The sequence below is a fragment of the Nuphar pumila genome, chromosome 3, assembly GCF_984573655.1.
Source record: "Nuphar pumila chromosome 3, dmNupPumi1.hap1.1, whole genome shotgun sequence".
Classification (NCBI taxonomy): Eukaryota; Viridiplantae; Streptophyta; class Magnoliopsida; order Nymphaeales; family Nymphaeaceae; genus Nuphar; species Nuphar pumila.
Genome location: NC_143251.1, coordinates 117,745,202 through 117,889,380, shown reverse-complemented (window position 1 = coordinate 117,889,380; position 144,179 = coordinate 117,745,202). Strand labels below are relative to the sequence as shown.

At 35.9% G+C, this 144,179-nt stretch overlaps 4 protein-coding genes across 5 annotated transcripts; 1 reads left to right on the top strand and 3 right to left on the bottom strand.

The window, feature by feature from the left end:
- Positions 1 to 33,719: 33,719 nt before the first annotated feature.
- LOC149843434 (vesicle transport protein GOT1-like) lies at positions 33,720 to 66,191 on the top strand. The gene is made up of 7 exons (XM_090001830.1): positions 33,720 to 33,845; positions 63,460 to 63,531; positions 65,113 to 65,204; positions 65,313 to 65,393; positions 65,477 to 65,574; positions 65,648 to 65,729; positions 65,825 to 66,191. Exons 2-7 carry the CDS (start codon positions 63,501 to 63,503, stop codon positions 65,861 to 65,863), a joined length of 423 nt encoding a protein of 140 aa, XP_089857956.1. The 5' UTR covers positions 33,720 to 33,845; positions 63,460 to 63,500; the 3' UTR covers positions 65,864 to 66,191.
- A 4,119-nt stretch (positions 66,192 to 70,310) lies between these two features.
- On the bottom strand, positions 70,311 to 76,513 carry LOC149843433 (pentatricopeptide repeat-containing protein At3g49240, mitochondrial-like). Of its 2 annotated transcripts, XR_016431134.1 has the most exons (2): positions 74,444 to 76,513; positions 70,311 to 70,443 (listed from the first exon to the last, which is right to left on the bottom strand). XR_016431134.1 is itself a non-coding variant. In XM_090001829.1 (1 exon), exon 1 carries the CDS (start codon positions 76,463 to 76,465, stop codon positions 74,495 to 74,497), a length of 1,971 nt encoding a protein of 656 aa, XP_089857955.1. In that variant the 5' UTR covers positions 76,466 to 76,513; the 3' UTR covers positions 74,227 to 74,494. The 2 variants fall into 2 exon arrangements, 1 of the variants encoding a protein (XP_089857955.1); XM_090001829.1 differs by lacking the exon at positions 70,311 to 70,443 and having other exon boundaries at positions 74,227 to 76,513.
- A 1,167-nt stretch (positions 76,514 to 77,680) lies between these two features.
- Positions 77,681 to 96,980, bottom strand: LOC149843432 (Protein with RING/U-box and TRAF-like domain). Its single transcript, XM_089999791.1, has 3 exons — positions 96,488 to 96,980; positions 78,617 to 79,003; positions 77,681 to 78,325 (listed from the first exon to the last, which is right to left on the bottom strand). Exons 1-3 carry the CDS (start codon positions 96,653 to 96,655, stop codon positions 77,963 to 77,965), a joined length of 918 nt encoding a protein of 305 aa, XP_089855917.1. The 5' UTR covers positions 96,656 to 96,980; the 3' UTR covers positions 77,681 to 77,962.
- Positions 96,981 to 106,419: 9,439 nt separating this feature from the next.
- Positions 106,420 to 115,474, bottom strand: LOC149843431 (ENTH/VHS protein). The gene is made up of 2 exons (XM_090001828.1): positions 115,292 to 115,474; positions 106,420 to 108,564 (listed from the first exon to the last, which is right to left on the bottom strand). Exons 1-2 carry the CDS (start codon positions 115,466 to 115,468, stop codon positions 106,780 to 106,782), a joined length of 1,962 nt encoding a protein of 653 aa, XP_089857954.1. The 5' UTR covers positions 115,469 to 115,474; the 3' UTR covers positions 106,420 to 106,779.
- Positions 115,475 to 144,179: the final 28,705 nt, after the last annotated feature.

Here is a 144,179-nt window from a genome sequence, read left to right as displayed (position 1 = left end):
TTGTAATAGATTGACTTAGATGTTACTTCTTACTTCAGCATAAACAGCTTCATTTGAAAAAGGAGTCGTGTCACGTTTGCTAATTAATCATGATGAGATGGCTTTTAAGTGCATGTCTTTGGCATGCTAGGGCAACATAATTTAAAATTTTATCTTCCAAAGTTTTTTTTTAGCTTGCCTCTCACGTAATTAGGGGTGTCAATGGGTCGGGTTGAAATCAGACCCAACCCGTACCATTAGGGTCAGGGTTTGATGATAAATAAGAAGGCCCAGTTAAAATTTGGGTCGGACCTAAAGGGTCCGACTAATATATGGAGCCGGGTATGCTTTGCGAAATTTCATACCAGACCTATGCTCAACTGTAATTCTTCAATGTAAAAATGATAAAAAATATTATTTTACTGGGTATGGTTTGGGTCTGATTCACATAATCCTTATGGGATTTGGGTATGGTTTCTCTTATAGTGGATCCGATTAGATCCAGTTATGGACTCGGTACCATCATCTCAAATCAGGTTTGGGTTTGGGTTTGGTTTCAGTTAATTCTGAACCAAACCTGACCCATTGACACCCCTAAAGGTAATGCACCTTCCGCTTTACTTGTATGCTATTTAGAATCACTTGAGATGAAATCAAATATGATTAGAAGTCATATGATTTTAAATCACATATTCTACCGTGCGATTTGGAAACACAAGATTTACTAGATTTGATTTTGCGTCTCATTTGCATGAGATTCCAAATCACATGTTTGGTTAGTTATGCAAACGATATTCATTATCTGATTTGCATGAGATTCCAAATCATATGTTTGGTTAGTTGTGATTCATTTTATCATTTGCATGATATTTTCAAATAGCATTTGTATGCAACCAAACATATAAAAGAGGTTTAAGTCAGCAGCAAATTGAAAGTTTTGCATGAAAACAAAAGATAATCAACCAATCAAATGATGATCCAAGCTCCCACACAACACAAGGTGACCTATCCAAGTTATCAATATCAACATGACATTTTAATCATATATATATATATATATATATATATATATATATATAGAGAGAGAGAGAGAGAGAGAGAGAGAGAGAATGCCAAAAAAAAATAATCATTCATTTAAAAACATATCATTCTTTCTTGGATATTTTAATTATTTTCTTAAACATAAGATTCAACACAAAAAGAATAGCAAAATCAAAAGAATGTGGAAGAATATAAAGCAATTATAATCATAATTTAGCTTCAAATGAAATGCTTAATGAAGTTGCTGAGTGGGGTTAAAAGGTATGGTCAACTCAAATAAAAGCAGCACCCTAGCTTTTACATAATCATTTTGGTCACTATTATCCAACTTCATCTTGGGGGAACCTCATAATTAAACCGGTGAACATTGAGAAATCCAGTCTTTGACTCTTAACTTATGCCCCTTTGGATGCAATGCTGTAGTGGTTGGTGCTTAAGTGCAAATCAAAGGGAAACACACATCATAAGAAAAATGCTAGCCAAAAAAAGCAACTTTTTATCAAATCAATACAACTAACCCTAGAAACTGTAAACCTAACTTAAAAAATGGATGTATCAAAGATAGCTAGTATTGAATTGCATACGTTTTAGTTTTTTTCTTTTTTCTCAAAACATCTTATTTCTTTTTTATGTTAGCAATTTCTTTTTCTTATTGGCTTCCCAAAACCCATGGTTTTCTTTATCTTCGAGTTTGTTTGTTTGTTGCTTTGTTGCCTTACAAGCCTGGTAATTTTTGGTGAATATATCAACATTTGTCTCTCTCTCTCTTTATATCTATATATATATATATATATATTAAATTAATTGGGTTTAATATTAAATAGATTCAACCTTATTAAAATAACTAAAATACCTTTGAAAAAATGTTGTTTTTTTAGCATTGCAAGTCTTTTGAATTTGAAGAAATTTTAAAAGTCAAACACCTTTTTCAAAAAAGTAACTTTACAAAACTATCAAAGTTACCTTTTTTATCAAAATAACCTTGCATTTTAAAAAAATATCATTATATAAAGAGTATTTAAATAATTTCATATGATTGAATTTATAATATAGAGAGTGTGTGTGATATTAAGAAGCAAACTTGCTTACAAGGCTAATAATTGTTCACATGGATGATACAACCTTACAAGATCTGTTCATGGCCGCTTTGAGATATTTTGGTACGGATATTGCTAGTGCCAGTAAGACAATAATTGTTCAAATGTAGTTCAAGAAGAGCTTACAAAACTCTTATTTCTGAATCTTATCAAGGTAAACCTATGTAAGGAATAAAAAGAAATGTAATTGGAACTTGGCTTATGGCTCATGATAGAGATATTCAAGGTCCCTAAGCAGCCAATTCAGATCACAATACAATACAAACAGAACTTTTCTATTTAAATTTAGTCACAATCATCAATTTTAACCATAAATAAGGGCTTAAGTTGTTATTTATTTTTAACCAAATAAAAAGTTCTTAGATATTCTAGAAACTATACTAAATTAATTTCCAATAGTTTTTTTTTGTTATACCAGTATGAAGTAGGGGTGTCAACGGGTTGGGTTTGGTTCGGACCAGACTTGGACTAGATTTTTGGATATGGTATTGGGTCTGAACCTAGGTCCAATCGGGTCCACTATAAGAAAAACCATACCTGGACCCAATAAGAACTACATGAACTAAACCCAGGCCATACCCAGTAATTATCATTTTTACATTGAAAATTTGTGGGTCTTAATCGAAACTCCGGTCCGGTTCGAGTCTGGTATAAAATTTCACAAACTATACCTGGGTCCATGTATTAATTGGACCTTCAGGTCCAGGCCCAGGTCTTAATTGGGTCTTCTTATTTAACACCATACCCAGACCCTATAGGGATTGGTTCGGGTCGGGTCTGGGTAAACCAGGCCTGTTGACACCCCTATTATGAAGTGGAGAACCATAGATTCTCATGAAATTTGAAGAACTAGTAAAAATAGACATGAGAATCTAACCAGCCAAGGAGCTTGGAAAACTTACATCAAAATGAAGTCACCTAATAAAAAAAAAAAGACAGGGCAGCTATTTCACTCTCCATAGCATCAAATTACTAGAGAAGCGCTCTCGTTGGAAAGAGTTGATACACTTTTTTCTTCTTCATATTCGATTAAGTTACGCAATAATCCCCACGGGATTTGAGCTCAGGACCCCTTAGTTATAAATGATAGAGCAACCTAACCATTCAGCTATCTCATTCAACCCAAAAAAGGCTGATATATTTGTACCATGGAAAAGTAAAGACAGGAATATCTTGAAATTGAAGAAAATTTAGATGCACTTGAAATTTTTTTGCCATACAGCACCCATTTCAGAAAGGTGCATCATTTTCAAATACATCAGTCATACTTTTTATCAAAGCCTTACTTATATGTTATCTTGGTAGATCGCATTCAATTAACAAACACCCTACCATCGACCCCCCATATGTTCATCTTATCCTGCCTAAATTTTGGTAGGCTTGTTTAAAAGATCTATATTAGACCAAAAAAAACTTTTATTTAATATAACTCAAGTGCTTTACACTGCAGAATCTGCAAATAAGCTTTACACGTCAATAGGATTTTCTTCTTATTTTGGCACACAGTCAGGTTTACTTCTTTACTCTTTCTATCAACTCGTTGCATCAGAGCCACTGAGTTTATACTCTTAAAAATTTCCATCCAGCAACCACATCACTTGCACATCATAGTACAGAACAGTGCTATAGACCGACAAACTGAAGTGATGAAAAAGCATAAATGGGGGTCCCATGCTGGTCATAGAAAAATAAAGTTAAAGGGTTGCAGTTTAGATTTTCCTTTCAAGATCTGTCCTAGTCGAACACGTATTTTATGTATCATATTTAAAGTTATCCTGAAAAGTGTAATATATATATATGATAAAGTGGGTTGGTTGCACCTCCACCTCCCATTGTGGTCATGCTTGCAGAGAGTTTGCATATTCTCTTTTTCCTTTTTTGGATAAATGATATAAAAAAGAAGCCTCCAGTCTTCTTGAGAGGGCTTGTCAAGATTGACATCCCAAACTGTGCAGTCATAGTGACTTCTGACCGGGTTATGTTAACTTTATATTTTATATAAAATATATAAATATATGTATATTTTATAATATATTATTAATATATAGTATATAATATAAATTATATGATATATTTTATAACATATTTAATGTATACATTTTATTAATATATCTATAACCATATTTTTTATATACAATATATATAATATTTTATTTAATATATGTAATTTATATAAAATATATTATACATGCATGCCACTTGAATCATGGGCAAACTTGACTGAGTCATGCTAAAACTTGGATGACTGTTTTGTACAAAAACGAGTTTGCACTGAGTTACTGAGCTATCCGGACTGAGTCAATGAGTTGACCCGGCGAGTTTTCAAACTATGCAGGAAGTTGAGTATAGACCATAGCCAGAGTTAGAAATCTAAATTAGGGTGACACAAATCAAAACCCGTGCGAGGATGGAGGCGGGAATGGACTTATGCTTTCTTTCGTGTTACCCCGTTCCTCATTCCTGTTAGTAAAATAACTAATACTTTTAGGGATGACAGTGTACCGGGGAGAAAGGGGCTCTGTCCTGCCTCACCCCGTTTGGTCCGAGGATGGAGGACATGAAACAGGGATAAAAGCAGGGATGGAGGTTAAAATCAAAACCGGTGTGGGGACGAAGGTGGGGATGGAGGGCAGAATTTTGAGATGGGGCAAGGGTGGAGACCTTGTCCCTTCATCCCCCACCTCTGCCCCAGTCCATTGCCATCCCTAATTCTTGTTCCAGTAGGGTTCTACCTAACCCCACCTTGCTAATCCAAAAAAAAATAATAATAATAAAGTGAAGAGGGAGAGAGATTCTTAACAGTTCCACACTGTTCAAATTTGCAATGGTGTAATTTATTAGGTTGGTTAGAACCATGGGCGTACCTAGGATTCATGTGAGGGGGGGGGGGCAAACAGGGGTGTAGCAAAAAAATTTTTTTTCGTGTGTGTGATAGTCGGGGGTTCGGGGGCAGCGCCCCAGAAAAATTTTTTTTTTGAGATAAAATAAAAATGGCTACAATTATAAATAAAAATCTATTTCATATGGACAAATCAAACTATTTGCTGCAGTCAGGGCTGGGCTAAAAAATGGATAAAAATCTATTTCATATGGAATCAGGGCAGGTCTAGGACTTGGCTTTTAAAAAAAAAAAAATTTTAACTGTTTGGGGAGGCAGGACTGGGCTACAGCCCAGTCCTGCCCCCCCCTAGCTACGCCCCTGGTTAGAACCATCTACATTTCAGAAAATAAATATATTTTTGCATAATTTATGTAAGTGTTTGAGATGATAATGAAAATGTATACGTTCTAGCACCACTAGTTTTTGGAGTTGGGTTCCACTCATCCCCTATGTCATCACCCATCTTTATACCCCGTCTTAAATCTTATGATGTAAGTTTTTTTTTGATCAATTATGATCTTATATATGGATTTAGCCTGGTCTATTTAATAAGAATCAATTTTTGGATTGTATTTTTTTATGAAAAATGTGATTTTTTAAATCATTATTTTGTCAACCATTGGTTTTTGAAGCACCAAAAAATCCTGCACACAAGTCGGATTTCAGTGATTTTTAAATGTTGAATGAATGATGTAGATCAATCAAAATAACTTGCATCAATGAAATCCTAAGTAGAAAAAGATATATAGGGATGACATAGGGGGATGAGTGTAACAGATTTTGCTAGTTTTTGTGGTTAATACTCAAGTCAAAGCACCGCTACATCAAAGGATCATCTCGTGTCTCAAAAGCCAGTGACATGGTTGTCATGGTCTCGATGAAGGGATCCAAATCTTTGATCAAGAAACTTTTTTGGGGATTGCATGAACTCATTCTCATTTGTCAAGGATGCTGCATGAGACCACCAGGCACTGTCCCAATTAAAGCCCACACACTGGTTGGTCCCATGACAAAATGGGGCACCGCCCAAAAGGCAATACACATAAAGTGGGATTCGTATTTAGTGGATCTTGATCCCTGATATGGACTTTCAGCATATGTGAGGTGACAAGAAATGAGATCTGTTCAGAGAATGTGGCTGACCTGTGTATGAAGAAAAAGTCACGGCCGGACCACAGCAGCACATATGAAAAGCTGTCATAGAAAAAGCTATCTTGGCAGGGATATCAAATGGTCGGGTTTGGGTCGGGTTTGGGTCGGATATCTGACTGCATATGAAGGAGCTAAGTACTGGCAAGGGTGCGCAACTGTGCACCCTGACCTGAAAATCCTCAATAAAGAGGGTTGGGTCAGGGTGGGTAGTGCGGACCTTGACCTGACTATGATGACCTCTCCACCCACCCACTTCTCTCTCTCCTTTTCTCTCTATATAATATTGTGAGAGAGTGTTTTCTTATGTTCTAAGGTAAAAATCTCAAAACCAGTCAGGTCTTATCCTAGTTTAGTTTAGGAAAAACCTCAAAAATTAGGTAGAATTTTAGAAATCTAGAAAGATTCCACCAAAATACCAAAAATCTCAAATGATAATATTGTGAGAAAGTGTTTTCTTATGTTCTAAGGTAAAAATCTCAAAACCAGTCAGGTCTTATCCTAGTTTAGTTTAGGAAAAATCTCAAAAACTAGGTAAAATTTTAGAAATCTAGAAAGATTCCACCAAAATACCAAAAACAAAACCACATTTTTCTAAATTTTTGGGGTTTGTCGTCCATTGTAGGATGACAAATGTGGTTTGTCATCCAATGCCCAGAAGAAAAACCAGTTTTGTCATCAAGTATGTGGGGGCGTCCAGTGTTGGATGACAAAGGTTTGTCATCCATCATACTATGTAAGGATGAAAATTTTGTGATTGATGTCCATTGTGAGGAGTATGCGACGACAAGTCATGTTTGTCATCCATTATTGTGACTACAAACTATATTTGTGGTCCAAGGTTAGGACAACATCCAGTGTCAGAATGACAAAAGATTTTTGTTGCCCAATGTTAATGTTGGGATGGCAATATGCTTTGTCATTCATTCTATTGAGGATAGGGATACATTTTAAGAGGCGTGTCCCAATCCTACCTAAACTCTTCATGTGAGTTTTTCAAGAAGGACTTTATGTGGATGAGCTTTATCCTCCAACTGGGATAAGTATAGATCCATTTAGATTAGATTCAAATCCAAAAAAACCTTGACTTGTATTTCATCTATGATTCATATAAATAAGGGTTAACCGCTAGATCCCGATAATCTAGAAATTTTCTAAGTGTTGGCCCTATAGAGAGTGCATACCTTAGCCTTTCCCTCACTATGTCCCTCTCTCGATCCCTAAATTGTTATACCCTACGCAGAGGTGCAGCTCACCAGGAAAAGCTAGTCATTTAGAACTTAAAAGACAAGCGGACCTAAAGTTCGAAAAAGGCAATTCTCAAAAAATTTTGTTTGTTTATTCTTTTATTTGGGTTTTTATATTCACCGTCTTTTTATTATTCATTTTGTAAATACTTATACACGTTGATCTTGTTTGAATATCTCATTTTGCGGGAAGTCTTGATCCTGAATCTGGATTTCCCCGATAGTGAGCTTCAAACTGTAGAGGCCAAACTTGATTTTGCATTACCTTCTCGTGGAGAAGGATGGCCAAGACTTGAAACCAGTGTCTCATGTCTTTTGAACGATTTTGAAAAAAGAGTTTTACACAATCAAGGTGACTTTTTTTTTCTTTTATCGCATAATTTTTGTTAACAATTTTTGGCGATCACGGTGGGATTCCATTTATCTTTCATAGTTTAGAAATTCATTATTTAGGAGATTAAAGATTTTGTGAGATCTGAAATCTTAGATAGAATATTTTTTTTTTAAAATTCAAGATGTTTCATAAAAAACAACAAACAAAGTTTGTTGTTTGGGATTGAAATAGCAAAAAAATTTGCCTTTAGGACTTAAATGACAAACTTTTACCTTTAGAGAACCAGACAACAGTATAAGAAAGGACAACCTCTCTATACTCTCTCTTAAGAAGAACCAGTCAAAAAGTGATGTGAGTCAAGTCACACATTCAATAAAGGTTCACCAATTGAAAGTCTTAAAGAAAGGCTCACCCTTGATGCCTCATCAAATCGCCTCCCAACCCAAGTTTAGTTAGAAAACTCCAGAAAAATCCAAAGAGGCAGAAAAAGAAAAGTACAATATTGAGACTTATCTGCCTAAAACACCTACTAATATCTCAATATTGAAACTAATCAATATTTCTCATGAGAACCAAAAGGCAATAGAAGGGATTTTAAAAAATGACAAAGTTCCTCCCAATACCCAGCTTAAAATATTAAGAACCTTAACCTCAAGTCATGACTTAGATGTAAGTTACCTTCTCAGATAATGATATACCAAAGCTTGTGACACCCCACACTAAGACCTTATACATTATTATACAAATCAAGAGCATGTCATTTACCAATTGTCTAATAGACTGTGGTAGAGGAATGAAAATATCACTACAAAATAAAGATGTATAAATGCAGAGTATTAACTATGACTTCTAAGAATCATAGTTAAAAGTAGTTATTAACTACGATTTAACAAAGAACCATAGCTAATAATGGGTCATGAGACTTTTAACTAGGACCCTTTGACTTTTAACTATAGCTTCAATTGTGCTTAAATAGCCGCATAGGGTGTATCCTTTTAATTATGACTGCAAGAAAGTGATAGTTAAAAGTTGTTTTCAAGTATGATCTTATAAGATTACACATTCACCCGTCCCGCACACCCTTCTCTCAGCATGAGGCCCCAGAGGAGACAGTGCTAGGGTTTTTGATGGATAATGAAAAGATCGTTGACTCAAATGAGTTCACGACCACCGTCAGAGTCTACTACAACGACCTCATCAACATCATCAAGAGCCTCCATGGATTCAGGCTCATCGATGCCCAAGTCTTTCTCTCTATCCCCATCTTTCTCTCTCTAGTTTTCTTCCCGTACCCCATCCAAAGAAGGCACACTCAAATATGAATTCTTTCCCAGAATTCCAATTCTGAATTCGCAATGAAATCCTGGGTGTTTACTTCACCTTGAGATTTGCTAGATATGCTATCAAAACCTAGATAGTTAATGAAATTTTTCTTGGTTTTTTGTTCCCTTTTATTTGCCTTTTTAATTTGAAAACAACATTGTGTAAATTGTGTTATTGCGGAGAATCCTGTTTTATTGTTAGATCAAATTCACTTGAAATGCCTTCGAAATTGGGGAGATTACCCCATATTTTTATTATATTTATTTCATATATCATATTGTTAAAGTTGTCTTTCTTTTTCTTTGTAGAAAAGGGTGTTTCCATCCGTCTACAAAATTAGATGTTCCCAGACCATGAAGAATAAATAGGTGGAGATGGGGAAACTTAGTCTCCAGAAAGGTAACATGGCTTGCAAAATGGTCTTTATAAAACTTTTTATTTTCCATTGAATTGTGTGCTTCACTTCATGGAGTATGTCAATAGAATATCACTTTCCTCATATAGGGAAAGGAGTGGAGTTAATAAGCAAATAATTTATTTGAAAATGATTATCCACTGAAGGAAGGAAATAAGCAAACAAAAATCTGAAAGGTTATCAATGTAGTAAGGTAGACTTGCATTTTGGAGAAAGAGTGAAAGAAATGATAGGTGATGATGCATAAATATCATGTTTTATTAATACAATTTCACTGCATAAATGCATCATCTATAGGTTTAAAGCATACACTTAGGTGCATAATATGATTATAGAGTTTGGGTTCGAATTTCATTGAAATCGGAGTTAAAACGAAGGAATTATGACATTTACAGTGTAACGGGTCAAATATCGGATCCGATTTGAGAGATTTGGATCCAGACGCCCATTTGGACTTTGGATCTGGACCAAATTACATGGATTTAACCCAGCTCCAGCCCACTTAAGTTTTGTAAAAATATTTTCTAAAAACCCTCTGCAGAAAGAGGTGCCCAGCAAATATTTTTATTATAAACCTGTTTTTGAAAATAACCCAAAGAGGCCAAAACGTCAAAAGGGAGAGGGGGCGCCCATTCCACCTTGTCTTTGTCTTGATTTTCGTGCCCTAGGGGCACGATTCTAACTCATCCACCTTCTCCCTAGCCGCCCCTCTCATCCACCTTCTTCCTCATCCATGGAGGCCATCTTCAATGGAGACGCCACCCCCTTCTTTCATTCTTTTCTTTTCACATCTTGTCTTTCTTCTCCCCCTGCTGAAACTAATCATTGAGGTTGTCTTTTGCAGGTATTTGCAGCATTGGAGTGTTTTAGCCGTGGTAGGGGTGCAGTCTACTTCTCCATGGCCGGTCGTCTCTACCCCCGTACGGCCCTCTACGCATCTTCACCACTTCTTCTTCTACTTCCTCTTCCCGGAACACCACCACCTGTGGATCCTTGCAAAAGTACAACAAAGAGATGTTAGACAGCATCAACGAGGTCCCTCGTGGCATGGAGTCAAGCAAAGTCCGCTCTTCTCTTCATCCCCCCATTCTTCGGATTGGCCCAAGAGGTAGGTCTTCTTCTACCTTCTCTTCTAGCTAAAACCTATCATGTGTGTGAGTTAGGTGTGCTGTGTTTTTTGTATTTTCGTCAGCCTTAGTGTAGCTTTTGTTCGTGCAAAGGCCAACACGTAGTGTGTTTAGGTTTTGTGTTAGTGAAAATAATGTTTTTAATCCAACGATTGGGAGTTTTTATGTATTTTTGGGTGTGTGTGTGCTTAGAAATTGATTTTCTTTAGTGTTTGCGTTCTTTCAGTAGTTCCTATCCTCATGTACTTCGTTTTAGTTGAACCTAATATATTAGAAACCGTGTATAGGTTAGTTCTTGTTTTTGACGTTTTTAGATTTGGATAAAAGTAAGTACCGATTTTTGTTTTTCTGTTTTTTAGGTAGAACGACCATCAGTTTGTAGCATTTTCTGTAGTTCTTTTATTTGTTATGTTCATGTCAATTTGTTAGTTATTCTTTAGGTTTTTACTAGATTTTAAATCGTGTAGTAGTTTAGGTTATGAATTTCTGTTTTGTTCTTAGGTTAGTCGATTGTAGTGATTTGATAGAATTCGTTTTCTGTTATGGTTTCATTTTCAGCATGTTAGTTGTTAGGTTGTGTGTTTTTAGCTTCATGTAGATTGTCCTAATTATGTGTTAGCTTAGTTTAAATTAGATTTATATTTGGTGTTATGTTAGTAGTTAAATTAGCTATTTCGTTTTTCATATAGGTGTAGTCGTCTTCTCCAAATGTAGGTCAGCCATTAAAGGTCCATGAAGTTTGTAAAAGTCAGTTTGAATAGTTTGATAATATAGTATAATGTCGATTTTGATATGTTAGTATAGATTTAGTATAATGCTTGTTTCATTTCATGTAGATTAAAATTCTATAGGTTAGGTCATTGTTAGACGTTTTTTATGTTCATTTTGTCATAGGCAAATTAGATTGGTTAGAATTCCTGATTTTCGTTTTAGTTAAGTTAGCATTAATTTCGTAACTTGGAATGGCGTGTAGTAGTTAATAAGATTTGCATTTTCGGTTTTTGTAGTTGGTAGAATTAAATTGCTAATATCATTTCTAGTGTAGCATGTACAATAGTTAATATTTCCAATTCGTTTTTATCCTTGTGTCCTTGATTTAGTTGTGCATATTTTAATCTAGTTAGAGTAATGTTAGCTTAATGTAGTTAATGAATTTAATTTAGAAGGGCAATTGAGTCATTGTTTTGAAACTCGTTTTTGGTATGAATACACCTCCTCCCAATTCGTGGATAGCACTTAATGAAGTTATCTTTTCCAACCCAACCATAAATACCTTCCCATTTTCAAAGTTGAAAACCCTTTGGAATTCCAAAGGATTTTTTAATGAGAGTTACACGACTTTTGGAAACCCTTTGGAATTCCAAAGGTTCTTCCAAAAGCATCTACACGTTTTTTGGGGAAAGATTTGAAATTCTAAATGTGTATTTAAAGCTAACCCAAAAATGTGTAGAGTGCTTTGAAGAAGGTTTTCAAAAATTATCTTTAGCTTTTAATGCTTTGGGAAATGTTTTCAAAAAGATGATTTAATACTTGGAGGTTTCCAAAAGGGTTTAATCGATTTTGGCAAGGATTTAAATGCTACCTCTTCTTTTGAGAATAGTCAAAATCGTGTAGTGTGATTTTGGAAGGTTTTCAAAAAGGATTCAATTGCTTTTAATGCCAATATGGAAAAATGAATTTCAAAAGGGCTGGATGGTTTTTGAGGATGAGCCTTCCCCAAGTGCAATTAAGGCAAGAAGATGAGGAGTTGGCCCTTTTCCAAATTCGTGCTTTAGCATTTCCCAAGCCCTATTTACTACTTTCGTTATTTGAATTAGCATTAATTAGGTGGAATTAATTTAGTAAGGTGTGATTTAGGGTAGGTTTTATAAATTCGTGAATACTTCTTTAGATAGGTGCTAATTCTAGGGTATATTGAAGATAGGAATTAATTTAGATATACATTAGTGTTTTAGGAAATAACACTTAGTTATTAGTATAATTAATGATTTTAGGGTGGCATGTAATGTAAAGCCCCATCTCTTAAACCGCCCCTTACTAACCCTAGTTAGTGTATAACCTATGTAGTTAATTTAATTTACTAATTATTAATCGTAGGTAGTTAGTTACTAATCTAAGTTAAAAGCTAACCCCTAACTCGAGTTAAACCCTAGCCTTACTTAACCTTAGTTAGAACCCAAACCTTAGTCGCCCCTAGTTTAACCTAGTGAGTTAATTAACTCTAACCTCTAAACCCTAGTTTAGTTAAATCCTAGCAACCTTAATCAACCCTAGTCAAAACGCCACCTAGACTAACCCTCGTTAGTTAGATTAACCCTAGGTATTTAGTTAACCTAATTAACCCTAGTCGACCTTAACTAACCATAGGTATTAACCCTACCCTATCCATAACCGATACCTAGTTAGCCTAACCCTAGTTAGTTCTAACCGACCTTCATTAACTGAACCATAGTTAACCCTAACCCAAACCTAGCCGACCCCTTAACTACCTTAGTAGACCCTAGTCAACCGTACCTTAGATAGATAACCCTAGTTACTAGTTAGTTAAACCTAGCCCTAGTTAAACCCCTAACCTTAGTCAGAAAAATAACCCTAGATAGTTAGTTAACATAACCGTAGGTTAGATAGTTAATTAAGTTAGTTAGTAAAGTAGAATTAATATTAGGATAGATAGTTAATTTAGTTAGTAATATTAGATGTTATAAATTAGGTTTAATTAGAGTGTATATTCCTTTAGATATCTTATTTAGAGTATTCATGAGTTTAGGTTAGGTTATTTCTTAAATTTTATAACTTAGTTTAATTGTTATTGTTTGTTGTAGTTTAACAGTAGGTTAGGTTCAGTTAGGACTGTTTTTGTAAGTGGTTCAATGTCCAAATGTCAATTATGGATTCAAAGGGATGAATAGTGCACTGAACCAAAACCCTAATTTTTACCCGATCGTGCACTAGTTATTTCATGTGGATTTTTCATGAATTTTCTGAATATTATTTTTCTATTCTCTACATTGGTGTGTTAACTGTCTGCAGACCAAATTTCAGCTCGATCCGAGTTGATTTGGTCTGGTTTTTAAGCGTATTATGAAAACAGCTTTTTCTGATTTTGAAATTTCGGGTCCAGCGATTTCCCAAATTATCCTGATTTTGAAACGCTTAGTTCTGGAGATCCAGAACGTATTTTTCAATTCTGTAAAGTGTGTAAGATTCTTGGATCTGTCTTTTACAAAATAGAAGTGATTTTACTAATTTTGGAATTCGTTTGACCCCTCAAACAGTCGTTTTGCGAAAAGCTGTCAGAATCCATTTTTGCCTTCTTTAGGGACAAAACAGTCTTTTAAGTAATTGTTTAATTTCGGGTAGTTTTACTGTTTTCTAGTTGTGTAATCAGTAAATTAACAATATTTAGAGTAATTAGAGTGCTTAGCTTAATTAGTTTACTCAGTTAGTATAATCTTAGTTTTAGATGTTTAAATTAACTTTAATTTAATTTAGAAATAGTTTAGAAATAATGTAGATGTAATTTAGATAAATTCTTGATTTAGTTACTGACTTTGTGTTTTTATTGTGTAGGTTATTAAGTTAGAACAGCTTCACAAGTGTAATTCAATTATAATGTGCGACTGCACTTGATGTGAAAAGACAGAAATGCCCCTAGAGACCTGCAGAAGACTTAGCCTCCAATTTTATTTTATTTTCATAGTTTAGAATGTTATTGAATGTAACTTGTAAACATTGACATAGTTGTAAACTTTGTTTTTTTTATTAATAAAGTTTTATTTTGGAATTAATTCAGAAATATCCCGTTCCCTGTGGATTCGACCCGTACTCGCCACTTCGGTGGAAAGTCGGTTTTATATCTTTGGTTGACGATTTTCCCATGTATTTCATTGAAAAATAATGTTTAAAAAGATCACTCCAAAAGTGCAACCAAATTTTGGCGCCGTTGCCGGGGAACGAAGATATATTATGAATATTTCTGAGATATCATTTTATTAATATGTGTGTTTAGTTTAGCTTAGTTTATTTTAATTGTTTTAGTTAGTATAGAATTAACATAATTAGAAAAATATAGGGTTCATTTGCTGTTTGTGATAAGATTCACTGAATTCCATGCTTCAATGATATATTAAACAGTTGAGTCTTAGATAAAATAGTGTGAATTCCTATATTTACTGATTTTCTGATTTAGAATAGCTTATCTTTTATTTCATAGAGTAATTAACTTAGTTTAACATTGTTAACATAGATTGCATAGATTAATTAAATATATTTAACATAGTTTAACATAGTTTAGTGGTTTAACTCTCTGATTTAGAGTAGATGCTTTTATTTCATAGATTAATTAGTTTAGTTTAACATAGTTTAAAATAGCATAGTTGCTAATTTGCTGATTTAGATTAACTTAATCTCCATAGTGTAATTCTAACATAGGTTAGTTGCTATTTTGTTCATTGTTTTACTGATTTAGACCTAGATTTAGGTTTACTAATTGCATTGATAGATTATTCTAACATAGTCTAGTCGTTTTATGTATTAGTGTTCTTATGTTATTAACTATAGTGTATGATGTATCATATGTATATTAAAATAAAGTAGTAGTATTCATGTATTTTATTCTGAATTTTATTTTGATTTCATTTGAATTTCATTGTTTACATGTATGAACATCTGATCCTTCAATGTATGAGTCCAAGTAATTGGATATGAAGAAGCCTTCAAGAGTAGATCATTGACCAGATGAGCAGAAAGCTAGGCATTTGTACATGCATAGTGGTAGTGCAGAGTCCAGTCAATCGACAACTTCAGAGGATCGAGCATATCAGGTTGTATCAATCCTTTCTCCTTATTCATTTTATTGTTCTGTAGTGTGCATCTGCATTGCATGATTGCATTATTCTGTATGCCACTAGTGACAATGTCATTCAAGCATGGGGGGATGGTTTAGATGCACAAATTTTAAAAATTTTCTTCATGTCTGATAGCTTAAAACTCATAAAAGTAGGTCTTTTAAGAACAATTTGTAACATTTATGATTGTATTTTTCCATGATCTGACAATTTAGAAATGTATAAGCCCCATGTAAATTTTTTTTTCTTCTTATCTGATTTAAATAGAGTAGTTGTTTATGAAATAGAAAAGAAAAGATAGTATTTGATATGTTATAAAGTTTTGAATCACTTAAGTATAAGTATGCACAGTATGTTTTATGAGAAAAGTAAGCAATTGAATGATGTTTTTGGAAAAAAATGAGCTTAATAGAATAGAGCTACGTTTAGTTGTTGATTTCTTTGTGAGTCCAAGTAGTAGAACTCAGACACGAGTTGAAATGTTTGAGTCTCTTACGAAATGGATAATGAAGGAGATCATTCTCTTATCCAGTCGATATCTGTGGCCTTTGTAGTTCGAGTAAGTAGAATCTGAAGGGTGTTTTACACCTGGTGCCCTAAAGCCAGCTGGTTTGGGAGCCACCGATTCAAAAACTTGTTACATGGATTGCATAGAAAGCCTAAGAGATAGAGACATTGCACGTGATGAGAGGAAAACTATACGTATACTATTAGACAAAAAGGTTTAGTGACTCGAGCAATTAAGTCCGAGGGATACTTTGTATCTAGTGCCCTAAGACCGGCCGGCTTGGGAGTCACTGACCTAAAGCTCGCTACACGGGTTACAAGACTGGATATTCGAAATAGTGCTCAATTTAGAAGAATGAAAAAGAGTGAAAAATAGAATATCAAAAAGAAAAAGAATGAGCTTAAAGAGAGAAATTCAATGCTTATGAATAATTAATGAATTACTGTGCAGAAAATATACAGGTGAGGATAAATGAGTAAAACATGATAGTACTTGATTTTCTGAGAAAATTCATAAATAATTGCAAGTTTAGAGAAGTGAAAGAAAAATGATTTTTACTGTGGTGGCATAAAAAAATTTTCTGAATTTGTTTTGAAAATGTAGATTACATGAAATATTTGTTTACATTGAATTCTTAATTGCCTATTATTTCTGAAAAATTATTCATGCATGATTTTGATGTTTGTGGGTAGCATCTCTGCAAACCCTCACGAGACCTTACTCGTCCACTGGGGTAACCCAGGGGTTTAAAGGGCTTGTTGCATGTGCTAAATGCAACCGTGATTCCTACGAAAGTGAGTTCGTTTATTTATTTAGTATTTTTTATTTAATAAGAGCTTTCATGATTATTGGGTAGTCCATATTTTTATTGCATGTTAGAGTGTATTGCTAGGGACTAGCAATTATTCTAGCATGGGGGTATTTGATGATGCATAAATATCACATTTTATTAATACAATTTCACTGCATAAATGCATCATCTATAGGTTTAAAGCATACACTTAGGTGCATAATATGATTATAGAGTTTGGGTTCGAATTTCATTGAAATCGGAGTTAAAACGAAGGAATTATGGCATTTACAGTGTAACGGGTCAAATATCGGATCCGATTTGAGAGATTTGGATCCAGACGCCCATTTGGACTTTGGATCTGGACCAAATTACATGGATTTAACCCAGCTCCAGCCCACTTAAGTTTTGTAAAAACATTTTCTAAAACCCCCCCGCAGAAAGAGGCACCCAGCAAATATTTTTATTATAAACCTGTTTTTGAAAATAACCCAAAGAGGCCAAAACGTCAAAAGGGAGAGGGGGCGCCCATTCCACCTTGTCTTTGTCTTGATTTTTGTGTCCTAGGGGCACGATTCTAACTCATCCACCTTCTCTCTAGCCGCCCCTCTCATCCACCTTCTTCCACATCCATGGAGGCCATCTTCAATGGAGACGCCACCCCCTTCTTTCATTCTTTTCTTTTCACATCTTGTCTTTCTTCTCCCCCTGCTGAAACTAATCATTGAGGTTGTCTTTTGCAGGTATTTGCAGCATTGGAGTGTTTTAGCCGTGGTAGGGGTGCAGTCTACTTCTCCATGGCCGGTCGTCTCTACCCCCGTACGGCCCTCTACGCATCTTCACCACTTCTTCTTCTTCTTCCTCTTCCCGGAACACCACCACCTGTGGATCCCTGCAAAAGTACAGCAAAGAGATGTTAGACAGCATCAACAAGGTTCCTCGTGGCATGGAGTCAAGCAAAGTCCGCTCTTCTCTTCATCCCTCCATTCTTCGGATCGGCCCAAGAGGTAGGTTTTCTTCTACCTTCTCTTCTAGCTAAAACCTATCATGTGTGTGAGTTAGGTGTGCTGTGTTTTTTGTATTTTCGTCAGCCTTAGTGTAGCTTTTGTTCGTGCAAAGGCCAACACGTAGTGTGTTTAGGTTTTGTGTTAGTGAAAAAAAATGTTTTTAATCCAACGATTGGGAGTTTTTATGTCTTTTTGGGTGTGTGTGTGCTTAGAAATTGATTTTCTTTAGTGTTTGCGTTCTTTCAGTAGTTCCTATCCTCATGTACTTCGTTTTAGTTGAACCTAATATATTAGAAACCGTGTATAGGTTAGTTCTTGTTTTTGACGTTTTTAGATTTGGATAAAAGTAAGTACCGATTTTTGTTTTTCTGTTTTTTAGGTAGAACGTCCAGCAGTTTGTAGCATTTTCTGTAGTTCTTTTATTTGTTATGTTCATGTCAATTTGTTAGTTATTCTTTAGGTTTTTACTAGATTTTAAATCGTGTAGTAGTTTAGGTTATGAATTTCTGTTTTGTTCTTAGGTTAGTCGATTGTAGTGATTTGATAGAATTCGTTTTCTATTATGGTTTCATTTCCAGCATGTTAGTTGTTAGGTTGTGTGTTTTTAGCTTCATGTAGATTGTCCTAATTATGTGTTAGCTTAGTTTAAATTAGATTTATATTTGGTGTTATGTTAGTAGTTAAATTAGCTATTTCGTTTTTCATATAGGTGTAGTCGTCTTCTCCAAATGTAGGTCAGCCATTAGAGGTCCATGAAGTTTGTAAAAGTCAGTTTGAATAGTTTGATAATATAGTATAATGTCGATTTTGATATGTTAGTATAGATTTAGTATAATGCTTGTTTCATTTCATGTAGATTAAAATTCTATAGGTTAGGTCATTGTTAAATGTTTTTGATGTTCATTTTGTCATAGGCTAATTAGATTGGTTAGAATTCCTGATTTTCGTTTTAGTTAAGTTAGCATTAATTTCGTAACTTGGAATGGCGTGTAGTAGTTAATAAGATTTGCATTTTCGGTTTTTGTAGTTGGTAGAATTAAATTGCTAATATCATTTCTAGTGTAGCATGTACAATAGTTAATATTTCCAATTCGTTTTTATCCTTGTGTCCTTGATTTAGTTGTGCATATTTTAATCTAGTTAGAGTAATGTTAGCTTAATGTAGTTAATGAATTTAATTTTGTATTTTATTTAGAAGGGCAATTGAGTCATTGTTTTGAAACTCGTTTTTGGTATGAATACACCTCCTCCCAATTCGTGGATAGCACTTAATGAGGTTATCTTTTCCAACCCAACCATAAATGCCTTCCCATTTTCAAAGTTGAAAACCCTTTGGAATTCCAAAGGATTTTTTAATGAGGGTTACACGACTTTTGGAAACCCTTTGGAATTCCAAAGGTTCTTCCAAAAGCATCTACACGTTTTTTGGGGAAAGATTTGAAATTCTAAATGTGTATTTAAAGCTAACCCAAAAACGTGTAGAGTGCTTTGAAGAAGGTTTTCAAAAATTATCTTTAGCTTTTAATGCTTTGGGAAATGTTTTCAAAAAGATGATTTAATACTTGGAGGTTTCCAAAAGGGTTTAATCGATTTTGGCAAGGATTTAAATGCTACCTCTTCTTTTGAGAATAGTCAAAATCGTGTAGTGTGATTTTGGAAGGTTTTCAAAAAGGATTCAATTGCTTTTAATGCCAATATGGAAAAACGGATTTCAAAAGGGATGGACGGTTTTTGAGGATGAGCCTTCCCCAAGTGCAATTAAGGCAAGAAGATGAGGAGTTGGCCCTTTTCCAAATTCGTGTTTTAGCATTTCCCAAGCCCTATTTACTACTTTCGTTATTTGAATTAGCATTAATTAGGTGGAATTAATTTAGTAAGGTGTGATTTAGGGTAGGTTTTATAAATTCGTGAATACTTCTTTAGATAGGTGCTAATTCTAGGGTATATTGAAGATAGGAATTAATTTAGATATACATTAGTGTTTTAGGAAATAACACTTAGTTATTAGTATAATTAATGATTTTAGGGTGGCATGTAATGTAAAGCCCCATCTCTTAAACCGCCCCTTACTAACCCTAGTTAGTGTATAACCTATGTAGTTAATTTAATTTACTAATTATTAATCGTAGGTAGTTAGTTACTAATCTAAGTTAAAAGCTAACCCCTAACTCAAGTTAAACCCTAGCCTTACTTAACCTTAGTTAGAACCCAAACCTTAGTCGCCCCTAGTTTAACCTAGTGAGTTAATTAACTCTAACCTCTAAACCCTAGTTTAGTTAAATCCTAGCAACCTTAATCAACCCTAGTCAAAACGCCACCTAGACTAACCCTCGTTAGTTAGATTAACCCTAGGTATTTAGTTAACCTAATTAACCCTAGTCGACCTTAACTAACCATAGGTATTAACCCTACCCTATCCATAACCGATACCTAGTTAGCCTAACCCTAGTTAGTTCTAACCGACCTTCATTAACTGAACCATAGTTAACCCTAACCCAAACCTAGCCGACCCCTTAACTACCTTAGTAGACCCTAGTCAACCGTACCTTAGATAGATAACCCTAGTTACTAGTTAGTTAAACCTAGCCCTAGTTAAACCCCTAACCTTAGTCAGAAAAATAACCCTAGATAGTTAGTTAACATAACCGTAGGTTAGATAGTTAATTAAGTTAGTTAGTAAAGTAGAATTAATATTAGGATATATAGTTAATTTAGTTAGTAATATTAGATGTTATAAATTAGGTTTAATTAGAGTGTATATTCCTTTAGATATCTTATTTAGAGTATTCATGAGTTTAGGTTAGGTTATTTCTTAAATTTTATAACTTAGTTTAATTGTTATTGTTTGTTGTAGTTTAACAGTAGGTTAGGTTCAGTTAGGACTGTTTTTGTAAGTGGTTCAATGTCCAAATGTCAATTATGGATTCAAAGGGATGAATAGTGCACTGAACCAAAACCCTAATTTTTACCTGATCGTGCACTAGTTATTTCATGTGGATTTTTCATGAATTTTCTGAATATTATTTTTCTATTCTCTACATTGGTGTGTTAACTGTCTGCAGACCAAATTTCAGCTCGATCCGAGTTGATTTGGTCTGGTTTTTAAGCGTATTATGAAAACAGCTTTTTCTGATTTTGAAATTTCGGGTCCAGCGATTTCCCAAATTATCCTGATTTTGAAACGCTTAGTTCTGGAGATCCAGAACGTATTTTTCAATTCTGTAAAGTGTGTAAGATTCTTGGATCTGTCTTTTACAAAATAGAAGTGATTTTACTAATTTTGGAATTCGTTTGACCCCTCAAACAGTCGTTTTGCGAAAAGCTGTCAGAATCCATTTTTGCCTTCTTTAGGGATAAAACAGTCTTTTAAGTAATTGTTTAATTTCGGGTAGTTTTACTGTTTTCTAGTTGTGTAATCAATAAATTAACAGTATTTAGAGTAATTAAAGTGTTTAGCTTAATTAGTTTACTCAGTTAGTATAATCTTAGTTTTAGATGTTTAAATTAACTTTAATTTAATTTAGAAATAGTTTAGAAATAATGTAGATGTAATCTAGATAAATTCTTGATTTAGTTACTGACTTTGTGTTTTTATTGTGTAGGTTATTAAGTTAGAACAGGTTCACAGGTGTAATTCAATTATAATGTGCGACTGCACTTGATGTGAAAAGACAGAAATGCCCCTGGAGACCTGCAGAAGGCTTAGCCTCCAATTTTATTTTATTTTCATAGTTTAGAATGTTATTGAATGTAACTTGTAAACATTGACATAGTTGTAAACTTTGTTTTTTTTATTAATAAAGTTTTATTTTGGAATTAATTCAGAAATATCCCGTTCCCTGTGGATTCGACCCGTACTCGCCACTTCGGTGGAAAGTCGGTTTTATATCTTTGGTTGACGATTTTCCCATGTATTTCATTGAAAAATAATGTTTAAAAAGATCACTCCAAAAGTGCAACCAATAGGACCCAATATTTGTTCATTAGCTCATTGTTGGTTTTCATTCTAACAATGATATCCTTATTTACATTCTATGGTTTGAAACGCCTGCATAGTTAATGAATCATGGCTAAGAACCTTAGAGTAGTAAAAATCCACCTTGTTCTTTATCAGCGGATATGTAGTGCAGTGACTGCGATCTAATAATTTTGTGGTAGCAATTTTCTTGTTCTCTATTGGATAGTTGTTGTGGAGGTTATATTGTAATTGGCTTCAGATTTCGTATTTTCCTAGACCCACAATGGTTATGATCTCTATCTTGAACTTTGATGTGGTCGTATGAGCTGATTAAGTAGTGCTTTCCACTGTGTGAAGTTTAATTTTAATCACTTGTATCAACTAATTAATTATTTGTTTTTTAGATAATTGTTTAAGCAAATGTGACTCAATCTGTAGGTTATATCCAACATTGTATGTTCAACATGTGGAGGATCATGTGAAAGTTCTTCTTAAGATTAACAATGGAAAGGTACAACTTCCAACTACTAATAAGAATATTCCAGTTGTTAGAGAAACTTTTTTGGGTTTTTCATCTTTATGAACTTTTCCCATTTCCTACTAATGTGTTATTATGATTGTACATTCTATCATGGCTCATTTATTGGGATTAGTATTTATGCATGCAGGATATGAATGTATTATTGATATGATAATTGTTCTTTATGTAATGTAATTTATGCTGGTGTTTGTATATAGTCATGTTGTATATTATTTTGTATCTTTTAGTAGTGTTAGTTATAGGTCATAATATTGTAAATGTTGCGAAAGTTTGATTCATTTTGTAACACCCTAACTAGCCTTGATACCACATCTAACTTGTCATACTTTAAAATGAAAATTTGATGAATATCTTTTGGGTGCAAGTGTGGATGTGTGCAAGCATGGGCAATTAACATAGTGGATTTGAGGTGTCATTGTGCTTATCTTTTGGGTTCCTATTTCTTATTTTTTTACTTCATTCTCTTTTGTGAACTGCAAACATTATCATATTCTCATCAAATCTATTTTTACACTATAAGATTCCTATATAACAGGAAAATCCAGGCTACAAAATTTTTGGACGGACAATGACTACAACTCATCATGAAGAGTTGCTTAACCTTGGGATCTTACCTTCTGCAAAAGGTTCATAAGCAACACATGCATTTCAATATGTCATCTTTGTGCACCTCCAGACTATCCAGGTGAAGTAAGGTACACATCACCTTTGAACAGCATCCCTGCAGCATAAAACCTCTTTTGAACTGGATTTGATTCAGTAATTGGTGAAATAAACATTGTACTATTGTAAAATCAATATTTTACTGTGTGTATGGCATCACTTTCATGTGCTTTTCGTTTTAATTGTCTTCTAGTGCCATATAAACTAACAGAAATATGGAGGTCATTGGGAAACACATCTTAAATCCTCGTATAAAAGAATTCTTTGTTTTATTGAAATTCATGGCAGCTCCACTTATTTATACTTATGAAATTGTTGATGACCTCTCTTGACATCCATTCATTCAGAAATAAGGATATAATGTCATGTATTTATTGTATTATTTCTTCCTCTCTTGAAAGTAGTTGTGCCACTGCAACACTGACAGGGGGGTTGAACATGATGCACTACTAATATGTTAATTTTCCTGTATTAACTTGTAAATGTTGCTTATCAAATGATAAAACCTTTAAAATAACTCTATATCTCAAGTGGTGCTGTTAAATGCACAGTTACTAGTAGGCCACCAGGGAAGAGGATAAATAACTCGAAAACACGTGTTAAGATTAGTTGGGAGCCTAAATGTTGGAGCTTTGAAAGCTTTCTTAGATTGTGAAGTCAGAACAACTTTTGAGCTATATCAATTCATTCTGGATGAAGGAGAGGTGAAAGATCCTGGAAACCTCAATGTTGCTATTGAACAATTGTGCTCTGGTTGCAATCATGGGGTTTTGACCTGCTTTTAAGATGCTTGTTGATGAGTTCTTTCTAGATTCTATTAAATGTTTGACTAATGTGAATGTATGACTATTAACAACAAGGAAAGCATATTATCTACAAAAATAAACTTATAAGTGATAAATTATAGCTTTTTGAGTCATAACTGCTAAGGTACTCATGCAAATTTTTTATGCTAAAGAACTAGGATGATATTTTAGGAATAATATATATCTAGGTTTGCTTACATTTTAGGAAATTTTTTTCTTTTTCTATATGTGCTTGTAATTGTACTGAAACTTGCTTTTTTTATCATTTTTATGAACTATTTAGGCCCACTCATTTTGTCAGTGAGCTCGTTATTTTGATCCTGTCATTGAAGTAAATACCATTAACTATGGTCATCATAGTTAATAGTCATCAGTGACTATTGTCATTAACTATGGCCTCTAGCCATACTTAATAGTCTACTATCATTTGCTATGGCTATCGGCCATAGGTAATGTTATTAGATATAGTACTGTCCACTATGGCCATTGGATATAGTTAAAGCTTATTTACTATGATTTTTTAAACATTAAGTATAGCCCACAACCATAGTTAATAGTACAAAATTTTGTAATGTATATGCCTAGTCATCACTACTGAGAGACTGAACATTTCAAAATTTGAGCTAGGGAAGCACATAATCCAATTCAGTGGATATGATGACAACACAACAACCACAATAGGGACCGTGATATTGGATATAACAATAGGTCACCTTGTCAAAAAAAACATTGATTCATGTGGTGTATATGTCACCCTCATACAACCTATTGTTAGGAAGGCCCTGGATTCATGACCTCAAGGTTGTCTCTTCCACATTCCACCAATGTATTAAAATATCGTGACAAGATCAAATTGTGGTGGTATATATTGATGACCTTACCATCAGGACGGTACAACCCATGTTGTTCAGACTTAAGAGGAACACTGATATGCCAACTACTTGGTCAAAGGAATAAATGAACCCTTCATCAAGCTTAGTCACGATAGATCTCTTAAGAAAGCATAAGGTCTTTAGAATCTGAAGAAGGATAGATGATTCCCATTTCATGTCACCCCCAATACCAACATACTTTAAAATATATTAATAAGTGAAGAGTTTCCTTGTACATATTGTACAAGCCTTTTAAAGGACTGAGAAAAATCCAGCAGGGGATAAAAGTACCCTTCACAGCAGTACCCAAGGTGAGAGCTTAAAGTGTTGGTTATAATAGGCCTAGAGGGAAGGAAGACTAATAAGAGCCTATATAGGTCCTAAGAGATTTTTAAAAAAGAAGACCACCATCATAAGCTCAATAAGGGGGTCTAATTACATCAAATGATATATGATTCACTCTTCCTTTGTATGAACTCAACCTTCAATCTTAAAAGTTAAGCATCAATCTAAAATCTTCTATCTCTTTTTCTGAAGAAGATCAATGCACGACAACAATAGATTAAGATGAAAATACAGTAGTATGGAGGAAAAAAGATATCCTGCATTAATCATTGTCCCATATAGTCAAGTAAGCCTTTCAAACATGGATTCTGTAAATAGTCTTTTGAAAAAAAAGCTAAAAAATCCTAAAATAAAAAAGTTTTGAAAATCTAAAAAATAAATTCCCAAAATCCAAGAAAATCAAAAAGATATTTCTCTCTTGGGGTCCAAGCTACCTAGATTCTTTGTTGTAGGAGCATGCCATTTTTTTCGACCAGACTAAAAAAGCTTTTGTCAAACCTCTTGTTTTTTCCTTTTCTAACCTATTCAATGATGCGTTTTTATCAAAACCATATGGAGATGAGTCAAATGAGCCTGAACTTAAGTGTGGAACCGCGAGATAAGATATCACAGTGTACTTAAATTTAAGTCACTCTTTGAAAGGTAGAAAAACTCTTCCCTATTAGATGGTAGGAGGCTTTTAGCAGCCAAGCATACAAATAGTTATAGAAAAAGGATAGAGCGTCATTATGCAAAGCATGCGATTGAGTGATCATTTAAGGTTGAGGATCTTGTCCTTCAATAAATCCACCACATCGATAGTCATCCTTTAGGGAAATGGCACCAAAATTGAAAGGGCTCGTATGTGGTTAAGAAGGTCCTTTCTGGGAACTCATATTGGCTAATCAATGCCGATGGGGTCGAGCTATTAAATCCAATCAATGCATCACATCTAAAAAAATATTATCCTTGATATGATTTTTTTAAAAATGATCATTCCCTAAAGTGTGTTTCTGAACACAAGAGTCTATCATATAAGGCATTCAACTCTTAGAAAAAAATAAGATAGTGATACGATAAAGCCAAGGTACTTTAATCCAATAATCCTAGCTCATGAGTCTATAAGGATGAATTATAAGGACACATAATTATCCTCAATGCATAAGTATAGATCCTTTAAAAACCCACCTAGGTGACAAACTCTCCAGAAAAATAGTTAGGTGTTGAATACCTTTGATACTAATTTGTTTCATACATTGATTTCCTGATAGGCTTTTTATTTATCTCTATAGGAAAAATATTGGAAAAAATATAAAATGAATAATACACCTATTTTGAGTCTACGACGTGTTGGCAGGCTTCGGTCAAAAGACTGTCTTAGGGGTAGAGGTTGGTATATAAAAGTGTGTATAAAAAAAAAAGAAACCCAATACTCTCCTCTGAATCTATCGTGTGGTGGTAGGCTCCGATCATATGACTATCTCAGGGGTAGAGGTTGGTACATAAAAGTGTATGAAAAAAAATTAATACTCTCCAATAAATCTATTGTGTGTTGATAGACGCTGATCATATAACTATCTTAGGGATAGAGATTGAAATAGAAAAAACATGTATTATGAGAAAATCAATACTTAACTCTATACTTATAGTGAGGTGGCAAACTCTAGTCATATAGATTTTGGAGGCAAAGGTTGGATAGATAATGACATTCCTCCTAGATTGAGTAGCTATAAAATGCATGGTTACTAGATCTCAGGTCAAAGGATGACAAAAGTGAGGAATAACCCTTATCGAGCTAAGAATAAAGACCCCAAGAAACTTACCTAGGAGTAGGAGATGCATTTGAATATATTTGCATCAAACTCTAGTTCTTTAGAGTTCAAGCCTTAGTGGTGACTAATAAACCTAACAAAAATGCTTTGAGACTTAGTCTCATGTCCCTATAACTAGTTACTTGAAGCCAAGGCAAAATTAAAGATGAAAAATTTCAATGAAACCAAGCATTATACTAACCTAAGAGGCGAAAAGTCTAAGGTATAGGAATCTCAAATGCAAGAATGAATCTAAGAGGAAATTTTTTAAGATTTTGAAAAAAAAAAGAACATAAGATTTTGATCATAAATGATCATTGGTCACTATTGCCACAAGCCATTCACTCTAAAGAAGACACTTGCTAAAAAAAAACATGAGTTTTACAACATATCATAAAAGCATATTGTGTACATCATGCATCGCATATGCATACAAGAGTCTAGTCATAGCTAGGGATCCTAAAATTGAAGTGTGCACAGAGAACTTTGTCCTTCTGCATCCAGAACCACTTGGTCCAAGCGCCTCCCTCTAATAACCCAACAACATGAACGCGAGGAGGGCACGATCCCCCAACTATGCTAGAAGTGTCGGTGGTAGCTCCTACCTTGGCAGCTCTACCCTATTTATGAACCCATTGGTTAGTCAGTGTGTCTATCGTTTGATTCCTCATCTGCATCTGTGCATGGGTAGAGATATAGTACTCATTGTATTTGTCCCTACAAGATCTTTGCAAAAACTTTAGAAAATATCACAAAGGCATAAAAAATGGCCTGACCTTGTTCTGTGAGACCCAAACGATTTTGGCAACCCAGTTGTTTTTAACACTAACTAAACCTTGTTTGGTGAGACTCAAATGGTCTCGACAACCCAACCTTAATTTTCAAACTGGTCTGACCTCGTTCAGTGAAATCCAAACGATTTTGGGAACCCAGATGTTTCTAAAACTGGCTCAACCTCGTTTGATGAGACTCAAACGGTCTTGGCAACCCAGTTTTCATTTTCAAACTGGCCCAACCTCGTTCGGTGAGACCTAAATGGTCTTGACAACCTAGTTCCAATTTTAATACTAGTATGATCTCGTTCAATGAGACCCAAACAATCTCGACAACCCAGTTCTCATTTTCAAATTGGCTTGACCTCGTTCGACAAGACCTAAATGTTTTCAACAATCTAGTTCTTATTTTCAAATTGGCCTAACCTCGTTCGGCGAGACCCAAATAGTCTCGACAATCTAGTTGTTTTTAAAATTGGCTTGACCTCGTTCAACGAGATACAAACGAACTCGATAACTTGGTTTTTATTTTAAAACTAGCTCAACCTCGTTCGACGAGACCCAATCATTCTCGGCAACCTAGTTATTTTTAGATTGGCCTGACGTTATCCAACGAGATTGAATTTATTTGGTTTGATCCCATTTTGTAAGATCTAGGGGTGTCTATTTTTTTGTCATATAGGATTGTCGTTCGTTGTCAGGCCAGTGTGGGGGATGGCAAACCATGTTTTTCATCCAATGTTCAATGGTAAACCGGGTTTGTTGTTCATTGTCGTGGCAACAAACTAGTGTCAAGATGACAAACTGGGATTGTCATCCAGTGTGGGATGGCAAGCCATGTTTGTCATCCATTATTGTGATGGCAAATTGTATTTGTCGTCGAGGGTTATGATGACAAACTGGTTTTTTCGTCCAGTGTCGGGACGATAAAATGTTTTTTTCATATAATGTTGGGACGACAAATCATTTTGTCATCCAGTGTTGGGGACAACAAAATATTTTGTTGTCTAGCATTGGGACAACAATCTGCTTTGTCGTCCGTCCCGCCAAGGATAGGGATAAGCCTTAAGTGGTATATCCCAACCCTACTCAAACTCCTCATGTGAGTTTCTTAAGCAAGACTCTCTCTAGATGAGCCTTGTCCCCCTTGGGGATAAACACGAAACCGTCTGGGTTGGATTCAAATCCAGAAAACTCTTGATTTGTATCTTGTTTATGATTCTTATAAATAGGAACTGACCCTTAGAACCTGATAACTTAAAAATTTTCTATCTGAGTGTTAGCCCTAGAAAGTTTTCATACCTTGGCCTTGGCTTCACTTTGTCCCTCTTTCAATCCCTAAACTGCCATACCCTACATGGAGGTGGACAGCTGTTTGGAGCTTAAAAGACAAGCAAACCTAATGTCAGAAAAAGGTAATTCTTAGATCAATTTGTTTGTTTATTCTTTTAATTTAGTTTTCATATTTATTGTTAGTTATTATTCATTTTGTAAATACTTATACACAATCATGTTTGCATATCTTGTTTCTCGGGGAGTTGCAATCCCAAATCCAAATTTTTTCAATGGTGAGTTTCAAGTTAAGAAGGTTAAATATGCTTTTGCTTTACTTTCTAGTGGAGAATGATGACCAAGACTTGACACGGGCATCTCACATCTTTTAAATGATTTTGAAAAAAAAAGTTTTGTTTCTTTTTCTTTTATCACAAATTTTTTGTTAACAATATATATATATATATATATATATATATATATATATATATATATATATATATATATATAGAGAGAGAGAGAGAGAGAGAGTAATGGGTAGGTGCCAAATGATATGTACCAAATGAGTTTTTCAATGTTTTTCGTTTTATTTTTAAATTCTGACCATTCAGATGTGATCTATGTACTTGGTTTTATAGGGATCAGCTCTTGAAGTGTTCGATTCCGGTACATGGGTGGATTTTTATAAGGTTCGAAAAATCAATGGTCTAAAATCTTTGTAACTTTTTAGGCTCCAAATATCATTTTTTTTTCATAAAAAAACACATGATCCAGTGTGAATTCCTGATAGATCATTACATTATCAATTTCGCACCTACCCATCTCTCTCTCTCTCTTTCTATATATATATATATATTTATTTATTTATTTATATATATAAGTGTGTGTGTGTCCACCTTAACTTGAATTTCTGGTTTCGCCCTTGATATGAAGCCGATGAAGCTGATTCTCGAATGCAGGTACTATATGCAGTTTTGTATCTTATATGAACCTGGCATACCATAGAAATGGATATGAGAAGCAGAAGCAAGTGCTATATAATTGTAGGAAGCAATAAGACTGATACGTTTCTAAAGTGATTATGGAAATGCATGAGAAGCAAAATAAGAAACATATGGGAAGCCGTAGAAGTAAAAGTGGAAGTACATTTATTATCATATAACATAATAAACAAGGGGAGAGCTAGTTAAAAAATAGACTAAATCTACTAGGCAATGCAAAAAAAAGCAAATTGAGAAGCGAGTGAGAAGCATGTTTCCTATTAGGTAGGAAGTATTCTTCCATTACCACCAAGGTGGTATCCCATGCGGTAAGCGGGATTCTGTGTCAAGCTGAAGGCCCAGGATCGAATCCCTCTGCCACATGGGGCGGCTGTTGTTCTGGTAAGGGTCCACCTAACCCCAGCTTGCCTTTCAAAAAAAAAAAGTATGCTTCCATTAATAAGAAGGGAGTTTCACAAAGTTTTCCCATGCTTCTTGGTAGGATAGCAAACTGCTCGGATTTAGGACGGGGCTTTTGCGAAATTTGGCTGTTCCTGAACCGATCTGATCCGACTCTCCAATATACTTTAGGATCCGAAATCTGAACCCTTTGCATCCCTACTTCTTGGGAAGAGTGATTCCCACTTTAAGAAGGCACTTAGGCAATCCACTACCATTATTAATTTTTTAAGACAAGGTGTTAGGCAAGCCCCTACCAGTTATACAACTATTCCATTGGGTTTTGAACCCGCAATGTCCCAACACTACTAAGGTGATGTGCACTAGCTGCTCCTACCAGACAAGCCGAGCACCCGTTGGTCAATCCAATCCCATTATACGCAAAGCATACTCAATTGGCTAAATCAGGTCCAGATTCATTATTAGCTTCTCTCATCCCACTCCAAATCTGAGCCTGAATCCGAATAGGTTGGATTGGGTAATGCTTAGATTCGAACTGAGTCTGACCCATTTACATCCGTAGGTACTATGTTTACTCTTCCAAAAAAAAAAAAGAGCTAGAAATATCCTTGAACTTGAAAAAAATATTTTATATCCAAATTTTGTGAAATTTGGTGGCTCCAGAAAATATCAGATGAATTTTCAATGTTCAGGAAGCCTTTCAGAAAAAGATCCAAATCCAATTCTGAAGATTCTTCAATGTTCTCTCCCAAGTGGTATTGCTCCAAAATCTGTGTATGTGAGTGCATATGTATATGTGTGTCATTTAAACTGGTTTGATATACATGGGAACACGCTTAACCCAAGATTGTGTATCATCTTTTGAAAATAAAGTCCAGTTATGGATCCATATCGAGACTTGGATCTCATATTAGGATCTCATATTTGGATATGGTCTCAATATTTCTGACATGGATTTGATGCAAACAGATAAGCTCTCTTCTAGGTTTTATGTGAGATATGGGCCTGGTTAGACCTGAATTTATCACAAATCGAGTACTTGTTCTTACCGAATTCTGGGGCCAGATCGAACCGGCCTTTTATGCTTCAAACCCAATTCGGATATCTTGCAAACCTGCAGTTACAAATGGTTCTTATTTGGTCGGATCTCCATTCTGAATGCAATACTTTATTTTCTAAATACGGATCCTTAACTTAAGATCAGAATATGTATCTGGATCGGACTGAGGCGCTTTATTTATAAACATGAATCCTTAAATTAAGAACGGAATGTGCATTTGGATAGGATTCAGAATCTACCGAATTGGATTATTTTAGATTTGGATTAGTGTCAAATCAGTATCTTTATCGGGTCTAATTTTTGATTTAGACCAAAATACGATCTGATTCCACCTTTTACATGTAAAATGCATATTTTCAGTCCTTTTTCCCCCGGATCCAGTATTAGCATGTCTATTGTGAATCTGCTTTCAACACGGCCTCATCAGATTGCACTCTGATCTGGACTAAGATTAGGATCTATTGCACATAATTTGGATTTGGACTAAGATTAGGATCCAGTATTAGCATGTCTATTGGACTAAGATTAGGATCTATTGCACATAATCTCTGCTAACCAAGACATTGTTGGCAATTAATCTTCTAGCTGATAGGTGAGCAGTTAGAGCATGTCACCTTGTCTTGGGACGTTGCAAGTTCGAAACCCAAATGGTATGGTTGTATAACTGGTAGGGGTATGCCTAACCCCAGTTTTCTCTGTCGAAAAAAAAAAAACTGTCGTGTCCAGATGTAAGTGTTTTTTCGCTGTAGGGATCAAAATAATCGATTATCTTATCTTGGTAACAACCATTAAGCCTTCAAGCCCCAAGGAGTTTGGTGCAGTGGAGGGGGCCTTGGCCAGTAGATGGGTGGTCAGGGTTCCATTCCCATGAGTGTCAAAACCTATTTATAAGGGCAAGAGATAAACTCTTGTTCGGCCAAAGCCGGGCGACTTTCTGGGAGCAAGAGATGCACCATGGGTTTACACCGTCTGAAAAGCGACTGTAAGTATGGCATGCCGAGTCAGCGCGACTAGGTCTCTGATCCTGAAGGCGGTTTCTCCATCCTTCATGGAAAAAAACCCATTAAACCTTCACATGTCTTCCTGTTCATCTTACTATGGTGTTTTTTTCTGGATTGATAAGTTGGGGTTAGGCAGATCCCTACCAGAATTATAAAAGGTAAGGTGTTATTTTCATAAATCTAATGTTGAAGTAAAACGGTTCGGTGGTTTGTCCTTTGAAAGACGGCTAAGTCTGAGGATTCCTAAGTAGACTAGCTGTTTGGGAATGTAATTACATTCCTTAGGAAACCAAACACATTGGATTCTTTCAAACAACCTGTTGAGATCAATTGGGTGGTTGTTGTTTGGTTGAAAATTGGCAGCAAGAATTCTCTAACACCACTTAGAATATTGGCAACCATTTTATTGCTATCAGTTGTTAAATGCGATGAGGCGAAGCGAGACGTTGAGCCTGCGCTTCGCCTCTGAGGCGTACGCCTCTCACAACATGAGACTCTCAAGTATCCGTGGTATTATCTAAAATATCGTAAAAATATGTGGCATCACACTCAACGCCTCGCACTAGTGTCATTATTATGGCGAACATGGCTGCTTCTAACCCAGAAATCCCAGATTTGGGTTAGAAACTTTTTATATTTACTTTAAGCGCATCACAGCAACGCCTCAGTACCTTGAGCGTGCGCCTCGCCTCTAAGGCGTACGCTTCAGGTACTGAGGCGTACGCCTCTCACAACACTGGCTATCACCCCCACAGCTCAATTTTTTTTTTTTTGGATTTATTATTCGAAGAAACCACATCTAGGATCAAAGACCTGGTCATGCTGGCTCGGCCTACCATACCTATGGTCATCACTCATAGAAGCATAAAACTCCAAAGCTAGGACCCTCACTCCCAGGAGCCTAAGCTGGGCAGCAGCTTGTGCAGAGCGTGGCGCTAGCAGGAATTGAACCTTGACTGCCCCCTAACCCCACTAGGCCAACCACTTGGGGCTACTCCACAGCTCCACTTGCTTATGAAACTTGGTGGGGATGATGAGTTATTAGCCTTCCTTAATGGGGATGTCAACCACATGAGTTTGGGTTGGATACTGACCAACCCAAACCCGTTTGATCGAGTTTGGTATGAAATTCTGCATCCCATTATAGATTTGGGTCTGATTCAGTTTTAAATAGAAAAATCTGTTCGTGTTCGGAGTCGGGTTATGGGTTAAAGATAGACAAGCCCAAACACCTCATAGTCTCCATTGGCACAAATTAGCAGCCTAAGAGATCCACATCTGCGAAACCTATATGGAGATGGAAAATCCTCAACCGAATCAGAATCTGAATATTAATTGGATTTGGTTTGTTTTACTGAATCCGTCTAATTACAGTTGAATTTGGGTCGGATATCAGATCTGATCCGTTGACATGTAGACAAACCGGGTTAAACGGATTCGGTCTGGTCAGATATCCGACCTGAACGTGATGGATGGGTTTTCATTTGGGTCACCCCATCATTGTTCTTGAACAGTTAATCTCCTGAGTTCCCAACTCTTCTCGTTTTATTTGGAATTTAAGAAACCGGTGGAAATCAGGATTCCTTCAACCGCGGAAGCCATAATTCCTTCAGCAGCAGGTTGGAATCTCTCTCTCTCTCTAGATCTATATATTGAGATATGGGTGATACCAATTTCTTAGTTTTGTTCCCTATTTTTATTCAATTGTTGATTTGGGGTTGTTTGATTCATGGACCATTGAAGACGATTGTGTTATATGTGGAAGTTTCATGATTTATTTTGATTGTTTTATGACAGAAGGAAATGTATGTAAGGTTTTGTTATATCATAACTGATGCTTTGATTTCACAATCTTTAGATGAGCTTTTTATTCATTGGCTTGTTTTTTTGTTTATTTGCAACTAACCAAGGGTCCAGATTCAATATAGTACGATCTGACATTAAGATAACCTTTATTGTCGTCCAAGAATTGTACCTCATCCAGTTATTTGTCAGCTTGATTTTTATTTTCTTCTTTCTATGGTCATTTGTGAAGATTGGTTTCTTATTAGATTCTTCGTTTTCTTCCCTTTCAATTTTCTTATGCAAATTTTTAATTCTCTTCTTTGGTTTAATTTTTTTTTGTTTTGTTTCTCCAATGCCGGTCCAGTTTTATTCTCTTGTTTCTTTTGTAACTTCTGAATCACATCTGTTTGGGTTTTCTTTTTTTTTCTCCTACCTTTGTTTCGTTTTAATTTTTCTTTGTGCCTAACATGTTGCATCATAAGGATTTAAACCTCAACATCATTCAGCCATCACATTCACTCTTGCTCTTTTTTCTCTTCTATTTGTGCTATGCTTTTGCTTCCTTTGTAGTTTGATCGTTTATTTTTCTGGTTGTTCCTACCTAGGTGTAAAGCAGATAAAAGTGTGCCTTCTTTTTTCTGTTTTTGCAGCTGCTCTAATTTGGAATTTTTTTGTTCTTTTTTTCAAACATGGTATTACTTTGCTTTATAATTTTTAATTAATATTTTATTATCTGTTTTTTTTTCGATCCTTGCTATTTTCTTTTATATGTTGAAATGATCAGGATCTCATCTCACTTTATGAATATGCTAGTTTCTTATCTTGCCTCAGTTCCATAAGTTGGCTACTTGGCTATCAAAAAATAAGAAAATAAATAAACAGCATGACCTTGGAGATTACTTCACAGGTTAATATGTTAAAAATGTCTGGTAGATACTATGATGTGCTCCACTGGTTCTTGATTTTTTCTCAAATTTCATGCCATAATTGTGCACATGATGGTTGGTGCCAGTTTGCTGGTTCTTGTGAAGCCAATGCCAAAATTGTTTTGGTAAAAGGAAGGATGTTGAATGGTCCGCTTGGGAGCAATATTGATCTAGTTATCTATAGTGAGGTTATCCATAGTTTTTGAGGGGGGTACATTCCTATGCATATGATTCAAGTTGTTTTGTAATATATCTTTAGGAGTAGTTGGATTATTTTTAGCAGCATTTTCAGCACTTTTAAATCTATGTAACACAGACTCTTCTAACAGGTCACCGCACCCGCGTCGCACCTGCACTCATGCGGGTGCCACACTTGGACACAGCTTCCTTTGTGTCAGGTGAAGTTAACCATCTTGAGGTCCATTTCTGTCCAAAAGTAGATTCAGTTAACCCTAACCAGGTCCAGTTTTCTCTCTCTCTCTCTCTATATATATATACACACACACACATACAAGTAGTGTTTTTTTTTTAAGTGTCGCACCCGCACCCACACCTATGTGACATAGTTTTAAATAGATGGACTCTGATTTCTCCATGTCTATGGGAATTTTGTTATTGCTTTTTCCATTCTCTCAAATTTAAACAACCTTTGGACATTTTTCTGTTTATCTGTGTCAATTGTGATCATTGTTGTTTTCTTTTTTATGCTTGTTCTTCAGTACATTTCGGTACATCTCAAGGCCTATCCTTTGCCTCAAATAACTCCTTCCTTGCATCACTTTTTTCCTTTTAAATCCTTGTCCATAATTGAAATCATTCACTGTTTCTTGGATAGAAACCTGGATATTGGATGAGGGGAAGCAACCATTCAGAGTCAACACCAACCCTGTCTTTCAGTCTCTAGGTTGCTGCAAAGTGGTAGTTTGTAGTTACTTTATGTGTACGGGTGAGTAGGATCATGACCACTAGCCGATCATAGTGAAGATAATTGAAAAAGATGATGTCATTATATAAGATTCAGGAGAACTTTTGTGTTTAGGTACCTCAAACTTGCAGATTAATTTTTTGTTAATTTTGTGAAAAAAAGATTTTATTCAACAGTTACCGGAAAAAGGATGCATCAGATAGAAAAACAAACGAGGAAGTGTGGGAGAGTCAAAATAATATAAACTGAAACCTTTTCCTAAAAGTAAGGATAATATAGTTGATCTTTCTATGATGTGGGTTACTATTCAACTTACCAAGTTTCTTAAAAAAATAAATTCTTAAAAAAAAACTTTACTAAGTGTTTTATATGCACATGCATATGCTATGGATGTTTTGATATTAATGATAGTAATCATCATTCTTTTATTTCATTTCCCTTTCCTTTTCTTAGGGAAAGAAAAATAGGATATTCAGATTGCTTAAAATTCTTCAAATTCTCTTTACTTTTTGTTGTTAATGCCATTTTTTTTTCTAACATCTTTTATGCTTTTCCATTATTTTGAGGAATTGAAGTTCATTTTCTTGTGAAACTATTGGTAGTTATTCACTATGCCTATACTCAAATGAAATATGCGGAAATACAAAATGAGGGCTTACAAGATCATAAATACAAAGTGCACATGCACATACATAAGTCCAACTAAGGGACAATACAAGAGCACAAAGGCACAATACAAGCATTAAGTGCATTCAAAACATTAAAGGGCTAAAGAGAAGAACACAAAATATAAAAAAATATTAATATTATTAAGCATGAATGCTTAAGAGAAGCATTAAACAATGAGGGGGGACAAAGCCCCTATTTATACACATTACAAAAGAGAGATACCAAATGGGAGCTCTCAATAGAGTTGTTGGGAGCTCCCAATAGTCATATTTATGATCGTTGGAGAGCCCCCGATGACTTTATGGTAAAAAAACCATAGAACCCTTGATTAAAAGGGCAAAATACAAAAAAGGAAAAATAAAAATAAAAAAGCAAAAAAATGTTCCTAATGAACATTCCCTATTACATGAGTAAAATGACAAAAATAGCCTTAGAAGATATTTACCTATTACATCATTATATATATATATATATAATATGAAACAAATATATATGTATGACAATACATACATATATATATCATAGTCACAAATATCGGTATCGGCTATATCTCGGCGAGGTATAATATCGAGATATTACATATTTTCTAATAAATCTCAGGAAAATCTTGGGATTTCAAAAATAGGTTTTTTCTTCCTTCCCTTCTCTTCCTTCCTTCCCTCTTTCTTCTCCTGTTGCAGGGGAGCTAACGACAGCCCGCTGTCATAGGGTAGCTCCCTCGCATGACAGCTCCCTTCACTCTTCCTCCTTCCTCTTTTTTTTACCTCCTTTCCTTTTCTTTCTTTTTTGTCTTCCTTCCCTTCCTCTTTCTTTCCTTCCTTCTCTTTTCTTTCTTTCTTTTTTTTCTTCGTTCCCTTCCTCTTTCTTTTCTTTTTTCCTTCCTTTCTTCCCTTCTTTCTTCCTTCCCTTCCTCTCTCTTCTTTCTTTCCATGTTAGCCTGGAGACACAGTGATGCAACCGACTACTCGTGGTCAGTTTGCAAATGTGCCTAAATAGCTAATATGAGATGCAGAAGTGATTTGTTTTCAAGACAAGATATAGTTTTGAAAATACGTTCAGAATAGAAGGGTGTTTGCAAATCAGATTGGGCCTGACAGTTATATGTATATATATACATATCAATAGAAATGACCTGCAGCAAACACACTCCGACAATTTCCCCAACTTCCACCAAACACCACAATCACCAAGAAGATATACTTCAAATATTCAGATTCCAGTTCGCACAAACAATCAACAAGACGCGGTTCAATATACAATCAGAAGATGAGAAGCACACAGTTGGATAATGGTGAAGATTCAGCTGGGTTATGCGCTGAGCAACTGACCCAGGAAATGTTCACAGCAAGGCAAACAGAGATGAAGTGCTGCTAGCTGATGCAGCTCAGCTGGGCATCCACACAAGCCCACCAGGTTGGTTTAAGTTGCGATGAGCGGCAGCATGCCAAAGACAGGATGGGTTGTGCTGCTAACAAACTCAGCAGATCGGAGGCAAACACAATCGACGTTGGACTGCGAACACAAGCGAACGGCCAACAGGGGAAAACGCTAACAGCGTTTTCTCTGCTGTCCCACGGATTTTCAAAAGACACTCACAGCACTATCACAACTCATAACATTCTATATCCAACGACTCAAACAGATTTTATCAAATAATAATCTTTCTGTGAATGATAAAACTTTAATCCAATCAGGAAATATAAATTGCAGCGAGCAACCAATCAATGATTCAGTAAGTAAAATAAAGGCCAGCAGGTTGAAACGATCAAACACGCTCAATCAGTAATCTCAGATAAGCAGCAACAACATTCACGATCTCACAGTTCAAGCTATTTAAACATAAAATCACCACAACACGCCATTACTGAACCATTTTCAACAGCCCAGAATAACAACCCGTGGTCAATATGATCAGACTAGGACACGATTCAGCATAGAAAAAAACAACAGCACAAAGATTGGAAAGTTGTAATAGCAAACAGTAGAGGTAGCCACGAAACAATTCCTGGTTCAATCGATAACCACCACGAACAGCAATCGAATGAGGAATAAATGTAAGACTGCTGCCGACACAAGCAGGGTTCACGCACTAGCTGCTCAGGCCTCACGATCCAGCACTAGCCGTCCAGCAGCAGAAAGATCACCAGCGGTAAGGAAATGCTCTGCAACAAAATGCCCAGCAACCCAAGAAGAAAACGTTCAGCAGCAAAGAACGTCCAGCTGACAGTTGGGTGTTCAGGTTCATGCCCAACAGCAACCTCTCAGAATTGGTTCCCAAGCTTCACGAGCTTGTTGCGACACTCACAATGCTTCACAAAATTCACACGTCAGCTTGTGTTCACAGGCTCCCAACTCTCAATCCCACGGTTTCTCCATTTTTCTTCCTTTCATTTTTCCAGACAATTTTTCTTTTCCAGAACTTTTTTTTTTCAAAGTTAGCAAAAGACACGCTCCCCCCCCCCCCCCCCGCCCCTTTTTTTTTTCAGGAAAAGTTTTACATGGAGGAGTCAAAGTAGCATGGCCTCTCATTGGCCACAAGAGAGACCACCCCTTTAAAGGCCAATGAAAAGTCCCTTTTCAAATTGTTTGTCCTATTCTCCTCTTCTTGGATGGCTAATGAGGAGCCACCAAGGGAGAATAGACTGGTGGCTTTGGGCGGCACCTCCATTCTAGACCAAAGAGGGTCGAGGGAAGGTGGCTAGCTATGGTTGACCATTTAAGTAGCCACCTCCCTCCAAAACTAATGACATTAAATCATTTGTCAAGTGGGATCCCATACTCGATTGGATCCAAAAAAAAGAAAAATCTACCCATTTACCCACTATACTCTCTAGTACCTAAAAGAAAGCCTACCAGATACTAGAACTATCTGTATCCATAAGATTCGGCTCCTATATATAAATAAATAAATAAATAAATAAATAAATAAATAAATAAATAAATAAATAAATAAATAAAATAAAAACATTACAATATTGTTCTAGGTTTCGAAAATCACAAAATAGGAACCAAGCGTGAATAAATTTTCTAAGATGTATAGAACAAAGATCTCAGAAAATAAATGCACGTGAAAAGATGATTTTACAATTAGACCCCATTTGGACCCAAATTGGGTGTTTCTTGCTTGGGGGTTTCGGGTATGGCAATCTAGATTGGGTCCCGCTGAAAAAGTCTATTTGTCTATGTATTTTTTTACTTATATTTGTTATTTTGTATTCCGGGTCTGGATAATATATCAGACTCGACCCATACTGTAAACAAAGGATATATATACATGTTTTAGGTCACGATTTCATTATTGGAAATCGTGACAGCCGCAACTCCTTTCTCTTTCATCTCTCTTTCACGTGTGACAGATCCTAGTGAAATCTATCATGGTATCAGAGCAGAGATCCATCTAGGGCTTCAAAGCTGCTTCCAAAAGGTCTGACCTGAGAGATCGACCTCTTCCAATCAAGAGGTTTTCTTCTTCTACACTTTTCTTCCATCTTCTTCTTCCTTCTTTCATTTACTCCTTCTCTACTATTTTTCATGCTTGAATATTCAGATTTGATGTGAATCTGCATTAGACCTAAAAGACTTTGGTTCTTTTTTCTATTCTCGTTTCACAGTTTGTATTGAATACTCAGATTTGATCGTGTACATACGTCAGATATGAAATATTCAATCCTTGTGTCAGATCCCAAATTTTCTTGATCGTGCATATTTTCCGTCTCACACTTCCTCGTTCTGTCAGATCTGAAATACTCAGATCTGATCGTGAATATTCTTGGTCTCGCAATTCCTATTTCTACCAAACCTTGTATGAAACAATCAAATCTGATCATCCATTAGTATCAGATCTGGAATACCATATTTCTTGATTGCTGAATCACGTAAATCATTGTACCAACAAATCGTTGTGCTTACAAATCGTTGTGCCTACAAATCGTTGTGTCTACAAATCGTTGTACCTACAAATTGTTATGCCTAAAAATCATTGTGTCCACAAATTGTTGTGCCTATAAATTGTTGTGCCTGTAAATCGTTATATCTGCAAATCGTTGTGCATGAAATACATCTGTTGTCAAATTCCATATTCACAAAACCCTTTGTTCTTGAAACAACATAGTTCTCATCTGTGATTTATTAAAGTTTGTTCAGCGTGAGTTGTTCTGCTCCCTTTCTTGCATTTATCACAATAACAAAAAAAGGCAAGAAGGGACGATCAACAAGTTTCTTAAGCGGTGGATTGTGCATCTCGTGAACACCTTATTAACTTTAAGCTATTGACTCCTCCCATTCTTCCCAATCTGGTCTCTCTTCGAGTTTTCTCAATCAGCTTGTTTCTGAAAATTTGACCACCTCAAACTTCTTGATTTGAAAAAGACAGATCATTCCTTTTATAAGGAGTCAATGTCTCTTAGGTCATCTGGATGGAACCACTTCAGTTCCACTGGAATTTGTTGCACGAGAAGAGAAGGATGATAAAGGGACAATCTCAATTGTGTATATAAAAAATGCAGAATATCTCAACTGGAAAAAGAAAGATCAGTCAGTGGTCACGTACATTACCTCTACACTCTCTCAAGAGGTACTTATTGCAATTCCTGACAATTGCACAGCCATGCAACTTTGGGAGAGATTGATTCAGACCTATGCACAAGTTTCTCAGGCAAGAATGGTTTTTCTCAAGAGAGAATTTCAGCTACTGAGAAAAGACTCCATGACTATCATGGAGTATCTAAACAAGATAAAGACTATCACCGATCAACTTGCGGTTATAGGATGTACAATGAGCGATAGTGATATGGTGCAACAAACCTTGAGTGGATTGGGATCAGAATATAACATGATTGTTACCTCATTATTGTGTTTGCCTACTCTTTCCACCTTTAATGAGCTTCAGGCTAAATTAATCCAGTATGAAATGACCTTGAAAGGTTTTTCTGAGGATAATCACACTCATACGAATACCCAAGAGGTCTTTGCCACAGGAATGACTTATGGTCGAGGACAAGGGCAAAATGGACACGAGGGACGTGGATTAATTCCCACTCCCACCGTTACTCAGGGATCAAGACCCATTTCCACATGCTTCTTTTGCAACAAAAGGGGGCATATCAAGGCGAATTGTTGGCATAATCCTGAAAATAAAGGAAAGTCTCATAAGGCAACATCCAAAAGGAAGTCCAACAACACCAAAGACAATGGAGAGATTAAAGAATTGTTACTATCTGCCTTGTCGGGATTAAATCTAAAGCAGAATGAATAAGGAACTTGGTTCGTTGACTCTGGGGCAGCAACTCACATGACCGGTGATGTAGGTAAACTTTTCAAACATATTCCCTATTTTGAAAAAAGTAAGATTGTCACTGGAGATGGATCTTACCACTCTGTTACTCACATTGGAAAGTCTGTCATCCCCATGTCACATTCTACTCTTGAACTCTCCAATGTCCTTCATGCTCCAAATACAAACAAACAACAACTACGCCTTCATCCTAAAACAATTGGGGTCGGCGATATGAACAAAAAAAAAACCCATTCTGGGTCTTCCACATGAATCCTTCTCCTCCAATCATTTCTATTCAATGCCATGTCCTCGATGAGATTCAAAGCATTCATATCCTTTCCTATCATCTCCATCCAAGTCTTCTTAGGCCTACCCCGACCTCTTTTAACCAATATATTTTCCCATTTCTCCATCCTTCTAATTGGAGCATCATTAGGCCTTCGCTGAATATGTCCAAACCACCGTAAACGATTCTCTCTCATCTTATTTTCAATGGATGCAACGCTTACCTTCTTACGTATCTCCTCGTTTCGAATCTTATCTTTTATTGTATTTCCACACATCCTTCATGCTCCCAATATCAAGAAAAATATTGTCTTTGTTTCTAAACTTGTTGATGATAATCATGCTTCAGTCGAATTTACTCCCTTCTCTGTGCAGGTCAAGGACCTTTGCATGAGGGAAACATTCGTTGAAGGAAAGAGACAAGGCAATATATATGTCTTTCAAGAAGATCCATGTCATTCTGCCTGTCCTGTTCACCCGGATTTGCAGTCTCCATTAGAGTTGTCTTTCTGAAAATGTTCTTAGTATTTCTGAATGTAATAAGCCTTCTCTATGGCACAATCGTTTAGGGCATTCTGGGAGTCATTTTATTGAGAAACTTGTTTCTAATAATCTCATTCCAAAAGAAAGTCTCAATGTAGAAGAGAGAAGTCAAAAGTGTTCCAGTTGTCTTTTATGCAAGAATCATGTATTACCTTTTCGTTCCATTAATAAGAGAGCTTCAAAGCCTTTTGAGATAATATGTTCTGATGTATGGGGGCCTGCTCCAGTCATCTCTGGATATGGAAGCAAGTACTATCTAATTTTTGTTGACAGTTACTCTCGATACACTTCATGAAAAATAAGTTCGAAGCTTTCCTTTTGTTTCAGAACTTCTTGTCCTTAGTAAAATATCAATTTTCCAGGTTTATTCAATTTTTCCAATGTGATGGAGGGGAGTTCACATCCAGTCACTTCATTTTTTTTTTCAAAATAATGGAATAGGAAGAAGAGTGTCCTGCCCACACACGCCACAACAAAATGAGATTGTTGAGTGCAAACATAGGCATATTGTTGAAAGTGCAATGAGTATGCTTCATGACAGTCATCTTCCCACTAATCTGTGGACAGAAGCCTTTCATTCTGCTATACATGTGATAAATAGACTGACCATGGTTGTCTTAGAAAACAAGTCTCCTTATCATTGTTTTTTTAGAATTCATCCTGATTATCATGACTTACGTGCATTTGGATGTGTTTGTTATGTGCATATTGATCGGTCTTTGAGAAACAAGTTTCAGGATAAGGCTCAGAAGTGTAGATTTGTAGGATATATAGATGACTACAAAGGATACAAATGTTATGATTCCATTAGCAGACGCATAAAAATCTCGAGAAATGTTGTTTTTGACGAGCTGAACTTCGATCATAAAATTGGCACAGGTGACATGTCCTCTTCCTCAGTTAAAGTTTATTATCCTTGGCTGAATTCAGAGCTCTTTTGATAGTTCGAATGAAGAATGTCATTCGGACTGTGTGCAACACGAAGAAGAGAGTCCCAAAGATCGTTGGTACATCAGAATCACAGAACTGTGAAGCAGCACCACCATTGGAATCGAGAAGGTATAAGGGCATTTCCTACACTAGACAGAGAACGGTTGTTTCAGGACTCCTAAATCGGGCTCAAGAGGCTGCACCTACCTCCTCACACACCCTTGACGTCAAGAGATCCACTCGCATGCAACATCTTATTGATAGGTGGGTCAGCTACAACAATTTATCCATGGATTTTCAACTTTTTTTTTACTGCTCTCAACAAGGAGGATGAACCTATTATGTACTACCAAGCAGCTACTTCTATGAAATGGGTAGAAGTCATGAATGATGAGATGCAAGCCTTGCATGAATGTGGAACCTAGGAAATTGTTCCCAGACCGCCTGACAAAAATGTGGTAGGATGCAAATGGGTCTACAAAATAAAGTATAAACCAGATGAGACCATTAAACGATACAAGGCAAGACTTGTGGCAAAGAGTTTCACTCAAGAAGCCGGACAAGACTATGATGAGACCTTTAGTCCAGTGGTGAGAATGGGAACGATTTGAATCATTCTTTCCTTAGCTGTTGAACATGGATGGACACTGAGTCAGCTTGATGTTAAGAATGCATTTTTGCATGAAAATTTGAAGGAGGAAGTTTACATGGAACAACCACCTGGATACTATGAGGAAGATTGTAAGACAAATGTATGCAGACTAAAAAGGGCTATCTATGGCCTAAAGCAAGCATCTCGCTCTTGGTTTGATAACTTCTCTCTTTAGATTAAGAAGCATGGCTTTACTCACTCCCTACTAGATCACTCATTGTTCATCTTTAGAGGGAAAAATGTGATCACCTTATTGCTAATTTATGTTGATGACATTGTCATCATAGGAAATTCTGAGGATTATATAAAAAAAGTAAAGAAACTATTGAGTTAGAGATTCAAAATAAAAGACCTTGGTGCTCTGCGTTATTTTCTTGAAGTTGAAGTTGATAGCCGAGTTGATGGGTTGACTCTCACCCAACACAAGTATATGATGGACGTTCTAACCAAAGCAGGTATGAAGGATTGTAAACCTCTAGGGACTCTAAGTATTCTTCACCAAAAACTGAGCGCTCATGATGGAAACTTGTGTGAGGATCCCACCAGGTACTACAGTCTCATAGGGATGTTACAATATCTCACATTCACTCGACCTGATATTGTTTATTCAGTCAATCAGGTGTCCTAGTTCATGCTTGAACCGCGTACTAGGCATATGGAGGTTGTTAAAAGGATACTCAGATATCTGAAAGGAACAGTTGGGGATGGATTGATATATTCTCCAAAACCATATGGCAAGGACATGCGCGAGATTGTTGTATATTGTGATGCAGACTGGGCAGGGGATCCAAATGAACGAAGGTCTATATCAGGATATTGCATCTTCATTAGAATAAATTTAGTATCCCGGAGCAGTAGAAAACAAAAGGCCATTGCTAGATCAAGTACTAAGGCTGAGTACAGATCTATGGCTGCCGCTACTGTTGAAGTCACATGGGTCAGACATTTGCTAATTGAAGTGGGAGAAGTGATATCTTGGTTTGTCTTGTTGTGCGACAATCAAAGTGCTCTCAACATGTCATTCAATCCGGTTCATCATAGTCGTGTCAAGCACATTGAGATAGATCAACATTTTGTGAGACAAAAGGTTGAAGAAAAGGAGATCGAGCCCGAATTTGTTAACACTGAAAGACAAGTTGCAAACATATTTACAAAAAGCTTGACCAAAGATCATTTTTGGACACTTAAAGGCAAGTTATTCATGGTTTAACACCATGATCAACTTGAGGGGGGGGTGAAAAAGTCTATTTGTCTATGTATTCTTTACTTGTATTTGTTATTTTGTATTCCGGGTTTGGATAATATATCAGACCCGACCCATACTGTAAACAAATGATATATATATATATATACATGTTTTAGGGCACGATTTCATTATTGGAAATCGTGACAGTCGCAACTTCTTTCTCTTTCATCTCTCTTTCACGTGTGACAGATCCTAGTGAAATCTATCACCCGCTCCTCGCGTACATCTGGTTTGGTCCAAATGCGTTGCATCACGCAACCTCTTTTTGTTCTTTCTTTCTTTCCTCGTTCTTTCTTTCTTCCTTTTTTCTCTTTTTTAAAAAGTTACATTTCTTAACTTTTTAAAAGGTGAACACGTAACCCTAATAAAAGTCAAAAAGGTATACATACTATATACCCAAACTAACCTATTAAAAAAATTAGTAAAGACATACATATCCCTCTTTTTTAAAAAATCCAAAAATACCCTTACACTAACTGTTTTAAGAAAACAACCATTGTTATGTTGTTACAACGCTAATATCGTGATATATATAATTTTTTTATATTTCGAAAATATCACGATATTATACCTTTAATATCATTTTTCCAATTTACAAAGTCAATATTGCGATATTTTCAAAATATCAGCGATATCTGTGACTATGATTTTATATATATATATATATATATATACACACACACATATGTACAACTTAACACTCCCCCTCAAACTTACATAAGAGAATTTTGCAAATACAAGCCTTCAAATGTCTTTATCTGTGATCATCCCCAAATGCTTTCATCAACTATCTCTATCTTCATGATATGATGCATCAAAGATATTCCTTTCTCAATCCATCACATCTTTAAGAACCTATAAAGAGAACAAAGCAAATGTTCCAACTACACAAGAAAAATATCCTAACCCAATAGTTATAAAGTTTTAAAACCAATATATTTTTCTAAATCAAGAATAACACTTAAAGTAGAATTTTCAAACAAAGTAGCAATAATTTTTAGAAACATTAGATGATCATTAAGAAAGATAAGAGTATTCCTCAAGGATAAATTTTTATGAAATCAGATCATAAACCCAAAATCAACATATTTTTCAAGAAAACATAAATATTGATCATAAGAAAATTTGATCACTAAAAGACATATAAGTCATCAAGAAGAGATAAACAATTATGCATAAATAATATCCTAAGGATTTTTTTTAAAAAAAGCATTTCAAATAACAAATCATCAATAACAACATGCATGTAAAATATAACAATTCAAAAAGAGACCTCAAGAAAAGAGGAGCTAATTAAATTCATACATACAATAATGTAAACAAGATAATCAATATGAAACACGCACATATATCCATCATGCAATTAAAGCATATTTAATGCATATGAAACGGCAATAAAAAAATAACTATTTTTATCAATAAAATGCACGTAAAATGCATGAATTTAATGTAAAGAACAAAGTAGTCTTCAATTACGAACCAAGGTGTCCACCAATATTAAGTAGACAATACACAAGTGTTCTCTTAAGGAACACACTATCAAAACCCATAAAGGTGCACACACAAGAAGACTCACAATATAAAGAATAAGATTTTTATTAAACATCACAAGTATGCAAAATGCATGAATTTTTTATCAATAAACATTTTTCTATATAAAAAAATGCAAATAGAATAAATTTAAAAATTTCATGGTGAGATTTTTTAAAAAAAATCCCACATAACAAAAAGAATATTATTTGCAAATCTCAAACAATAGTTCGACCATCACAAGCAATCACCTCACTAGACCTCCAAACCTAAAAAATCAAAGTGTATTAGCTACTAAAACAAGAGCATAATCACAATGTCACTAATGGGCTGAAAAATACACAAAAAGTACGAATAACTAACAATATCTCGTCTACATAAAATGACATTTAAACAAGTGTATCAGCTATTAATACAAGAGAATAATCACAATGCCACTAATGGGGTAAAACATACACAAAAAGTGTGAATAACCAACATCTCTTGTCTACGTAAAATGATACTTAAAAGAAGTGTATCAGCTACTAGAATAAGTGCATAATCACAATGCCACATATGGTTAAAACAAACACACAAAAAGTATGAATAACCAATGGGTGCCATGACTCACCATATTAAAAAAATATTTTTTGTCTACATAAAATAACACTTAAATAAGAAAGAGGCATTATAGGAGTAAATACATGAGGTAAGAGAGTTTGTAATGAAAACAAACTAATGTCATGAAGAAGGTAAGAAAAAGATTTATAAATCAAGGTAGAAATATTAAATTTCATAACATTTCGAAACACCATAGTTTCAAAAAAGATAGCCATCACAGATAAACATAATTATAAAAATTCATAGTACAATGACCAAATATCCAAATGAGTGATTCAATACACTCACAGAACTAAAGATCAAATAAACGTCAATTAAAACCAAACTATAAGCCAACAATCTAAACTGACAAAATCGAGGTGCACACAATTCACCCCAACAACTCTAGTTCAACAAAAGCAACATGAAATCAGAGGTCAATCATCTATCAATTAGATTTAAGACATGCGTCAACATGACATTCATAAATTTTGATAATTACACATTGATAAGATGACTTAAGGTGCACACATAATTCACCTCAACAGCTAACTCTGACCCAATAACAATAAGGCCAAAAACAAAAGATGCATCATATAAAAAATCTGTGATGGATCAAACAAATGTCATAAAAAAGCAATAAATACTCACAAAAATCAATTTCCAATTAAGTGAGTTGATTTGAAAAGACAGTTTTAAATTAAATCCATTATTGGTAGATGAAAATATAGAATAAATATAGTGCAATCATATGCAAAAAAAAATGTCAATTGATGCAATCATATGCATAGACAATATAAGCAAGCTATATAGAGAGATAACTCAATCTAGATTACAAGTCTACTATGAGACATAACATTAAAGATGGTCAAAACATATATTAGAGATTCTCAAAGAATCATATAGAAAACCATGTGCATACACAAGTACAACCAATCATGGATACTCACAAAGAGATCAAAAACTCATGTATATGCAATAATCTTAATAACTTAAAGCCACATATCTTATATAAAAGCTACGAAGAATCACATAAGATATACATAGGAATACATTTAAGCATATATGCAAGTGATAGATTAAGGCACTAAGGGTATATACCAAATAGGGCACAATAAATTAATATTTTATAAATATTAAATATGCAATGAATCAAGAATCTTTAATCAAGAACATACATGTCCACCAAAGATCTAAGTGGACAAGCACATCCATCAATAATAAACAAGTATTAAAATGAACCATGAGGGAAACACTTATAACACCCACAAAGGGCAAACACAAAGAAGTTTTTCATAATGCTCAACTTAATATTTTATTAAAAACTAAGTATGCAATAAAATATAATATTTAAATCTCATGCAAAACATGTAACATAATGTTCATTAAAGAGCCATGAGACTAAGAAAATAACACAATCATAAGGACCACAAAAGGACCAACAAGAGACATTTATTAAAGTGAATGATTCCCGTAAGAAATCATTCTCAATACCTTATGCACGAATAGACAATATCATTCATCATGTAAGGCAATCACAAGTGTGTAAGGATTAAATATCAATACAAAAATTATTTATTCATAAGCTAGATCATAAATTTTAATACTTCAAAAGCTACTTTAAGTTTCACATAAGAATACATCAAGAGTAAAGAGAGAAAATTTAAACTCAAGTACAATTTCATAAGATCATACTTGTGAAAGACACAACACAATTTCAAATTATTTTGAAATGTGATAATTTTTCAAAAAACAAAACAAAACAAAGTTCAATAATAAATATGTTTGATATTAATAACCATGAATTGTTCAAATAAAGCATATAAATGCCAACAATACATGCTAAAAAATACTAGATCATATATGTACATATCAAATAAAGCAAGTTTTGAAAAAACTAAGATTCAAACTAGATCTCATAAAAGCATGCACATATATAATTTCACAAGATCAAACAAATGTTATAAACCTTATAAAAATAAATCCAATGATAATTTTAAAAAGAAATATTGAAAATTTTTTGTTTTTAATAAAAATAACAAATAAATTTTCAAAGATAAGAAAAATGAGTATTTTCTCATGATAATGCATGAAATATATAACACAAGAAATACTTAAAGATACAAGATACATACTGAGTCAAGATTTTCCTTGAATCCAACCCACACAACGATCGTGAATCCTTCACGAAGCACGAACTCGAACCAAAGAATCCCAAGAGTTCAAGACCCAAAAGAGGCAAAATACCAAGAAGGATTTTTTGGTTCTGATACCATGAAATGAAATATGTGGGAATACAAAATGAGAGCCTCTAAGGGCTTACAAGATCATAAACACAAAGTGCACATGTACGTACATAAGTCTAACTAAGGGACAATACAAGAGCACAAAAGCACAACACGAGCACTAAGTGCATTCAAGACATTAAAGGAATAAGGAGAACACAAAATATAAAAAATATTAATATTATTAAGCATGAATGCTTAAGAGAAGCATTAAACAATGAGGGGGAACAAAGCCCCTATTTATACACATTACAAGAGAGAGGGAGAGAGACCAAATGGGAGCTCCCAACGGTCATATTTTATGACCGTTGGAGAGCTCTGAATGACTCTACGGTCAAAAAACCATAGAGCCCTTGCTTAAAAGGGCAAAATACAAAAAAAGAAAAATAAATAAAAAAGGGAAAACTGTTCCTAATAAACAGTCCCTATTACATGAGTAAAATAACAAATATACCCCTAAACTAAAGTATATTTGCCTATTGCATCATTATAAATAGCATATATATATATTTATATATATACAACTTAACAGCCTATACCTAGATATTCATTATTGGCATCTTAGTTCATGTTTGTGCATGTGTATGGGCTTTAACTTTGGTACCATTGAGGGTTTCGTACCCTCTAGTAACCCCATTGGTTTCTAATGTTTGCATTAAATGTTTTATGGATCTGAATGTGCGGTTTTGATCTTTATAGCTTTTTTAGCAGAGAACATGCATTAGGTTTAGAGATTTTAATATGTATGTAGTCAGGTCTTTGAAGGAATCTAAAAATTAATGTCCCATAATGCATCAAATTTCACAGCAAAAGAAAAAAAGGATTTTCACATCAAAATGATTAAATCTACATGTTTCGTACTAAACAAATCATGGCAAACGGATCTATAAGGTTTGGTTGACTAAATAATACCCGCAACCGTACTAGAGAGTATGGTACCCTTGAGGGTTAACAAAGTTATATACTCATATACACACATGCACATCCAAGTACACACATTACGTGAATAGAATAGTGTTTTAAAGGATTTTGTTAGGTAATGAGAAACTCCAAAGTATTATGTTTGTTTGAATATAATTTCAAAATGGATATGTTACTCATAGTCACAAATATCGGTATCGATTATATCTCAGTGAGGCTATTTCTCGCAATATTATAGATTTGGTGATAAATCTCAGGGCTTATATATATATATATATATATATATATAACAAAAATAAGTAAGAAAATATCTTGTTTAGATAATAAAATACATATATAATGAAAAAGTAAAATATGCAAAATAAAGAAGAAAAACACATTTAAGATATAGAAAATAAATAAAAACAGTAACAGTAATTGATAATATCGCGATATTATTATCGTGATATTCTCATGAAAATATTGCGATATTTTCAAAATAATCTAAAACATGTTTCTTACTAAACAAATCATGGCAAACACATCTACAGAGTTTGGTCAACTAAATAATAACTGCAACAATAGCTTTATACTAGAGAGTATGGTACCCTTGAGGGTTAACAAAGTTATATACATGATATATACACATGCACACACATTATATGTATAGAATAGTGTTTTAAAGGATTTTGTTAGGTAATGAGAAACTCCAAAACATTATATTTGAATATAATTTCAAAATGTACATGTTACTTAGTCACAAATATCGATATTGGCTATATCTCGGCCAGGCTATTTCTCACGATATTATTGAAAAGAAGTGTATTCTTCAGTTACGGGTCACGGGTCTGGAAATCCAGACCCGTAACGTGTCATTAATGGCACTGTGTAATTTTCCTATTTGTAATAAGGGTACTTTTGTACCCTAGTCTTATATTTGTATGTTATTATAAATGAGATGAGATAGCAGCCGACCCTGAGTGATTAAGGGTTATCGGTTTTTTAATTTCTGCTCTCTCTCTCTCTCTCTCCCTCTCTTTCCCTGTCTCTCAGCTCTTACGAGTGAATAAAAAACTAACATGGTATTAGAGCCACGTTACAGGTGAAGCTGGAATCGATCCAAAAGGTACGTCTTAAAGATCCCTTTCTCCTCGATATTTTCTCTTTCTCCCAAGTCAAGAAAGTACTTTTGTTTTTCCCCAATCTCGTCTGCTCCTATTTTCTGGTTTACCCAAGTTCAATCAGACCTGAAGATATTCAGAGAAATATCTTTGTCTTTCCCTAATCTTGTTTGCACTTTCTTTCATCTCGTATTTATTTCCATCTCCAAATAATGATCAGATCTGATCATTTCCTCTCCTTCTTGTCTGAGTTACAGAGTTAGATATCTCTTACATACATTTTAATATCCCTTCATTCTGTTTTTTTTTTTTTTCCAGATCCTTCATACACTTTGCTAGTTGATTTTGATCACTGCGTGACCTAATCACGCAATCGGCTTTTGTTTTGACACAGCTGCACTTCATTCTGTCCTTCATACACTTTGCTAGTTGCCCTCATACACCTTGCCAGTTAACTATACTGCTTTTCATTTCACAGTCGTGAATTCATATTCACGACTTTCATAGTCAATATTCAATCACTTTTGAAAGTCAGAAATCTGACAAATATTTAATTTCTGCTTCAAATTCAGCCACTGTCGTCGGCCATTGATCTGAATTAGAATTAGTTTCTGCTAAAAAAAAAAAAGAAAAAGAAACGGTAGACAGATTGTGCTAAATTCATCCTTAATACTGTAAACCATGGATTCCTTTTCTAATCAGTCAGTTCTTTCTTCAAGCTTCCTCAGTCAACTCGTGTCTGAAAAATTAAACAATGGTAACTTCTTGACTTGGAAGAGACAAATCATACCTTTTATTAGGAGTCAGGATCTTTCTGGACATCTGGATGGATCTATTCCAGTTCCTCCTGAATTCATATCACATGAAGAAAGAGACAATAAAGGGGAACCTACTACAGTATATGTTAGAAATCCTGAATTTGTGGTTTGGATGAAAAGAGACCAAGCGCTTGTTGCTTATATCACATCTACACTGTCACAAGAGGTACTTGTAGCAATTCCAGATGACTGTACTGCCATGCAACTTTGGAACAGACTTGTTCAGACATACTCACAGGTTTCTCAGGCCAGGATTATGTTTCTTAAAAGAGAATTTCAAATGTTAAGAAAGGATTCCATGACCATCATGGAATACTTGAACAAAATGAAGGTTATCACAGATCAACTTGCAGTTGTTGGAAGTACAGTTACTGATAAAGATTTGGTACAACAAACTCTCAGTGGATTGGGACACGACTATCATATGATTGTTACTTCATTGTTATGTTTACCTGAGCTCCCCAATTTTGAAGATCTGCGTGCAAAATTGTTACAATATGAGATGAACCTAAAGGGGTTTTCTGAAGAATCATCTATGCATACTGGGGCACATGAAGTTCTTGTTACAGGGGTTACTTATGCACGAGGACGAGGAAGCTATGATATCAAGGGAAAAGGAAGACAAGAGAGAAATGGTCAAGGAGGTCGTGGATTATTACCCACACCCAACACATATACCAACTCACAAAGACAGAGGCCAATCCCTACATGCTTTTTGTGTAATAAAAGGGGGCATATCAAAGCTAACTGTTGGTTCAATCCTTTAAATAAAGGAAAATCAACCCAAACTGAAGCAAAAAGAAGCACAGACAGTACAAGGACCAATGGAGAAGTAAAGGAATTATTGTTGTCAGCTTTAGCAGAATTGAATCTGAAACAAAATGAGCAAGGTACTTGGTATGTGGACTCTGGCGCGACGACTCACGTTATTGGTGATGCAGGTAAGCTCCTAAAACTTGTTCCTTACATTGGTAAAAGCAGTATAGTTACTGGAGATGGATCACACCACTCTGTCTCTCATATTGGAAACTCCATTATACCGCTGTCTGAATCTTCTATCAATCTTTCAAAGGTTCTTTATGTTCCTGAAATCAAGAAAAACATCGTTTCAGTTTCTAAACTTGTTGATGATATCAAAGCCTCAGTTGAATTTACTCCCTCTTCTGTTCTTGTCAAGGATCTCTGCACGAAGGAGACGTTCGCTAGAGGAAAATGACAAGGCAATATGTATGTTTTTCAAGAAGATCCTTTAGCACATATTCGCTCTGCAGACCCAAACTTGAAGCTCCAATCATCGTTGCCCTCTCAAAATTCCACTTGTGTCTTCAGTGTCTCTGAAATCAATAAGCCAAATCTTTGGCATGGTCGTCTAGGTCATTGCAGTAGTAGTTTCATTGAAAAGCTTGTTTCAAATAACCTTATTCCCAAGTCAAGTTTAAGAATAAATGTCGATGACAACAAATGTCCTAGTTGTCTCTTATGTAAGAGTCATGTTTTACCATTTCATTCTATCAATAAAAGAGCTTCAAGACCTTTTGAGACTATTTGTTCTGATGTTTGGGGACCTGCTCCAGTTGCTTTCATATCTGGAACTAGATATTATCTTTTGTTTGTTGACAGTTATTCTCGTTATTCTTGGATATTTTTCATGAAACACAAATCTGAGACCTTCAAGTTGTTCTGAAACTTCCATTCCTTTGTCAAAAACCAATTTTCTGAAAACATCCTTAGTTTCCAATGTGACGGAGGAGGTGAATTTTCATCCATTGACTTTACTAACTTTCTCCAAAGTAACGGGATAAGGAAAAAGGTGTCTTGCCCACACACACCTCAGCAGAATGGGATTGCTGAAAGAAAGCATCGCCATATTGTTGAGAGTGCGATGAGCATGATGCATGACAGCAGTCTCCCGATCACTTTATGGACAGAGGCCTTTCATTCTGCAGTTCATGTTATAAATCGTTTACCCATGACTATTTTGGAAAACAAGTCTCCTTACTTGTGTCTTTTTGGTGTACATCCCAACTATCATGATTTGCATGTGTTTGGTTGTCTATGTTACGTTCATGTTGATAGTTCAATGAGACATAAGTTTCAGGACAAGGCCCTGAAGTGCAGGTTTGTAGGTTATGCCGATGACTATAAAGGGTACAGGTGCTATGATCCGGTGAGCAAGCGCATCAAAATATCACGAAATGTCATCTTCGATGAATTGAATTTTGATTGTCGATGTACTAGTTCTTCAGAATCACAACCTGAAGTTGAGGCTTATCATCCTTGGTTGAATTATGAATTTCTTTCTGGAACTAGTGAGGTTTGCTCGAACTGTACTCAAAAGAATGAGGAATCTATGTCTGCTGATGAAATGGTTGCTCATGAAAGTACAGACCCAACTTCAAATTCACAAAGGTATAAAGGTCTTGTCTATGCTCGCAGAGAAAGAGAGCCGCCCACCATGGTTAATTCAGAAACAGACAGATCCTCTACACCCAACATCACTGATAATAGAAGATCGTCACGTACTCGTCATCCAATTGAAAGATGGGTCAGTTATGAAAATTTCTCATTAGACTTTCAACTCTTTCTAACAGCCTTGAATAAAGAAGATGAACCCACAACGTTCTCTCAAGCATCAAATTCCAGAAGATGGATTGAAGCCATGAATGAGGAGATGGAAGCTCTACATGAATGTGGTACGTGGGATGTCGTATCAAGACCACTTGACAGAAATGTTGTTGGTTCGAAATGGGTGTACAAAATAAAGTATAAACCAGATGGGTCTATAGAACGCTACAAGGCGAGACTTGTAGCCAAAGGATTTACACAAGAGCAAGGACAGGATTATGATGAAACTTTTAGTCCAGTGGTGAAGATGGGAACAATCAGGATTATACTTTCTTTAGCTATTGAACATCAATGGACTATTAGCCAACTTGATGTGAAGAATGCCTTTCTTCATGGAAATTTGAGAGAAGAAGTATACATGGAACAACCCACTGGCTACGCAGAAGGCGATCCTACAAAATATGTATGCAGACTAAAAAGGGCGATATATGGATTGAAGCAGGCATCCCGATCTTGGTTCGACAGTTTCTCTGTTGAAATTCAAAAATATGGTTTTAAGAAATCTCTTCTTGACCATTCTTTATTTATTTTTAAGAACCAAGACACAACTACTCTGTTATTGATATATGTAGATGATATCATCATCACTGGCAGTTCCAATGAGCACATTAAAGAAGTGAAACATCTCTTGAATCAAAGGTTCAAAATGAAGGACCTTGGCAAGCTGCGATACTTTCTTGGAGTTGAAGTCGACAGTACTTCTGACGAGATGACTCTCACTCAACATAAGTATACCATTGATGTTCTAAATAAAGCCGGTATGAAAGACTGCAAGCCTTTGGGAACTCCTAGTGTCCTTCATCAAAGGCTTAGTTCTCAAGATGGGGATCTTTTTGATAATCCCACACAGTATCGTAGCATAGTAGGTATGTTACAATATCTCACCTTTACTCGTCCAGATATAGTCTACTCGGTGAATCAAGCTTCTCAATTTATGCATGCACCATGTGAAGGGCATATGGAAGCAGTTAAACGGATACTTCGATACCTCAAGGGAACTGTTGGAGATGGCCTCATATATCAGCGAAAGACAAATGGGCAAAATGCACATGAGATCACTGTTTATTCTGATGCGGAATGGGCAGGAGATCCAGATGAACGCAGATCGGTATCCGGCTATTGCGTGTTTGTGGGGATGAATTTAGTTTTTTGGAGTAGTAAGAAATAAAAGGCTGTTGCTGTGAAATTGTCTACGAAGAGACAATACATAAACAAGCATAAAAACTTTATAAAAGAAGTGCACGAAAGCACTCTCACAACACTTGAACAAAATACACAAAAAGTGTATAAATAATAAACATGCAATAATGCATGTATTTCAATATATAAAAGCAAATGCTTGAGACTCTCAAGCTACGGAAATACAAGGGGGGAACACCCCTATTTATACAAATGTTAGAAGGTGCAAAGGGGGGGCTCCCAAAGGAGTCGTTGGGAGCCCCCAACGGTCACATTTGTGACCGTTGGGGGCCCCCAACGACTCTATTGGGGGACCCCCAATGCACATAAAATAAATCAAAAAAATAAAAAGAAAAAAAGAAATTACAAAAGTAAAAATAAAAAGAAAATTACAACATATTCTAAAAGTGAATATGCGCAAAACAGGAAATGACAAAAATGCCCTTTCGGGTAAAAATATATAAATATATATATTTATATATATAGAGATATATGTACATATAATATACAACAACAACAACTACGCCTTCATCCCAAAACAATTGGGGTCAGCGATATGAACCAAAAAAGAAATTCATTTTGGGTCTTCCACATGAATCCTTTTCCTCCAATCATTTCTATCCAACGCCATGTCCTCGATGAGGTTCAAAGCATTCATATCCTTTCCTATCATCTCCATCCAAGTCTTCCTAGGCCTACCCCGACCTCTTTTAACTAATATATTTTCCCATTTCTCCAACCTTCTAACTGGAGCATCATTAGGCCATATGTACATATAATATATTATATGTAAATATATCTCTATGTATATAAATATATATATTTATATTTACAATGATTTTAGGAGCTACATTTTAACACCCCCCCTCAAACTTACGGTGTGATAACCGCAAGTTTGTCAAGAAGGAAATGAAATCTGGGCGAACATAGAGCTTTGTGAAGAAGTCGGCAAGTTGATACTCAGATGTCACATATGGTAGATCAATGACCTTCTTCAAGTATTCTTCTCTGACATAATGACAATCCATCTCTATATGCTTTGTTCGCTCGTGAAAAGTGTGATTCTTGGCAATATAAATTGCACTTTTGTTGTCACAGCACAGCTTTGTTGGTTCTTTGATAAATACTCCCATATCTTTCAAAAGACGTCGAATCCATACAATTTCCATGGTGGTAGATGTCATGGCTCTATATTCGGCTTCAGTGGATGATAGGGAGACCTTCTGTTGCTTTTTACATCGCCATGAGATCAAAGACTCACCTAAGAAAACACAGAAACTAGTGGTGGAGTGACGGTTACTAGGGTCACCTCCCCAATCTGAGTCAGTATAAGCAAGCAATTTCAATTCTGAAGAAGAAGATAAGAATACTCCCTTATTCACAGTTCCCTTTAAGTATCTGATGATGCGAAGCACAACACTCATATGAACGGTTGTAGGAACGTGCTGAAACTGGCTGGCGATGTGTATAGCATGTGACAAATCGGGTCGAGTAATGCTAAGATACATTAAAGAGCCTACCAACTGCCTGTAAGGAGTAAGATCGGTTAGAGGAACACCGTCGTCAATCTTCATTTTGGCTCCCACAACTTCAGGAGTTTCACATACTTTGTCATCAGAAATCCCTGATCTGTCAATAATCTCACAAGCAAGTTTAGACTGAGATAGAAAATAACCACGTTGCGAATAGGCAACCTCAATGCCAAGAAAATATGTCAGAAAACCTAAGTCTGACATCTCAAATTTTGAAGTCAAGACGGACTTAATACCCTTGACTCCTTGTATATCATCACCTGTGATTAACATGTCATCAACATATAATAACAATATTACAATCCCTGCTTTAGATTTTCTAGTAAATAGAGCAGTATCAGTATAACATGAGGAGAAACCATTTTCCAGCATTACACTGGTAAATCTGTCATACCAGGCTTTGGGGGCCTGTTTCAAACCATAAAGGGCCTTTCGAAGACGAAGAACTTTATATTTAGGGATCTACATGCCAGGTGGAGCATCCATATACACTTCTTCATTAAGATCACCATTTAAAAAGGCATTTTTCACATTCATTTGAAAGATATTCCAATTTTTGATAAATGTAATAGTGATAAGACACCTAACTGTAACCATTCGGGCTACAGGAGCAAAAGTTTCTTCATAATCAATCCCATACTCTTGCCCATACCCTTTTGCAACTAAGCGAGCCTTATACCTTTCAAGTGATCTATCACTCTTAGTTTTAACTTTAAATACCCATCGACAACCTATAGTTTTCTTTCCTATAGGTAGAGATTGAAAATCCCACGTTTCAGCCCTTTTAAGAGCACTAAGTTCATTTTGCATAACTTCTTGTCATTCTATACATTTCTTTGCTTCTTCAAAGTTTCTTGGTTTAAAATAAGAATGAATGGCACTAAGACAAGCCCTATATCGGGGCGAAAAGGAATCAAAGGAGACAAAACGAGTGGGAGGTCTCCTATTCCTCTCAGACCTTCGGTGATCGAGAACAGGAATGAGTTCACTATATTGGTCAATAGCACTTCTAAAGGTGTCTTGGTTTCTACGAGAGTATGTTATAGGACCATTAGAAATCCTGTCTTCTTGTTGGTTATGCTCTTCGATATTACTTTCAATGTTCTCATCATGGTTTGATGACATATCATCATCACTGGATGTATCATCATTACTAGATAATAAGTCAAAAAGTAAAGAATAATCAAAATTTTCTTGTTGAGAAACATTTTTTTCAAATCCACTTTCATTTTCCAAAAAGGTTACATTTCTAGAAACATATAATTTATCTTCTCGAAGATCATAGCATCGAAATCCCTTTTGAGTTTCGGAATATCCAAGAAAAGCGCAGGGGATAGCCTTGGGAGAGAGTTTGTCATTCTTATCCGTAAGAATGAAACACTTACACCCGAAGACTCGTAACCTATTATAATCTGGTTCGAGTTTATACAAGATCTCAAAAGGGGATATTTTTCCTAATATTCTAGAAGGCAAACGATTTATTAGATAAACAGAAGCAAGAGCAGCTTCAGACCAAAAATTTTTTGGTATGTTTTGAGAAATAAGAAGGGTTCTAGTGGTCTCAATAATATGTCTATGTTTTCTTTCGGCCAACCCATTCTGTTGGGGGGTTTTAGGACAAGATCTTTGGTGAATGATTCCTTGATCTTTAAGATATGTTTTAAATTGGTTGGAGAGATATTCTCCTCCAGAATCACTTCTAAAAATCTTTATGTTACTATTAAATTGATTCTTGATCATCGAATGGAAAGTTCTAAAGCAAGAAAAGACTTCATGTTTGAATTTAAGAAAAAAGATCCATGAATATCTAGAGAAATCATCCACAAAAATAACATAATAAGAAAAACCTCCTTTTGAGACAACAGGTGCTGGTCCCCAAACATCGGAATGAATAATTTCAAAAGGTTTTGATGAGAACATAGTTCTTTGCTCAAAAGGTAAACTTTTCATTTTTCCGAGAATACAGTCATTACAAGAAAAGGAACTTTTACATAGGTCTTTTGCAAAATGTAAGTAAGACAACTTTGTGATATTAGGATGACCAAGTCTTTTGTGCCACATGTTTATATCTTTGTTTCGGGCAACATTACAAAAAGATTTTGGAACTCGAAGAGATTCCATGTAGTATAAATCGCCTTTTCTAAAGCCTTCCCCAATCAATTTCCCGGACAGGCGATCCTGTATTAGACATTTATCACATGAAAATTTAATATCACAACCATGATCCGAAAGTTGAGAAACAGAAAGAAGATTTAAATTAAGTTTAGGTATAAATCTAATTTTTGGAATAAAAAAATATTGAGTTTCAAAATTGCCTATTCCTTTAATTTCAAGAGAAATTCCATCCGCAGTGGAAACAAAGGATGGAGAAGCATTTTTTGAATAATCGGAAAGTGAAAACATGTTTGGGGACATATGAAAGGATGCACCTGAGTCCAAAAGACAAGGGACTTTACCTGGAATGGAAGAAGTAGACACGGCGGCACCGGATGTAGCTCCCTTGAGAAGAGGTTGAAGGGCTTCCATTATTTGGTTCAACGAGAGTGACCCACTTGATGATGCCTCTTCCTTTTGTGGTGCGCCGGTGGTAGCCATAGCAAGAAGCTTCTTCCATTTGGGACATACTGGCTTGATATGCCCCGGTTCTTTACAAAAGTGACATATGGTCTTGCTATAGTCCCGCTTTCCTCTTTGTCCACCATCTCCTCCTTGATTTTGGAATTTAAAGTGAGGAGGACGATAGGTCTTTACATTATTTCCGGGTCTTGATACGGCATTAACCTCATTATTTTCTTCATAATTACAAGGAACCATAAGAACACTTGGTCCTTGTTTACATAAATTCATACGAGTCTCCTCACCACTTAATTTGGTGAGAACATCTTCAAGAGAGGGAGGAGTAAATGAGGATAGAAGTGATGACCTTATTTGCTCAAATTCCGGTCTCAACCCATTCAAAAAATTGAAGAAACGATCTTCTTCAAGTTGCTTGTGGCGGAGTTCAATTGCCTCTCCACTCCATTTTGGTTCAAGCATAGAGAGCTCATCCCAAATAGAGGAAAGATCGGCAAAATATTCCCTAATAGACATTTCACCTTGAGTAAGGGAGAGGGCCTTCTTTTGAAGGTAATACTTATGAGATAGGTCTCTTGATGTATACATCTTCTCGAGATAATGCCAAGCTTCCGATGCCTTTTTGAATTTGATAATGTTGGCATTAATCTTCGTTTCGACGGATGCGAAGAACCAAGAAAGAATCTTGAAGTTCTTCATTTCACATTCGTCGTGTTTCTTTGAGTATTCTTCAAGAGCTTTGATCCTTTCCTCTCCCTCAAGAATCTTGATTTCACTTCCATCCATTATGGTTATCTTGGGTTCCGGCTCCGGAATTGTTCCTTGCACATAACCCCACAATCCTTTTCCTTTTATGTGGGCCTCCATATTCCCGGCCCAAATATGATAGTTGGACCCATTCAATTTGAAGCCAAGGGCAAAGTGAGACTCTTTCTCACCCATTAAGACGTAGAGAGAAGAAAAAAGACGTACCAATACGATGTTTCAACTTCTTCTTAGCACAAGATCCTTCTAAAATATTTGAGAAGCAAGATCCACCACTTCAATCTCAAAAAATCCGAAGGCACGGTTTTCGAGGCACTCGAACAAAGGCGGATCTCACGATCTCCAATCACCAACCGAGCTCTAATACCATGTGAAATTGTCTACGAAGAGACAATACATAAACACGCATAAAAACTTTATAAAAGAAGTGCACGAAAGCACTCTCACAACACTTGAACAAAATACACAAAAAGTGTATAAATAATAAACATGCAATAATGCATGTATTTCAATATATAAAAGCAAATGCTTGAGACTCTCAAGCTACGGAAATACAAGGGGGGAACACCCCTATTTATACAAATGTTAGAAGGTGCAAAGGGGGGGCTCCCAAAGGAGTCGTTGGGAGCCCCTAACGGTCACATTTGTGACCGTTGGGGCCCCCAACGACTCTATTGGGGGACCCCCAATGCACATAAAATAAATCAAAAAAATAAAAAGAAAAAAAGAAATTACAAAAGTAAAAATAAAAAGAAAATTACAGCATATTCTAAAAGTGAATATGCGCAAAACAGGAAATGACAGAAATGCCCTTTCGGGTAAAAATATATAAATATATATATTTATATATATAGAGATATATGTACATATAATATATTATATGTAAATATATCTCTATGTATATAAATATATATATTTATATTTACAATGATTTTAGGAGCTACATTTTAACAGTTACCAGATCCAGTACAGAGGCTGAATATAGGTCAATGGCAGCCGCCACTGCTGAAGCTACTTGGATTAGACATTTACTGACAGAAGTAGGGGAATCGATCTCTCGATCACTTCTTTTGTGTGACAACCAGAGTGCCATTAGTATGTCTTTTAATCCAATCAATCACAGTCGTGCCAAACATATTGAAATAGATCAGCATTTTGTGAGACAAAAAGTAGAAGAGAAAGAGATTGAGCCTGAATTTATACGAACCACAGATCAGGTGGCGGATATATTTACAAAAGGATTGACGAAAGACAAATTTTGGATGTTAAAAGGCAAGTTGTTCATGGTCCAAGATCATGCACAACTTGAGGGAGGGTGAAAAGAAGTGTATTCTTCAGATACGGGTCACGGGTCTGGAAATCCAGACCCGTAACGTGTCATTAATGGCACAGTGTAATTTTCCTATTTGTAATAAGGGTACTTTTGTACCCTAGTCTTATATTTGTATGTTATTATAAATGAGATGAGATAGCAGCCGACCCTGAGTGATTAAGGGTTATCGGTTTTTTAATTTCTGCTCTCTCTCTCTCTCTCCCTCTCTTTCCCTGTCTCTCAGCTCTTACGAGTGAATAAAAAACTAACAATTATAGGTTTGGTGATAAATCTCAGGGAAATCTTGGGGCTTAAAAAACATAAAAAATACATTAAAATAACAAAGTAAGAAAATATCATATTTAGATAATAAAATACATATATAATGAAAGAAATAAGTAAAAAATGCAAAATAAAGAAGAAAAACACATTTAAAATATAGAAAATAAATTAAAACAGTAGCAATAATTGATAATATCACAATATTATCGCGATATTCTCATGATAATATCACAATATTATCAAATTGGCGACATTTTCAAAATATCATGATATTTTACCTATAATATTGTTTGCTGAAATACAGCGATAGTATCGCGATATTTTGAAAATATCATTGACATCTGTGACTATGATGTTACCGATTATTTAAGATAGTGAGATTGTCATCAATATTTTCATGAAAAATTCCTCGGTAACATTATTGCAGGCTGGTTTTCTGTGACTATGTTTATGCATGCGTATACTAATTTTTTAACATCGTATTCTGTTTTGCAGCTAATAAGCTTTAAGGATCAGGTACAGATATCATCTGCAAGATGGTTTCCTTTGAGATGAATGATCGAAAAAGTACACCTACATACCTTCTTCAATATATTTCTAACTGTTTATTCCATATTTTTATAATCACCTGAATTTGTTAGTTATCCTTTTGATAATGGTACAAGGATTTGAATGAGATGGATGGATGGTAAAGTTGCACTATCAAAACCAAGGTGTCTTGGGTTTGAATACCATGGGGTATGCTCCTGATTGACCATCAAAAAATCAAAGAAAGAACTTTGTTGTCACATGTGGATCACACTTGCATTGAATCATGGTGTTGAAAATGTTTTATTTCTTTATTTTTTTGTTCTGTTTCCATTGTCTGAGTGTGGTTGACTACTTAATAATTGTCATTTCTTTTGTACTTGTTGCAGTTTATGATCATTCCAAATTTCCCCATGCCACATTTGGAAAATTTTTAACACGTTAAAAATTTGATGCTATCAAAACAGGCAATTGTTTTTTAATATCCTGTGTTTTACAGAAAATTAATGGTCATTGAAGATATGGTGAATTTATCATGATATTTTCAAAATGTCAGTGATGTTTATGACTATTCCTTGAATCAAGTTTCCCAATCTCATTGTCTGATGTGCCTATTGGTCAGTTGAAGTTTTTCTTCATGTGCTGGTACCTGATCATGCATTTACCCACTTTGGACAATATTTTCAATCAATGTTTGTCTGGACTATAAGTTTATCTAAATTGTTATATATATTGAAAAGTTGGATTGAAGGCATACTGTATACATTTCTTTATTTATAAATAGTATGCATGTCGAACAATTCTGATTTTGGATGCTTCATGTGTGAATTGCATGGTGTTCTTTTATCACTAATTGGTATACAAATGGCGCAAACAATTTTTATACTAGAATCTCTAGGTCACCTACTTGGTTAGGGTGATACGGGGTTGTCCGGAGGCCCCCTTGTGATCAAACCCGCAACAGGTATGGCACAGCACTATGGGGCTGGTCCACTCTCCGGGGGTTTACCACTATGGGGTTGGGAATGAGGGATCAATTAGGGATCCATCTTGTGGGGTTCCTCACCATAAAAAAGCAAAAAAAAAAGGGACCACTTGTATTCTGACCCTCCATCAAGCTTACCTTTATTTTTTCCTTATGGATGCCGAAGGATATTCTTAATCCTTTGATTTACTTGAGATTTGCTGTTAAATAAAGTCGAGCTGAATGCAAAAAGCCATCACCATTTGATTCTTTACTGTTAAGGTTTTGAAGATCTTTGGTAAAAGGGTTGTAAAGTTCATATCTTATGTGGCATGAGTTTTCCCTCTTTCAGAAATCTTCAAGCACATTTTTGAGAAAATTCACTTTTTCTAGATGAAATTCAGAATGGAATTGTTATTCCTGTCATGCATGGACGATCTTGTTTTTTCCATTTTTCTTATCTTGTTTGAGCAATTAATTGACTGCCTTTTAATGTTGTCTACTACTGGAAACACCTATGGGAAAATTATTTCATCTAATTATTTCCTTTTACTTGCATCTGATTTGATCATTTTAATGAGAATTGGTTGAACATCTCTGTCCGTCTTATTATTGTTCTCATGTAATAATATCGTTTCAATAATTTATTGTCACAGAAATTGGGCTTGGATTGACGGGATTTGGCATCTTTTTCTCCTTTTTGGGTATCATATTCTTTTTTGACAAGGGGTTTCTGGTCATGGGAAATGTAAGTAAAGGATGAGACCTAACCACACAGTTTTATCTTGATTTCCCCCCTTCTTCCTTGCATCAATTGTTGTGCTTAACTACTGTTCATCTGTTTGAATCTTTTCAGATACTCTTCCTGTCAGGAGTAATGTTAACCATTGGACTAAAATCCACCACGCAGTTTTTCATGAAACGACAGAATTACAAGGTTTATTGTGTTGATTGATGTTTTGTGTGTTGTCACTGATACACCTCTCTTGACGAGCATCTGATCTTGTAATGCATTAACAGGGTACAATTGCTTTTGGCTTGGGCTTCTTCCTAGTTCTCATCGGATGGCCTATCATAGGAATGATCCTAGAATCGTATGGATTCATCGTGCTCTTCAGGTGCTTCTGGTGCCTTCCTCTGTTACTATGTCTTCAACTTGATGTCTAATTCTAACTGCTTCTGTTGGAACAGTGGTTTTTGGCCAACACTCGCCGTCTTTTTGCAGCGGCTGCCTGTCATTGGTTGGATATTCCAGACACCATTTATCTCATCGGTAGGAGATCTAATCTTACTGCCATTTGGTTTTTTTATGTTCCCTATTCCTTTCCCAGATCAAGGTTTTTTTTATGCATTGGCAATGATTTGCAGTTTTTGGATCGTTATCGACCCAAGAGAGTACCAGTGTGATCTTTCAGATAATCATGTTGTGAATGCCATAGAGGTTTCAGCTGTTATTGCAGATCCGTTCTGATACTTGACAATACTTTATAGATCAGCAAACACACCTTCATCATGCTCAGCATTTCTTGTATACTATGCTGCTCGAAGTTCTTTTGTTGATGAATATATCAAGGTACACCATTGATGAGCTCGACCTTGCCTTAATCTCCGGAGCAACTTGAAGGCCTGCTTGGTAGTTGCTACTTGCTACTGACTGAATTGCATGCTAGGCTTGTCTGCTTGTATCCAATTGCTGTGAATTGTATTGAATAGTTCCATGATTTTTAAACAGTAAGATCAAGTTTTTCTAATGCACGTAAAGATTTCCAGTTCGAACTGGATACCCGTCTTCATGATCAGTAAATTGCGATTAGGTTAAGTATTTGATGATAGATGCCATGATCCACTCAAGTGGCTGATTTTGTTAGGTGAGTGTCAAGTACAATGTTATCAGAATTGAATCAAATCAGCCGGAGCGAGCAGCCCCAAATCAATCTGCTTCAGGTTCGATTTGGGCCTTATTCAAAAATCGGATGATTCAACACTGAATCAGCAGAATCAAGTGGTAACGGCCTGATTCGAGATGAATCAGTTGGTTTGTTATCTGAAACAGTTAAAATATGAAAACAAAGAAAATTCAAGTTATCTGAATGAGGTTGGTACAGCAATTGCTTGTCACTTTATTCTGCTGAAATAAAATTCAAGTTTACTCATTCTTCAATATATATATATATATATGGAGAGAGAGAGAGAGAATAGCTGCTAATCTTCCAGCTAACTGGGCTTTCAAAGGGTTTTCCCCATGATTTACTAAAATCTGACCATACAGATGTGTTAGGAATTATCGATTTATTGGGAAACAACACTTTGATTGTATTTTTTATAAAAAAAAAATATGAATTTTTAAGCCTTAAATATTTAGAAAAATCTTAGACCATCGATTTTTTAAACCCTATAAAAGCTTACCTGTGTATTGGAATCTGATGATCCAAGAGATGATTCATATAAAATCAAGCATTTAAAACATATCTGCACGGTCAGATCTAGGAAAAACATGAAAAATGCTTCAAAAGCTCAGTAGAGCTAGAAAAATAGTTAGCAGCTACCACCTCTCATATATATATATATATATATATATATATATATATATATATATATATATATATATATATATATATATATATGAGTGGGTGATGGCTGCCTACTCCATTTTGTGCCTACTGCCATCCTACCAGGCTTTGGAAGTTTGTTTTTATTTTTTCTAAAATCTGACCATACAGATGTGATCTATATGCTTGATTTTATGAGAATCTGACTCTTGGATGATCAGACTCCAACACATAAGTAGTTTTTTATAGGATTTAAAAATTGATGGCCTATAATTTTAAAAAATATTCAATTTTGAAAAGTCAAATTTTTATCAGAAAAATTGTCATTTTCTACCAAGATCATCTGAACTCATTGGCTGGGTCAGATTTGTGAAAAACAACCCAAAAGCACCTATTTACCGGTGGTAGGCTGGCGGTAGGCTCAAAAAGTGGTAGCCTAACTGGGCATGAAAATGAAAAATTTTGACCACTAATATTATTCAGACAGAACCTACTCGACCCAAGTAACTCGCGACAGGGTATGGGATATAATTTTGCCAGATATCTGACTTGACCTAGCTGGATCGAGTTACGTATGCACTTTTAAGTGTAAATATATGTTTTAAATACCTCTCAAATTGTATGGGTCAGAATTGAGATTCCATTTAATGATCTGAAAATACATGTGGATCATGTTTGAGATTCCATTTCTTGACCTGGTCAGGTACCCACACCCAAATGGATGCTTTTTGGATGGGTTACCAAAAACAGTTGCAGTCATATTGTAATTTCCACAGCACATAAACCTTGAGATGTTTGTTGGAGCCCACAAAACTTCTACCCCTTGAACACGCAAAGGAGCCGTAGGCAGTCAAGTGAAATCCAATCCATGATCAAGATATAAGCTCTTCCTTTTTCGTCTGTGACTGTGCGCACCTCCCACGAGTCGAGTCAAATGCGTGGTGGTGATGGAATATAACATCATATACAACATGACCTATGTCACAGTGACACTTCAAAGTGGCCACATGTCACTCGGACACGATTTACAGTCCAACGCGCGTGTGACACAGTCAAAGACGTGTCAGATACTTTGACCGTGTCTCTAAACTGTTTTCTCTCTCTCTAAAAAAAAACTCATTGTTTTGAATTGCTATTTGCTCTGATTCACATTTATTGTTTGACAGACTCTTATACAAACTATCTCCCCTTAGTTTTTGGCTTTGTATTATTTTTTTTACAGTCTCATGTACACCTCTCTCTCTCTCTCTCAGCATTTTAAATATCACCAACAAAATATCCTCACTTGTATAAACTTCAAAACAGTCACCCAAGGTGTTCATCCTGCCATCTCGCGGCAGAGAAAATCTGGACGTGGCTGACCACCATATGATGAATGATCCTGTAGTTTGCTGCCTTGCCCTTGAAAAGACGATTGTTCCTCTCCTTCCATAGATACTAGCACCTCCAAATGGCCCTCATTTGGGTGGTTCCAGCTGGTGCTAATTGTCCATTTATCAGGGTTTTATTGAAGTTTGTACTTGTATCTGATTATAACTACCCGGGGAGCATCATGTAGCAATCTCCACCACCACTTTGCAAGCAAACTGTGGTTAACAATGTGCAACTCCTTTGTGCCCAGACCAGACTTTCAAAGGGCATGCAACAAGGTCCCATCTAACAAGCTGTGTTCTATTGTGAACCCCATAGGAAAGTTCTAATGGCCTTGTTAATTCGCTTAAGGGATACCAATGGGGGCTCCGCTTGTCTGGCAGAAGCAGTTAGTGCACCCCACCTTGTGTTGGGGGCGTTGCAAGTTCGAATCCCAATGGTATGGTTGTATAACTGGTAGGGTTCGGCCTAACCTCAGCTTTCTCTGTCGAAAAAAAAAAAAACAATTCGCATAAGGGATCTCTTAAAAATCTTGAATGTCGATGGGAATAGCCGATAAGACAGACTTGACAAGGGTGATTCTAGGCACAGCCAATGGCAGGAATTTGTTTGCTAGCAAGATCTTGAAAGTAGGAATAAGATCAGCATATTTATTGACTGAAAAATGGGGCAGACACTCATCGGGTTGAAGGCGAGCTGCTCCAAGAAGCTGAACTCACAGCACAGCCAAGTTTGGACATCAGCTTGATATAAACATACACTGGGCCAAGTTTGATTAGGACTCGCGGTGAGTTCTAGTCCACTCCAAGTCAGACTCCATTCTTGACTTAAATCAAAGTTAAGTAGAGCTAGGCTAAGTGGGAGTGGGCTCAAATAGATGGTTAATGTAACCTCTAAACGAAGAGTCCTTGGTTAAGTGGGTTCCTTCCTATGATGGTTTCTCTTTGCGGATGCTGACTTGGACCTATTGTTCATGAATCAACTTTTAATATAATTTTCCTTTCAGAAAAATAAATAAATAAAACCTATATAAAAACTACACAAATTAATTTTAAATTAGTTTAAGATTTAATAAAGCAGTGGTTGGATCCGAACCCATCTGATCAAGATTGCACCAACGTGAGGTCCAGGTCCTGTGTGAGTTGGTCTAGATTCAGTTAGCTTTGAACCCACGTAACATGCTGCATTATTTATATTCACTGTTTCAATTTTGTAGTAGAAAGGGTAAAAGTAACCCAAACAATGTCTCATTTTTTATTACCATCTTTTAAAGCGATCATTTTTGCTACTCTAGTGGGTAAGGAACCCCCTAATGAAAAACCTTTTTTTTTAATCCGACCCTCCAAATGTGATGTGCGTGTCTCGTTTAGTAGAAACTGACTCTCGAATCCAACGGGGCTCCACTTGTCCGGTAGAAGCAGCTAGTGCACGTCACCTTGTGTTGGGACGTTGCAAGTTCAAATCCCAATGGTATTTTTGTATGACTGATAGGGATAGGTCTAGCCCAGCTTGCCTTTCAAAAAAAAAGAAAGAAACCGACTCTTGAATCATGTTTTTTCCGAGAACATGATTGATTCCTACTATTTTGATCATGCACATCCATAGGGTCAGATTTGATCAAACCAGCGTCTGTGAGTTCCAACTAGGGGACTCTAGGGTAGCAAATATTTTCTCTTTTAGATGCCATTTATAATCCTTGAATCGATATAAATTCAACAGCTTCGAATGAGTAGTAGGTGCACGGGGAGCACCCAATCTTTGTTCCACACGCACATAAGCAGTCCAGCCACGCATAAGATCTTAGTAAATGTACCTGGGTCTGGTTTGAAAGTTTAGAAACCCAGACTCACGTCTTGCCACCACCGGCATGAGGACCATGGGTATGGCAGACTGAGTCAGCGCAACCAGGTCTTCCTGTCATGTGCAATTTCTTCAGGTTATAAATAAAAAAAAAAACAGTTCATTGCAAGTATGCAGATTGCAGAGGTACAGCGCCAGCCCCACTCATGGAGACAAAGTTAAAGTGAACTCCCAACTTTCTTCAATGAGAACTCCGGGATCTGAAACCTACAGAGGTCATACAATTTCTCTCGTCAAAACTCTAATTCAGCTTCTCTTTGGGCATACCAGCATTTACAACATCAAGCAACTTATCAAGCGTATGTTGGAGACTAGTGCCAATTATAAGATGAAAAGGGTTTAGAATGGAAGTCCCTAAAACATTACACAATAATGCACATGCCAGACAGGAAAAAATGAGACCATTGGTTTTTTTTTTTACTAATATTTGGGATAGGCTAGATAGAGGATAACCCCGGTGAGATCCGACCAGACAGCTATCGGTTAAGATAGTGTAACTTTACCATCCAGCCATCTGATTCGACCCTGACATATTTCACAGGCAAGCTGAGGGATAACCCACCCTGGGATTCAAAACTGAGAATGTACTTTGTTCATGTAAATTATCAGGTTTAAGAGAGGTGTGTGTATTATCCGTTCACTAGGCAATTCTTCATAACTTCCGCCCACTCACTAAAAGGTAGTACGTGACTTTAAGTTGGATAACAAACCAAAACACCAACCAAGTGCTTCCATGTACAAGTTGCATTATGGAATTAGGGCATATATCACATTTAAGAAAATTTGCACTACACAATTTCAATATTGGATTCTTGATTTTAGATGCATACAATGTAGCCATAGTGATCTGCCGCACGTGTGGTGTGTTTCCATGAAAAAAGAAGAATGTCTCCATCTTTGTGTCCCGCTGGATTTCCATTTATTTAACACTTCAACTGGTGAGCAACACAGCTATACGATGAGAAAAACAATAATAGGCTAAGTCAGACCCCTTTCTTAAGGTAATCAAGCTGGGGTTAGTCAGACCAATACCAGTTACAGTTGTAACAAATTACAAATCATTGCAAATTGGAAATCACTAAGATGGTTTTGTGAAAGTACCAGACTTGTCAAACCACAGGAAAAGCAAACACAAGAAATTTTAATGTGGTTCAATCTCAAGGAACTGCGTCCATGGTTTTGGATCCTCTCTGTCTCTCTCAATGACAAAAGGATAGAGGACCCCTATTATTTATAGATCAGCCACATACACGTTTTGAGGAGGATTCTCCTCTTTTGGAAACATAGCAAAGTCCAACTTTCTTTAGGAAGTTTACATTTTCATCACTTGGATACTCCTTGATTGTGAGGAATTTCTTTGTTAGGAAACATAGTTTCCTTATTTCTTTGAATATTTCCCGACGCCAAGGCCAAAGACCTCTCTTTTGATCTTTCCTTCTTGCTTTGTGTGATTTCCAGGACTTGCTTTCTTGGTGGACTCAAGACTTCCTCTTGTGATGGACTTACCTTCTTCATGGGGTCTTTCTCTTTGGGTGGACTTGCTTTCATGGGATCTTTCTATTTTAATGGACTCACCAAGGCTGAACGTGTTCTGGTCTCTAACAGATTTATCTTTCTATATTCCATCACCTCTAACACCAGTTATCATACCCACGATAAACACTGAATAGCCAAGTCAGGAGTGGGTAACTGCTAAAAGCATCTAAGTAGTAAATCTACCCCAAAAATGAGTGCTCTCCTACTTCCCCAGAGCCTCTGGTAGCACCATATGATGCATGTTGCCTTGCCTAGCTACTTCTTAGTTACATAATTGCACTCTAAACATAACAAGCACATTTAAATTTATGAATGCGACACATTGGTGATAAACTACTCGGTTCATTACACATGATCTGTCAGTCTTGGCATATTACTAACCAACTTCACAATGTCTCGCCTTGATGATTCTATGATCAGTTGCTGGTCTAATGGAATATCCTAGCAAAAATGATGCAACCAGTCCCATTGACATTCATTCAAATTTCTTAACCTGCCATCCAATTTGCAGGAAAATGACCATATGATTCCAGATCATAAAACCAGTAATCTAATGAATATATATATAGGACATAATATGCCCCTCAAAATGACCATTCTGTAATGAGATTTGGTGTTTTTTCTCACATCTAACACCATAGATGTGATCTACATATTTTATTTAGTGGGAACCAGCTTTTGGATCACTGGAATCCAACCCGTATAAAGATTTATGAATACATCAATTTTTCCCTATTCATTTTTCGTCGAGAAAACATGATCCAAGAGTCGATACCTACTAAATCATGCATGCTGAACACATTTTTGTGGTTAGATTGAGTCGAAACAACTCGTATCATGAGATCCCAACACGATTGTAACATATATATATATATATATATATATATATATATATATATATATATATATATATATATATATATAGAGAGAGAGAGAGAGAGAGAGAGAGACTTTAATCCAAGAATCCTCAAGATGCATGCACTAGTATTAAACACTTCAGTTGCCATCTCTTCAGCAGCTATTGACTCCTCATTGGAAGAGTATCCAATTAAGGATCTCCCACGTTTTCTGAATCATCACTTGAACAACTACCCAAATTTTGGTAGAGACTCTTTTCAGTAAACCGACTCCTACTCCATCCTTTTAACTCCCCCACCAGGTCCATAGCAGGTGCTCGTCACTGCCAAAATAACCTTATGACTTTCCTCGCATAGTTTATACACATCACTACTTGAAAATATTAAGATAGCAGCCTTGCACATAAATGAGGCCATTTCAAAGAGGGATGCGCAACAGGAGTGCAATATCATGCTACTGCTGCACAAGCATATATATATATATATATATATATATATATATATATATATATATATATATATATATATATATATCTGAAAGGATTAAACAATTCTACTTGAACAATTATGAGATCTCAGCAATCTGTTTTAACTTCTAACCATCTCTGTTGATGAGATACAGGAACTTTGCATCATTGCCCTTCTACCCATTATCATCCAGGTCACCTGGATGGCCCGCAACCATTCCAAACTAGTGCATGTCCTGATTTAAAAAGAAGTTACTCAATCCGAACAATTACTTTCAGGATAACGCTTCCTTGATAAAAACAATTCTACTTGATCAAATATGAGGTCTCAGAAATCTAATTTAACTTATAACCATCTTCGTTGATGAGATGCTGGATAGCTGAATCATTGCCCTTGTACCCAATATCCTCCAGGTCACCCGGCTGGCCATTCAGCCATTCAAAATTAGTGGATATCCTGATTTAAAATGCAGTTAGTACATCCAGACAATTACTTTCAGGATAAAGCTTCCTTGTGTGGTACTTGTTAACTGGAATAAGCAAGACAGCACATTTCAAGACCTGCCAGCCAGTGTCATGTTTCAGACTTCATTCAAAACAGTCTCCACAAATTCTGGATTTTCATCCTAACGGTGCAACTAAGTACCATGCCAATATCTTGGGTAGGGACACTTCTGTCAAACTTTATAGGGATGCGAGAAGCCACAAACAGTCTCCTCAGGTGACATTAAAAACTGGTTCTTTTTTTAGCACATATGCTCCATTTTTTACTAGGTTAGGAAAAATCTTTCCTTGTCTCCTTTCTGCTCGATTCATGGATGATTTCCCATTACATGACACCCCAGGCACACGCCAGAAAAAATAGAAAGAGAGCGCAATCAATTACCTGCTATTGTTACAAATGTCTCTCCAATCTAAGAGAAAAATATAAATTTAGAAGACAGAAAACAGTTTAACTTTGATCAGCATCAATAATGATGCTTCTTTTACCACAATGTCATAAATTTCAAAAGAAAGCAAACAGCCTAACTTTGATCAACATCAACAATGAGGCTTGTTTCACCAACATGTCATAGAAGATCCACAAAAGAAAAACCTGGTATAATGGCTGATGGATCTTTGAGGTGTAGATAACACTAAATACACATCAACCATAAAATTTCTCATGAAGTATTTTTCTAAATGTCTAACACATGCTTCTCTACTAATCCCAAGTTCCAAATAATGATAAGCACAAGAACATATTTTAACCAGATTCACCTCTACAACTATAACAGGAGGGACAGTAAGATAAGCTTTGCTCATCATAAAAAAACCCAAGAAAAAAATGATGCGTTTAGTAACAACCTGTTTCTTGTTTAGAGTTCAGATAAACCACCATCTTCAGCCCCTCCAGGTTCAGATGAGGCTATCTCCACTTCCTTGTTTGATAGGTTCAGTATTGACATTAGCACTAGATTGCAGGCTGTCTGTATCCTCATTTGTTGAAGCTGATACCACCTGAGCTACTTGTACCTCTCCACTGTCTCCCGCCTGCATTGTCGACAGCACCTCTGCAGATGGAGTCTCTGCATTGTCTGCTGCCTGTGCTGCCGGCTTCCCCTTGGACTGTAGCAACCTAGCTAGAGCTTCATTTGCCCTCTCCCTCTCTGCCTTCTCCCTCTCAGCCTTCTCTCTCTCAGCTCTCTCTTTCTCTGCCTTCTCCATGTCCGCCTTCTCCTTAGACAACCTCTCCTTCTCAGCCTGCTCATCATATAGCCTCTGCAACTCGCTCTCTTTGCCCTCTGCCTTCAGTACATCCTTAACAAAATCTAGCTTCTCCCCGTTCAATCCAGTGCCATCTTCGAGCATTCTCGCCACCACATTCAGTATCTCATCCAAGTTCCCGGACCCATGGAACCCTTTCAACATTATATCATAAGTCTCCTCGCCCGGCTTCAATTCCCTCTCAACCATCTGCTCGAAGAACTTCTTTACATCATCTATCCTCGACTCACCGAACAACCAATTGAACAGCTTGTTATATGCAGTCACATTTGGCCTCAACTCTGATTCTACCATTTTCGTGAAATAACCGATCGCATCCTCCACCCTCTTCGCTCCAAAACAAGCATCCACAAGCAAAACATACGTGAGCTCGTCAGGCTTAACCGATTCACTCCCCAACATCTCATTGTAGCACCCTTCTGCCTCTGCAATCAGCCCATTCTTACACAATTGGTTGATCAAATTGTTATACGACAACGTATCCGGGCTACATTTCCGCTCCCCCATCCTCCTAAAGACCTCCATCGCATCATCAAACCTCCCAACGCTGCAATACCCATCAACCATCACATTGAAAGACCCCAGATTCACCGCAATCCGCTTCGGAGGATCGTGAATCCCCAGCATCGAATCGAACAGCCCAATCGCATCCGACTCGAACTTCCCGTTCTTGCTCAAAGCATCCAACACAGAGTTGTACCCAACAGCACTGATCTTATAGTCCAACCTCAGGAACTCCTGATACGCATCCATCGCCTCCTTCTCCATCCCCTTCTTGAAGTAGGACGCCATCAACGTCCCGTAAACCCCACCATCCAAAAACCTCGTTTTCCCCTTCAATTCTTCGAAAAAACCCAAAACCCTATCGAATTCGTCGCTCTTAACAAGACACGACATGACCAAATTGTAAACTATGGGATCGGCGTCGTACCCCTTCTCCTGCATCTCCCGGAGGAGCTCCACGGCGCGATCGACGCGGCCGTTGTCGACGAGGCCCTTGACGAGGATCCGGTAGGTGGTAGGCGAGGGGTTGAAGGGGGCGTCGTTGATCATCTGGGCGTATGTCTCGAGCGCGATGTCGATCTTGCGGACGTCGCAGTAGGCCTGGAGGAGGAGGTTGTAGGTGACGACGTTGGCGGCAACGCCGGCCTGCGTGACGAAGCGGTGGAGGGAGAGGAGGTCGGCGTAGCGACCGTGACGGAGGAGGTAGGCAAGGACGGAGTTGGCGGTGAAGATGGCGGGGCGGCAGTTGGAGTAGATGGAGTGGCGGACGAGGAGGACGGCGTCCTCGTGGTGGTGGAGGCGGAGCATGGCCAGGATGCGGTTGTGGAGGTTGAGGCGGTTGCCGGAGAGGGCGGAGACGGGCTCGGGAAGCTTCGGGGAGTTGGGGTTGGGACCCGTCTTGGAAGAAGGGGGAGGGCGGGGAGCATGGTGGCGGAGGGAGTTGGCCGGCGGCTCGATGCGGAGCCGGCGCTTCCGTCGCCGGCGGTCGGCCGCGGCCTCCTCCGGGGTGGAGAAGGAGAGGAGGCGGAGGGGAACGAGGAGGTGGCGGCGGTGGGTGAGGGGTTTGAGATGGAGGAAGGGTTTGGAGAGGGTAGACATGGCGGCAGCGGCGGTGGTGGGGAGAGAGGAGAAAGAGGAAGAGGAGGAAATCGGTTTAGCAAAGGATGGAGGGGAAGGGTTTTTGTGGGGGTTTAGGAGGGACGCTTTTCAGTTTTCACTCATTGGGAAGTTTTGCATGGTGAATTTGTGTAACATCCAAAAGTCAAGTCCTCCAATGTGGAGGTCCTAATTCTCTAAAACAAGGGTGAAATTAAAGAAAAATCGAGGTTGTCCTTGGAAAAAAAAATTATAGTTTTACAGGTAGCACATGATTTCTTTGGAAATAAACTTTAACAAACTTCCAATTTACCTTCTTTTTGTTTTTGCAAAAAACATTTCCATTTGATTGCTTTTTTCTTTTCTTCTTTGGCCGAGAAAATAAGCCAGGATCCCCGGTGGTTGTCCAAAATCACATTTTCTTCTTCACTTTATTTTGTGGTTGGTTTCTTTCCGAATGTTTTTGCATAACACTTCCTAAAAACATATGCCACTATGTGGAACAACAACAAAACACAGAAGCTTGTCATCATCTCCGTAGCTTGGGCCAATCTTCGATGTCCTTCAGCTTAAATACCTTAAGCCAACCCACCTTATCCTAGGAGACCTTGTGGGCCTACGAGCCCAATGCTTCAAGCCATCTTTTTCATATTCTTGAACCGCCATTTATTATTCACTTTCCAACATTAATACTACACATTTGCTCTTAATGAGGCGATTCCAATGTCTTTCCTCCACAGGCAACGATGAGGGCATCATTAAAAGAGCGTAATTTTCAAATGCCCAGAGCATGCATCTTTTGAATCCTTTGCCCAAAGATAACTAATAGTGAATGTATGTTTAATAAAAAAAACATGTAGACCGAAAAAGTAAAATACAACTCATAAAAAAATTACATTTTTCAACATCAAGAAAATTGATTTCATGCTGATAAAAAGCAAGCTTTTGATTTTTTGAAACCAAAAGCATCTCAAAACTCGGTAGTGTGAAAGAAGAGCTCAGCAGAGTTTCGTGAGAAGAAAGATTTCAATGTTTTTAAAAGCTTCCAGTAACTGAGCTCTGATATTACAGTTCTATTATTTGCCAGATGAAACAAGGTACAGATCTCAGCATGATTATATTCAAGATGTCGACCATAGCTATAAAATATCCTGCAGCTGTGGAACATTGGCCTCCTCAAGAATACCATTAGCATTTCTGCACGCATGCGTGTGTGTGTGAAAGGAAAGCAGCAAAATACAAATACCAAGCTCGATGCAGTACCATGAAGGCATTGCATATTTCAATATCCCAGCTTACATAATGTCAACACACCAAAAGGAAAAAACAACACTTTATTACCCAACAATTAGGAGAGACAAAAATCTTAGAATACACATGCAATTATCAGATACAACTTGCTGGAACCTTTATGCCCTTGCAACATGGTTTGAAAATCACCAATCCAACAGAGATCCGATCACGTGAATGATCATGCACCAAGCACGAGCCTCAAAAGTTCTAGCTACAAAGATTTGGTATGCATATACCAGGTTCCTGGTTCTGCTGCTCCTTCCATATCCTGCCTGTAACACGCAGCTTTAGTTCTTTGCGGTCCCCACCAGAGAAGAAAAGTGCCATATTCCTCTGAATGATCAGACCATCATGGCTGTCACGAACCTTTCGGTGGCTATCCCTGATGCTCCTAGGGATGCCTTCCCAAATTTGTTTTCGCCCATTGCCACCAACCTCCAGACTGTAACTGAATTTCCTGGACTCGTTATCATCACCCATGAAGCGCAGGAATGCCATGTATACTGGTGCCATCCCAAGTTGGAAAGCTTCAAAGTGTAAGCAGAAATACTGTCCAAAGCAATTGAACACCTGAGAGAGAGAGAGAGAGAGAGAGAATTGGTTACTATTAAGAAGCAATTATAACGCAAAATAAAATACAGAGAGATGAAGAAGACTGATTTCACATGGCAAGTCCACACAGTCACACTCACCTCTATCAAGTGAGTTGTGTGATCGGGATTGAATATAACCCTTGAATCAATTTTATAAAATAGGACCTAATCTGCTCTTGGCAGAAAGAGCAAATGGAAGTAGTGCCTAAATTTCCATCTCATGTGCATACGCATGATATTGCAAGTTTAGAGATTTAACCAAACTTACTGTCAGCATCCAAGTGGCATTTTCAACTTCACGGGGATTAGACTTGACATATCGGTGATTGAACGTGCATCCAGTGTGCATGTCAACTTTATGGTCATCTCTCAGATGAGAGACAAGGAATGGAATATCTCCAACTACAGAACATTCAGACCCTGCATATGGACAGTTGTATGGCCTGAAGTTGCACTGAGCTTCATGTTTGAGCTTGCTGTAGTATGGGAATATCTCAGGGCAGCCATGTGTGTAGTATTTGCAAGGAAGCTCAAGTGACTCTGCTACCTTCTCCAATGCTAGGCATCTGATATCCCCAAGCTCCTGTCTACATGTTGGACATCTATTATGGACCCTTGATTTACACGTAGAGCACAGTGTATGCCCATTGTGGCACTGCAACAACAAACATCAGAAGATTAATCTATGTGAATATAGGTCTGCACGCACGTATACACATGCTGTTGACAAGAATAAATAGCTATATGTGAACTGAGAACCAATGGAAGCAACAAGAAAGCATTCCAATCAAAAGTGGTAAAAATGAACAAATGTATTGATCAAGAAAATGGGTCAAGATAGCACAAGTTTCCATGACATTTTTTTGTAAGTTCACAGTATGAGAGGAGAAAGTGCTATAACCCAATAATGTAAAACAGATTGCTATCTGCATCATACATTTATTTGCAGAAAAACAGGCATATCTTTCCATAAAAAAGTAGGAATTAGACATATCAATGAATATACAACGCCGAAGTTGCTCAATGCAATCACGTCCAATCCATTGTCCAAAATAATGGAAGATATCAAAACAGATGCCTGCTTGCATGCCTCAGCACTAGCAGGAAAAGTTATTAGAATCCAGGATTTTAGTAACCCAACATAACATTTAACTCTTTACTGGTATATGCTATTATGTCCTAAAACAGCTTACATAGTAAGAATAGCCCGACTGATAAGGCTAACCAAGAGCTTTCAAATGGCCATCTCTTAGATCTTTCTTAACTAGACATTTCACAGCAGTAGTTACCAATTTCATGTTTTAAACCAATATTGATGGGGATATAAATGGGTGCTACTCACCTTGAAAACAAAATGAATTATGAATATGTGCTAATTAATGAATATTACGTTGTTAATTTGCATTTTCACAAATTAAGTTGAAATCAAATGCAGATGCTAAAACCTAGTTTAATCATATTTCTTTCTTTCTTAGTCAATTGAAATCTTTTATAACCAAATAATTGTAGTATGACTTATCCAACTTGACAAATTGGTTGTTCTCTTCTCAAACCAATGCTTTAACTTTTTGACTTACAAATCCAAACACTTAATTAATCAACTCATACAATAGTTAGTAATTTATAACTAAAAGTGTCATTTCTGAGGTCTTGACATTATAACTTTTTATTTTCATAAGCCTAAACATGAACACTCCTAACCCTGGCTTCTATATTTAAAAAAAAAAAGCATAAATATGACCCTGTGCCGTGGGTCCAGTACATTGGAAAAAAATGAAGGAGCATATTACTTTACTATTTTGTTTTTTGTTTTCATGTGCTATTAATGGGCATCATCACGTGGTTTAGGAAATCATCCCTGAAAATGCAAAACAGGAAACCTATCCATACATTGCCCCTGAAATCTACACAACACATTTAGGAAAAATACCTAAAGCACCTAATTACAAGAAAAGTTTAGTATTTGACTTTGACATGAAAACCAAAATGGGTTTGGACATCCAACACCGTGTGTTTGGCTTAACGTAGGTAGGGCTATCAATGAGTTTGGTATCCAAGCGATGACGGTCCACCCCCTTGGTTGAGAGTGATATCGGGCCAGAAAATGGAATACAAAACTTGACCACATAATTTAAAGAGTAGAATATTATTTTTACATATAAATTATATAAGAAAACACTTGGATCAATCCGATCATGGGATCTGATATGCCACATACGTCAAAGCCCAAACCCAGTTGTCCTTGGGTCAGCCGAAATAACATATGGATTATCATTCTTAATTCGCATACATCATACCCTGCTTTTGAGGATTGGATCTGGTCAAATACTTGAAAGATGCCAGACCCATTTGGCAAAAACTTGGATCATTTGGGTCAGGATTGATATCCATGATATCATGGCTCAAACCTGAACCCACAAGTTCCCAAGTCAACTCGAATAACATCCTGATCTGCATTTGTACTGTCCATACTTGGCCACACAAGACAAACCAGACCCAATTCACAGCCTTTCCCTTGAGAGAGAAAGAGAAGGTTTAAATTTCTTTATTTGTTGCGTTTAATCACCCAAAAAAGAATGAACTAAGCAAATGTGGAAGGTAAGTTTTTATATAGCATACAAAAAGTGATGTTAATTATCCCTGAGAAACAATTAACTTTTTCCTACTTGATAACTATTTCTGTGTTATCTTCATGCTTAAAAGTTATTAAAACCATCTGCAGCAGCAAACTATGGGCTTTTAGAGTAAATATAGGAAAACAGAGAGGAATTATCATTTATTTTATCATCTTTTTTGTTTGGATATGGTATCGATGGGCTCATTTCCATGATATCGGATGAGCACACTGAAAAAATGAAAACTGTGTAAGGATAGTGGGACAGTGTATATATATATATAGAAATGTCTCTGAAAATGTAAACATATGCAATGAACAGTCAACACTCTATTAGTATTTGCATACCATATAACAATCTTTAACTAGAACAGACAAAATAATTGAATTAATAGATCAGAAATAAAGCTCAAAATGCACAAGGATTAATGCTTACAGGGATCTATATGTTCACAGAAAAACATGCTATACAGATATCTTAGATTCTTAACTAAAGAAAAACAACACAATTTGGTTAGATAGAATAGTATAATGCAAATTCACAACCATCAAGATATCTTCAAGAAAAGTGTAGGGAGAATTTCAAGCAAATTTGGCAAATCCACATAACCAAAGACCAGTCCAAAATTTTTAAAGCATCTTTCCAGTTATAAGTAGCAGACCAAGATGAAAGCATCAGGTTATGTGATGCACAAGCTAGCTTTCTCATAAATCAATTTTTCCATCAATCCCTTTTACTGTTACTTTTCCTGCACATACAATAACCCTTTAATTTATGAGCATGTAGCAAATTGCAATGCAAAAATAGATGCCACTGTTCATTAATTCTTGGCATAACATATAAATATTTACTTTGACTAGATGATGCATTGTGATGAATGAAGCAATTTCTTCTGATGACAAAAAAGTTTGACCAAGAAATACTGAGTTTTGACAATCATGGATAGCCAAACTCTAGCTTATAGGCCTAACCCCATCCCAACCATGGCAGGAAAGTGCTTAAAAATGAAGAAAAAAGAAATCAGAACCACCAACATTCTTCATTGTTGAATCAGGCCCCACCTAGCCACTCCATCTATGTCACAAGGATAGTCCATTTTGACTTCCGTTCCTTATCCCTTTATACACCATTCATATAGGAAACTTAATAAAAATTGGTCGTATCACTGTATCCACAGATGTATCCATGTGACATAGCACTCCACCCAACTGACAAAGGTGAATATTGTTTGTTGGTATAATGCTAGCAAATACTCTCCAAGATTAGCAGTTCCAAAAACTTATGCACCCTACAAGCATCTTATATATTTTCTATAACTTTTGCCATGCACCTACAGTTCTGTAAAGAAACAGGATATACTTAGCACCAGCTTGTGCCCTGAACTGCAGTATCCAATCTTGTTTATTAATCTGGATGAATGAGTGCAAGAGATACAGGTGTGTGTCGTATCGGAACACCCCATAGACACAATGTGTACTGTAGCCTATGTCACATGGGTGCGGGTACGGGTGCGACACGGGTGCAGAGCAATTTCAAAAATTTTGGACATGGGGACATGGCTATATATATATATATATATATATATATATATATATATATATATATATATATATATAACAATAATAAGATTGTAAATTTTAAAGCAAAAATAAAAAAGTAATTCTATTGAAGTAACAACACAAACTTACCAAAACATAACACATAAAGAAGCTTGTGAGTGTGATAATGTCTTGGATCCGGGACCCGACCCGAGTCCAAAATAATTTTAATAAATGGACAAAATAGACTTGGTCAAAGTTGACCAAGTCCAAAATGTGGATGGACTCGGCCCCGGTGCATTGACCGAGTCCGACACTTAGTTGACCGTGTCTGCCCCGTGTTTGAAGCCGCACCCGTGTTGGGACGTGTCGACGCGGGTGCGTCGACCTTTTAGCCGAGTCCGTGTGACTTGGATCGTAGCATATCGTACACCCCATGGACATGATGTGCATCGTAGCATATTGTACTCTCTCTCTCAGAGAGGAGTGGCATAAAGTGCAATTTGTCATTCTTTACTGGTAATATATTGTTTTACAATTTGTTATTTTTTACTCAGTGATATAAAGGTGTAATTTGTCATTCTTTGCAGGTAATATATTGTTTTACAAGTTAATATTTTTTACTGTATTGTTTTGTATATTTTTTAATGGCAACCATGTGATATTTTAGTTAATTTTGCTTATGCATTCAACTTGGGTTTGGTTTCAATATGAATAGACTTGTGCCACCCTTCACAAAGAGAGAAATTTACGAATTAGAGCTGTTGATTCTGTCATCGTTTTTCCTCTTCTTTATTTTCTGCAGGTTATTATGGTATCAGGGCTTCAGAAGGTCTGATAGTGTGGCCTATGGATTGAGTTTCATCTACTTTTGACTTCTTTTGTCTTCTTTGGTTGATATCCTTTCTTCTATGATATACACTATTTATTTTTTTCCTCGCACTTGCTTCTTACTTTCCCTAAGCTTTCTATCTCATACACTTATTTTTCTTATCTTCTTTTTTTCTTCTGCAAATCTCTCTCAATATTATGCCTTCTCATGTTTTGTTTATCAGCAATCTCTTTTCTCTACTAAAGTGATTTAAAATGAGATCACATTAACATATTATTAATGTGATCATTTGTAATCATAAGTATATAAAGATCATTCTTATCATGATCTTTCATAGTCATGTCAATATCAACTATGGACCTTTATTTTCAGGTTTCTCAATCTGCAGAAACTTGTACATCTAAGCTGTGATTAATCTTGATTCAAAGAAAATAAGATGAGCTAACTTATATTAAATGGTTAGTTCATTTGAACTGCTGTGTGTTTCTTTTCTTTACCATTAAGGCTGTGTTTGGGAGGTTGTTGCCGAAGGAAACGGGAGGGCATTGGAGGTTGTTACAGCCATCCTGTAAATCCCAGTGAAGATGAAGATTGTTTGAGAGGAAGGAGGTCTGAGAATCGTAAAAGTAAGCAGGTATTCAGGAGGCTGTAATTAAACAAGCAGAAGTGCAAAAACAATGTGCACAAGCACAAATACAAGTCCACTAAGGGACAATACAAGAACAAAATCAAATACAATAGCTCAAGAGTGCATACAAGGGCCACAATAGGCCAACAAGAGAACACCACAAAGTAAAAAATATAAAATTTGGCTTTGGGGAGCTCCCAAGAGTCGTTGGGGCTATAACTATAGCCGTTGTGAGCTTTCCCAACACGACTCTATAGTCATTTTGAACATAGTGCCCTTATATAAAACCAAAAGGGCAAAAATAAAGAATAAAAAAATACAGAAAAAGACTAAACTGTCCCTAGTGGACATTCCTTATTATGTGTAAAATGACCAAATGCCCCTGTTGGGAAATACCTATTACATCAATAGATATAATTATATACATATATGAATATATATACATGAATATATATATATATATATATATATATATATATATATAACTATATAACTATATATATATATAACTATATATATTAACAACCCCCTCAAACTTACGGTGTTATCACCGAAAGTTTGTTGAGGAGAAAAATAAATCGAGATACAAAAAGAGCTTTCGTGAAAAATTTGTAAGTTGGTATTCTAATGTAACATATGGCAACCCGATAGTTCTTATCAGTCAGGTACATAATGACAGTCAATCTCAATGTGCTTTGTTCGCTCATGGAATGTGTGATAGCTTGCAATATAAATTGCACACTTATTATCGCAACACAACTTCGAGGGTTTGGAGATGACAACTCTCATGTCTTTGAGAAGATTTCTTAATCACACAAACTTCATTGTTGTCTTAATCATTGCATGATACTCAGCTTCAATAGAGGATAATGAGACTTTTTGTTGCTTTTTGCATGTCCAAGATATCAAAGAGTCCCCTAAAAAAACACAGAACCCAGTGGTTGAGATCCTATCATTAGGATTTTCTCCTCAATCAGCATCAGTATAAGCAAGTAAATCTAAAGAGGAGGATGAGGATAAGAAAAACCTTTTAGTTATATCCTTAGACATATAAAGTTTGTTGTTTTGGGGATCAAAAGATCGATAACCTTTTTTATTATCTTTATACCCCATAAAAACACGTTCAATAGCTTTCGGTGACAATTTATCGTCTTATAAAAAATCATAAAGCATTTGCAACCATAGATCCATAAACGCTTGAACTCATGTGTCATTTAAAATAATTTTTCAAATAGAAAAATATTTTGTAAACACGAAGAAGTCATTTTATTATCAAACATGTTAATCATAAAATGGCTTCGGCCCAAAAAATCTTAGGAATGTCTCTAGAGATTAGTAGGGTTCTAGTGGTTTTCATGATATGTCTATGTTTTATTTCTGCTAACCCATTTTGTTGAGAAGTTCTAAAACAAGATCTTTGATGACAAATTCCATTTTATTTCAAATAATTTTGAAAAACATTAGACATATATTCACTACCTGAATCAGACCTAAGTATGGAAATATTACTTTGGAATTGATTTTTGATCATCATGTGAAATTCTTTAAAAAATGAGAAAGCATCTGATTTAAAGTTAAGAAAGTAGACATGCATATCTAGTAAAATCAACATTGAATATAACATAATATGAATAGCCACATTTCGATATGACCGGAGAAGGATCCCACACATCCGAATGAACCAACTCAAAAGGTCTCTTAGAAATAAAAGTTCTATGTGAAAAATGAATAGATTTCATTTTTCCAAAATACAATCTTTGCAAGCAATATGTTTTTCATTTCAAAAAGTCTTTGCAAAACAGAAAAGATACATCTTTGAAAAACTTGGCTTTGTCTTGGATATAATTACAAAATGATTTGGATAAAAGAGACAAAAAATGCATGTAATAAAGATCTCCTCTCCTATGACCTTGCTGATTCAACTTCCCGAACCGAAGATCTCATACGGAGCAACCCTTAGATGAAAAGGAGATTTCACATCCATAGTCGAAAAATTGTGAAACAGAAAAAATATTTAGGTTTAATTTAGGAACAACTCTAATTTTTTAAACAAAGAATTTTTTAGAGTCTAAAGTTCCAATACATTTGATTTTCAAATAGGTCCGATCGGCGATAGAAACATATGATAGGTTTGAGTTAATGCATAAATTGAAAAGAGCCTTCTCATGTAGAGTCATATGAAAGGAAGATCCTAAGTCAAGAATCCATGAACGCATGCCTGGAGGATAGGAAGAAGCAATGACGACACCCAACGTAGAAGATGATGTCTTAAGGAATTGATGGAGTACCTCCGTTAGTTGAGAACCAAGTCACACGGATTCGGCAAAGCAGGTGCCGCACCCGCATCGACGCGACGCGGGTGCGTGTGCGGTCAACACGACCCTGGGTGCGTTGACCGCACTCAGGGTTATTTTTGTCCAATTTTCGAACGTAAAAAAAATTGTTTTTGCCCAGTGTTGTGAAAAGCGTTGAGGCATATCGAGGCGTTCCACCAAAATCTGAGGCGAGGCGTAAGCCTCGAGGCGCAAAGCGTAAGCCTCAATTTTAGTTTTCACAACATTGTCGACATATTGCTTGCAAAGATTGACGTGTCGACAGAGCAAAAAGGACAGGGGGTGGAGCCCCTTGCCGGCAAAGCAAGGACGACAGGGGGGAGCAGAGCCCCCCTGTCGACAAGGCAAATGGCAGGGGGGTGGAGCCCACTGCCGGCAAAGCAAGAAGGACAGGGGGTGCAGAGCCCCCTACCTCACGACAAGGTGAGTGACAGGGGGCGGAGCCCCCTACCTAAAAAGAAAGCGACAAGGGGCGAAACCCCCTGCCGAGAAAGAAGGCGACGGGGGGGGGCGAAAACCCCTTCCCTGCCGAACAAAAGGTGACAGGGGGTGAAGCCCCCTACCGAAAAAGAAAGCGACAAGGGGCGGAGCCCCCTGCCGACGAGAGGCGACAACAGGGGGCTCTGCCCCCCTGTCGATCGACCCCAAAAGAAAGGCAGGGGGTAACCCCCTGCCGATGAGAGGCGACGACAGGGGGCTCTACCCCCCGTCGGTCGACCCCTCATGGAGAAGAAGTAAAGAAGAGGGGTTTACCTGGCAGCGACGACTCTGACGTCACCGAAAACGCAGAGGAAAGGTCGCGTCGAGGATGTTGGTCGAGGTCGTCGGAACGGACGGCGGTGGCGGTGAGTCACTGATGCCCTCGCAACAGAGAAAAGAAGATGGTGGTGGTTGGTGGGTCATCGGCGCCTTCTCAGCAGAGGAAAGAAGAAGGTGGAAGAGGCGATGACTGGCGGCGAGTGGTCGCCGATGACAGCGGTCGCGGGGGACGAGAGGGGACGGAGTGGAGAGAGAAGGAGCAAGGGCTTTTGCCCCTCGCCAGAGGCGCCTGTGTCTTTTTTAAAGACAGGTTCTCTCGAACCTTCGAGAATACGAGTCAGGGTCAGGGTCGGACTCGGGTCCGGGTTAATGTTGGTCAAATGAGGGCTTTGACCCTCATTTGACCAACAAAATAAAGCGTGTGCGCCTCACGGTGAGGCACGCCTCACCTCAAGGCGCATGAGGCATACGCCTTTATGCTTTTACACTTTATAACTGCGCCTCAAGGCACAAACGCCCTCGCCTCGAGGCGAGACGCGCTTTTTGCGCCTTGAGGCGCATTTTTAACAACACTATTTTTGCCCGATCAAAAGGGCTGCGAAAGAAAATTTTTGCCCTAATCTTCTTTCGCAGCTCTCCTCTCCCGCGCAGTTGTGCTCTCTCTCTCGCCTCCTCTCCTCCCGACGTGTCTCAGGGGAGCCCGACGCCACCTCCTCCTCTCCCTCATTGCAGACCTCTGGCGATCGCCGGCGTCAACCCCACCCGCAATCCACATACAAAAGCAGAATGACAATCCCTGCATTGGTTTTTTTAACAAATAAGGCAGTGTCAGTGAAACAAGATGAAAAAACATTTTCTAACATTACGGAGTTAAACCTATCATACCAAGCCTTGGGGGCTTGCTTTAAACCATAAAATGTTTTGCGAAGGCGAAGCACTTTCCCTTTGAGAGTTTCAATTCATGGTGGAACATCCATATATATATTTTCATTCAGATCACCATTTAGGAAGGCGTTCTTAACATTCATTTGATAGATGTTCCATTTGTTGATTGAGGCAACGGTAATGAAACATCAGACAGTGACCATTCGGGCCACAGGGGCAAAAGTTTCTTCATAGTCAATCCCATATTCTTAACTATATCCTTTAGCAACTAATCTCGCCTTATATCTCTCAAGAGATCCATCGCTTTTAGTTTTAACTTTAAAAACCCATCTACATCCTATTGTTTTCTTACCCTTAGGAAGATCTTGAAATTCCCAAGTCTTGGCTCTTCTTACAGCACTAAGTTCATTCTCCATAGCTTCTACTCATTCAGAACATTTTCATTATTCCTCAAAATTTATAGGTTTTATGTAAGAATGAATGACACTAAGACAGGCCCTATATTTAGATGAAAAAGAATCATATGAGATAAACCGAGAGGGAGCTTTCCTAGGTCTTTCGGTCCTTCGCAGGTTCACCTCTCTTGGAGGGACAGTCCTACTGGTGTCATCATATCTTTCAAAAGCACTTCTAAATGTGTTTTTATCCCTATGGACATAGGTGATGGGCTCTCTAGATGATCCCTCATCGATATGTTGATGAGGAGGAGAGAGCAGATACGTGATAGTTTCCTCGATTTCATCATCGCTTGAGTTATTCTTAGATGACTCATCATCACTTGTATCATCATCTTTAGCTAACATTTCAAATAGAAATGAATAATCCACATTATCATCATGAGATTCAAGACTTTCAAAACCACTACGATTTTCCAAAAAACTCACATGTCGTGAGACATACAATTTGTCATTTTTAATATCATAACACCAAAAACCCTTTTGGGTTTTCGAATAACCAAGAAAGGCGCAAAGAATGGCCTTTGGAGAAAGCTTATCATTTTCATCCATAAAGACAAAACATTTACATCCAAACACCCTTAACCTGCTGTAGTCAGGTTCCTTCTCGTATAATTTTTCAAAAGGAGAAATTTTGTTCAAATTTTTTGATGGAAGTCTATTTATGAGATAAACTGATGTAAGGGCAGTCTCAACCCAGAGTTTTTTTGGAATGTTTTGCGAAATAAGCAAAGTTCGAGTTGTTTTAATAATATGCTTATGCTTTCGTTCGGCTAATCCATTTTGTTGAGGGGTTTTTAGACAAGATTTTTTATGGAGAATACCATAACTTTCAAGATAACTCTTGAATTCATTTGATAGGTATTCTCCGCCAGAGTCGAATCTAAGGATTTTTAAGATTCCATTGAATTGATTTAAGATCATCATACGGAAAGTTTTGAAAGTCGAAAAAACTTCATGTTTATGTTTAAGAAAGTAAATCCAACAATACCGAGTGTAATCATCAACCAAGATCACATAATATGAGAATCCTCCTTTAGATATCACAGGAGTCGGACCCCATACATCGGAATGAACGATTTCAAAGGGTTTTGTTGTAAACATGGATCTTTGAGAAAAAGGTAACTTTTCATTTTTCCAAAAATACATTCATTACATGTAAAATCTCTTTCACAAAGATGTTTAACAAAAGGTAAATATGAAATTTTAACAATATTGGGATGTCCAAGTCTCTTATGCCACACATGAATATCTTTATTTTAGACAACATTACAAAATTGATTCTTGGAAACTTGGAGAAAATCGATATAGTAGAGATCTCATTTCCTAGAGCCTTCCCCAATCAACCTCCCGGACCGGCGATCCTGTATCCAACATTTATTAGAAGAGAATTTTATATCGCAACCATGGACCAAGAGTTGAGAAACCGACAACAAATTCAAATTTAGTTTTGGTATGAATCTAATTTTTGTAATAAAAAAATCTTGTTTTTTGAAATTGCCTATTCCTTTAATTTCAAGGGATGTTCCATCCGCCGTTGAGACAAAAGATGAAAACAAATTTTTAGAGTTTGTGTGATAAATCTCTTGAAGTATTCCCGAATAGTCATCTCATTTTGTTGTAAGGTCAAAGCCCTCTTTTGAAGGTAGTATTTGTGTGATAAATCTCTTGAAGTATATATTTTTTCAAGATATAGCCAAGCTTCGTAAGCTTTCTTGAATTTGATGATGTTGGCATTGATCTTAGTTTCAACGGATGAGAAAAACCAAGATAAGATCTTGAAGTTTTTCATTTTCCATTCGTCATGTTTCTTTGAATAGTCTTCAAGAGCCCTTTGCCTTTCTTCTCCTTCAAGAATCTTTATATCTCCTTTTTTTATAATGGTAATTTTTTTGTTCGGGTTCCGGTATCGAACCTTGAACATATCCCCAAAGCCCCTTTCTTTTAATGTGGGCTTTCATATTACCGGCTCAAACATGATAGTTTGAACCATTGAGTTTAAACCCGAGGGAGAAGTGGGAGTCTTTTTCGCCCATTAAAGAGGATAGAAATAAAAAAAAAACACGTACCTCAATAGATTTTTAAGTCTTTCTTGACAAAGAAAATTTCTAAAATATTGCCCGAAGGAAGTGATCCACTCCAATCTCTAATAGCTTAAAGGCACGATTTTCAAGGTAACCAAGAATGTGAAAAACTGCACGATCTTCCTTCTTCAAACGTGGCTTTGATACCATGTAAAAGTATCTTCAACAAGATACTATGATGAAGACCTTAATATTCTTAATGATAAAGAGACACACATGCACAATAAGCACTCTTAGAATACTTGTGCACAAAAGCACAACTCACCAAATCTCACAAATGCACAAAAGGCATAAAAGAATAAAATCTTTATTGAGAAACACTTGGGCTTTGACCCAAAGCCATGTCAAAACTCAAGGGGGAACACCCCTATTTATACACAATGAGAGGCCATGGAGGGACTCCCAATATGATCGTTGGGACCCCTCCAATGGTTATAATTATAACCGTTGGAGAATTCAATGATCATGTTGGGTGGACCCCTCCATGTGCTAAAAGATGAAAAAATAAAAAGGAAAAAAGAAAAAGTACATACATATTCTCGAAAAAGAATATGTGTAAAATGACGAATATACCCGTACAGCTAAATATATATTTTATATATATAATAGATAGATACATATACATATATTATATTTATGTATAATTATTACCTTATATATATATAATGTATTGGATTACAAGATTTGATTACATAATTTAAGAGATAGTTGTAGTGGGAGTGATGATGTGGGGCCATTATGGATACACGTAGATAAGCTTGCAAAAACTGGAGAAGGAGGTGGTGGAAACAAGAGATTTTAATGCAAGCTCTCTGAAAGAGATTTTGTTGAGTCTTACACAAGAGTGAAGGCTCATTTATTGAAGATATCAGGACATGGCATTTTAGGATGCAGAAAAGTTGACGAGGCAATGCGAAGACAATACAAAAAAATACAAAAAGAATATGAAAAGAGAAAGACAATGAGTGATTCTTGTGCAATTAGTGTGCCATTTGGAAGCCACCAAGAAGATGCTAAAAAAAGAAAAGAAAAGTCAATGTAGGAGGTAGAAGAACGATACAAGCAACATTCAATACATATGGAAGGGAAGACATGGATAGAAAAGTAGGGAGATATTTTTATTCTAGTTCACTCTCATTTAATGAGACTAGAAATCCTTATTAGAAGGATTTAGTAACATCTTTGGCAAATTGTAATTTGAGTGGCTATATACCTCCAAGCTCAAAAAAATACGAACCACACTTCTTGCAGAAAAGAGGGCAAATGTAGAGAGGTTGCTGGAGATTAAAAAATATTCATGATAGCAAAATAGAGTTTCTATTGTTTCTGATGAATGGACAGATATTCAAAGGCGTCCACTGATCAATTTCATTGCATGTTCGCTTAGTGACCCAATATTCTTGAAAGCAGTTGATGCATCTGGGGAATATAAAAATGCGAAGTATTTGAAGGAATTGTTTATAGAAGTCATAAAAGAAGTGCGTGATCAGAAAGTAGTACAAATCATTACAGACAACGCTCCAATTTGTAAAAGTGCAACATTGAGTTTGGAGAGTGAATACCCTCATTTTTTGAACTCTTTGTGTAGCACACAGCTTAATTCTGGCCCTAAAGAGCATCTGCAACCCCAAAGAAGAAGAAAATTTACAAGCATATGCTTTATGTTCATGGATTGGAGATTTAAAAAGAAATGTCAAAAGCATTAGGAATTTTGTTGTTAACCATCATCGTGCTAATGCTATATTTAATAGGCATTCTGACCTGAAATTGTTGAAGGTCGTTGAAACACGTTTTGCATCCATCATTGTGATGGTGAAGATGATTAAAAAAGTGAAGAATGCTTTGCTTAACATGGTGACTGATGAAAATTGGACATTCTATCATGCTGATGATGATATCAAGACTCAAAAAATTAATAAATCCATTGTTGATGCTGAGTTTTGAGACAGAGTGGTATAATTCCTTCAATTTACACAACCTATTTGGGAAATGTTAAGAGAAGTTGATAAGGATGAGCCCATGCTTCACAGAGTTTATGAAATGTGGGATAATATGATTAAAAAAATACAAATTATAATTTTCAAGTATGAAGAAAAAAATCCTACATTTGATGATTCAGAATTTTTTAACCATACTCTTTCAATTTTAGTCAGAAGTTGGGATAAGAGCAACACTCCTTTGCATTGCATGACACATTCTCTTAATCCAAAATATTATGCAAATAAGTAGCGGCCAGGTGGTATTGGTCGTGTCCCTCCAAATTTAGACCCAGAGCTATCAAGACATATAAATATGTGTATGATAAGACTTTTTCCAGAAGCATATCTTCTAAATCAAGTCACACAAGAGTTTGAAAATTTTTCATCTTCGAAATTATATGGATCGACATTATTCGCGACAGAGGAGGATAATATAGATCTTATCACATGGTGGTCAACATTTGGATCAGAAACACCTCTTCTTCAACGTCTTGCATTAAGATTGCTATCGCAGCCTGCTAGTTCATCTTGTTGTAAAAGAAATTGGAGCACATATTCTTAAATACACAACATGAAGAGAAACAAACTCACCAGCAAGCGTGCAGAGGATTTAGTATATGTTCATTCAAATCTTCGACTACTTTCGCGAACCAATGATGAATACAGGTACTAATTTGCTCTCTTAGTTATTTGATTATTTTTTAGTTTTTCATTTAAATATATTTGTATTGTATTTAACATTTTCAAATTGGGTTTGTAACGCAAACAAGGAACATCCAAATTTTGGGATGTAAACCCAGAAGAGTGTGACTTCGAGGAAGAGCATGATTTCAACATGACAAACATGGATTTATCTGATCCCAGTCTTCCTTCTTATGATGCATTTGATGATGAAGCAGAAAATTATTAAGATCCATTACTTCATCGTCATATATATTATAGGATATACTTTTGGTATGTAATTTAGTTTTTTTCTGTTTTACTTATTTGATTGATATTTAGGTTGATTTATATAATTGCTTTACTTATTTGATTGATATTTAGGTTGATATATTGCATGCATGATGAATGATATTATGACAATGTTAATTGTTAAAACTTCAAATTATATATTTATATATATATATATAATTTAATATATATATATATATATAATTTTTTACATTTTTGCCCTACCGCACCCAAGGTTTTTTAAAGTGCCGCACCCGCACCCATGTGACATAGGTTGAGAAATGGTATCTTTAATATCTCTTTTATTTTTGCTTGATTCTTCCTTCTTAGGTGTGGATTCTCCAACGGAAGCCACCTTGTTCTTAAGCTTTGGGCATGCTTGTTTGATATGACCCGATTTATTACAAAAGTGACAAACAATCTTCCTTGATTCTTCATTATTGTTTTGCCTCCCAAAGTGTAGAGGCTTGTAAGTTCTTACATTGTTGTCGAGCCTAGACACCGCTAACACTTCATCACTTCCTTTAGTCATGCCAAAACGAGTTTTTCTATATCTTATAGCACAATAGCATTCATGTTATTATTGTTATACATATATTCATTTGTGTACCCCTGGCACCATAGTGGTTCATTGAACCACCATTTCATTCACAAACATGTGCACGCATGTCTCTCCATGTCTTACAGATCATTATACATAAAATCAAGCAACATGTTATATTCGTGCTCTCGAGCACTAAATCGGTTCCTTGAACAATAAGCTCATACATGAGCTTCAATTATGCAACATGCAGCAATTAACATCATGATGCATGCCATAATATCATATCATAAACACATGATGCATCTCTATACAAGTTCTCGCACAAAGTTTTTGAACAGAACTTCAAAAGGCGAAAGGTCTAAGCCCAACAGAGATAGGACATGAGGATCTGAAAGAGAATGGACCCAACTGCCAACTATAGGTTAGCTTATTCCCAAATGAACCAGCCCATCCATCGAAGCTTGACGAGCTTTGGAAGGTAGGCCCGGGCAGATGTAGCCAAGTGGATCAAGGCAGTGGATTGTGAATCCACCACATGCGGGTTCAATCCCCGTCGTTTTCCCATCAATAAATAGACCATTTGCATTGGATGGATGCCCGGGCATTGAGAAGGATGCTTTCATAGGCAAAAGGCCATGGAGAGATATTGCCCGTGATCCATGGATCTGTGAACCATGTTTAGAGAGGGGGCAAGGCTCCCATGGAGAGCCAAACGTCTTTAAGAGTGGAAAATTTAAAAATGAATTATCAGAGCATAAATAAGGAACATGTTTGTTTAGTACAACAGCAGCAAATACAAGATGAACATTAATGGTACAACCAAGTGATAATGAGATAGTGTAAAAGCTATATATCAATAGCACATCGATATTAATGGAAGTTTCTGTTAGCAATTTCATGACAAATTTCACAGTTCTTTTCACTATAGTTGTGGAGGTTGCTGCATTTTCAACAAACAATAGTTAAGCTTCCTTTACTTGACTAACAAAGTAATCAGAACCTGCCAATCTGGTAGTTTATTATAATCCATATCCCTTTCAAATGACACCTAAGAACAGTAAACATAAAAAGAGTTCAAAAAACTTTGCACCAGTCATGGAAAACTATAACCTTTGTGAAAAACAGGAACAAAGAAATGTGAAATATCAAAAGTCCCAGCAGAAAGAATGTTACGGTAATAGAACATATCTAATGATATTATCTGCCACCAAATTTACTATGAAAATTCTCCATAGTTAAAACTTGATCCTAGGTACATCAAAATTTTAAGACAACCACTAATCCAAACAAATGTTCAAAATGCAATGTTTTCAAGAAATGGTGTGAAACCATACTTTAACTAAACCTATGGCTAATAATTTGCATCTCCATGTCCAGGAAAGATTTCAACAACTTAAACAGCATATAATTGTTCATTGTAAGAAGAAAGAAAAAGGAAACATGATTATGGCATTGCAAAGGAAACATGTACAGCTACCCAGAAAAAAAGAAATGAAGCCAAAATAAGCAAATAGGGTAAGGCAAGGGAAGATTAGATATAAACTCGTAATTTGACACAAATGTGCGATAGCCTAAGATATCAGAAAACATATCATCCCTTGAGGTTACGGCAACTTGTGCAAACCAATAGAGAAAACATAAAGATCAAAAGGCACCACATATTTTGAAAGGAAAGATGACGAGAAGTGGTATGGAAGTAATGCCAGTCAAAGTAATGCAAAAAACTTCAAAACCAATGATGCCAGAATATATCTAGAGGAGAAAAAATAAATAAAACAGAAAAGTTAAACTAAATCAAACCATACAAAACAAAAAATCGAAAATCAAGAACACCAACCAAAATTTCTGAGAATTGATTCACATTTAATTAAACGAACTTAGGGAAAAAGAAGAGAAACATTCAATCATCATTACAACAAAACAACAACAACAACAACAACAACTACGCCTTCATCCCAAAACAATTGGGGTCGGCGATATGAACCAAAAAAGAAAATCATTCTGGGTCTTCCACATAAAAATTTGGGAAGACAAGAACCACAATTTATCTCAACACTAGAGAAAAAAATAAGAAGAATGTAGATAGGACAATTAGTAATCAAGCTAATTAACCAAAACTAAAGGGGGGAAAACTTACATCAGAAACGTTGGGGAGAATAGGCGGAGAAAAGCATGCTCAACCAAATTGTACAATAATAAATTAATAACTCGAAAGAATGGTCTATCCACAAAAGAAAGACGGATCAATAAGGGACTACAGCAACTGCCCTAGCAAATAAACCCTCATAATCTCCACATTCACAAAACAACCCGTGATAGAAAAGAGAATTTGAGCAACATCTCAACAAATCAACTCACCAAATTCACCAACACCTAAAAATCGCAAAAAATGGCAGAATCAAAAGGAAAGAATAGCGCCGCATTCCATCCAATAACCAACAGAAACCAACAAATGGCCAACATCCACAAAAGAAAAATACAAGAAACAGAAACACCCACCAACGAAGGAAATTTTGAGAAGGGGAGAAATTGGTACCTGATGAATAGGTGGGTACATGGAATTGGTACAGACAGGGCATTCGAGGAGTTCATGGACGCTTGTGACGGGGGAGATCGTAGAGGAGACGTGAGACTTCGAGAAGGACGGCTCTTCCTCATCGATCCCATCGGACGATGAGACGCACTCTATGTTATCCAATTCCATACATATAAAGAATCCTTTGGTGGGGTTTTCTCCGCAGCCCAGAAAAACTATCCTCCACCTCTTCTTCTGCCTCCTATCCTCTTTCCTTTTTTTTTCTTTTTTCTTTTTGGGGGTGAAAACGGGATGAGAGAGAGACTGGGTGAAGGGAGGATGAATAAGGGCGAAGGAATAAGGAGAGATTGGATGGAGTGAGGATGAAAAAAGGCGAAGGAATAAACGAGGACACCAACGAAGGGAAGGAAGAAAGATGGGACCTTTTATTTTGGGGTCATGGGGAAGCCACTAAGGTCGCCATCCCAGGCTCCCTTAGGAGCAGAACCAAAGGAAGCCCATGAAACAATGATACCATCATTAAGATGGTGACAGGGTGAGGGGATTTTGGTAATTCTGTATAGGATCTTTATATATATAGACAGGATGACCAAAATCTCTCTCTCTCTCTCTCTCTCTCTCTCTCTCTATATATATATATATATATATATATATATATATAAAGATTTTGGTAATCCTGTCTATATATAGAGAAAGAGAGAGAGAGAGCACCAAGATCTGAGTGAAACGAGGTTTTTCTTTGGTGATTTGTCAAGATCTGTTTTTGAACATGTAGCGATGGACTTTGGGATGGGATCATGGGAAGTTAAAGCCAACTGTAGGATGGTGTCAAAAACTCAACAAAAGTAGCCAAATCTGCTTAGAAAGGTAAGTGGGTATATCCCGTACAATTTTTAAAAACAAAAAAGAAAAAAAGAGGGGCTTCATAACGTCATAGTATATTTAATAGTGAATAGTGACAGGATAGAATTCAAAAGTCTTCATGCTATTTCCACAAATAGGTGCTTCTGGTTTGACAAAGGGGGGTGAAAGTGACATTGTGGAAAAAAAAAGAGTTTGTGTTTGGCAGCTGGGAGAACATGTTTCCATTTCCAAATTCACGTTCGTGGTGACATCAGATTCCATGTTTCGAACTGGATCTGAAATCCCGTGTCTGATGAACGTTTGTCGAGAGATAAAAGGAGAAACATTCTTATAAAAAGCAAAAAAGAAAACATATACTCTATATAATAAAAATCACCTTTTTTTTTTTACTTTTAATCGACATGGATTTTGTAAAAAAAACTGTAATCAACATGATTTGTTTAGTAAGGAATGGTTTTTGAATCATGTGATCGTGACACTTAAAGTAGGTTTTCCAATGGCTTCAAAAATCAATACCAACCTCTCTAATAACAGATATCACGAGATTTATAAAAAATCTTCCGATAATATCGCAAGAAATTACCTGAAAGTTTAAAACAGTAATTTCTCACGAGATTTTCAAACCATGACAAATATCGCGATATTTATGGTTTTAGCAGATATTTATCGTGATATTTTTATTTTTAAATGTGTTTTATTTATATTTTCTGATAAAATTTATTTTTTATATTTTTTTAATTTATTTTTTATTGCCGAGATTTTGCCAAAACAAAAACACTAGATTTATGAAAAAAATTCAAAATTTCCCGAGATTTTGCCGTTTTTAACTTTTGTCACTATGATACCAACAAGCCCAAAAAATCTCCTTATTTGGAAAGTTTGATTTAAGGTTTGAAAACAAACTATGTTAAACAAATCTATACAGGCTAAACGAGTCAGATATAGCTTGCAGTTGTAGTTTCCACCTCAAAATTCCATACCTTAATTAGTACCAAATATTTACCCTAAATATATAGACTACCATATATACCCTCTAGCTATGCAAGGTTTTGTTTTTCATTAATTCAACTCCATAAAAGTGTTTGGCATGATCCATTTACAAGGGAATGCACTTTTAATAAAGTAGTTTCAAAGTAAAAATATTTTTTTTCAATTGTGAAAAAATTCACATTTTGTGGAACATTGAATTTTGAAAGCTTTCAAAAATTGCTTATAAAATGCATTTTTGCATTAAACAAACCACATAGAGCTTAGAGTAGCTATGGGGATTGTTCCATTGGGATTGTTCCACAATAAAAATCAAGAAAATATGATGGAAAGGTTGTTTCTACTGGATTGTATGGGTGAGCTTAGAGTAGCTATGGACTTCTAAAGTCTTGGCAGGGATTCACTGGCAACCGTAACTCAGACACATGGGCAATTGTTTCTAGGTTTGACTTTTTGGCACTTTTCAATTCAGTTGCACCAATGTCCTTCAAAAGGTCGGTCAAAGGACCTCACTGGCCCGATGATGTATTGGCACCACCACTATAGCAAGGTGGCGAACATGTTCATCCAACCAAAAAAAGGTCCAAAATCTACAACCAATGATAATTGATGGCATTCCTTCTCTAATGATCAAGTTTTTTTATCGATTGAACTTTATATATTAGATGTTTATCATTCATTTAGTGAGCGACATGTTTTGAATCATGAATTTTTGATGTGTAGATGCGTTTTTGAAACTGTTATAAATTAATGGCCCACAATACTTTGTATTATAAAGTTTTAAATGTATTATGAGCCATCAATTTTTCATATTAAAAAAAAAACATGTCTGTGTTGTAAAGTCTACAAAATATTTCTTACTAAATAAATTATAAATAACAAATATATGATGTACGATCAATAAGATGCTCAAGCATTGAAGGAGAGCTTTTCGATCATCATTGGCTCTAGATTTAGACTTTCTTTTGGTTAAATGGTCTTTTTCCTATATATATATATATATATATATATATATATATATATATATATATATATATATAATCTAACATTAAACTAGTTGTGTTTGATATTAGATGGATTCAACTTTATGAAAATGCTAAAATAGTCTCGAAAGAATAGTTTTTTAATACATGGTTACTTTTTTGACATTTTAAAAAATGTCATTATTTTAAAAGTGTTTGCCATTTTCATAAGATTGAATCCATCTAATATCAAATACAACTAGTTTAATGTTAAATTAACCCACATATGAGACTTGCAAGTCATTTTGACTCAATTTGATATCATACATGTATTTAATACAGCTGATTTACTAGGATTCAACTCATGGATGATGATTTTTTGACAAAAAAATATGTTTATATAAATAAAAATAATTAAACCATTTATTATATCATTTTTTTGATCATTGGGAAAACCCACTTACACATCAGAATTTGATGATCCAAATATAGATCGACACATAATCGACCACGTACATCATCTCTATAAGATCAGATTTACCAAAAAAAAAAGAAGATTTGCTAAGTCAGTTCATTTTCTCTTTTCACATGCTAGAGATTCATGAATATGAGTCTACTCTTAAATTTTAGATATGAAGATTTGAGGTACCATGATTGAAAAAAAAGCAATTTAGACCCAAGTTCTATGTAAGATCTAATATATGGATCTGAGATGAATAGCATTTAAACCAAGGTTGTCAGGTAGGAAAAAAAATCACGATGGAAAATGAAAATGGGAAATGACTTTCTAAAGTTCATGTAAAACAGGAAACGTGATATGTGTGTATGTTTATTGATAGAACAAAACTACAAATATCAGCAATATGCATGAAGAATATTACATGTTTACATAAACTATATTACTAATAATATGATAAATAGTAATAATTAATAAAATAATTTTATAAAATATATTATTACATTTATGAAAACAATACAACTATTATAAAGTTGGTTATATTTTATATAAATGAGTGCATAATTAGCTTATAGTAAATAAAATATTAAATTATAAATGAAGTATTTAAATGCAACATAGGTTAGGATAGAGTAAAAATAATTTAGTTACATTAAATTTTGAAATTTCTCCATTTCGTCTAACACGTATCTCAACTTTTTGTTGAAAAAAGAAATTTCTCATTTAACAGAAACATGCAAAAAATGCACAAAACACATGTTTTTCAAATAAGAGGAACGAGTTTCCCACATGATATAAGTAGGTTTCTCAAGTGATGTGAAACTAATTTCTCACTCAATGAAAAATGAGTTTTTCATTCATGTTTTAGAAGTTTTCTACAAGTTTAAAAAATGCTCAATTTTTCAATAAATTAGTTTTTCATATGTAAGTGGAGTTTTTGGTAACCATGATTCAGGCACACCCTAAGGTCATTGATCTCTCTCTTTGGTGAGGTTAATATCTTATTCTCAAGTGTTCTTTGTAGGTCCTTCCGCTGTTGCATTGAAACCACCATAAGTTATGGTAGTGCACACTTGATTTGCATAGATTTAGGCTCCAAAAGCAAACTCTAACCTTTGCATCATGTGTATCATGTTCAATTTAGTATTTTCATATGTTAAGTTGGCTCCAACACAATGTTTTATACAATTTTCATGTGTTAAAGTTGACTTTAACATGATGTCTTGTACCCTTATCTTCATGAATTGTGAGCCATTATTTTTTCATCATCTTAGAAATCGATTCTTGTGATGTGTTAAACACGAAAAAACTTTTAAATTATTAAATAAACTATGTTAAACTCCTATATTGTTGGATCTAACATTTGGTGGATAGATGCATATAAAGAAAAATGTATACCATTGTATGGCATCATGGTATAGAACCACCGTGTATTTTGCCTTTCTTAACTAAGAGAAATGTTTAGTTTTTAAGAAAACACATTATTGAAAAAATATCAAGAATATCTCAATGTGTTTGATGTTCTGAATGTGTTTTTTTATTTAGTTACATGGAGTGAAATAAAAATGCCTTGCTCATCAACAAACATTATGCTTCAAGAACTTGAAACCCACCCCAACTTTCCTTTAAAAAAAAAACGAACATGAAACCCAAATCATGGAATTGAAAATTTATTTTTCATGAATTATGTGGAATGCAATATTTGTCTTCCACAAGGAAAAGACAATCTTGGATCTTAATTAAGAAAATCCATTCCTTATTTATTGTGGCATGTGATGAGTTTTATAAAAAAATCCTAATTCAAAAGAATCGATATTTGGTTCAATTAAACACTATAGAAGAAACTCAATAATAGAGTCTATTATGATAGCTTGATTGGTTGGTGAAGGGACCCCAGTTTGAATTGGACTTGGTGTCATTGCCCAATTTGCCTCAATAAAACTGAAAAAAATTATTGTAGGGAAGGGGGACCATCCAACCAAAAGAAGGTCTAAAATCTACAACCGATGATAATCAACGACGTTCCTTCTCCAACAGTCAAGTTTTTCATCTATCAAACTTTACATATTGATTTTCAATCATTTATTTAGTGCGCGTCATGTTTTGGATTATGAATTTTCGTTTAGATGCGCCTTTGAAAGTGCTAAAAATCAACTGTTCACAATACTTTGTATTGTATAGTTTTAAATTTATGGCAGTTCACGTTTCGAAAAACATGTCTATATGGTGTAAAGTCTTTCTGTGAAGTATGTTTCTTACTAAATAAATTATAAAGAACAAATATACTAGATCCAAGTGAGCATTGGAGAAGCGGAGTCGTTTAGTTGTCGTTGATTGTAGATTTTGGACTCGTTCGATCGTTGTTGGTTATAGATTTTAGACCTTCCTTTGGTTGGATGGCTCCCTTCTCTCTCTCTCTCTCTCTCTCTCTCTCTCTCTCTCTATATATATATATATATATATATATATATATATATATGGGTTAATTAATTAAAATTACTAAATAACACGATAGGAATAAGTTGAGTTTATGTTTGACCAAATTGCCCAAGACCAACTTGGTTATGACTTAAGACTTAAATGAAACTTCAAGAAGTCTAAGTCAACCCATTCTTGGAATTTAAATCAAAGCTAAATTGGTTAAGGCTAATCTTGGATTAGTCTTGGATTTGAATGCACATTAGTTGGTTTGAACAAACTTATTTTCCAATCAAGATTATATTAGTGCAAGTCTACACCAAATGAAACTGGGTCACATAAGTTGTGGACATTTTTGACCAGTGTGATTGTATCCAACACTTTGTGTCACTAAACCTTCACTGTCATAAGAATGTTTTGGACATGGAGTTTTATAAGTCACAATTCTCCTTTCCCCCTCTCTCTTCCCTCTCCATTTAGTGGTGTTTTACCTAGTCATGTTGTCCCTTTATAGTCCTCTATTTATGCCTTCTGTTTCTAGATACATATTGAGGCTTGCTTCTTTTTCAAGAAGGATGTTATAATAGTGATTATTTGATTCTAAATCTTAAGATTGAGGCTTCCTTTTCATTTTCTCCTTTGGTTTATTGGGTTATTGTTGGTTGCTTTTTGTTTTGAATTATATTTTCCAAGGCCATGTCTATAACGAAAATGGATTATCATAGATATTGGAATTATATTCCTACTAATGAATCCACGTGTTTTTTTTATCTCTGCTGAACTGTGCAGCCAATTTTGTGTTAAATCTTTATATTAAGATTGGTATTTTTTTCTCTGTTTTTCATGCTTTTGAGGTTCAATCATGTTACCAATAGGAAAATGCAGATATCCTCTATAACTAGAGTAAATGTTTATTTCCAAGAAAAAATCACGTGAGTGTGTGTGCAGTGAAGGAGGAGAGAATTGATATACGAAGGTGATGAGAATGAGAATAGTGATTAACGACCTGATTCGGGGGGTGATTCGGGGGGTAACCTGATACTGATATTGGGAATCCAATGAGATATAGCCCGCCACTAAGATTGTGGCTATTGGATTCTCAACTGTTAGGTATCCAATGAGTTATAGGTCCTACCACACTGTTTGTGGTCTCTTGAGGTTTCATACATGAGACCCTATGGTCACACTGAATTTGGATCTTACACTGATTCAATTTTTATACTAGATTCAATTCATACATCTAACATCTCCCACTTTCCCATATGGGGCGAACACCCATATTATATCACAATTGGTATATCAGGTATATAACACTTCATGACAAAACATGCACCCAATAAGCCGTGCACAATTCTAAGGGTTATATCAATATATAAGCATGATGTTTTCTCACATGTTATGGGTTATTTTTCACATAATCATGTGAACTTTGCATCATTCATATTCAAGTATGAGGTTTTCACATATGCTATATGTTATTTTTTATGTAGCCATACATAACCATATATATTTTTCATCATATCACAGTTTCAATCACAACTCTTAATATGAAATAATATATTCAAATAAATACATCATATTGTGGGTCTCATTTATGTAATAAGTCATGAGATTCTTTTGACTCTTCCATGACCATACTTTAGAACATCATCATGTCCACATCTACACTAATGGGGTAATTATAGATTTTATCAACTCATGGATCTATGATAAAACGTAATTTGACAAACATAGCAAATACTCTCACTTTTAAAACTTTGACTATAATTAATACTCTCACTATCCATGTGCATCATCATCACATGCAATATACTTAAATTATCATCAGGTTAACCACTACTTGATCATTTTAGATCAATATATATACAGATCTAAATAATCATAAATATTGCTAAAAGCATGAATAACACTATGTTGTATATCATGCATAAGCTTCTAACACATGAAAAATATCCCTTCATATATTCATAACACAAACCATAAGAAGCATGATTTATGATAATTATTTATCATCATATACAAATAAATATATCTACATGCATATTTAAAATTATACTTCAATTTTTACTTTTTCAATGTATTGTATTTAAACAATATATGCATTAAGGCTTCACAAACTAGAAGCAATATGCGCAGGTAATAAAACTTAAGTCTTCATCCAAATTTAATTTGGATATATACCAGATCCATATCCAATAAAAGTTATCTCATTACTATTTGGATATGTCAAACATTATAAGTCCATTCATTTTTTAAGGCTTTAATCTTATCAAATAAGCAATCAATTAACAAGCATGTCAATATATAAGTTTAGATCCATTAATAGATTTATACAAAAATCCATATAAAAATTCATTGAATTTGTATAAGTCCATATCCAAAACCGATTTGAGATGTTATCACTAACTCCAATATAATTCATATGAAAACTGGATCTCCATGCAAGCTTGAATAACTCATGCAAAATCATGCATCACAAGATATTTGACCATTGTCCAAATTCATATCCTTATGTTCCAAATTCAAATGGATCCACCTCACGCATCCAACATTTTACTTATCTGCATCTATCGGGTCAAACAAAAACCCATATAAAATAAATATCTGACTTTATACTATCTAGATCCACCATAAAATCTGAATTAATACAATATTTATATCTCATATCCGGGCATTATACTTATCCAGATCCATCACTAGATTCGTCTAATAAAGAACTATACAAAAAATTATACATGCATCAAACCATACATAGTTCTACATAACCAAGTCAAATGAACTTGAATGTTATTTATGTAAATATTTCATTTGAACCATAATTTGATCTCAATACATGATACATGTTGAGTTATTTGCTTAACATAAAAAAATAACCTAAAAACTCATAAAATGACCCATTCATGCATAATAACAATTCAAGCAGGTTTAAAAAAATTGACAAAATCTAATATCATGGTCTGAATCTAAACTAATATAACTGAATCTATTTAGATCCATACAGGTTCAATCAGATCTAAAATATTTAAACAGATCAAATAAGGTTTGTCACCTTACTAGATCTAAACACCTTATCCAATATTGACCAGATCCAATCTAGATTCATACATCAGATCTAATGGATCATAGTACAATTAACCTTGATCCATCATAAAAACTAGATCAATACTAAGCAATACTTGATCCATATATTAATATGATCCAAAACATGAATAAATTAAAAATAAACTACAATTACACACAATATTTCAAGATCCAAAGATAGAAGCATGCTAAAAATCTAACACCTCCCATATTAAGGTAGAGACCCAATTCAAAAAGCCAAATCAACCATGAGTTTTTGAAATTTATTATATCTAAATTTTATGAAAATTACCTCAAATGAATATCAAACTCATTTAAATAATTCAAGATCCAATAATAGATCCATACATGTCTAGATAAAACACTAGGAGGTATTATGCAAACTAGAAATGCTTTTCTACAAAATAAAAAAAGTCAAAAATTGGTTTTAGGCTAAATCAACAAACCAAAACACTAAAAACTATTTTTAGAACTTTCTGAGTTAAACAGAAAAATCTAAATGGTTTTCTGTAATTTCAAAAAAGTTTATGAACTAATTTTAAAAAAATCCTCAAATTGTAACCCTGTCTTAATATTTTTCAGAGAACAAGTATGTTTATAAAATTTCCCAGAAATAATGCCTTTATTTTGAAAAACAAAGGGCCCATGCAAAATTAACAAGAAAGAATAAGGGCAAATAAATAAATTAACCCGATACTAATATTTTGGTGTGTGCAATGAGGGACGAGAAAAAAAATGATACGAAGGAGATGAGAATGGAGATGGTGATTAACGGCTTACTTAGGAGGGATAACCCGATACTGATATCGGTAACGGTAATTTCCTGCAGAGGGAGGGCCTGAGTATATATCAGCCTCCATGGGTAGCCATTTTCTGGCCTAAATGTTCCCTTGGATTCCCAAAATGTATTGGGAATCCAATGAGATGGGGCCCACCACTAAGATTGGGAAGCAGATCAGGTCATGGGGAACATGAGCGTTTTTGCTCGTGCCGACATCATGGCCGTCTGTTTGCATTTTGGATGAATGCCACATGGTTTTGTTGACTTTTGAGCTTTTTAAAATGCAAATTGGATGGCCACGATGTCTGCATGAGCAAAAACGCTCATGTTCAGCATGACCTGATCAGCTTCCCTAAGATTGTGGTTCTGGGATTCTCAACTGTGTTGGAAAGCACATGCATCAGATTGCTTTTTGTCATCATCATCCTTGTCATTGCACATTGCTGCATTACATAAGTTTCAACCATCCTATGCAAAAGAACCTATGCTTCTTGCTCTTCGATCATGAGCACCATCATCATACACTGCTCAAAGTGCCACCACCTCTTAACACTCATCACTTCTGAGCACTTTCCGCTGCACAAATCCGTTTCAATCATCATATGCAACATAGCCAGCTTCTTGCTCCAGTCACAAACACCATCATCGTGCATTTGTCTAGTATCCCCATCCTTTACCGTTCATGGCTTCTGAGCTCCTTTTGCCACACCATCAGTATCATCATCATTGTCATCACCACTGCTTACCACTGATTTGGGTAAGCTTCTCTGTACTTCACGTCATCCACTTCCGTTATCTGCCTGATAGTTGCGTCTGTTGCATGTGAATTCAGAAGCCTCTCTGACAAACGATCTCTTGTGGTTGTTTTCTTACGCAGCATTGAAGCTAATGTTTGCTTTTTGCTTCTCTGATCCACCAGGTTTTGACTCATGCCCTCTATATCTTCTCCAGGAGCTTCTCCCAATCCTTGTGAAGTTGAAGCCATAGCTGACTCCCTCAGAACTGCCTCATTGTGTTCCCGTACTTTAGCAAGTTTTGCACGTTTAAGGGCCCGCTGATTGGCTTTTTCTCTCTCTCTTTCTTTGTCTTTCTTCCTCACATTCTTCACTGCTTCTCGTGCAAGTTCCACAGCTGTTATGTCCTCAGTCAGAGGAGCCTTTTCTTCAGTTGGTCCTTCTCTGAGACCGATAGAATCACCTTGTAATTGTTTCAATGGGTTCCCTTCAGAATCTCGGGGGATAATAGGTCCATGAAAGGGGCAGACTCTCAGGTCCCTCCTCAGGCAGAGGCCCCCTTTCTTCAAAGGAGCAAGGCATGGCTGAATTTCAACGTGGTCCTCCTTGTAGACTGTAGCCTGAACACTCAGCTCTGCGATTTTTTCTGCAGGAATTGTGGCATCATAGTCCACTCTACCCCAGTGACCTTCAACCTCTAAACCCCTCTGGTTTGCAAGGAAATCACGTTTTGAGCCCCAATTATCCAAATATGAGCCCCACTTTACAACTGGAGCTTCATCCAATAGTCTCTCCCTAGTAGGGTCAGATGCATCTTCTTCATCCTTCAGTTTTCCATCAATAGAGTCTCTGCAGGCATCAGTAGATTCACCTTGGACAATTTCTTCAGTGGAACCACTATTTAAGTTCTCAGCTAACCTACTTGATCCAGGTTCAGCATCAGCTGAAACAGATTCTATCCTGCCCTCCTCCCACAAAATCCCATCTTCCTCATTGGAAACACCAGGAAGAACACAGCCCAGTTCTTCACATCTCTTCTTGGCTGACTGTATACAATTTCGGAGATCAATGAACTTTTTTAAAGCAGAATCTCTGAACTTACTATCCACCCCATCAATTCGAACAAGAACCGATAACCATTCCTGCACATTCTTCGAATGCCTTGATAACAAAAGCTTGTATAATTCTCTTAAGGTATCAAAAATTGCTCGATTATCATTATCTTCATGAACCATTTCACCCTCTTTTATTGAATCAAGTCGAATCTTTCTCAAGGTGAGAGACCTAAATTCTTCAACAGTATCCTGTGGGAAATGAGTAAACTCACCTTTATCTTTTACTTTTGAAGCACAAAGCAGCTGCATGCATTCTTCAATTTCACCTATTGCACTTTGAATTTCTTCAGTTATCGATGAGTAATTGTTCCTCAAATTTTCAAACTTATTTCTCAAAATCTCTTGCGACCTGGCCTCCCTCTCCCTTCGCTCTTGTTGCAATCGAGCTGCCGTTTCACGCACATTAGGAAACTGGAAATGTAATGTATTCTTCAGGTAATCAAGCCCCAATCGAAGTTGTCTGTAATGAAGTCCAAATGAATTGTTCCATTTCTCCAAAAACTCTATTGACTTTGCACGCAAAGTTGAAGCAACGTTAGGAGGAGGAGGAAGAGGGAAGCTTCTTCTGAAGCCCACACTCAAACTCAAAAACTGATCGAAGTTAACCATAAGACATGATCTGAAGAGCTTTGAACGCATGAATAACTCATCTACTATGAGAACTGCCAGATACCTTACCTGCAAGCAGCATGAAATTATTATAAAACTCTTTTCAATTAGAAAAAGAGCCATCAACCCCTGAACATAAACAGTGATAAGGTAACAGGCTTGCAACCAATGAATTTTTTCAAACCAACAGTTCTCAGAAATTATTAATAAACAAATAATATCTTTAATCAGAATGGTGAGAAGTGCTAATTGTTTATGTCACACTAGCATAAACAAGTTGAAGATTTATATTCAGGAATCAGAAGGCAAATCAAAGCAGAAAAGGGATGCCCATAAAAGAGGCTGTCCTTAAACATTATTATCCAAGTAAGAATTTTAGAAACTAACCTTCGTCAAATAACAGATTACTGAATAGATTCACTCTTCCAAGGAATTAAATACTGAATATACTTGCAATCTAAGCCATACACCAATTTACTGTAGTTGAAGGAAAAGAAAGAAAAATAATTTGAAGAAACAAAAGTGAATCCAAGAAGTTAAAAAAGAAAAGCAAAAATATTAATCTTGCATCTTCATCTGTCAATAGCATTAAGATCCAATAAATTCTCCAAACTAGAAAAAAATACATAATTTACAAACACACTGTTGAAAAGGAAAAGATTTCTTGGAGTGACGACAAAGCCATTAATTTTACATTCATTACATTTTTCTCAAGGTTGTCAGACTAGGAAGCGAGAAGCGAGGCATTTTAAAATTTACATGAAGCGAAAAGCGAAGTATCAATTTCAAAGCGAAACAAGAATAAAAAAGGAAGCAATATGAGAACTAAACAAAAATCGAACAAGAAACACATAAAAACTAAAATAAAATTGATTATTCTTATATTTCATGATTTTTGAGTAAAAGAATTAAATTTTTGTTGAAATCTAACAATCATGATTACTAATTTAGAGAAATCATATGGCAAGTGAGTAGAAGCGTGAGAGGAAGCACATGGAAAACATGAAAAGAAATGTGAGAAGATCATGTAGGGAAGCATAGAAGAAGTGTGGGGGAATCGAGATTTCCATGAAGATTTAGAAGCAAGGAGTATCATGGTTCCGAAGCGAGTTTCCGGAAAGCGCGCTTCCCCTTACCTATGAAGCTTCAGGTAACTCTGATTTTTCTGCATCATAAAATCTTCTTTTTACTATATTGTGTTGCCCAGATGGTATACCTATCGAGGTTTGAAAATGCTTGGGAGAGAAAGGTTTAGAATGGTTGACAAATCTTTTTAACAAGATTTGGCGGACAAATAAGATGCCTAATGAGTGAAGGAGGAGTACTTTGGTGCCTCTATATAAGAATAAGAGTGATATACAAGATTACACAAACTATCGTGGTATAAAACTCATGAGTCATACTATGAAACTTTGGGAGAGGGTGATTGAGTCTAGGTTGAGGAAGGTTGTCATGATATCAGAGAATCAATTTGGTTTTATGCCTGAAAGATCAGTTATGGAAGCTATACATCTTCTTAGACAACTTTTTGAGAGAAATAGAGAGAGGAACAAAGATTTGCATATGGTTTTTATTGATTTAGAGAAGGCATATGATAGAGTACCTAGGGACGTTCTCTGGTGGACAATGATGAAGAAAGGTGTTTCTCTCAAATACATTAGTATAATTAAAGATATGTATGAAGGAGTAGCAACCAATGTCCACACTTGTGGAGGGGTGACAACCAATTTTCCTATAACGGTTGGGTTACATCAAGGATCTGCTTTAAGCCCTTTCCTATTTACTATAATGATGGATGAGCTTACGAGAGCAATTCAAGAAAATGTGTCGTGGTGTATGTTGTTTGCTGATGATATTGTTTTGATTGATGAGTCTAGAGCTGGGGTTAATGCTAAGTTAGAATTATGGAGACAGACATTGGAAGAAAGAGGTTTTAAGTTGAGTAAGAGTAAGACAAAATATATGGAATGTCGGTTTAGTAAGCAACGAAGTATTAATGGGAGTGTAGTGAAGCTTGGTGAGCAAGAAATACCGGTGGATGATTGTTTCAAATATTTGGGATCTATCATTCAAAAGTATGGAAAAATTGATGGAGATGTAAATCATAGGATAAAGGTTTGGTGGATGAAATGGAAAAGTGCACCTGGAGTGTTGTGCGATCGTAGAATGCCATTGAGGTTGAAGGGAAAGTTTTATAGGACGACTATTAGGCCCACTTTACTATATGGTACGGAATGTTGGGCTGCCAAAAGACATCATATTCAAAAAATGAGTGTAGCTGAGATGCGTATGCTTAGATGGATGTGTGAAAATACAATAAAAGATAAGATTCGGAACGAGGAGATACGTAAGAAGGTAGGCGTTGCACCCATTGAAAATAAGATGAGAGAGAATCATTTACGGTGGTTTGGGCATATTCGGCGAAGGCCTAATGATGCTCCAGTTAGAAGGATGGAGAAATGGAAAAATATATTAGTTAAAAGAGGTCGGGGTAGGCCTACGAAGACATGGATGGAGATGATAGGAAAGGATATGAATGCTTTGAACCTCACCGAGGACATGGCATTGGAAAGAAATGATTGGAGGAGAAGGATTCATGTGGAAGACCCAGAATGATTTTCTTTTTTGGTTCATATCACCGACCCCAATTGTTTTGGGATGAAGGCATAGTAGTAGTTGTTGTTGTTGTTGTGTTTTGCAGTTTCAGCCATGTGTGAAAGGGAACATGGAAAAGATTATGGAGACTCGACTTTCCAAAGGCGTCATCGAGACACCGAGGACCTATGTCACATGGGTGCGGGTACGAGTACGGGTGCGACACGGGTGCAGAGCAATTTCAAAAATTTTGGACACGGGGACACAGCTATATATATATATATATATATATATATATATACACACAACAATAATAAGATTCGACCCTGATACCGTCTTGGATCCAATCCAGACCCGACCCGAGTCCAAATTAATTTAAATAAATAGACAAAAATAGACTTGGTAAAAGTTGACCGAGTCCAAAATGTGGACGAACTCGGCCCTAGTGGGTTGACCGAGTCCGACACTTAGTTGACCGTGTCGGGGCGTGTCGACACGAGTGCGTCGACCTTTTAGCCGAGTCTGTGTGACTTAGTCGAGGACCCTTTAAACTCTGCGAGTATATCAGGTAAAGGTTCAGGAGAAGTAAATAGTCAGAAGTCATGGTCTAAGATGGTGCGAGGTGCTGATGAGCCTCTAATTCACTTTGCAACCTCGCTTTCAATGAAGATGAAAGGAGATCGGAAGAAACTAATTATTCTAAAGGATTATTATAATGAAGCATAGAATCCTTGGAGATGGACTTGATTGCAGGATTTGCAGGAGATGAGAGGAACAAAAGAATGAATTTTGTATTCATTTTCGAGAACTTACAAAGAATGTGGTCAGAAATCAAACATGGTCGATTCACATTGGGAAAGAATGGCTTATTGTTGATTAAGGTCAATTGTGAGCAAGATATGAGAGTTATTCTCAGGCACAAAGCATGGAAATTAGCAGGTCGTACGCTTATCGCTCATAAATGGCATCCTGGGATGGAGTGGAGACTAGAGAAGATATCAACAATCCCAGTATGGATTCGACTTCCGGACCTGTCACTAGAGCTTTGGACAGTGGAGGTATTTTCTGGTATTGCAGAATACATTGGTGCGAAGTTGATTGCTATAGATGATAAAACTCGCAAGTTTGATAGAGCGAACTTTGCCCAAATTCGTGTTGAGGTGCCAATTGGATTTACACCGATTCATCAAGTGGATGTAGCGATTGAAGGTAGGAATTTTGTGCAGGAGGTAGAATATGAGTCTCTGGTCTCGCAATGTGGATCTTCTTATCACAGAGACGGTGGATGTTTAATCTGCAAGGAAAAGGAAGATAAAAAAATCTATAAAGACGGTGCTCAATGGCAGAAAGTTAAGTCGAGGAAGGTCTGGCACAAGACAGAAGGGGGCACTCAAAATGAGAGTTCTGGTAATATATTCTCAGTTCTTTATCGGCATGGTATGGACGTTGAGAATCCTAAGAGTGAGACAAGTAAGAGCAATGATAAAGAGAGTCATAGAGCGCATGAGGATAGTAGAAGTTCAATGGTTGTTGAACAATACTTTTTTTAGATTTACACAGAGAAACCACTCCCAGGATCAGAGACCTAGCTGCGCTGGCTTTGCCTGCCATATTTACGGTCATTGTCCTAGCAACGTAAAAGTCCATGGGCTTACCCTTGCCCCCAGGGAGACACCACGCTGACGCCCATGAGATTTGAACCTAGACCACCTGACTAGTGGCCTAGGTCTCATCCCACTACGCCTTTGGGGCTTCTGACCAGTACATGGATGTGGATATGCAGAAGGGAGGATCCCCGAACGATATAGAGACAAACCGTGATAATCTTCATGGGAGTAGAAGGCCTGGTGGTGTGAAGGAGTTGTCCATTGTGGAGATTCATACCCTACTAGAAAATTCAGGAGTGTCATCAGATTCCAGTGATGCTATTCAGTATGGTAAGTCTTCTCTAAACATAAACATAGGCAAGCAAGTTGCTGATGAGATGGCTACTAAAGTTGTCATACATAAGAATAGTGGTAGGAAAGGAAGTAACCATAGTGACAAACATTTTTCTTGGCAAAATCTCATTTGTCAAAAACTTGGGAGAAATTGAAATTTTTTCATAAATCTCGCATTTTTTTCGGCAAAATCTTGGCAATAAAAAAATAAATTAAAAAATATACAAAAATATTTTTTTACAAGAAAATATTAATAAAAATTATTAAAAAAATACACAGTTTTTTCATGATAAATAGCCGTTTAAAACATAAATATTGAGTTTAAATCATGGAATTTATGTTTTTTTCATAAATCTCATGATATTTTGAAAATCTCATGAGAAATTGCCGTTTTAAAATTTCAGGCAATTTCTCGCGATATTATCACGAGATTTTCATAAATCTTGCGATATTTGTTACAGAGGAAGTAACAATAGTTAGGTAAGAGGCCTATTTCAGAAACTAAAGTCTCGGATACTTCTTCTGAGGCATCTATTGTGGGGCCTGCAGTTTCCAAAAATTTATTGCTTTTAACTGGGACTAGTGAGTCAGAGGACATTGTTGATGGAAGTGGATCCAAACGGGTTAGGTTTGAAGCAATATCCAAGTTTTATCATAAGAATATTGGATCCAGATCAGAGGTAATGGGAAATAGAAAAAATACTCGATCCAACTCAAAGGTTTTGAAAATGGCAGCAGCCTTGGAATCTCTGCATTCCAGTCGGCCTCCTGAGAAAGATCTGAGTAATTCTGCTGAAACATCTAGCAGAGGTAAGTCATTGGTTACCTTCAATAATTATATCTCAAAGGAGAAGGATTCACATAGTGAACACATGGTATCATCCTCAGCCTCTATGTTGCCATGATTGTGCTCTCATGGAGCATGGGATTTGTAGTGAGAGATGATAAAGGGTGGTTCATCAAATTGGAATGGATTGTTGGGAGAATACAATCATCTGTTAGAGTGGTACTGGTGGAAACATGTTCTGAAGGATATAGTGCACAATCGAATTATAGTGTAAAGTTCCCACGTGATGTGGCTAGCCTAATATCAAATTCATTGTCCATGAGAAGCAGATTAGATCAAGTGCATAGGAAAGTGCAGGATTTTCTTGTGAAATTCACAGATTTTTTATGTAAATGGACTTTAAAAGAACACATCTATATTCTGTATCACCTACATCAGTTAGGAGTTCTAGATTGTGAAAGGGTGTGGAAGGATAAACCACCAGACTGGTTTCCTTCGAAATTTTGAGTGATATTATATTCCATGATTTGTAACCGGTCAGCACGCCTAAGCCCAGCTTGCCAAACCCCAAAAAAAAGGAAAAGATTTCTTTGAACCTTTCCATTTTTTCACCAAAATGTCCCAAAGCAGTTCAAAATTTCACCAACGAAGAATAACTCTAACGCAAATAACATACCTTAATTACCATTAAAAACCCAGAATGTTCTTACAAAAATGTTTAAGCAATTCTTTGTCTTAAAAAAAATGTTTAAGCAACCTAGAATGTTTTTCTCTGATTATTGGTTAGAAGAAAAAACGAGAGGAAAAAAAATCAAGCATTTGTTAGTCACGATCAGCTTCAACGTAACCGTCCCTATTCTCATATTTTCATCAATCAACAGTAACAAGAACTACGCATCTTATGAAAGTTAAAACTTATACCTATTCAATAATCAAGAAAAAAGCAGAAAGCATGAAAGAAAGCCACAATTGTTCGGACCAATTTAATTAGGATAACGAACAAATTAAAACAAAAAATAGTTAAAAAATAATATAAGAAGAAACTATGCACATCATTACAAAAAGAAAAAGAACCAATTTCTCTCGCAAAGTAATGAACCCGCAAAGATCATTAAGCACAAACTACATACACTCAAGACAAACTCCCCATTTTTCATCACAAATTTATAAATAACAACAAAAGGACCGCCCACAAATTTCTTTGGCCCAAACAAATGCATCCCACCATCAAATTCTGGCCACTAACAATAAAAACATACAAATAACAATAAGAAAAGGACCTGCCCACAATTTTCTTCTTCACCAAGTCAATTCACAACCATACAGAAACCAAAATGTATCCCCAAAAAATGCATCCCACCCACCAATTTTCCTTCATCAACAAGAGAATTGCGACTAAAAATACCAACACCCATCAATTTCTTTCCCGCTAAATTCAAAGAAAAACCGATTCTTTTATCCTTTAGGGGTCTACCTGAGAGTGGTTTTTCTTCATGACTTCCATTAGCGCTTCGACCGCTGTACGGACGTTATCGTCCGAGGATCGCACCATGCGTTTGATGGCTCTGAGGAGGGAGGCGTCGACGTCTCGGGAGGTCGAATGGGTGGCCTTCTCGATTAACGATTGGAGTTTCCCTCTCTCGCTTCCCATCCTCCTCAAATTACACGGATCATCGGGCCTTTTTCGGTATAAATACCGAAGAAACCTCGGTTTGGTTGGTACGGGAGTCCTCGAGTCGTCTGCAGACTCGGACGGTTCAAAATATAAACCGATTCTTATTTCCGAATCGGTCCGTCCAGTGTGTGGGTGTCATGACCTATACCGGATCCTATAAGGTCAGGGTTTGGCTACAAAGAAGGGGGTCCCATTAACTATCTGAATCGGACCCATAAGGTCCGATTATTAAATGGGTCAGGTTTGGTTTATGAAATTTTATACCAAGTCCAGGTTCAATATGAGTTTCGATTAAGATCCACAAATTTCCAATGCAAAGAACTTAAAAAATATAATTCTACAGAGAATGGACTGGGTCTGGTTTATGTAATTCTTATCAGATCTTAGTATGGTTTTCTTATAAAAATCCAGTCGGACCTGAATCTGGATCTGATATCTGTATCACTTAGTCAGATCTGAGTTTGGACCCACCCATTTTAGCAGGGTTCCGACCTATTGACACCCCTAGTAAAGATGTCAACAGTTCGGATTCAGGTCAGTATCAGAGCAAATCCAAATATGTTTATTCGGGTTCAGTAACATACATAGTATCCAATTAACAAACTGATCTGGGTTTGGATTAGAGCATTGCAACTGAATCCGAATATGAGCAATCTTAATGCATTTTAACCTAATATCCGATTGGCAATTTAAGGCTTAGTCGGATGTAGATTGAATTTTGCTTTTCCTGTCTGAATCTGATGTAAATCGGTTGGTAGGTTTACGAGAAAATCTATCCAAAACCAGTTATCTAGGAAAACAAGAGATATAATAGAAATTATAAGAAATTGACATAAAATTGTAAATAATTAATTAAAACTGGAAATAAGACAAATATTGGATTCCAACCTCCTCTAATCCTTAGACCACACTTTACTTACAGGAGAAGAGTCCTAATCATAGAAGACCTTACTTGCCTATTTTGCTAAACATTAATTAAGAAACTTGCTAATCCTAATCAACTATTAAGTTTGGATATGGATTCAATATCCATTACAAGATATCTAAATAAAAGAAAATTAAAAAATTATTACAGAACCAAATAGATTCTATGGTTCTCCTCGGATTGAAGAAGGCTCGCCCTTGAGTTGAGTCTCTCTTTTGCTTCTTCCAGTTACGTTACAAATGCAGTAAATAATGATGTTCTAAAACTTCTTGAAAGCATAAATCCACTAGCACTTATGAGATCTGATCTAAAGAATATCCAACCAAGTGCAAAACTAAGAGCAAGTCCTCTAATAGTTGGTGGAACGAGGAGACAAAAGGGTCTTCATATGGAACATGAATCAAACTAGAAATGTCCAACTTATGAGACACTTGCGTCCAATTAGAATCAATTGGATCAAAGTCGACTTAGGTAGGATAACATTTGGATTTGGGTCCAATTAGAATCACTTTCATGAACGATCCATTATCGTGGCCACGCTCATCATGTATTCCGTTAGATATGCAAGTGCCTAATATGATTCACCAATTGTTGGTCGACAGGCAAGGCAACCCTTATTTTGCCTAGAGTATCACTATTTGTGCTACTTCATTGCATTCAATTTTTTTATCCTATCTCATCTAAGATCCATCTACTCTCATTGATCCATCTCATCGAATATGGATCTACTCTCATGTTCAACTTATGCACATTGGACTCCTCACATGCTTTCATGGTTTCTCTTCACTCGTTTTTCAAATTGCGACGACCACACGATTTAAGTGCGGCTCTAATACCAAATTGATGTAAATAAGAGAAAAATCTAAGTTATCTAGAAAAAGCAAGATATATAATAAAAAATTTAAAAATTTTAAAAATTAATTAAAATAAACTAAAAATAGGACAAATATGAGATTCCAACTCAACAGTCTCCTCTAATCCTTAAATCACCCTTTACTTACAGGAGAAGAGTCTTATTCTTAGAAGACATAACTTACCTATTTTGATAACTATTAATTAAGAAACTTGCTAATCCTAGTGAACTACCTAAGTCCCGGGGGGGGGGGGGGGGGGGGGGTGTGCGCGGGTGCAAAAGGTAAGCCCACAAAGTTTTATGTTGTCAAGACAACGAGCGTAAGTACAACAGACAGAGCCAGTGCGGTTAGGTCTCTAATCCTAGGTTGGTATCTCCGTGTAAATATGAAAAAAATGAACTACTAAGTTTGGATATGAATCAAGTATTTGAATCCAATATTCATTATAAGAAATCAAATAAAAGAGAAAAATCCAAAATTATAACAGATTCAAATGGATCTTATAAATCCGGATAAGGTATCTCTCCTGGCTTGTGCATCAGAATCCCAAGGCGACTCAAAGTCATACTATACAAAACTCAATTGGGTCAGATTTAGTGGTGACTTCATCCAAACTGAACATGACCTGTTTACATTGTGATCAGTAAGGTGTGTAAGTGTAATTGGGTTGAGTATATTCAACCTGAATGGATGTCCCAAATCGCACAAACCCAACCGTCCTGATCTTGATAGAATCATGAGTTTGGGTTGGATCTGAAATCTAGACTCATTTTGAAAATTGTTAGTGGTTGGATAAATAAATGTAGACCCGAACCTATTGGTATCCACCCTCTTTTATGTCCAACTCAAACAGTTCCATTCAATTTGTGCACTTTAGGATAACGATTTTTATAAGATTAATTTTACATATTGCATAGAGTTTGTTCATATATAATTTTGTTAAAGCATAATGACAATCTGATTTAAAAATAGGTCCGTTTAAATTCTATATAGTCTGTACACAATCCAATTTATGAGTAGGGGTATCTGCATGCTCCGATCGGTGTTAACTGTCAGTTTATTGGGCTTCTAAAAGTTCTTTTTTTTTTATGTTTTTCTCAAATTTGATCGGACAAATGTATTCTACATGCTTGATTTCACGAGAACGGACTCTAGGATCGTCCAATTCAGATACGTGAGTAGGTTTTTATAAGATTTAAAAATCAACGGTCTAAGATTCTCATAAATATTCATGCTACAAAAATCATGTTTTTCATTGAGTAAATACAATCCAAGTATCGTTTTCAAGCAAATCAACTATGCTGAATGCATCTGCTGGGTCAGATTAGCTAAAAACGCCCTAAAACTCTCAGTTGTCTCTCAATAAGATCCTTAACTTGGGTAGGCACTTACTCCCCACTCTCCAATTTATACCCAAACCAATTAAACCATACAATTACTTTTACATATAGACAACCCCAACTTAGCCTAAATAAAAAAAATGGATCTATTATTGGTCTAATTCTTAAAGCACCTTCCAAAAAAAAGTCTCACTAAACCCCATCCAGTTACATCAGTCCTTTGTAGGACTCACAGTTTGGCAGGTGGCCGGATCAAGTGCAATCACATGGCACAAAATTTGTGCACTAAGCACCTGATTGCCCTCCATCAAGCCTTGGGCCTCACAACTGACAGGCCTGTCCCCAAAATGTCAGGTGCTTAATGAACAAATATTTGTGCAATCATATTACACCTGATCTTTTCAGGTTTGGCAGGGTATATCACTAATATCGAGAATATCATGATTTTGCAATGACATTTAAAAAGATAAAATTAATATAAATTTAGATATTTAAAAATAATGTTTTTGTAAAGTATTCTGATTTATTCATTTTCTAGTAACTCTTTAATTTTTCCTTTTTATGGTTTGTATATTTTTTAATTTTAAATTTTATATATGCCAATATTTATTTATTTTGATATATATATATATATATATATATATATATATATATATATATATATATATATATATATATATATATATAAAGAGCTAAAGATATTAGGCCATTTTTTTTGTTAGGTCTCGTTTGGCCCCATTGTTTAAAGTGTTTTATGATAGATCTTAATTGTCAGATATGTTTATCATGCTTGATTTGGTAGGAATCAACTCTTGGATCATGTTTTTTTGATGAAAAATATAGCCATTGATTTTTGGATCACCGAAAAACGAGAAAAGGGGGCTTAAGGAGTGCATTACTCACATATATATATTAATGTGTTCTTTAGGCCCTCTTTTTTATTAGATCTTATTAGGCTCCTTTAAAAATTGTAGTTTTAAGTATTTTTTTCTCATGTCTAACACTGTAGATGTGATCTATAGGTTTTGTTTAGTAGGAATCGGCTCAATGGCTATGAAGGAACCAGTTTTTCCCGACTTATAAATGTTTTGTATATATATATGTGTGTGTGTGTGTGTGTGTAATGATGTAATAAGTAATATCCTTTATATGTATTTTTTGTTATTATAGGTTATGCACATTATGGATGCTTTAATTACTTTATTTTATTTTGTTCTTTTATCCTTTTTTGTTTTATAGGAACTATTTGGTAAAAGACCAAATAGAGTTGTTGAGTTCTTTTTGGACTAGTCTAACATAAAGTTGACTAGTCAATAAGGTGAACCCCCCTCTTATTCTCTAATGCTTTTCTAATGCATTCTAACTTACTTTGTGAGTATATTATGAATAAAATATTATTTATATTATAAATTTGTCATTAGTGGCTGTTTGTATTGTTTATGTTGGCACCTTTTATTATCCCATGGTGGACTTGTGCGTGTGCACGTTGTATTTGTGTTATCGTAAGCCCTTTGTGGTTCTTGCTTCTGTTTTTTCGCATATTTCATGACATGATATCAGAGCAAAGGATTCTTGATCTTGGTAGTTTATTTGAGTTTGTGTTTCAAAAGAAAATTTTGGATTGATATATATGGTTTGGACTCGAGGCTCTCATATTTTGGTATGTATTTTTTGTTTAATTTAAAAAGGTATTTATAATATAACAACAACAACAACAACAACAACTACGCCTTCATCCCAAAACAATTGGGGTCAGCGATATGAACCAAAAAAGAAATTCATTTTGGGTCTTCCACATGAATCCTTTTCCTCCAATCATTTCTATCCAACGCCATGTCCTCGGTGAGGTTCAAAGCATTCATATCCTTTCCTATCATCTCCATCCAAGTCTTCCTAGGCCTACCCCGACCTCTTTTAACTAATATATTTTCCCATTTCTCCAACCTTCTAACTGGAGCATCATTAGGCCTTCGCCGAATATGTCCAAACCACCGTAAACGATTCTCTCGCATCTTATTTTCAATGGGTGCAACACCTACCTTCTTACGTATCTCTTCGTTCCGAATCTTATCTTTTATTGTATTTCCACACATCCATCTAAGCATCCGCATCTCAGCTACACTCATTTTTTGAATATGATGTCTCTTGGCAGCCCAACATTCCGTACCATATAGTAAAGCGGGTCTAATAGTCGTCCTATAAAACTTTCCCTTCAACCGCAATGCATTCTACGATCGCACAACACTCCAGTAGCACTTTTCCATTTCATCCACCCAACCTTTATCCTATGATTTACATCTCCATCAATTTCTCCATACATTTGAATGATGGATCCCAAATATTTGAAATAATCATTCACCGGTATATCTTGCTCACCAAGCTTCACTACACTCCCATCACTACTTCGTTGCTTACTAAACCGACATTCCATATATTCAGTCTTACTCTTACTCAACTTAAAACCTCTAGCTTCCAATGTCTGTCTCCATAATTCTAACTTAGCATTAACCCCAGCTCTAGACTCATCAATCAAAACAATATCATCAGCAAACAACATACACCACGGTACATTTTCTTGAATTGATCTCGTAAGCTCATCCATCACTATCGCAAATAGGAAAGGGCTTAAAGCAGATCCTTGATGTAACCCAACCGTTATCGGAAAATTGGTTGTCACCCCTCCACAAGTGCGGACATTGGTTACTACTCCTTCATACATATCTTTAATTATACTAATGTACTTGAGAGAAACACCTTTCTTCATCATTGTCCACCAGAGAACGTCCCTAGGTACTCTATCGTATGCCTTCTCTAAATCAATAAAAACCATATGCAAATCTTTGTTCCTCTCTCTATATCTTTCAATAAGTTGTCTAAGAAGATGTATAGCTTCCATAGTTGATCTTCCAGGCATAAAACCAAATTGATTCTCCGATATCATGACAACCTTCCTCAACCTAGACTCAATCACCCTCTCCCAAAGTTTCATAGTATGACTCATGAGTTTTATACCACGATAGTTTGTGCAATCTTGTATATCACCCTTATTCTTATATAAAGGCACCAAAGTACTCTTCCTCCACTCATTAGGCATCTTATTTGTTCGCCAAATCAAGTTAAAAAGATTTGTCAACCATTCTAAACCTTTCTCTCCCAAGCATTTCCAAGCCTCGATAGGTATACCATCTGGGCCAACTGCCCTTCTTGATTACATTTTCTTCAAAGCCTCTGCAATTTCTTTCTTTTGAATCTTGCGCATGAAGTCACGATTTATCTCATGAAAAGGAATGGAGAAGTCTCCAAGATCTTGAGCATGACTATCATTAAATAGCTTATCAAAATAATCTTTCCATCTCTCCTTAATCTCCTCATCTTTGACTAAAACCCTTTGCGTTTCATCTTTGATACATCTAACCATACCCAAATCCTTCGATTTCCTATCTCTCATCTTTGCAAGCCTATAAATATCCTTCTCGCCTTCTTTGGTATCCAACTTGTCATAAACCTCCTTATATACCTTAGCCCTCGCGTTTCGAACAACTTTTTTAGCTTCCTTCTTTGCTATCATATACTTCTCCAAATTCTCATTATCACGACTCTTACTTAGATTTCTATAACACTCTCTTTTAACCTTAATAGCTAATTTGACATCCTCGTTCCACCATGATGTATCCTTACCTAGTGGTGCACCGCCTTTAGATTCACCCAATACCTCCTTAGCTACTTTTCTCATACCACCCGCTATCTTATTCCACATATATTTTTAATATATAATTATATTATGATTATTTCTTGAGTATGTAAAATGTATTTTTTAAATCAATTAAAATTAGAGTTTTGTGAAATGTCTTTTAATGAAATATTATTTTAATAGCTATTGTGTTTGTTTCTTTTGACATTAACTCATAAGTAGTCTACTCTTGAGCTCCTCATGGTAAGTTCTCTATGTTAGTATTATTTTTAATATAAAAATATGTAATTTTATGATCTCATGTATATATATATATATTTTTGAGTTTTTTGAACACCATTATGATTATTGGTGACTTTATGCACATGTCAAAGCATGTTCTTTGAATTCTATTTCGTGCTTTCATTGAGATGTGCTCATTAAGAATTTTTAAATTCTTGTATATTTTATATATTGAGTTATCATGATTTAAAATTCATTAGTCATGCCATGGATGTTTTGTATGCTCTCATGAGATTGCTCTATCAGCATAATTTTCATATTTATGTATTATGGACATATGTCTATACATGTTTTATGTGCCATTAATGATTACATGTCATTTCAAAATTGTTTTTTATATTTTGGGTTGAGAAATTAGATATTTTGGGTATTGATTTATGGTCTCAAATTAAATTAAAATTAGAGTTTTATCTTAATTTTTTTTAAGTGAGCTATTTTTTATTGGCTCTTATGTAAGCATTATAATTTGAAATATATTTTAGGTATATTAATATCTTATGTGAAATCATGATGTTCATATGCATATCTTATGTGTTCCTTCATAATTTCTTTTGGCTTTAAAGTCATTAGATTATTGCATATACATGAATTGTGATCTCTCTATATTCATGACTAGTTGTACTTATGTATACTCTTGGTTTTCTATATGGTTCTTTAAAAATATCCATATATGTTTTTGGTCATCTTTAATGTTGTATCTCATTGTTGTTTCATAGTAGACTTGCTTATATTGATCATGCATATAATTGCATCATTTGATATCTTGTTGTGCATAGGATTGCACTATACTCATTCTAAAGTTTTCATCTACTTTTTTGGATTTGATTTGAAACTTTGTTTTTTTAAATTGGTTCTTGTATATGACTCACTTATTTGAAAACTGCTTTTCCTGAGTATGTGTTAACTCCTTATAGCATTTGTTTTATCCATCATATATTTTTATATGATGCTTTATTTATTTTTTACCTTGCAGTGTTGTTTGTTGAGGTGAGTTGTGTGAACCTCAATTCTTTGTCAGTTTAGATTGTCGGCTTATAGTTTGGCTCTAATTGATGGTTATTTGATCTCTGGTCTTATGAGCGTATTGTATCACTCATTTGTTTATTTGACCATTGTTATTATAGATGCTTATAATTATGTTTTATCTGTGATGTCTATCTATTTTGAAACCATAGTGTTTCGAAAGATTGTTAAAATTGATAATTTTGTTCTTATTGATGACATTAGTTTGTTTCCATTACATGCTCTCTTACCTTGTGTGTTCCTCTTATTGTACCTCTCATTTAAGTGTTAATATATGTAGATAAGAGATGTTTGGTCACACCTTAATGTGTGTTTTTAGCTCATTGTTGGCATTCTGATTATGTTCTTGATCTATTCGTTTATACACTTGATTTTTTAGTGTCATTATATGTAGACAAAAGATGTTTATCACAACTTTGTCTGTGATTTTAGCTCATCATTGGCATTGTGATTATGCTCTTATTTTAGTCGCTGATACACTTATTTTGAGTGTCATTATATGTAAACAAGAGATGTTTATACACACATTCGTGTGTCTCTTTGGCCTTTTAGCGACATTATGTCTATGCTCTTATTCTAGTTGTTGATACACTTAATTTTTTGAGGTTTGGAGGTCTAGTGAGGTGATTGCTTGTGGTGGTCAAACTACTGTTGAAAATTGCAAAATATCATTTCTTAATATTTGTGAGTTTTTTAAATCTCTTCATATCTTTCACAAATTGATGTTGATTTGCATATATCATTCCCTTTATTATATGAGATTTTTTAAAATCTTTTCATGAAAATTTTAAATTTTGAAAACTTATTTTTCCTTTATAAAAAATGCTTTTTGATAAAATATCATGCATTTAATTGATAATATATATTTTTAAAATTGCTATTTGGTTCTATGTGTTTGACCTCATTCTAGGATGTGTGAGTGAATTTTAGTGGGTTGTGATTTATGTGATTACTCTAATTTATTATTATGTGCATTAAATATATTGCACATATATATGTTTATAATTGATTATCTTGTATATATTGTTGTATGCATAAATTTAATTAACACCTCTTTTCTTGAGAGTTCTTTTTCAAAATGTTATACTTTATATGCATATTGTTTTTAGTATAAATTAATGATTTGTTCTATTTAAAATAATTTTCTAAAAATTTGAGATATTATTAATACATGATTGGTTATCTCTTCTTGATAATTAAAATATTTTTTAAGTAATTAAATTCTCTTATGATCAATATTTATGTTTTTTTTTAAATATATTAATTATGAGCTTATGCTTGTCTAAAATTATTTTTATAAATTTTATATCAAAGGCATGCTCCTCTTATTTTGCTTGAATTGTTACTAATATTTCTAAAAATCTCAAAATTATTACTTTGTTATACTTGAGTGTTATTCTTGTTCAAAATATATATACTAGTTTTTTTTAAACTATATAACTATTTGGTTAGGATATCTTTTTTTTTTGCAGTTGAAATCTATGTTTTGTCCTCTCTGTAGGTTCTTAAAGATGTAATAGATTGAGAAAGAAATATCTTTGATACATCATATCATGAAAATGAAGATAGTCAATCAAGGCGTTTGAGGATGATCACCAATGAAGACATTCAAAGACTTATATTTGCAAATTTCTCTGATGCCTCATAAAGATAGATACTCTCAATGAAAACACTTGAAGACTTGGATCCACCCCATTGATTCTTTTTTATATTTTCAAACTTTTAGTATATCATACAGTAAGTTTGAGGGAAAGTGTTAAGTTGTATATATATAAATATATATTTGATTTACAATGATGTAATAGGTAATTAATACCCTCTAGGTATTTTTGTCATTTAGGTTGTTCTCATTAGGGATACTTCAATTCTTTTACTTTATTTTGTTCATTTTGCCATTTTCTATTTTTATAAGGATTATTTAGTTAAAGACCAAATAGAGCTATTGAGTTCTTTTTGGACTAGTCAAGATTCAGTTGACTAGTCAATAGAGCTGTTGGAACAATCCAACAACTCTATTTGAGACTACCTTCGGTATATAAATAGTGGTGAACCCCCTTCTTGTTCTTCAAAGCTCTTTAATGCATTCTAACTCACTTTGTGTATATATTATAAATAAAATATTATTTCTTTTATTCTTGCTTTGTACTTTAAAACATGGTATTGCCCTTAGTGGTTGTTTGTATTGTCTATGTTGGCATCTTGTATTATCCCATGGTAGACTTGTACATGTGCACATTATGTTTGTGTTATCGTAAGCCCTTTGTGGTTCTTGTTTTTGTTTTTTTGCATATTTTATGATAATAAAAATATATTTTTCTAAAAAAAACATGATCCAAGAGTCGATTTTCACTAAATCAGGCATGCTAAATAAATTTAACAATTCAAATCTATCATAAAACACTTAAAACTTATGGGGCAAAACAAGAAATAAGGCCTAATATGTTCAGTTCTCTCTGTCTCTCTCTCTCTCACACACACATAAATAAATAAATAAATAAATATATATATATATATATATATATATATATATATATATATATATATATGAGTAGAAACAAATGGTTACCTTCATAGATATTGATTTTGGATCGCCCAAAAAACCTGCATACAGGTCATATTCCGACGATCCAAAAGCCGACTCCAACTAAATAAAACCTATAGGTCACACCTACGGTCTTAGACATGAGAAAAAATACTTAAAACTACGATTTTTGAAAGGGCCTAACTAGACCTAATGAATAAGTGAGCCTAAGAAACACATTACTATATATATATACTTTTACATTGATCATGTGACATTGAAAATTACCATACTGGGATTTGTGATATTGAGAGAGTGTTTAATTGTTCATATATCAAATTGAATTTGAGATCCAAGATTTAGTCCCACCTATCTTAGGCCTATTTAGTAAAGATAGGGTTGTCAATGGGTTTGGTATCCGATCCAATTATCATGCACCTGAACTAACTTAGATATCACAAAGTTACGTTGACTATGCTGGGTTGCGAACAGAAGACCAAACCTGACACATATACCGTACTTCATTTTAAAGGCTAGGTTTAATATTTATGTATAGAGATATAAATGGATAGAAACAACCATAATGACAAACAAAAAAAATATAGCCATGTTTGATATCCTGGGTTATCAAATTTGAGATTTTCAAATTTTAAGTTATAACATGCGATTGATCTCTGTTGGATGTAGGAAGAGGAGAAGAGGAAATTCAAATAAAGAAAAACAATGGGGACCACTCCTTTATGGAGTGTGTTTGGATTTTGATGATATTGAATAGTCCCATATTGAAGGATTTCAAAATAGTTGTGGGCTTTATAACCTACAAGGAGATTCTTACACTTGTTCCAAAGAACATGGGAGTGGGATGACTACCACACACATGCGCCTACTCGCCGGGCCGGGCTCGGGTTCAGGTTTGGGTAATTGGCCCTTTAGGGCAATATCCATTCTCAGTCCAATGATCTTTTTATCCTCGATTACTATTTTTTATTTGGATTAAATAATGGGTTAAGAGAAATGGATAACAGATCGATCCATTATCGGGTCACAACCCCTCGTATTTTATAACGGGTCTCTTTCACGTTTTGTAATCATTCGTGGGTTATAAAATGTAGTTAGGGCTGGGGTTACAGATACACAAAGTCGCCTGACTCTTGTGACATTTGTTTTCTCTTTCTCTGCTACTATCTCTCTCTTTCGCTCTCTTGCATTTTCAGAAAGGGGTTTTCTGCAATAGTGGTTCAGAGAGACTGTCTTCGAAGGACGATCTACCGTCGGAGTGCACCAATCCAAATCGTCGAGGCTATTGTATCTTGTGGGAAGGACGTCAGACCCTATTTGCACCATATGTGGGGGCAAATCTTCTCTAAGGAGAGTACTTTCATACGCCTTAGCCTATTATATAATATTAACATGTTACTGCTATTTTTATTATGTTTTATGCATCTGTTTGGTCATTTGCATTTGTCTGGATTTTGGTATAATGTGAAAATCGACATGTTTGCTCCCTGTTTATGTTTCAATCGATTGTCAATCATGATTATCATATTGATACCAATTTTGACTTCTATCACGATGTTGATTGTGAAACGATTTGATCTAAAATTTGAACTAACAGTCTTAGAAAAGATTCTAAGCATGTCGATTGCATCGGGTTTTATACCGAAAGTAGACATGTTCGGTATGCCAAAAAAATTTGCCAGTCAGAATTTCAAGCACTGACAACAACACATGAAAATCTGGTTCACGACTACAGATCTATTATCTATTCTAGAACTTGAATGCCCTTCGGTTTCTGAGACTGACCCTGATCCTGCTGCGGTTAATGCGACTGTAGAGTGGAAAAAGAAGAACAATATATGTCGTAGTTGCATTCTGTTGGCTCTGTCCAACACTTTGTTCGATGTATATTGTTTTTCGTCTACCACTACTAAAGCTTTATGGGATCAACTTGACAAAAAATACAATATCGAAGACCAAGGTCTTGAGAAGTACTCAGTTGCCAAGTTTCTGAAGTATCAGATGGTAGAGGCCAAGTTGGTCACTGAACAGACACACAAGTTTCTTTTGTTGCTCCACAGTTTGGCTGAGGCTGATATGAAACTTTCTGAGAAGTTTCAAGTTATGACCATCGTGAAAATTTTTTCTAAGTCTTGGGTAGACTTTGGTATGTCTCTCAAGCACCGTAGAAGAAAGATCTCCCTGGATGATCTTATGGTAGCTATAGTCATTGAAAAAGAGCATAAGAGTTAGAAACAAGTTGTGATGCCAACTGAACAACCTAAAGTCAATATGATGATCGGATCTTTTAAAGGCAAGAGACAAAAACCAAAATCTGTAATAAAAAATCAATTTAAACCTAAAGCCAAAATCCAGAAGAAGGCAAAGAACAAACCGTGCTGAAACAGTGGACAGGTTGGGCACTGAGCTAAGGAATGTCCTTCCAAGAAGGCCAAGGCTCATGGGACCGCAGATGGAATGCCTCAAGTCAATATGGTGACTGAGGTCGTTGGGGCCAGTACTGGGTATGTTTCTGTTAATCTACAAATCTATCATGTTTATGAGCTAACTGAGTGGTTGGTTGACACTGAGGCTAATGTGCACGTTTGTGCTGATAAGTTTGTCTTTGTCTTATACCAGGCTATTGTAGGCAGATTCGTGATTATGGGCAACTCAACAGCTGCAAAAGTGTTAGGGATTGGACCCGTGGATCTGAAGTTTTCTTCATGACAAATTCTATCTCTAGACAGTGCACCATGTGCTTGTAGTTAGAAGAAATATTTTAAGTGGTTCATGTCTAGTTAGAGAGAGTTGTGAATTTAACTTTAAATGTAATAAAGTTATTATTTTACATTCTGAAACCTTTATTGGCAAGGAGTATTTAGATGATGGTTTGTTTAAACTTCTAGTTGAATATGTTTGTAGTAATAAATTAGAGAATGATGTTTCTTTTGATTCATTATCTAATGTTGCTTATAATATAGAATCATCTGACTTGTGGCATAATAGATTGGGTCATATGAATTTTAATTTTGTAAAATGCATGATGAACTTAAAGATGATTCCTGAGTACTCCATAGACAAAACTAAAAAATGTGAAATTTGTGTGTAAGCAAAACAATGTAGGAAACCATTCCATACGATTGTTAGAGATTCTAAAATATTGGATCTAGTGCACACAGATATATGTGAGTTTAATAGAGTGTTAACCATAAATCACAAAAAATACTTTATCACATTTATAGATAATGGCACTAAATACTGTTACGTGTATTTGCTAAAATCAAAAGATGAAGCTTTTGATAAATTTTTTATTTTTAAGAATAAAGTAGAAACACAAACTGGTAGAAAACTTAAAAGATTGAGGTCTGATAGAGGGGGAGAATATACCTCTAACAAACTTGATGAATATTGAAAATCTGTTGGCATAACTCATGAGTTTACCGCTTTATATTCTCATCAATTTAATGGGATTGCAGAAAGAAAGAATAAAGCCCTAACAGACATGATAAATGCTCTACTTGGGAGTTCTGGATTACCCACCTATATGTGGGAGGATGCTCTGAATACGGCTCGCCATATTCTGAATAGAGTTCCTCAAAAGCATAAGGATAGTAGCCCATTTGAACTCTGGAGAAATAAAAAATATAGCTTGAAATACCTCAAAGTGTGGGGGTGCCTTGCAAAGGTACTTGTCCTAGAGCACAACAGGAAAAAGCAAGGTCCTAAAACCGTAGATGCTGTCTTTTTGGGTTATGTAGAGAACAACTATGCCTACAAGTTCTTAGTAATTAAGTCTGAAATATCTGGCATAGACGTAAACTCTATTGTTGAGCTTCGAGAAGTTATAGTATTTGATAATGTATTTTCTATAAAAGTTGGTGTACCTCAGAATCTTTCTTCTTTAAATATACATTCAACTTCTGGTTCCATTCCCGAACATGTGGAAAGGATAACATATGTGGGGGTTGAGCCATCTTGTTTCCACCCTAGACCAATTGAGTCTGAGGAAGTGGTTGAACCAAGAAGGAGCAAGAGACTTCGGATTACCAAGGCTTTGAGAAGTGATTATATCACTTACCTTATCGAGGATGATCCTCTCACTTTTCGAAATGCAATGGCTACATCTAAAGCAAGGCATTGGAAAGAAGCCATAAAGAGTAAAATGAACTTCATTGTCTCTAATGACACTTGGAAACTGGTTGACCTCCCTCATGGTAGTTCCACTATTGGGTGCAAATGAATCTTTAAGAAAAAATTAAAACCAGATGGATCCATTGATAAATACAAGGCGAGACTAGTTACCAAGGGATTTAAACAAAATGAGGAAATAGATTATTTTGACACCTATTCTCCGGTTACCCGAATGACCACCATTAAGGTGCTTATTGCATTGACTTTCATTTATGATCTCTTGGTCTATCAAATAGACGTGAAGACTGTCTTTTTATATGGCGATCTTGAAGAAGAGATCTATATGGATCAACCTAAGGGTTATGTCACTTCTGGTAATGAAAATAAAGTTTGTAGACTTGTTAAGTCATTATATAGACTAAAACAAGCCCCTAAAAAATGACATGAGAAATTTGATAATGTTATTTTATCATTTGACTTTGTTGTCAATGAATCTGATAAATGTGTTTATTGCAAAGTTAAAAGTGATGCATGTATCATTTTATGTCTGTATGTAGATGATATTCTATTGTTTGGTTCCAATATGAGAATTGTGAATGAAATAAAATCGTTTGTTAGTAGTAAATTTGATATGAAGGATATGGGTGTTGCAAATGTGATTTTAGGCTTAAAGCTGACTCATTCAGCTGATGGTATAACTATTTCTTAATCTCATTATGTTGATAAAGTACTTGAGAAATTTGGCTATAATCAAAGAAGATATGTAGCAACTCTATATGAGCCTTCTACTCCTCTTTATAAAAATACGACTTGTGTCCCTGTGTCTCAATTAAGGTATTCCCAGATTATTGGAAGTTTGATGCATCTTGCAAATTGCACGAGACCGGATATTTTGTTCTCTGTGACAAAATTAAGTAGATATACAAGTTGTCTAAATCACACTCATTGGAAGGCATTGGATATGGTACTTAGATATCTGAAAGAAACTATTTCCTTGAGTTTGTATTACAAGAGATTCCCTGTCGTACTTGAGGGATATTGTGATGCGAGCTGGATAGCCATGAACTCTGGGAGTTATGGCGTAACAGGGTATGTATTTACCTTACATGGTGACACAGTCGTCTGGAGATCAGTAAAGTAGACCATCTTGTCATGGTCTACTTTTGAGGCTGAGCTTTGTGCTTTAGATGTCACTGAAATGGAAGCTAAATGGTTAAATAGACTTCTAGAGGAACTTTCTTTAATGAGCAAACCAATTCCTGCTATATCTGTGTATTGTCACAATATGGTCACAATTGCAAAGATCAAAAGCATAAAATATAATCAAAAGTAGAGAAGACGCATCCAAGTCAGAATAAAATCTATAAGGAAACTGGTGTCTCAGTTAGTGGTTGTCGTGGACTATGTTGGATCCAAAGAAAATACAACTGATCCATTAACAAAAGGACTAGATAAGTCATTAGTCCTGAAATCTAGAGAGGGGATGAGACTGAAACCCATCAGTAGTTCATCTACAGTGACAACCCAACCTATTGAAGTGGAGATCCTACAAAGTAGGTTCAATGTGGTAATAACAAATTGTAGGGTGAACTGGATAACACATTCTTTATGTGATACTATGTATCTGTGTCTTTTCCCTTGATTACTCTGGAAAGGTGTTGCAGCTACAAGTTAAAGAAGAGTTAAAACTCTAAATGAGTTAAAAGCCTTCTAGACGTGATGATAGCAGTGCATCTTTTGAGAAACCCACCTATGTGAGTGTGACTGTGTGGCCACAGTTTAAGAAATTGGATTATTCCTGAAGTCACTCATGAAACATGATTTGGGTGCATGGCCATTAAGGCGCCACCCCTAAAGATTACAACCAAAACCTTTATCATATTGTTGCTAATGAACACTTCTACATCAAAGGTTTAAGTTCAAGACTTTAGTTCACTTCGTTCCTGTGGGAGTAAAGTTAGTCAACTAAGGTAATAGTTCAAACCGGAAGGTACCATTACTGAAAGCATGATATGTCCTGCTGCAGATTACTCCATCTTGCCTCCTTGTTTCCTTCTGTTTTCATTCTTTGAATTTGTGGAGGAATGTTGGTTGAAAAAGAGGAGAAGAGGAAATTCAAATAAAGAAAAACAATGGGGACCACTTCTTTATGGAGTGTGTTTGGACTTTGATGATGTGAAATAGTATCATATTGAAGGATTTCACAATAGTTGTGGGCTTTATAACCTACAAAGAGATTCTTACACTTATTCCAAAGAACAAGGGAGTGGGATGGCTACCACACACACGCGTGCACGTGTGCCTACCCATCGTGCCGTGTCGTGTCGAGTCGGGCTGGGCTCGGGCTCAAGTTCGGGTAATTGGCCCTTTAGGGCCATATCCATTCTAAGTCTAATGAACCTTTTATCCCATATTACTGTTTTTTATTTGGAAGCCTTTGGAAGTTCCCCGAGGTGACCAACTCTCAAGGAAAAGAGTATGGTGGTGAATGCTTTCAATGCTAATCTACTCATAGGTTAGCCTCTAGAAAGGTCTTTTCTTTTATCTCAATAGAAAAACATTGAAAAAGTATGCAAAAAAAGAGCAGTGCATTTGAGCTAATACTTACCCCTAAGACCATGACGTAGTAGCAGGCTCTGGTCATAAAATGACCTTTGAAGTAAGGATTTAAAACAAAAGTGTGTGCTAGAAAAAAGCCAATACGTACCTCTAGAACTTATGACAAGGAGGCAGACTCTAGTTAGGTGATCTTGGAGACAGAGGTAGGATAGATATGGGCATCCCTCCGAGATTGGGTAATCATGAAACCCATGATTACTGAATTTCACTTATAGGGAAGAAAAAAGTAAGGAATAAACCCCTTGCAGGATAAAAGTCGAGGCTATAAAGAGACTTACCTAAGGGCAAAATCCGTACTTGAGCATATTCTCACTTGAACTCTAGTCCGTCAAAAGTTCAAGCCTTAGAGAGAACCTTTGATCTAGAAAAAATGCTGGAGACTTAATCTTGCATTTCTATAACTAGTCTCTTAAAACCAAGGCAGAATTAAAGGAGAAAAGTATCGGTGAAGACAAGTGTCACTACCTTATACCAATCCGAGAGGAGAAATGTCTAAAGTATATGAATCTTATAAAAATCTATGACCTTATATGATCAATCATTCATAGTTGTTATAGACTATCCACTCTATCACAAATGCATGAGTCTCACTGCATATCATTGCATGCATCACAACACATAAAAAAGATTAGCCATAGGAATCTTGAGTCTGAAGATCACCTAAAAAACTTGGTTTGGTGCTACCTGACTAGAGTATGCCTGACTCTCCTTACTAGAGCAAAAAATCATCAAATCGAACACCTTATTGTGGCATCTTCACCCTATCCATGAACCTACAAGAGGTATAAGACTCCTGGTATTTTTCCCATAAGCTTTTTGCAAAATTCTAAAAAATCATTCAAAGGCATCAAAAATCAAAACGGGCCAAAAATGCATGAAAGAGAGCCACATTTCTCTTGTACTATCTCTGCCTAGCACACCCAACATTTTAAAACAAAGTATTTCTTAAAGTCAGTCCAACCTCGCTCGATGAGATCACAGATGGTCTCAAAAACCTAGTTTACTTTCTGACACTGTCACCGACCTCGCTCAACAAGACCACAAAATGATCTTGGCAACCTAGTTGTCTTCAGACTAATTTGACCTTGCTCGGTGAGACCCATAATGATACCAATTGTCTAACCCCTCCTTTTTTTTGGATGTTGGCACTGACCTCGTTCGATGAGACCTATCACAATCTAAATAATTCAATTTTCTTTTGAACACTAGCCCAACCTCGTTCGGCAGGACCACATCCAGTTTTGATGACCTACTATTTTGAGTTTTGAGTATATACTTCTTTGTCATAAACCAATTTACATCGATTAATAACAAAAATGGGCATTTGTGAATACCAAAATTTTTATGATGCCCAATCTCTAATGTTTTTCTCAAGTGTGCAAATACAAAAATCAAACACCCCACCACTAGACGACAGAACCAATTCAGTCGTCTAGTGATGGATGACAAAACCAATTTAGTCGTCCAGTGATAGACGACATAATAGTTTGTCCATCTGCTGTGGATGGCAGAACACGAGTGTTGTCCGATAGAGGGACAACACAACCAGATTATTGGCTGATATACTGAACATATGCAAATATGTTTGAGTTTATCCTTATCTCCTTCCAACTGCCCTGATATGTTTCCCAGGATAGAAAGACTCTTTTTTGGATAAATCCTTGCACAGAAGAACTCTTTCAGATAAGTCTTCTAAAAGTTATAACTTATAATTTTATTATGGACCTTTGATAGATAAGTTTGCTTGTAGACCTAGCCGTCTTCGCTATCGCAAGATGGGAAGTAGAGTTTGTTACTGAGACAATGTTAGTCGCACCTCTGTTTATTTTTTCTTTTTTAGGTACCCACCGGTAGGTGTGTTTTGGTGTCGATGGATGCGTGGATCAAATATATCTTGAGCTAGATCATGAACTATAACCTTATAGTCTTGGGACTTGTGTGTTTTGGGATTTTCATGTATTATGAATTTTGTTATTTTGTAACTAAACTATATATAAATGAATTCTCTTGTAAACTCAATGAAAAGCTTAATTGAGTTTAAACTCTTGAGTTAGTTCAATATTGAGAATGCTTTCTCTAAAATCGGTTTTCATAAATCATGTTTCTTTCACTATTTTCAATATCATGAGCGCAGTAGTCGTGCTTGCAAGTGAAGCTTTGCTGTCCTGAAGTTGGTTCCATTGGTCTCTTGTACGTGCCTTTTCTCTTCATGTTTTCTTCATTGATAATGTGCTTGTCAACTCCTTGAGGTTTGCGTGTTTTTCTTTTTACCTCTTTCGATGAGCTCTTTTATTGCAGTGTAAACATGACATGAGGGTTCATGATTTCATTATTGGGTTAGAGATTCATGATTTCATTCTGCACTGTGCTCAGGCGTGTTTTCTCAGCTTTCATGACTATGAGGGTTCACATTTTCCCTATTTGAATTGATGAATGAGAGAGTTAGTTGTAGCTAGGGCTGTCAACTGGTTCAGTTTGTATAGATTATCCAAACCCCAGTTTTCAGGTATATATGGGTATAGAATGTGCTGATCCCAATAATATTTGGGTCGACCCAAACCCGACCCGAGGATTATGTGAGTCGGGTTTGGCTTGTGATTTTTGTTGGGTACCTGACCTGACCCTGCTTTTTTGCCAGGTACCTGACCCAATCCGAGTATTTTATATATTTTTAATAAAAATGAGTATCTAAATTTATGCGGGTCCAGCTTTGTGATTCTATTTTCATGCAGAACCCGGTTATTAGTTATATGGATGGGTCCGAGTTAACCCTGATCCAACCCTTTGACAGCCCTAATTGTAGCACATGGCCTCAATCATGTCACCATATCATATGAAAATTGAATGTCCAGCAACTGTTATTTGTCTTTGAGTCAAACTAAAGTTTTCAGGTGTGACATATAAGGGACCCACCTAGGGTTTTTTCTTGCTTAGGCAAAAAAATTTTGTCATCAAAAATTAAAAAAACAAGATGAAAGTTAGCCCTTAATAGGATTTGAGCCATAGGCTTCTTTACCACTTTCACCACCACCAAAATCATTCTCATCTTCTTACCCTTCCTTAGGATTGCATTGATGCAACTGTCTTGATCAAATCGGGCTCCATAGATGCTATGCATCATTCATTTAATGGTGATAATGGCTGAAATCTGACTTGTGTGCAAGATTTTTTGGTAATTCAAAAATCAAAAGCTGGGCAGATGTAAAAAATTGTGATTTAAAAACATATGATGCAAAAATTTGTGATTTAAAAACATATTATTTTCACAAAAAAAAAACGTGCATGGGTCAATTTTTATTAAATTGAATAGCTGAATACAACTTGCATCACAAGATAAGATTTAAGAGGGGTACCAAGATGGGGGATGACATAGGAAATGAGTGAAACCACCTGACAACCTGTGGCCCTGCCTGCCTTTTTATTACATGGATGAAATTTTACTCCTTAGAAAAGATTCTAACGTGTCAATGCATTTCCTGCATTTTTTTTATATTTACATGGACCATTGCACAACATTCAGGCTAACAAAATAATTTGCTACAGTATTTGCCTAACATTCCTGTGACCTCACAATGTGGTAGGTGAGCACCCTCACATGCAAAACCATCATATTCAACCACCTTTGTGGTTCTGGTCGACCACATTCTCTCCCTCTCTTGGTTCATATGGATGGCCAGAAATGATGCTATTTTTCGGGATGCCTCGTTCAACCTTAACTGTTTGACTCATAGGGTCTTGGCTGAGGTGTATGCTATCTTACGCATATATTTCAAAGACCTGCCTCTGCCTCTAATCGATCCTCATCTAGATGTTTGTGGTCCTTGATGAGTTTTCTGTTTTGTGTTCGGGTTTTTTTGTATTTGTGTAAATGTTGTTTTCATGTTTTACTGTTGTGTTTGTGCTTGTGGGACTCAACGCTTTGTTTAGTCTCTCTCTCTCTCTCTCTCTCTATATATATATATATATATATATATATATATATATATATATATATATATATATATATATATGTGTGTGTGTGTGTGATAAGTGAACATATTAAGCCTTATTTTCATTTTGCCCTATAAGTTTTAAGTGTTTTATGATAGATCTGAATCGTTAGATCTGTTTAGCATGACCGATTTAGTGAGAATAAACACTTAGATCATGTTTTTTTCATAAAAAAAACATGTTTTTATGAGCAAAAAAAATTTGGTAACTTCATAGCCATTGATTTTGGATCACCAGAAAAACCTGCATACAGGTCAGATTTTGGCGATCTAAAAGTTCGTTCCCACAAAACAAAACCTATAGATCGCATGTACGATGTTAGATGTGAGAAAAAATATTTAAAAATATGATTTTTGATGGAGCTTAACAAGACCTAATGAAATAGGGTGCCTAAGGAACACATTACACTATATATATATAAAGAATAAGATTTGTTACAGTTACGTGTGTAAATGACGCGGGCAGGTTATATGTTCCCCCCGAGAACACGCACTGTAGCTACAGTGCGTGTTCCGGGGGTGCACAGGCAACAACCTCTCGTAAATGACCAAGCAAATGGGAACCCCTTGTTTGTTTGTTTTATTCTCGGATCTAACATCATAAATGTGATCTACAGGTGTTCAAGCTCAGAGACGAGCTTCAACGACATTGTTCAGACTCGGCTTAGTTTCGAGCTCTAGCTAAGCCGAGCTTGAACAACATTATAGAAAGATATATATATACATACAGGGATGAAGGTGAGAATTGATCCCTGACCTCCCCAAACATTGCACAAACAAACCACCACTGCGCGAGACCATGATTTTGTTTATTGTGAACATAAAAATATACAAATACTAAAACCCCTAGATTAACATCCAGTGAAAAAAAATGTGAGGCACATACTAATGCCCTATCCAGTAAGCTAGCAGTAATGTTTATGGTTTAAATTGAAAATATATTATAAATATGTTTATGCGAGCCTAATCAAGCTTTTCGAGCTTAAATGAGTTCAACGGCTTGATCAAGCTCGACTCGTTTATACACACCAAGCCTGAACTTGTGTTCAAGCTCGGCTCATTTATGTTCACAGATGAGCTTGGACCGAGCCTAAACGAGCTGAACCCGAGTCAAACTCGAGCTAGCTTGACTCGTTTGTGTCCCTAACCGAAATCCGACCTGTATACAAGTTTTTTTGGCGATTCAAAAATCAACAACTATGAAAGCATCAATGTTTTTTTAGCTCATAAAACAATTTTTTTTAGCGAAAAAATATAATCCAAAAGCCGATTCCTACTAAATCAAGCATGCTGAACATATCTCTGACGTTAAATTGTGTTAGGATGACTCACATTGTGAGATTCAAACTAGATTGTAGGTACAATTGATTGTGCCAAATATAAATCCTATATATATATATATATATATATTTACAATATATATAATTTAGATAAAAAATCATAGATGTAAATTTCATCCTGTCAATCTGACCTCACAGATGCATTCAACAAGTCATATTTTTTCGATGTAAAATTATGTTCTTTTGATTGGTGAAAATTTTGGGGTATTGTGTGTCCATTTTTGAAGTCTTGAAAAATCTGCTTACATGTTGCAAATACATGATCTAAAACTTATTTTCTACTAAACAAACTATATAGATCACACCTATAATGTTAGATCTACAATTTTTTTGCAAAAAAAAAAAATTTGTTTTCTACTAGATTGTATATATAAACAATTGTAGTGCGTGTGCATGCACACACACATATATATATATATATATATATATATATATATATATATATATATGAAAATGAAATCCTGACTAGAAAACCTACCTACTGAGAAACATTTTATCAGATTTCTGGTGTGTTTTCAAAATTCTGACCTTACAAATGTGTTCAGCATGATTAATTTACCGAAAATTGACACTTGGATCATGCATTTTGGATGATATTGTAGGCCGTTCATTTTTTAAACCCTATAAAAACCTATCCATGCATCAAAATCAAATGCTTTAAGAACTGGTTCTCATAAAAACAAGCACATAGATCAGAATTAAAAAAAAAACACGGAAAATCTGATAAAATGTTTCTTAGAAGATAAGTTTAACAGGTTTTCATTCCCCTATACATATATTCTCTAAGTTGTCTGCTACGCCGAGACAGCCAAATGATAGGAAACAGCTGCCATAATAACAAACTTCAGTGGAGGGAAACCTGGAAAGAAAATTTATTAAGAGGGAGTCAGGTCGCTGGCTTCCAAGGTTTTGTCCTACCTTACATTCTTGTTACAAAATCTTCCAACCTAAAGCATCGTCATCTCTGGGGATCAATGTTTCTGTGGTTCTTTTCTTACTTCTCTTTCATGTGGGTTCACGGTTGCTTGGTTGCCTTTCCAATGTTGCACGTTGCAGGTTGCATGTAGGGGTGTCAACGGGTCGGGTTTGGTTCGGACCCAGGTAGAATCAGACTTGCATTAATTAGATTTTTGGGTATGGTATCGGGTTCGGACCGTAGCCTAATCGGCTCCACTATAAGAAAAACAATATCCGGACCTGATAAGAACTACATGAACCAAACCTGGACTATACCAAGTAAAACCATATTTTTTTTATCATTTTTACATTGAAAATTTGTGGGTCTTAATTGGAACTCAGGTCAGGTCCGTGTCTGGTATAAAATTTCACAAACTATGCCCAGGTCCATGTACTAATCAGACCTTTGGGTCCGGACCTGGGTCTTAATCTGGTCTTCTTATTAATCACCATACCCAGACTCCATAGGGTTTGGTTTGGGTTGGGTCCAGGTAAACCAGGCCCATTGACACCCCCGCTAGTTGCATGCCATTCCACGTGGGGATGAAGCTCAAAGCTCAACTGGAGCATCAACTCAAGAAAAATTATGAGATTCGAAGTGCCTATGTGCTTCACAAGGAAATTATTCTCCTATTCAAAGAGTCCAAACTCATAAAAAAAACTTTCATAGCTCTCCTACTACTGAACATGAGAGATTTGTAAAAACATACTTCAAGGTTAGTGAAGAATTCCATTGGGAATGAATGAAAAGAGACATCAAGGATGATGTGAGTAGGGATGGCAGTGGACCAGGGGAAAGCGGGGGCCCGCCTCGCCCCGTTTGGACCAGGGATGAAGGGTATGAAACGGGGATGGAGGCGGGGATGAAGGTTAAAATTCATCCCCATTCGGGGATGGAGGCGAGGATGGACTTACACTTTTCCCCGCCCCGCCCCGTCCCCGCCACGACCGCCCCATCCCAGTCCTTCTAAAGGATGGCAATAGACTACGGGGAAACGAGGCCCCGGCCCACCTCATCCCCGTTTGAACCGGGGATGGAGGACATGAAACGGGGATGAAGGCGGGGGTGGAGGTTAAAATCCATCCCCATGCAGGGATGGAGGTTCTAATCTTGAGACAGACCCTGTCCCCCGCCCCGGTCCATTGCCATCCCTAGATGTGAGCTAGTGTGACACTTGTCAACATGTCAAATATGAGACCTCTTTTCCGATCGGTTTGCTTCAACCTTTATTCATTCCAAACAAGTTTGGAAGAAAACATCCTTGGACTTCATTGATGGACTGCCTTGGTGATGGATCGACTCACCAAATGTGGGCACTTCATTTATATTGTGCACCCTTTCATAATAAAATTGATAATAGAGGTATTTGTGAAGTTTTTCAAACTTCATGGGATGCCCAATATTCTCAGCACATTGTAAGGGTAGTTTAATTTTTGTGCCTCTTTTGATTTGTGGGATGATTATAAATAGTTTCTAAGATGTAATTTCTCTATCTTTTAGAATTAGAATTGCTTCTTTTGGCATCTCTATTCTTAGAGTGGATTTGGCTCTAGCAATTCCTAGAGATTTGGCTCCATTTCTTGCAATTGAGAGCTTCTCTCCTTTCCTCTCACTCATCTCACAATTTCCTCACTCTCTCACCATTTCGAAGCTAGCCGATCCGCCATAGTCGTCTCTCTCTCTCTCTCTCTCATTTTCCACAATTTCCTTCATCTAAACTTCATTTCTATCCCAACAGGTGACCTAAACCATCATCATAAATGGCTTAAAAGTCATCAGCATAGGTGTTTGCATGATCTAAACTTACTGATTTGTTTTATATAATTAATTTAGTTGAAATATGCTTTAAATGAGGTACTTTTCATGTTTAGATATATTTTTGAAGTGATGAAAAATTAGCAGTTCATATCACACTACAACTTGATGATGAAAAAATAAATAAACTTTTCTGCTTAAAGTGATTCAATCCAAAGTACTATTTTAGTAAATAAGTAATGCTAAAGACATCTACCGGTTTGGATTAAAAAATTTCTTATATCTTTGTTTGTTGATATATATTCTAAAATTTTATAAAAACCAAAAGAATGGGAATGAAGACAAAAAATTTTCCTTCATAACTTTCTCTCAAAAACAACATCTTTATCATGTTTTTTTATAATAAGAGTATGAGCCATTTTAGTTATCTTATTTTATTTTTAAAATATAGGAAAACTTTCAGAAGCACGCCTAAGGTTTTGGCAATAATAAAAACACACCTAAGCTTTTGATATTGTTAAGAACACATCTAAATTTATGGTCTATCAACTAAAAACACACCTCCATCAATTTAATTTGGTTTATCATCAAGCCAAGTTGAGTTAATAATTTGAATTTACCAATTTACCATCAAACCAATATTTTTTGGTTTAGAAAAATATTAAAAAACCCACCTAAATTTTTTGTGATAATAAAAAAAAGACCTAAGTATTGGTAATTACAACACATATTTAACTACAACTTTGATGGAAGTAAACCTTAGTTTTTTTTTAATTAATTCTGACGAAGATTAGGTATGCTTTTAACGATAGAGAGATTAAACTTAGGTGCATCTTGGTTATCACTCAAAGATTAGGTGTGTTTTTTATAATTTCCCTAAAAAAATCTATTACTTGCAATGCCAATTGTGTAATTTTATACACAAAAATGAACTGTTAGATATCTAAACATCAAACTTTTCATGTGTTGATCAGTTATCATATATCAATTACATCCATACCAACCATTTTTCCTATTTTCTTGAAAGAAGCTATCTAAAACCTTAGTAAATTGAAAGTTACATGACCCTATCAAATGGTCATGCCCATCATTTATATATTTATAACATGTTCTTCTCTTCTACATCTTTGCCAAGCATTGCTCCACCTAAATGATGTCATCTTATTTTAGATGTGTACATATTTTACATAATTTAAATTTTCATAAATTTTTTTTATCTTAATAAAAAATTTACTCAGGAAGCTCACGAATTAAGTGATGAAAAGGAAGAGAAAATCTTAGGGAGCTCACGAGTATGTTCACTCGCCCACATCCTTTAAATAAATAGCATCTCTGTCACTCACAAGCTTTTCTTTTTTCTTTTTTCTTTTTTCCTTTTTCCTTTTTCCTTTTCCTTTTCTTCACCAATTTTTTGCTTTTTCTTTGCTTCTATTTAAAGCGTAAATGGGAATCTCTTTTCTAGAGGACATCATTAGTCCCAGATTTTTTATAATTTTTTCTTATTCTTTTGATTTCTGATCTTTGAAGTTGAAGGAATGGGATCTCTACAAACTTTGTATTGAGGTTGCCTTTACTTTTTTTTATTGGTTTTATGGTATACAATCTTTCAGCCTTTCCTAACTGTCGCTAAAAATTTTTGTCATTAAAGAGCAATTATGTGAAACTCTGCACGCATTATGAGATTTTGATGACTCTTTGTGTTTCTTGGAGCAGACTGACAACCAAATGAGTTCTTCCAGCAACTCCTTTTGTACTAAGATATTCAAGTTCTGTCATTATCAGTGGGCCCCTTATCATACGCTTAATTTACAAAAGGCACTTAACAATATTGATTATTTACTAAAAGCCGCTCGACACTTTATCACATTTAGCAGCTTTTTTTTTTCTCATCGAATCAATGTTACTTGTTATAATTGATAGGAAACGTCTTGAATCGGTTCAAAATAGGATTTTCAATTGAATCAACTGCTGCCGATGTAGCTTGAATCGTTTTTTTTTTCTTGTGATAATTATGATATTTATTTCGTTATTATATTGTTTAAGCATTGAATGCAGATTGTAGAACTTGATTGAAACCTACATGTCATTATTTACTTTGTTTTGCGGTATTTAGATAAATTTCCTAATGTTATTTTTATACGATTTATTTATTTTTATATAAAATTTTAAATAGACAGATCTAAAATGATTTGATTCGTTCTGATGCTGTTGATTTTTTTGTAATCTTTTTGTAAAGCGATTCTATTAAAAACCGACCTTGACAACATTTGATCAAATAATGCAATTTATGCTTTCATTAAGAAATCGATAAAGGTGTTTTAGCCATTTAGTGTGAATAGGGATGGCAGTGGAACGGGGGGAAACGGTTCCCTGCCCGGCCTCGCCCCGTTTGGACCGGGGATGGAGGACACAAAACGATGATGGAGGCGGGGATGAAGGTTAAAACTAAAACGCGTGCGGGGATGGACCTACGCTTTTCACCGCTCCGCCCCGTCCCCGTCATGCCCCATCCCCGTCTTGACCCGCCGCGCCCGTCCCCAATCCTTCTAAGGGATGGCAATGAACCGAGGAAAAACGGGGCCCTGCCCCACCTTGCCCCGTTTGGACCAGGGTTGGAGGACATGAAACGGGGATGGAGGTTAAAATTCAAACATGTGCGGGGATGGATGTCCGGATTTTGAGACGGGGCGGGGGTGGAGACCTTGTACCCCGCCCCGGTCCACTGCCATCCCTAGGTGTGACTAAATAAAGGTCGACCTAATGATTTTAAGACCAAACATGTCTCTGAAACATAAATAGAAAAAGCAGGCAGCTAAAAGTAGTAATTGAGATATTGTGCAGCTTTCTGTAAAATAGCAGATAAGTTTGGCCGATTCAACTGTGCTATGTTGGATCTAATTTGAATTTGGATCCAGATTGGATTTGTTGCATAATGCTCAGATCTGGATTCGGGTCTACTATGATCCAATCACATTCCACCCGATACACACCTAGTGTGAATGGAAAGAAGGTCGAACTCCAAACCAAGAAATGGACATGGATCCAGATCCAGCATGCATGTCCTAAATTGAAAAGAGGTGCATCTAACAAGGAATGACAAGAAGTCAGATGTGGATCGGATCATCTGTAAACCAAAACTGTAGGTCTGCTTCTGGATTTGGATCTGACTTTGCTCAGATAGTAGAGTCAAAGATCGATTATGATGAGGATCCACTGAAAGATTGGTTTGACCTGATTGTCAACAAATCGGACCATATTT

What these genes read in the sequence shown, in the direction of transcription:
- LOC149843434 (XM_090001830.1), top strand. Translation starts at nt 63,501, where the DNA reads ATGGTTTCCTTTGAGATGAATGATCGAAAAA. An exon ending in TGAAACGACAGAATTACAAG is followed by an intron (nt 65,394 to 65,476) that starts GTTTATTGTGTT and finishes ATGCATTAACAG; the next exon opens with GGTACAATTGCTTTTGGCTT. An exon ending in AGACACCATTTATCTCATCG is followed by an intron (nt 65,730 to 65,824) that starts GTAGGAGATCTA and finishes AATGATTTGCAG; the next exon opens with TTTTTGGATCGTTATCGACC.
- LOC149843433 (XM_090001829.1), bottom strand. Translation starts at nt 76,465, where the DNA reads ATGTCTACCCTCTCCAAACCCTTCCTCCATCTCAAACCCCTCACCCAC.
- LOC149843432 (XM_089999791.1), bottom strand. Translation starts at nt 96,655, where the DNA reads ATGGAATTGGATAACATAGAGTGCGTCTCATCGTCCGATGGGATCGAT. An exon ending in TGTACCCACCTATTCATCAG is followed by an intron (nt 79,004 to 96,487) that starts GTACCAATTTCT and finishes TTGTTGTTGCAG; the next exon opens with TGCCACAATGGGCATACACT. An exon ending in ATGCCACTTGGATGCTGACA is followed by an intron (nt 78,326 to 78,616) that starts GTAAGTTTGGTT and finishes TCTCTCTCTCAG; the next exon opens with GTGTTCAATTGCTTTGGACA.
- LOC149843431 (XM_090001828.1), bottom strand. Translation starts at nt 115,468, where the DNA reads ATGGGAAGCGAGAGAGGGAAACTCCAATCGTTAATCGAGAAGGCCACC. An exon ending in TGAAGAAAAACCACTCTCAG is followed by an intron (nt 108,565 to 115,291) that starts GTAGACCCCTAA and finishes TGCTGCTTGCAG; the next exon opens with GTAAGGTATCTGGCAGTTCT.